Here is a 144,179-nt window from a genome sequence, read left to right as displayed (position 1 = left end):
CGCATTTGGTCCAGGTCGCTGTTTGTCCATTTCGCGTTTGGTCCAATACGCAATTTGTCCTAAAATCCGGACCAAAAGCGAATTGACTTAGTAGCAGTTGGTCCCAATCGGAGTTCGCCATATACGCGTTTTGACACACTCGCTGCTCGCCCCAAATGCGGTTCGTCCTATACGCAAATAACCCTTTTTCGTCTTTCTTTGACTAATTGGACGTTATATAACGTAATATTAATGACATCGTCAAACAGACAACAATGTGTTTTAGCTACATTCCAGTTCTAAAATATCTACTAATACAATCTATCGACCAAAAGTACACGACTGACCGTATCGCTATATATGACACATACTTGATCAATAAAGTGTATAAGTACATACTGTAGTACTCGACTGTACTTAAATAAGTATGAGAGTAAATTAATATATATTAATACTTAAATAAATATATATATATATATATTTACGTATGTATGTATATATATATATATATATATATATATATATGTATTGATTTACACAACTTGGCGTACAGATCGATAAAGATTTGAATTGAGACATAGGATACTTGAAAACCTGGATTGTAGGTATATTATCTGATTTTAACATCTCAAACCGTGCAATAACTCACCTGCCTACTCGTATCTAGACGAGTAGGCAGGGGAGAGTGGTTACCATTCGTATATTTTCTTATTGTAGGCCTTGTAAAACAAAGGCTAATACAATATTTAAACGTCCAATTAGTCAAAGAAAGACGAAAAAGGGTTATTTGCGTATAGGACGAACCGCATTTGGGGCGAGCAGCGAGTGTGTCAAAACGCGTATATGGCGAACTCCGATTGGGACCAACTGCTACTAAGTCAATTCGCTTTTGGTGCGGATTTTAGGACAAAATGCGTATTGGACCAAACGCGAACTGGACAAACAGCGATCTGGACCAAATGCGAGCCAGACGAACGGCTAACAAATCATATTTTTTGAGAATGACCAAAACTGACTTGTCATAAGGCCTGTAGCCGAAGACGTGAGCGAAGCTGTTGACGCTCCACACGACGTTGATGCCGCAGGTGTATCGCAGTATGGTGGGGATCAGGAAGGCGTTCAGCCACGTCTCGTTCCAGCAGTACACGGGAATGACTGTGGGCAGCACGAAGCAGAGGAGAGGCATCAGCTTCATGTAATGTCTGGGAACAAACAGTGTAATGAAACGAAAATAGTAATGTATGAATAGGTAATCTTACCAATGTAGGTATAGAAAGTTCATTGTATTACCAAGGTCCATGATGCCTTAGAAGTCGCAAGGGATCGGATGGGCTGGAAAGCTGCGATTCGGAATCATGTGCTCCACGTAGGAGGTCACGACCCTCACCACTGAGGAGAATGAAGCAAGGAGGAGGAAAAACAAAATTAGCTTACCTTTTCTGCCACATGACGACAGGATCCGCGTAAAGGTCACTAATGTCGATGCGCTTGCCGCCCTCGATCACCTCCGGGCTCTTCTTGACGCAGAGCCAGCCCATGTGGGAGAAGAAGAGGCCGCGTTCGGCGTTGTGCGGGTCCGCGTCCGTGTCCGCGTACTTGTGGTGCGTGCGGTGGTCGCGCGCCCATTCGAAGATGCAGTCCTATCGAACGATAAAAATATTTTCAAACGTCCTTAAAAAACACCCTTAAAAATGACACAGCAGAATGCTGTTTTACTGTGTAGGTAATTAGTATATTTTGCTGATCGTGTAAAACGTGTAACGTTGCTCATTATGTAAAATAAGAGTGTAAGATAGGTTGCAGAGCGAGGAGGCTTGAGTTCAACGATAGGACAACATGACTGTAGGATTGGAACAATACACCCAATGCCTATATGTAAGAGTGCTTTTATGTAATGATTAAAGTAATGAACATTAAATTCTCAGTAATTATGGATACCTGGTGTCTGAAATAAATACATATTTTCATTTTCATTTTTTTCAATTCTGCCTGGATCTTACCTGGAATCCCATAGTCTGCCACAGCATCAGAACGATCCGGAGAGGGGTTTTAGCTTTGAAGCAGCGGTGAGTCCAAAGGCGATGGGATCCAGCACCGATGCCGATGGCGCACATTAGGTGGACTGCGAATGCTGCAGCAAAAATAGATACCCATTGCAGCTAAGTAAAGTTTGGTGAACTATTGTGTCCTTGGCACTCTGTGGCCGGTTATATCACAAATAACGAAAATGTGAGTACCTACGGCCTCAGTCCAAAAATCTTAGAGCTTATTGTATTTATTCGCGGAAGGTTTAAATACAAGTTAAAATCTGGGGCGCCCCACAAATAATCATAAAACATACCGAAGACATTGGTCTGCCATTTCGCAGACGTGAACACCAGATACAATCCGTACAGGGACGCGATGTGTAGATACAGGAACCAAACGATGTTGCCCCACACATACTCGTGCTTTTTCGGCGTCGCCTTCTTTAGAACGGAGACATCTTTGTCCAAGCCCAAGTCAGCGGTCTGCGTGTCGGACTCGAACACGACCCCGCTGGGAATTGGGTCTACTTGGGGCGGCATGTCTGCAGATATAAATATAACAAATGTAGGAAATAATCATTTAATTTTTCTACTTTTAAGATAAATAGCACAGGTAAACCGTTTTAAACCCGTGGTTCATTAAACTTATTTTACGGTATCTTAAGGTATACTAGCTAAATTATTTTTTTAGTACTTAAACATATTTTTTATTAAATAAACACGATAGTGGTGTATAGCCGAAGAAAATTTAAAAAAGGTTTGAAATGTTTCTGATGATATTGTTACCTTTTGTTAAAATTACGCGCAAAAAAGAGAGACTCGTCCTAAATAAATTAAAAATTGAGATTTTGACGGCATATAAATAATTCTAAATTTTAAATATTATAGTTTAACAAACCAGTAGGCACGAGCCGTATAATCCGTGAGTTTGACGACCGCGGTGCTTGTTATTCTAAGAAATACTAATGATCCCACATTTTCGACCTCTATTTATATACAACTACGAACAATAGTAATCAACCCAATATTTAAATTACAATAGGTCACCTTTCGTATTTTATAAGCTACAAATTACAATACAATTGTGAGCTGTGCCTACAGATTTTATATTAATTACCTAGGTACTACAGAATTTTAGAACACTCGACTGTTAAAATTAAACATAACTTTAAATCGGGTGACTTTATATACTTTTAAAAATACACAAAAAGGGAATAGTTTTCTTTAACAAGTAACATGTAGAAGCATGTACCTAAAACATACATGCTGAACAGCACTAGACAGGGTCGGTCGGTTTATTATTTTATTTAGAGCATTTACACGAACGGCAACTCCTAATACTTCACGCTTCAGATGGTCACTCTGGTGTGCAAGCAGCGAGCGTGAAACGCTCCATTATCGCCCGGTGTGTAACGGGAATTAATTTCCGCGAGCACCTGAGATGACGGTCGCGGCCCGGTGAGCGCTGCATGTAATTTCCTCTGCACCACCAACCCTCTAGCTAGCGCAATTATTCCACTTCTAAAAGTAAGCTTTATTGAGTGTTAATGATTTTTAACCGACTTCCAAATCTAAAAGGAGGAGGTTATCAATTCGGTTGTATGTTTTTTTTTTATTTTTATTTATTTTATTTATTTTTTTATTTTTTTTTATGTTTGTTACTCCATATCTCCGTCATTGCTGGACCGATTTTGAAAATTTTTTTTTTGATTGTAAGTATATGCATACAGATTGGTCCCGTTTTTGTCAAAACCCAGTTCTGATGATGGGATCCATGAGGAATCGAGGGAACTCCTCAAATCTTAAAGGCATACATATAGTGATTTTTGTGTTTTTATCAACAAATCAAGCATATACATTCAGAAACGTGACATTTGATGAAGTGGAACTGCTGATGATGATCAGAACAGAACTCTTCAACGACGCATAGTTCATGTTTGGCGATTTGTCCTCTTCGTTATGTTTGATAAGCAAGTTAAGTTTTTAAGCCACATTTTTGTCAAGCTCGAGTTCTGATGATGGGATCCATGAGGAATCGAGGGAACTCCTCAAATCTTAAAGGTGTGCGTATAGAGATTTTTGTATTTTCATCAGAAAATCAAGCATTTTTATTAAAAACTGTCGCATTTGATGAAGTGGAACTGCTGATGATGATCAGAACAGAACTCTTCAACGACCCATAGTTCACGTTTGGCGATTTGTCCTCTTCGTTATGTTTGTTAAGCAAGTTTAGTTTTTAAGCCACATTTCTGTCAAGCTCGAGTTCTGAAGATGAGATCCATAAGGAATCGAGGGAACTCCTCAAATCTTAAAGGCATACATATAGTGATTGTTGTGTTTTAATCAACAAATCAAGCATATACATTTAAAAAGTAACATTTGAGGAAGTGTACTGCTGATGATGACCAGAACGAAACTCTTTAACGACGCATAGCTCGCGTTTGGCGATTTTTTCTTTTCGTTATGTTTGTTAAGCAATTTAGGTTTTTAAGCCATATTTATGTCAAGCTCAAGTTCTGAAGATGGGATCCATGAGAAATCGAGGGAACTCCTCAAATCTTAAAGGCACACGTATAGAATTTTCTGTATTTTCATCATAAAATAAAGCATTAACATTAAAAACTATCGCATTTGATGAACTGGAACTGCTGATGATGATCAGAACAGAACTCTTCAACGACGCAGAGTACATGTTTGGTGATTTCGAATTTCGACTTTGACTTGGACTGGGACCCGGACTCGGATCCAGATCCGGACTCGTACCCAGATCCGGTTCGGACCCGGACCCGGACCTGGACTCGGATTCGGACTCGGACCTGGACTAGACCCGGACTCGGACCCGGACTCGGACACAGACCCGGACCTTGACCAGGAAAACCACTATGATACCTAAACTAAATAAACCACTATGATTACCTACCATAAAATGTAGGTATAAAGTATGATGAGGCCAAACCCCTCCCGCTCAAATCCCCGTACACCGCACCGCATGCGCCGTTAAGTGGGTTAGGTTAGGTTTGAACTGCTATCCTCACAGAACCGAACAAAAGTGGGTTAGGTTAAGTTAGAACTGCGAGCCTTACAGACACGAAATGCTTCCTTTTCTACATAGCGCACCATCTAAAATGTCAATAATCTTTCACCGGGCCGCATAGAAGTCGGTTTTTTTTTCTTAAAATTTTTATTATTGTAGTCAAAATCTATTTTTGTTTTTAATACTTCACTTGGGGTAATGTAGCCAGCCTCACGGGTACCCTTCCGCAGGGCACAGACTTGGGGGACCTTTCAGAGGTTTTTTTTTCTATTGTGTGTTTAATTTTTAAGTAGTTTTATTTTAATGATAGTTAGAAACCAATTAATTTACTTTATAGATACTTTTAATGTTTTCCAATGTTCTTTCCATTGTACGTAATTAACGTAATAATGACTGTACAGTTATTGTAGACTCTGGTTATAGTTTTACATATATAGTTCCTTATATCAAAGGGAAGAAGTTTAAAGAAGGTATAATTAGGATAGATATTGGTGGTAGAGTGTTGACGAATCATTTGAAGGAGACTGTGTCGTATCGGCAGTTGAATGTGCTGGACGAGACGTATGTTATTAATCAGGTGAAAGAGGACTCCTGCTTTGTGTTGGATTAACGTAATATAGGTATAATATAAAAATAAAACAAAAGTTTCCTTACCTGTTAATTAACTTAATACAGGACAGCAGTTAACGGGGTTAGCGGGGTTCAAACCCCGGCTCGTACCAAAGAGTTTTCGGAACTTATGTACGAAATATCATTTCATATTTACCAGTCGCTTTTCGGTGAAGGAAAATATCGTGAGGAAACCGGACTAATCCCAATAAGGGCCTAGTTTACCCTCTAGGTTGGAAGGTCAGATGGCAGTCGCTTTCGTAAAAACTAGTGCCCACGCCAATTCCTGGGATTAGTTTCCAAGCGGACCCCAGGCTCCCATGAGCCGTGGCAAAATGCCGGGAAAATGCGAGGAAGATGATGATAGGACAGCAGTTAATGAAGAATGAAATAATGGCCTGTGACTTTCAATACTCAATATCTTTATTACAAATAAAGAAGAGTCCATGCAGTAGTGGATACACAGTGTCAGACCAATTTAAACAGAAAAAAGTATATTTAAAACATGTCAAAAATATACATCATAAATAACACATAATTAAAATTGATGACGTTATACAGATTAAAACAACACATCAGAAAATTCTACAAATAATAATAATAATTAATAACAGTCTAAAACAATTCAAATTAAAAAATCCGGAGGTCGCAGGTTATTCCATTGAACCATTGAGTTATTCGAAACCTTTGTACGATCTTTGTATCGTTTGCGTGTAAAGGGCACTAATATCCGCATGCACGTGAGATGGTAGCTGCGGCCGACGGATTCTGCTTATAATTTCCGTTGCACCGCGTGAACTAAAGATCCTTATTCCATTGCAAGATGTTAGCCTTACCGAGAATTAAATTACGAGTGTCACTTAGAAAAGAAATCGAAACCTACGGCGACAATCCATAAGACTCGTGACTTGTAAAATTCCGGTTTTGTAGGCGGTCGAAACGAAACATTTTGGTCGAGCGGTGTGCATTTGATTGCATTCACTGGCATCGCGAGCTACGCGCTACGTTTGTAGAGCCGATAACAGATTTTTTCCACTTTGTAGCGAAAAACGCCTACGAACAGAAAACCAGTCGCCAACTAGGTCAAGTGGTACCATCTTTTTAATAATTTTAAAGTACGAGTATGTAGATGAAGTGTCCTAACTTATATAATGCTTGAGCATCCGGATAAACATCAACAATAAAATAACCCTTAACGTGTCTCGCTGCGCAATCCGTAAAACTGTTCACTGAAAATATGGGAATTGGAATAAACACCGATATTCGTGAAGTGACGTCAAAGAATATAGCTCCGCGCGAGTGGCTCGGGACTTGTAGCGTAAACACATGTAAGAGAATGAACGGAAACCTACCGGTTTACTGGGGCGTAAAACGGAGATTTGTATTGAGTGCTGCTTTGAGACTACTCAGATTTTTCTACCTCGGTGGTAATTCTAGGGGATGGTTTCTAAACGTAAGATATCAAGGTCGAGGGCCCGATTCGGCTTTTAAAGTAGACATCTGTTAGATATCTTTTAGACATCGCCAAGAAACGATAACGATATGTTTAAGATCTAACCTGTCAAATTTGACATTTGCGCGATTCTGGAGATACTCTTGAACGATTTCCACAAGATATGGCTTAGAGATCCAATTCACATCTAATAACCATCTAACTCTATCTAGCGTAAAAGTGACATTGGTTGCTCGAATTGCGCTGCAAAAGAGAACTAGTTGAAATCTAAACTATAGCGTATCTAGAATGGATCTAGTACGTGTCGTCTCTTGTGAATATCTTGAAGTTCGAATACGGCAGCGAGTAAATACATTTGTGTTCGCCCAACAATCGCTTTTTTCAACATGGGCGTTGAAGGTACAGGCGAACTAGCAGAATGGTACGCTCTGACTGAGCTCATCGATTAATGGCGCGCTTTGTTCTCTCCGATTTCCGGGATAGTTGTTATCAGATATGAAGAGATCAGCTGAGTTAAACTGGTTCATTCAGAAAATAATCGATCGTGCTATCCAGCAAATAATTGTGCAAACAAGCGCTTAAGAACAAAAGCTGAGAAAGCCCAGTCGTGTTATTATTGAAATAATTCCTAATTTTACATTTGTGATAATCTATCAGTTATAACTTTACATTCCTGCGATATTGCGAGGAGCGCTTCATTTTGTAAGATTTACAGTTTGTGAATTATCTGCTAAAAAAGATTTCCCAATTCAAAACGTTAGCAAAATCTTAATTCATTATTCTTCTTCACAAATGTTTATCCATTACTTAGTCCATTACGTTACGCTGTAACATACTTAATATATCTCAGACGATATAGTCATACACGTGGGATGAAATGAAAACGCCGTTAATCCTGTAAAGTGTGTGGGTGTACCATTAATGAGAAATTTACCGAGTATAGTGTGTTTGAATAGACTTGAAAAAGCAGCTTATGCCCGGGTCATCTCGTTTTTATAATATTTTTAAAGTTCTATTGTATTTTAATGATTATAATTTTACTCTGAATATGTCCACCTATTTAATGCATGCGATTATTGGCTCTAGGAAAGTTTGCAAGATATTTTTTCTAGCTTAATTAATCAAAGTTAAAATTGTACGAATTCTTTCACTACGTTATTTTTGTACAAAATTTATAAGTATTGAGTCAAAACACTTAACTAGTAAATAATAGAAAAGCAATTTACTGTGTAGTGTTACTACACTACACAGTACCTACTGGTAGTATTACATTTACGAAAGAGCCTTCGGATCTAGAGCGAGCCGTCGAGAGCTGTTGAACGTAGTAATTTTGACTGGAATTGCCTCCGATTACCGGTTTTGTGGCTTAAATGGGTTCCGATCTTGAAAAACGATTCGTTTGTGCGGCCCCGAATTGAAAACCACTGTGTACCTTCACACTACACTTCATGCGAAATTGATTTTAATTATGTTTTAAGTATGGTGCTTATTGTTTGAACTACGAGTATCCTTATAGTAGTATTAAGATGATGAGTCGTTACAAATAGACATACAGTCAGGTATTTATTATACTATTTTTCCACTTATTACGCAATTTCCTAACGACATGTTTCTCATCACAAGCTGCAACTGATTACTTCATTCGGTTCAAATCTTTGAATGCTGTAAAAAATATACCGGTTGTCAATAATATTGATTTAGAATAAGCATTTAGATTTTCATTCACCCTAAATCGCAACCTACTAAATGCCAATGTGATATGGAGGTTCAATTACGCATGCATCTAGCTAGACTGAGATCGTTTGGTGCCTATTAACAAGCTAAGTTAGATTACCTACGCCGGCCAACTAAATTAAATATTCATTCTATAGACATTGTTGTGTAAGCGCTCTATTAAGTTGCAACACAACAAAGGGCAGTTGGGAATCAATTTAGTACACAAGAGCGAGAATCTTCTGTCTTGTAACGAAATTGAGGTTTGCTGAAGACAGCGCAGATAGTTTGGCAACTATTAGGAAACTAGAAACTAGCCCAAGTGAAGAAGTTACAAAGTTGTTTACGAGCATTTTACGCAAGGAATATTCAGATTCTTTAAATATTATACCAAATTGATTTTCATATTCGCGTGCCCCCCGAAATACATGAGCACATTATTGATGGCCCAGAGGTGGGGAGGGAGATTGATCTACGTTTTTTAATCACACACTTGGCGACGCCCTTGCGTCTTCCGGCGCAGTCAATCAATTTGCTGATAAGTAATTAAATAATTGTGGACTTGTATTTCACACATTGGAATATGCTCCTATATAGTTGCCTTTATGTGGCCTCAAAGGTGCCTTTCTGACTGATATATCTACGCTGTTTATTGCACTTTGGCTCCAGTACAGTGGAATAGGAGTTCAGTTAGAATATTTCTGATGTTTTAATTTTTCAACTTGATTTATTTTAAACATTGTAGGTGTTTCTAAAAATATTTGTTACCACTGAATGCACACTCGCACAATGTACCTAGTTATTTAACGCAATAGTAAGGGCAATATTTAATTTATAGCCGCAATCATGAACTTTACTAGTTTCTTCATAGTGAGCTGTGAGATATTTTAGGAAATCTCTTCACGTTCTTCATAATTATGATGCTAATTATCGACAGCCTCACGACGACATAGACACTGACACTGACAGTCTCACGATTAAAAAAAGCTTTCTGGAACGAAAATAGGACCTTGTTGCGTTAGGTACCTACTAGCGTACACATAATCGGTACAATAGTAAAGGAGACTTATATCACACGAATACTAATTAAAATATAATTTTATAATGAATAATTTTAATACAAATGGCATGTCAAAAACGTTAAATGTAATTTATTTCAAAATGCCAACAAATTTTGTAAAATAATGTGGACCTTCGGATAACCTAAATATTAACTGGCGGCTGATATTACACCCTTTCGACACTCCCGCTCAGTGTGAGGCCTTAATTAAAATTGTTTCCAAAATTATTTGCCGTTTAGAACAAGAACTCCAGTTTTGGAACATTGGCGATAATTGGATTAATGTTATGTGGTCCATTGGGATGATGGGATAGAGTTTTCGTAGCCCATCTGTGGGATTCCGTATGCTACAGTAAATTAAGTTAGAGTTGAATTAACGATTTTAGTTCATTGGTAGGTATAACTAGTTCAAGAGCCATTCGAACTTTAAACATGTCAACTTGGGGTTATTCATAATATAGGAAGCAAGCGAGCGTGCGTTGTCGGCCTTTATGATGGGAGTATGCTCTTTTCTTGAAGGTCATATCGATTTCAGGTGGTCCTTAAGAATTTTAACGCAGCCAAATTTTACAAATATCGACCAATATTTGCGTCAGAATAGCGGTCCTTCTTTTTTCCGACGTATATTCTCATATTGTTATTGTGTATTAGATTATTCTTAATTCTTCTATTTGTGTTGTTATATTACAATATATCTGTGTATCTTTTTTTAAAAGTGGAAAAATTACTGTCTTGGGTGCGACTTGAACTTCCGGCCTCTGGATCGATACTCCAGCGCTCTGCTTAGCTATGGATGAGGTCTTGGTGGCTCAGATGGCAGAGCGCTGGAGTATCGATCCAGAGGCCGTGAGTTCAAGTCTCACCCAAGACAGTAATTTTTCCACTTTTAAATTTATTCTAAGCTTAATAGCATCGATCGCAGACGTTTCTGCTTGTTAAAAATTAAAAATATCTGTCTATCGTTCTATACTTTTGTCAAAGCTTTTGTTCAGTACAGGACAGGCGACCACAAATATTACATATTCCTTTATTGTTGCCCTTAAGCTAACGTAAATTAAAGATGGATCCTAAAATAACATTGTTTGTTTGTAAAACAAGAGAGCCTTGATCGAATCGCTAAAAGCTTTCGAAGACAAAAGTTAATAAAACAAGTTTTTTCCTTTGTAATATCGTATTAAGTATGTAGGCATAGTTCTAGTACACTAAAAGTACTAGATAATATATTTATTTTAAATTATATAACTATACGATAAGGTTTTCGGAAATTCGGTCATTAAATATCTCTGTTTTTTTACCTTACTTACAGTGGTTTGCCCATTAGCCCATACAATTTTTTGGGTTTGATACGTACTTTTCTCTCTATTCCACTTTGGTTTAGCCACAACTAGGGAGCGATCCTTAAAGGTGGACTCACGCTAGAACGGTCCGGGCCCGGGCCGGGGCTCCCGACACTTCTTTTTCTATGACAGGTGACAGTGATCACGTGATGCTTTCTATAGAAAACTGAAATGTCGGGCGCCCGGGCCCAGACCGTTGTAGCGTGAGTCATCCTTAAAACGTTTTCAGACCACATCGCGATAAGCTATTAAACGCTAAGCATGTTAAGTAACAATACGTTACCACAAAAGAGTCGGAGCGATGCCCGCAAACAATTACATTACACTTCTTCTGTTATAGCTCGGCTATTGGATGAAGATAAACGACCCGCCTGAACGCAGCGGTCGGTTTTGTTACTAAAAGCCCTTTTTAAATCTCCTTAGTGTTCCCTACATAGATCACTACAACTAGACTGAGGGTCTAAGTTTTAGAATTCGATTCTAAGATAATGCAGTTTCACTGCTTTATTTAACTGTGACAACATTCCAGAACTGTAATCACTACATAGTATAAAACAAAGTCGCTTCCCGCTGTCTGTCTGTCCCTATGTATGCTTAGATCTGTAAAACTACACAACGGATTTTGATGCGGTTTTTTAATAGATAGAGTGATTCACGAAGGTTTACGTATAATTTGTTCGGGGCGGGTCGATAGTAGAGTATAAAATATAAGTTTCAGAATCAAACATAGGTTATTCCTATTACAACATAATGCAACCGAGGTGTGGCTTGTAAATAGTGTTCGTTTAGAGTCGACCAAATTAACTCTGCGTGCTATTTGAAATGACAAAGTGTGGAAACATCAAATTTATATGAAAATATGACCTTCTTCACTATGTTCTATTAAAATCGGGGCAAAGTTAAATTCTTTTCTTTGCGAAATACTTTATTCGCAATTTAAAATCTATGGGAGATAATCTATGGATCCTTTTAATCCGCTGTCCGTGCGGTTAGATTGGACCTATAACTTTTCAAAACAAATTTACATATTTTCCTCACGCCTCTTTTTAGCCGCCGCGTGCCTGTTTAAAATATTCGCGATGAAGGGAGTTGGTAAATTAAGTCCGGATTTGGTCTAAACCACACTCAAGTTTGGAAGATTCTACATCATACTGAGCCTGTACTTCCAATTTAAACCTACAGATATACCGTTTGGCACTTGAACACGGTCGGATGGATGCATGAATTGCAAGTTATCAGCATCAGTCGACGTCTTGTGTAATCACTCATCCTTTGCTTGGAGAAAAACATTTATTCCAACAATTATACCTACCATTTCGTGTTTAAGTTTGATTTGCGATATAATGCTGAAGTGTTTATGAGGTTTATTACGTAGAGCAAACTTACCTTATTAAAAATTATATATCTTAATATATAAATGAGTTACCCATAAGTAATAAATCATCCGTGAATATACTTTTATAATATCAAGCGCTCTAAAAAACCGACATGGCTGGACATTCTCCTACGGTCATTATTGCTACGGAGTTCACCAAATCTATTTATTCATGACAATGAGGTCGTCTATTATAACTTGACCTGGAGATCCACAACAGCTGTGCAACATTTGAAATCATCCGTATATTGGTTTATTCGAAACTATGCGCTCGTTAGGTTTTGTGAATGATTGCCAAGGATTTTATTACTTTTTAGAATGACTCGTATTCCGTAGTCAGTGGCTTGTGAATTGTGATATACTTTTCCATGCCATTTAGTTTTGAGGAAATATTGTAATAAGTACCGTAAAATGGGGTGAGTAGGGTCAAATTGAAATTCAAACCTCGATAACATTTTATTTTTACATATGAAAACTGAATGGTGTATATAATAAGTGTTCCGGACGTTTGTATTTTAGTTTTTATTTTATTTTGGGTAGTTCCATTTCATAACTTTGGCGATAAACGGGAAAACCCACCTCACCCCGTAGTGCCTCGTATTTGGGGTGAGAGGGGTTTTCATACAAAGGTGATTTTGGAAGATTGTTGGATCGATTTTTTTTAATTATGCGTATTACTATAGCTCCATTTTAAATTGGAATACATTATTTTTGTAGCAGTAGCCTTAAAATCCCTTCTCACCCCCTCTCAAATCTTCTCTCCCCATTCATAACCCACATCTCCCCGCGAAACCTACTCACCCCATTTTACGGTATGAAATGGAATAAAAAATCTTGGGACACTTTTTTTCTCCTATGAGGATCGAAAGGGCTCGTGATTCTGAGTAGCAATAACATAAAAATGACCAAAGAAATAAAAAAGTGTAGTGTACAAAATGTACAAATTTAAATAAAATGGCCCACACATATCTTCCTAATAAGGATACTCAGATTCAGAGAAAATATACTTAAATGATCTCCATAAAAGCTCTTTAAGGTTAAGCATCATTTACTTCTGTAATAGCGTCACACGGTCACGTCTTACTCCTGTGGTCATTCCAATTGCTTACCGAGCGCGGGCGAACCTATGGCACATGCCAACCAATAAGTATTAATTAGTGCACTTGATGACAGTTAACTGATATGATTCTAATATAAAGCTGGTCAAGAAAATCTTGTCAGTAAAAAAAGACGCGAAATTCAAATTTTCTATGGGACGATATCCCTTCGCGCCTACATTTTTCAAATTTGCCGCCTTTTTCTACTGACAAGATCTACTTGACCAGCTATAATTCTCAAATCGGTTTGATATCAGGTGCACGTTTAAATTGGCCTGCGAGTTTATCAAGAGCTTGTTAGATTTGACAGTCATTTATTTCATAGCTCGAGGGCTCGTGCAGCAAATTCAGCTATTGTTGTTCAGACCAGCTATCATGGTCGCATTTTTCACCTGTCATGCTATGCGTCACTTTCGCACTTACATATTTGTTAGAACGTGACAGCCATGGTGACAAATGATAAAGAGCCGGCCATCTTAGCCCTACAGTATATCCATGGTACGAATCTCGAAGTCACGTTATTCTGGTTCTGCCGAGAACTGACCCGAACGCGCTTGGGAACAGGGCCCGATGGCCTTTACAGAGGAGAACGATCCATCTCGGAATTACACCCCAGCGTCCCTGAGGAATCGAGGGTACTCTTTAAAATCACTAACCCGGGACAAAGCTTTTGAATTTACGAGTCCGAGACAACGTTCCGCATAATATATGTAGGTATGTTTTTAAATCGGGGTATATTGATACGCCTATTGAACATGCTACATACTTAACACTGATGTAAGGCCGACACTAACAATAGTCTCCGCATTCTGAGGCGTTTTAAAATGAGCGTATCTTTTTATTTAGTCGTATACTCTTGTCAGAGTAGTCGTGGTCATTCAGGTCGCTGTAGGGCTTTTTAAAATAAATAATTATGTTATTAGCCAAACTACAACATACGAAAACTAGTGAAATATGAGCATACCTAAGTGTACTTTGCCGTTTCTTTTCCCCCTTTTATTTAAATTTCTTGAAGTCTTGCAAATCCGGCTTGTTCACGGCTCGACACGTAAAACCGGCTGCATCAATCTAGTCACGTAGCTTGCTTGTCAGGTGCGCAGCAAAACTTACAAACAAAACTTGGATTTGAGCTCGGCGTTGAGTCTGGCTAAGGTTTTAGCGGGCGTGTAGCGGTAGCGGGGAAAACTATACTTACGGTACTATAAGATAAAACTCCTATCCTATCATTAGATCATACCTACGTGTTTAAAAAGTTTTTAGCGGAAATGTTCACTGTTTTATTCTGAGTCCTCTGAATATAGAACGCTTTAAGTAATTAGCACACGTATTGCGGTGGCGATGAATAACCCAAACCAAACCAAAATGCATTATTAAATTAACAACTTTAGGTCAAATTTATCTTGTGATTAAAATATATGACTCAATATAACATGGAAATTGCATAACGTAGCCGCTCCGTTGGGTTATAAAACTTTGTCTTGAGAATCTAATTAAACTTACAAATTCAGTTATGGTCTAGTCATCCTGACGTCCTTAAACTAGCCTATTTCGAGAGACTGTCATCACGGACCTTTTAAACTTTACGCAGATTCGCTATCCGATCGACCATTAGGTCTAGTAAGACCCGGCGGCCTAGCCAAGGTGACAATCGCTATCGCTTCGCCACCGAATCGCTTTGTGTCTCTCTATCACTCTTCCATATTAGTGTGACAGTGACAGTTGCGTTTCGTTCGCTACGGAGCGTTAGCGATTGGCATGCTGGCTACGAGGCCTGACCCACCAGTATCTCTCTCTCTCTTCTCGTCTTGAGTCAACCTGCACCTTTTAAGGTTGACTTCACATTGGTCTCACTTTTTAAATCTACGCGATCGATAGAGACGGACACTGTGTTTATCACGCATTTTAAACTTTATGCAGATCGCTGATTGTAGTCTGTGACCTGACTCACGAATGCTGTATCTCGTCGCCTTGAGCCAACCTGCGCCTTGTTAACAGTAATGAAAGATAATGCGCGGCAACATCTTGCATCTGCGCTCCCTGCTCACTATTCGCTGCAACTTCACTAATGAATATACGTGGAGGCAAGTTGGGTGATCACACATATGGCATATAGCTAACTTAATTTAAAAAAATATCTCTTATATATCTCAGTTTACTTTACTGAGTATCTACACGAACTTCACACAAGTACCTATGTCATAAGAAAATTTCAAAACTTACCAAATTCCTATTTTTACGCCATGAAAGTGATTTCGGTCACATTTTATGAAAAGTACTTACCTACCTAATAAAAATGTTACGCATTGTTAGAATTCTGTCATTTAGATATACGAGTATGAAAACTATGCTCGATGTGTGGCGTTATATTCAATGTAGGTATAGGTACTTATAGTATGAGAGAGCACCACTGCCGTACTTTAAAGCCATTTAATTGCCAAAATTAGAAGTAAATGACTGCATCAGTTTTGTATTCAGATTTCGAAACAGTGTTTCATTTGAATTCGCTTTATCATTTATTAAGATCAAATTAATAGGTAAGTAAAAGCCTGTTGGCGAGGACATACATATAAAAGTATTCAAGCACAGGTGTACGAGTAGGTAATTAATTAAATTAATTAATTAATCAAAGGGCCAGACCGTAGATCGCGCACTCTGATTCAATATTTACATCACAGGCTTCCAAACGCCAGATTTAAATTGATTTTGTAACATTACACAACGAAACGAAAATGTGGGGAATTTGGAGATATAAATATTTAAGTCAGTGAAAAATCCCTCGCTCTGTATAAGGCGAGATCGCGGGAAGGAATTAAATTAGCTGGGACTCCGGGACTCTAGGGTGGGATCACAACATATATCCCAAATGTTTCTTTTAGTTACATACTTATTTCCCCAACCGGGGTAGACGAGGGCAATTTTACATGCTTTGTGGTTATTTCTGTAGGTATTTTCTGATTAGTTGCTTGTTCACTGAGCAATTTGGGCCTATTTTTGTCAGGCAATTTGGATGAAACGAGTTCGTTAAATATTTTTCTCGGAATATTTGGATTTTGTCAAACGAAGGTGGATACAGTCAATGTAACGTTCTTGTAGGGCATTGTGAGGAACTTTAGATTAGTATTAAGTGCCTACAGTTACGATGAATTTATTTTGCGGATCAACATTCTGTACTCGGAATTTCCGATGAAGTTAAAAGTATTTCCTAATCTTTAACTATGTTACAGATTATTCTATGTTAGTATATTATTTAGAGTGCACAACTGCACATCTGCGTGGAAGTCTGTAGGCGAAACTACTTAGTTAGCAGCTGATTTTATTATCAATAAAACAAAAACCCGCTTGCTGTTAATGTGAGTATATTAGTACTTAGGATTTGCTTTTAATACGATGAAAACCTTTAAATGTACTAAAAATAAAAGCTTGTTAATAAATAAGGTCAACCGAGGTAAATGCGTCTCTCGTGGTAAATGCGTCATTAGAAGATATCTTCGAAACGCAACATATTACAACTATCTACCCGTCTGCATTAAAAGTTCAGTGACCACACTTCAAACAGAGAGGGTTGCAATAGTTTTAAAAAGTTCCGTTTAGAAGAAATCTTTAAAAGACGCATTTACCTGAAGTGACGCATTTACCTCGGATGACCTTACGTAGGTATCTTTTACAAGAAATACTAAATGCGGAACATGGTTTACTTTAGTTACGCACTAATATGCAAAGCTACGGATCCATTGACAGGCTATTGTGTATCGGGTAGTATAACATTTATTTGATGATGTCCGTAATTACCTGGTACTATTAACGATATCCTCGCCGAGAAGTGGGTCTCGACATTGAGACCATAAATCACGGTGTCACAGCAAATTGTTATCGAATTAGACAAGCTGCCCGAGAGGGGCCGGTGTTCCCAATGACGTAAGGACGTCGGCCATTTGAGAGTCGGCCTCGCACACAGAGGATTTCGTACCATAAGCATAATTTTTAGTTGCCGGGTATGGGAAAACTTGTAATTTTAGCAGTTAGTGTAGGTCCATACTTTTCATGATTTTTGATTAGGAGCCATTATCCTAATTTAATAATCTTTTTAAAATATATTGTTGTAGTGGCAGAAGAAATCTATGATAATGACTACCTAGTACTGCGGTCTACGGTATAAAGACAGAGAGAAGGTCGGACGGATGGACACCTGAGGATTAGTATAGGGTCCGTTGCCACTCTTCGGGTACGGAACCGTGAAAAACGGTACGGCCGTAGTATAAATATTTGACTTTGCACCACCGTTACGGGTTTCTATTTGTCTGAGATACCTGTACAATAATTTGTTTTTTTTTTCCATCAGTTAGTTATTGCTCTGTTTATAAAATCAAGGTTACGTACTTACGTATTTTAAGCATTTTACTTTATTTGATATTCATTTCATTTTCATTCGCATTCTGTAGATTTTACTTTATCAAAAAAATCGCACCCGTAAGTGATTTGGCTATAACATCCGTTACGTAGGACGGCGTGTAACGTGGTTTATGTTTCCCGTCAATTTGATGAAGCGTTTTTGACTGGCTCCCCGCTCAATAAATTTGATGACACCAAATTCCACTTGTTAAGCTTCATCGGTCATCAATCACCGTCCTCGCGACAAGTGGTTGCATAAAACACAACGTCATTACCTTGCATTGGTAAAATGGACTATAGGTACTGGTGCTGATACAAGATATTTGTATGCGATTGGGGTGTAATTCTGAATCCCTAACAACGTTTGTCCTAAAGTCACTTGCCCTAACTGGTTTGTCCTAATGGGCACATGCCCTAACGATCAATTGTCACAACGATTATTTTCCATAATGTAAGGTTCTGAAAAATGGTTAGGTTTTAGAACTTGCTGCCACAAAAGTGGGTTAGGTTAGGGTTAGAACTGCGACCCTCGCAAAAAAGAAAATATGCTTAATAACATTTGGATAAGCAATCAATAATTAGGGAAACCAAAATTAGGGTTTTTAGTGTTAGGACAACTGATCATTATGACAAACAATATTAGGGAATGCAAAGATAGGAGAAAAGACTTTAGGGATTCAGATATAGATCCATGCGATTGTACCTACTCATTTCTATAATCGATTATTTATATATCAGCAACTCTGAAAAATAATCCTATTTATCACTCTTCCATGTTAGTGCGACAGAGAGACATTAGCGTATCGTTCGCTACAGAGCGAACGATTGGCATCTTGGCTAGGCACCCTGCGTGCTTAGCCAACGTGTCAATCGTTAACGCTCCGCAGCATCTCCCTCTATCACTCTTCCATATTAGTGCGACAGAGTGGCAGTTGCGTTTCGTTCGCTACGGTGCGTTAACGATTGCCACGTTGGCTATTATGTGCCTATATGGTTACCACCAGTTTGGCACTCACATAAACGCCATCGAGAACGTAACTTACTTTCTATGCATTTCGCTTGTACTCGCATATTAGTGCGAGCGAGATGTATAGAAAATAAATTACGTAGACGTTAGCATATATGTCAGTTTTGATTTGACATTCTCAGAGACTCATGGTACGGGTACTGGTCCCCATACTTTGTGCCTAACTGAACTTTAGTATAGAACACCTGATTTTGAGGGTTTCGTAATTAACTAGGAACACGGAACCCTACACTGAGCACGGTCCGACCAGTCCGACCTACCTATGCTCTTGGCCGGTTTTTCCTCATAAATTAGAATTATATAATACGAGTAGGACCGTAACTGCAATCTTGAAACATTACTCAGATTAATTCATTGATGTAAGCGTGAACGAACTCGAACCGTTTGTGTGATTCTCTAAACCTGTTCGATTCTACACCAAAACGAATGAAAAACGATCACATTTTTATTGAACTTGATATTATATATCGATTACCGACTGTAGTAATTAATATTCAACAGCGCAAGGTTCGTGGAAATTATAATACTTATAAAATAATGCAAAGCCGCTCTTAAGATTAATTATGCATAAATTAATATAATAAATGCTATTCCAGTTTTAGCACTAAGCTTAATTGCTCACATCTGCCGCCATCAAATGATATTATGACGACTTGAGTTCTAAAAGCACACGAGCTTTGATAAATCGAATGCATTTATAATCGAATGTTTCAGTTGCTTTGTACATAATTCGAATTAATTGCAAAGCTTTTTATCTTCAATTAAAAGTAACTTATCATAATAAATATCTGGGAGACCGAGCAAAGCTCGGAAAACATATAAAAACTCGAAAATGCGCGTTTTCCTAGAGATAAGACCGAGCTAGATCGATTTTTCGCCCCCGAAAACCCCCATTTAGCAAATTTCATCGAAATCGTTAGAGCCGTTTCCAAGATCCCCGAAATATATATACATATAAATAAATAAACAAATATACAAGAATTGCTTTAAAGGTATAAGATCATGGAAATCAAATCAAATAACTCATTTAAAAATCATCATAGATATATGTTTAAATACATTTTGAAAAGCGGAAGGTAAAAGCATTAAGCACTGTCTTAATTTAGTCACAAATCATCCTGAGTAAAGATTGCTTCTAGGATAAAATTTTTAAATCTATCCATAATTTATGGTCGCAATACATGTTAAACCAGCATTCATCACTTTTCAACACATTTTTGTGCGGCATATAAACGTGCAGTTTTATTACACGCTAATAAATATTAATTAGAGATAGAAAATCCAATATTCGATCCAGACGCGGTAATACGTGAACAAAGTGACCAAACTTCCCCAGTTCTTGTGACTTAGGGCAACGGATAGCGTCCCCTTGCGGAGGGTCAGCGGGGGAGCAATGACAACCCCAAATAGAAAGGGCCCAGAGAAAACTTCGTCCCTCCGTTTATACGAGCCTCATAGAATCCCGCTTAGCCCCAGAGCAAGACCCTTCCTTACTTTCACAAGCTCATATCTTTCTCAATGTTCACAATCTAAAAAGAACTTTAAAACGTAATTAATAAAGCTCATTTTTAAAAACTGGATAGTGAATGCATGACCGATTAGGAAGGGAACCAGTAGGTTCACTACAGTTATTATAGCCACGCATGCCAGTTCGCTTTTTTCGCGTATGGTATTTCATATGAAAACAAAAGATGTCATATTTGTTAATACTGATGTCTTTATGAAAATACCTCGCCGTTATTGCACTGAGTGAGATAAAAAGGCACCTTTGTCTTGTCGTAATAAAATGTGTATATAAAAATAATATTGCAACATAATGCGAGTTTTCTTCTACATACGCTGTCTTTTGTTGAGGATTACGGTGAACCGCTACAAACACAGCGCAGAGAAAAGGGAGTGTAAGCAAAATGAAAACGTTATTATACAAACGTATTTTCAAAATATCCACCACCACCACCACCAGACCACCAGACCAGACCAGACCAGATCTCGACAGTAGAAAAAGGCGGCAAATTTGAAAAATGTAGGCGCGAAGGGATATCGTCCTATAGAAAATTTGAATTTCGCGCCTTTTTTTCTGACAAGATTTGGTTGACCAGCTATACCTAAGTATTACAAGTGAGTGGTATATCACTTGACTCCGAGCTGACTGAGTTCCGAGTTGCTGCAGTCTGCAGTCGAGCAGCAGCATAGTCTAGAAAGCGAGAAAGAGAACAAGAACGTGCGATGCATTAGAGAGGGACAAAATGATTAGTGCTTGCATCAAACATCTGCTTTGTTAGACAACGAGAATTTAGTATGAAGTCGGTACTTTTGCCGCCGCTCAATTTATTGTACCTTTTTATTTCTTTTCATCGTTTATAATATTAAATATGCCCTTTCAAAATATGAGTGGCGTATTTCATCCACAGAGCATTGTCCCGAGTCTTTTACGCTTTTTATTATTAGTTGAATAAATTTCGTTAGCGACGCGATGGCGTGTGGGCGCGAGTGCTTTGTGCGCTCCAGTGATAAGCGGAGCGGTGAGCGGAACGACGAGCGGAGCGGAGCGAGCCCGGAGGAGAGCGGGGCGCGACGCTCTGACGTCACGCGCGCAGGCGCAAAAGAGGACTCCTTGGAACACAGAGTATTATAAGTTTGAAGATGCATCATTGACACGTAATATTTTTTTTGTACAATGAATGTAAAATTTTACGAAAAATAGAAGAAAATACATCTGTTAAATATATTAAATGAAAAAAAAAAATGCATAAGAACATACATCAATGTCTATACAGTTTGAAGAGGAAAATACGTTACAGTAAATAACTTATGATACCCATACTTACATTAAATTCAAATGTAGGTTGGCATCGACATGTTCCGTATATGATTAAACAATTTAAACATGCTCGTAGTTGGATGCACATGCATACATTTGTACGTACTCGTACATGTACAGCTACTCGTCAAGGTCTCAGAGATCCAAGTACGGCTAATGATTCTAGAAAAAATTTCTTACATAGAAAAAAGTTCAATAGTTGTGATCTATTATGAATATTATCCATTTACTATAAACCGTCTCTACAGATAAGTTAAAAAGTTACAGTATTTATGTATTTAGCTTTTAACATTAGCAACATTTTTGTGTCTTTTCACTTACGTAGATACACCTATGTATTCGAACTTTAAGATACGTCAAATACTAGAGATTGAAACGATATGGATTGGATATGTCAGTGTCAAATAAGTGTCAAAAGTGACGTTTCTTCAAACAAACGCGTCACTTTTGACACTTGTTTGACACTGACATATCCAATCCATATCGTTTCAATCTCTAGTATATAACGTATCTTAAAGTTCGAATATGGCCGTTATTAGCATCATGCATTTGTCACAATTCCTATTAAATTTAAAAAGAAAATCATGGACTCATGTTTACTACCATCGCTCACGTACGCCGCGCAAACCTGGAAATTTACCAAAAATATTAAAAACAAAATAATTACATGCCAAAGAAGTATGGAAAGAAGTATGACAAATATTAGAAAAATCCAGAAAATTAAGCACAGCATTATTAGATCCAAAACTAACGTGATAGACGCGCTCAAATACGCAAAAAAACAAAAATGGAGATGGGCAGGACATGTCGCCAGGATGAAGTCCAATAGATGGGCAAAACAAGTAACGACATGGCCAGGACCACCAGGAAAGCGTAACAGCGGCAAACCATACACGCGATGGTCAGACGAGATAGTAAAGGTTGCAGGGACAAACTGGATACAAAAAGCACAGGATAGATCCGACTGGCTTACTCTGGAGGAGGCCTTTACCTGAGAAGGGGTTCTTGCTAAATTCACCTATACTAGTAAAAAAAAAACAACAATATGTACATAAGTGACCAAACATTACTAAAAACTGACTATTAGAAAATTAAATAAATTGTATTGTAGATTTTTTATGTTTGACATTGTAATATGCAAGAAATAAAAGGCTTTTATATTTTTATTTTTTATTTTATTTTTATTATTTTATTTATTTGTCACAATGACGACATCATGTTTCATCTGCATATCGTACATGCTCTACGCCCCGCGATCCGCGTCCGCGTCGTCAGTAGACCCGCCAGTCTCGTCGCTCGCGCGCGCCGCTACGACCGCCTACGACCGCCTACGACCGCTACGCCGCGTAGCCACTTCCGACTACGCCGCTACAAAGCCTATAAAAATACAATGAACTTCATTGTGACTGTGTACATATAGAATACGATTTCATTTTGTGTGTGTACTTTTGTGTATATAAAAGAAACGTGGACCTGGTGATTGATATTGCAGCCGCAAGCGTATACAAGGTGGGTGAATATTGAATAAGGAGATATGAATAGCTATTGAGACCTCGGATGCGAGTGCCTAATGTCAAGGACAAGGATATTGATCAAACTGATGAACAAGAGTCTTGTCATATTGTAACATATGTTTTTTGTTTTGATTTATGAAAAACAGTGATATAACTTTCGCGTGAAACCAGTGGAGCTCTAAATTTTCTTGAGACCGTTAAAAGTAATGCGGTACAAAAGGATAGATGTACAAAATGGGGTTGCGAATTATTTATAAGGAGTAAGGACGGGTGCTGTCTTGCGTTACGAGCTTGATGGATTTAAAATGGCTTCTACAGAAATTACTTTATAAATTATGATGAAATAGTTACTTTCGATGCCATTAGGCGATTAATGTTATTCAATCGGTCATAAATAATTCATGAAAGTTGTATGTAAATGACTGATGGTATGTGTTATGGTGATAAATAATGATTAAGTTGAAGTTTTGCCCCAAGAAAAAAAAAATCTTCCTCGAGAAACCTCTACAATTATTTTAGCTTCGTTTGTATAGTAAATAACTTTACTGAAAAAAGACAAGTAATGTACACATCATCATGTTCTTACTTATTATTTAGTTATATAAGAATCATTGCATTATATTTCATACATTGTGTTTATTTACATAGGTATGTCTACTGCTAGATAAAACATTGATTACTAAACAAAGGAATCGTTTGTTAGAGTCGGTAGCTCGGTAGGTCGCCATTTGCGGGTACAAATCGCATAGGTAAAGAATTTTAGTAATATCGTAATTATGACTAAGTAAGTTAGTCTCTAATTGTGTTATCGAATTTAGTAATGAGATTGATAAAATATTAAAAGATACCTATCGATTATACTAAATAGGCACAGGCTTTGTGTTGCTTTGTTTCAACCGTACCTGCCTATAACTATATGTTTTTTAGTGTTTTAACTATAAAAGTGCTGTGAGATGTAAACATGTTGCAATATTTAAAACGTGCCACGTATTTGATCAACATGTTTGTTACTGTCCTTTAGTATTCTGGTAAGTATATTCAATCTTGTTCTTTTTAAATGTACCACTTAAATAACAACTTCCTTTCTTTACCTAGTTGAAAAGATATTCCATGTAGAGATTGTACTGTATTTTATTCATATTTTCCATTAACAATACTTTGTCTGAGAATTACTTAAGGCAATAAGTCCGTCATTTGTACTTGTTTTTACTCTGCAATAAAGTTTTAAATAAGTAAATAAATGATAAACTAGATACTCGAAGTTAAAAAGGCCATAATGGATAAATAGATGTAATGCTAGGTAATAAGTTTCTCTTTATTTTAATGCGCGAGCGGTTTCTGGTAACCGATAAACGCCTGAATCAAAGCTTAAATGATTTCCCAATAATCATTACCGCAGCTGCTAATTGATTTCCATGGGTATCAATATCATTATTTTCATTATGTGAGATTAATTGAGGTTTTGCCTACAGTATTATTGGCCAAATTACACATTTGTGTGATTTTAGATAAAGTTATCATCTTCCTCGCGTTGTCCCGGCATTTTGCCACGGCTCATGGGAGCCTGGGGTCCGCTTGGCAACTAATCCCAGTAATTGGCGTGGGTAGTTTTTACGAAAGCTGATTTTAGATAAAGTATTAAGGATATATTCATAGTTTCGTGTTATAAAGACAAGCTAAGAGGCTAATTGGAACTTACATTTTGATATAATAATCATGTCATTTTGTTATAATTGGCCTGAGCCTCTCGCTCGTGCCATTACATGAACGATTAAGTACGAACGAAACGCACGTGCAAATAATAAAAAAATCATATTCAGATTCTTTATACCTAATTATAAACTTAAAGTAAAGTTTACACGTTCATATATTTTGATATCGGACAAAACGACATTTATTTTGATATCGGAATGTAAGTCCAAATTGGCCCCGTTGTCTTCTTGTCTGTATAACAAGGCCTGTCGAATAACAATTAATAGTTAAATAGTTACAGGATGTCATACTGAATAGCGAAACACTCCTCGTAACAAAGGCATTGAAGACACATTATTCACTTATATTATGAATTGTATAATGTTATGCAACATAATAGGGCCCCTGACAGTGAAGGTATTTATTGGCTGTATATTATTGTAGTATGCATAAGGTTAAGACTGCCTTTTAGTAAGACAGACATCGACCTCACTTGTTTCAAAATATACAGTTTGGTTTGAAAGTTATATGACGGTTTTGACATTTGGTGACATTGGGATGTTTGTAGAATTGCCAATTTTGTTTTTTAATTATTTGCTTTGTTTTTATGTGTTTTGGGGCTAATTTTAAATCTCAAATAAGTCAAAGATTGATAACAGAATCACGTCAGGGGGCCGATTTTTTAATGTCGATCGCTCAATTTCGTCACTCGAAAATCGGTGGAAAAACGGTGAAATACAAATTTTTGAAATACTAGTGAGAGAACTTTGGGTTTTCAATTCTATTAGTAGGATTTATATGCATAGTATAAATACCGTGAACGAAATACACGAAATCGAGAGGCCGAAATTCAAAAATCGGCCCTCAGGTCAGTGTATAGAGTGTAATCTTATTTGTAGGTAAATATCAGACTCTGAAGGTAAGAAATGTAAAAATATATAATATACCCCCAGTGAGATTAATTTGCATATGTTTGTTTAGCAAGCTTCATTAGCTCACTATTTCATTAGGGCAGCGAATATAAGTTGGGCAAATTATAAATAAAAACTTAAACCTCTTAAATATCGCTTTTTTTTTACTTTTAAAATTAAAATTGATATTCCGTCCATAAGCTATCACTGGGTATTCGAACTTGCGACCTCAGATAATAAGCGTCTACAGCGTGTATTAGATTAAAACTCTTAAACCAACAATACTGCTTTAAAACCGCCAGATAAATCCGTCACATCGTAGCTTAATTCCTTTAACCCCAATTTACAACCGCGCAAAGTAAAAGAAAGCAATTAGAAATGTGTGAGGGTGATCTATGTGCCGTGGTTGCAAAATGTGGGTAATTGCTGTAGCGAATGTTGTAAAATAAAACCCTTGCGAGCTCTGCTCGTTGTTACCTACTAGAGGAGAGGAAGTACTTAGTTACGCTCTCAGTTCTCACGTTAGTTGCATTTTCTGGGTCAGTGAAAAAATAAATCTGTAAAAAAAAGATTTCGAAGACACACGATGTCTGTCTATACTAAAAGGCAGTCTTAAGCGGTAGCCAGACAGAACATTTAACTTCTATGACGATTTGTGGCGCTTAATTTGTCTTTGATTTAATATTATTATTTTTGAAGTGATAACTTCTTTAGCGGCGCTGGACACTTTTTGAGGTGGGGGAAAAAATGATAAACTCGAGACAGCGTAAGGCGATCACGTGACCGTAAGGGGCGTAAGGCGATCACGTGACCGTAAGCCCCGTAAGGTGGCCACTCATAATTTAAATGGCATTGAAATCAATAAAGAAAAACTCAATGTTATTTGACATTTATGTTGCGGACTCCTTTTCAAGACTCTTTACCTATGTTCAAATAATTTGACGTTGTCATGGCAGTATGTAAATAAACATGTCAATGAAAAAGTGTGATCTTATTTGAGAATGATAATAATATATAATAAATAAATATAATACCTCCGCTAAACGTATGTATCGTGTTACCGGGCGTCGGTAACATAGTGAGGTGAGTTTTCACTTGTATCGGCACACCCGGAGTGCAACCGTTGTTGCTTGTTTTTCTTTTTAACTGTGTATCTGTATTTTACTTTTTATTTTCTCTCGCTGACCCATTTGGACGCTAACCCAGTATAGTTAGAGTAAACTACACGTAAGAAAGGTGATTAAACGCGGCTCCTGCGGGCTGCGAATGAATGCGTCGTTAGGCTGAGTGCACACTAGGGCGGCCTACTGCCCTCGTAACGGCACAATGTTCCTATTCGTGTTATAGTTACAGATTCTGGGCTATTTGTTAGCATAACTCGTTTCGCACAGGTGGGGTGTATTGGTACCTACCTCAGGTACATGCGAAAAGGTATACAAAGTTTATTTTTCTAAAAAACATTTTACTGAACAACTATTACCTACATACATATAGGTACCATTGAATTCTTGGTAATGAAATGAGTGAATCAACAGCGTTATATACCAAGTTATTATAATTCCACTAGCCGCGATATTATCATCCAGCGGGGCAATGCGGCCAGCCTTCTGGGTACCCTACCGAGCGACCACGACCTAGGCGAAATTATTTATTTATAAGTTTTTATTTTTTAAGTGTTATTAAGTTTTTCATTAATAAAGATTTTTATCATCTTATCATCTTTTGTTGAAAGATTATTTGTGTACCGAGTTTAAATCCAACAGATGCAATTAGAAATAATCTTTAATATTTAGCCCACTTTCAAATTAGATACCTAATCCCTTTTTTCTTAAAACGTTTATCCTAAAAAAAATACCTACGCTATTTGAAGTGCATTTCTTCTTATAAACGATTATTTTCGGAACGGTTTTCTCTGAGATGGTTTATTGCGATGAGAAATAGCCACTTAAAGTACCTACCTATGCTTTGTGGATGATAAATCTGTGAGTCCCTCAACAAGCCTGATGAAAGTCTGTCGGTATTTATAATAATTGTCAAAATAATACTTCGTTAGTATAAATAAAAATCAATTTAAGACTAGTTTTTATTTATTTAGGTTTCAAGTCAGATAGAATACTCTTTTTTGGCACAGCTCAGTAAAAAATAACAAAAGAAAATAACAATTGATTAAATGTAGAGGCAGACAACAGGCGGTCTTATCGCTAAAGAGCGATCTCTTCCCGATAGTTTACCTATATAGTCCATTTTCTTCATATATCTGTGTAATAACTAAACAGATTGTAGGTTGTTTACACATAATATTAACGCACTTATTGCCAATACTTTATAAGAACAATAATGGGACTACCACATGTACGTGAATTAAGTATGTATGCACTTTTTTAATATAAAATATACAAAACACTGTAGTACATAATCCACATACGACATTGACTTTTCCTAACCAAATATATTATAAGAGGAACGATATTATCATATATGGGACCGGGAATCCGACATCAAACATCACCCATGCGCGAAGCGCAAATAAATATTAGGTAGGAGATTGAATTTCATTCCCACCCTTTCACTATGAGTGGCATGATAAAACTGGGCAAAATAACACAATAAACGTTTTATTCTCATATTTGTTTAGCCATCATAGCCGAATACCTCGTGGATGTTAGCTGGGTTTAGCACCCTATAACTCAAAGGAAGGTGGGTCGTAAAACTAGCTTGTTAAGACTACTATATGGACTCGTATGATTACGTCCGCCTGGTAGTTACGTGAAGAAGGAAAGTTTGTTAGAGGCACCCTTAAACTGTCGAGGAAAACGAAAATAAATAATTAACATTAATTAAAAATTGTACCATTTATGACAATTATGACCATAATAGAGACCCAAGAGGCTATTTGAATTAATTGTCAAATTGTGACATGGCTTCCGCACTGGCATATAACTCCCTTGCAACTATTTTAAATGTAACAGAAATAAGTAGGCATATGGTAGCCACGTCGTGATCGGTTACCGTATGACCAGTTACGCTATTTGTAACTAAACAAATTACGAATTCCTATAGCAATGTCACATACAAACTGAAATAGATAATACACTAAAGAAATAGTGAACAAGTCCACCGGTGGGCGATGCGGGAATCGAACCCGCGTCTTCAGCTTATGCCACCTCGTAATATAATATTTTTTATATAGTAGTGTGACTACATAAAACACACAAATCAAAAAATATTTCATACAATACTTTCATTTGTTCCCTAGTTGAATGTTACCTATACTTATCATAAATCGTTAATTTAAACACTACGAAGTCAGAAAAATATCACCCGTCCTGTAGCTTTACACAGTCTGTTGTGTGGGATAGTAATGCATTACCATATCCAATGACTTGAATTTATCTTTCCCTTGCATTCGAGGGTGCGCCGAGGACGGCAAATAAAGGGGCCACCCCACCCCGGGTGCGTCTAAGCGTGTCATGCCTCTCAACCGTGTTTCACTTGCCATTGAATCGCACAACTTTGGCAGAGATTCGATGGTCACGACTCCTAGCTAATGTGGCCTAAATATTAAACACTTTATATCTTTGTTGGCGCTAGGGAATGTTCATGCAACGGATTCACAAACTTAAGTTGGTTAATTTAGATAATTATTACACTCATAAGCAATCACAAGAGATGCGAGAGGATACAACATGAGGATTATCTTTTGTCATCCGTGTCGACACAAGTAAAGAATTGTTCTGTGCCCCATTGTGACCGTAAGATTACAATCTACCCCTATTTCTAAATACACACGCTAACTTACACTCGACGATGACGAAGCACGTTAAAGTGTAGTAACTTTTTATCATGTCGACTGGTACGATTCATTCCGAGAAATCCTTTTCCCATTTAGGTGAAATAGATTCAAAGCAATATCTGCCAACCTCGACAGCATAGGTATGACAGTGTGAAACGGCCTTTAAGTGACTTGGTTTTTCTCTTTTACGCTTCGCAGACTAGAAAGAAGATTTAGGGCAGGGTGAAGAGCTTGAATCGAGTGACACTTAGTTGAGTGCACTTGAGTGCGTTTGAAGATGCATTGAATACGTGTTTTTGTGACATTCTGCTGCATTAAGAACCATGTTAGTTTTATATATGTAGATGTTTGAAATGTTTAACGGCCTCCTAGACTACCTACGAAGCAGGAAGTCCCGGGTTCGAATCCTGGTAAGGCCATTTATTTGTGTGTTTATCGCAGATATTTGTTCCTGAGTTGTGGATGTTTTCTATTTACACATATACATATCGTCGTCGAGTACCCACTTCGCCCAGACAAGCCTTACTGTACGACCAGATTGATTTGTGTAAGATGATCCTATAGTATTTATAGTAGATAGTAGTAAATCAATTTGTTTTACAAAATAATTGACGTTTCTCTGAAACAAACTTTTACGTAATATTTTCTAATAATGGAGTCTTTTGTATAATAGGGCCCATAATAAAGCTCATTTTTCATAGCCGTAAGATTATTACAAAAAAATATTTTAGGTTTTGATCGCATAACCTTATTCAAGATTAAAGAAAGGTGCTGGGCTTATTAGCATGAATTATACTACTTTTTATTCTTTTGACTTTTAAATGTGAATTTATTTATGTTCAAAGTTAATTGTGATTTAAAATAATGTGTGACTGAATTTTTATTTAAATTGAAACGTGTGAAGATTTAGAAATTGGTTAAAACAATGTCCTCTAGTTTTTATTGTCTTTTTAATTTCCCAAAAAATATAGGTACCACTAAAGGTAATATAATAAAGCAAAGTTTGATAATCTTAAATATGCATCATTTATTTGTAATAATAACAATATTACCTTTTACAGAGACATTGACGATATTCATGATGTCTCACATGTTGGCTCTGGTGAACAGCATAGAATAGAAATTGTTTAAATCTACTACAATGAAAATTGTAATGCTATGGTATTCCTCTAAAACTCCCGTCGTGCAAACTCGGCTCAATACCCTTTATCTCTGTATGAAACATTTTCCGCGGATTATATTCGAAATTCGACGTCAAAGTTACTTAAAATATTTTCAAGATAAATTTTCGACATTACTTTCGCGCTAAGTGCCGCCATGCTGGCATTTGAATGGAAATTGAAAAAGTTTTATCCCTCGTTGGGTAAAACACGTGATTTAAAGGAATTTAAGATTTATTCGATATACAGTGGTCGCACCTAGGGGACTGCTAACGCGTTTGAAACTCAGGTTGAGTCGGATTTGGTAGAGTAGGTACGAACAACGGTACCAAGTTCTATGAATTAATAAATGGAACATCACTGGAACAAGAGGCAGGAGCAATCATTGAAGTTCACTGGGGGGTTAAGAAATAAAGGAAGTTCAGCTCACTTCGTAATTCAAATAGAGCTAACAATAAAAAGTTAATCGGCAAGAACAGCTAAGAAGTAGACACCCGAACCGATGTTAATCTAATATACACTCTGCGATATACTAGCAACGTGCAAAACCTAATATTTGGTCTTGATCCTGCTTCTCCTTTTCATACTTGTATTCTAGTATTACCGAACCGAGTCTTCTTATATTTGACAATAAAGTTGGTCAACAATTGATCAGAATGTTACATGACTAACAAATATTTCGATTAACAAAACATGAAATGGACCTCTAGTTGACCGTGAAATCTTGGTTTGTTCGGTTCGGCTCGATAATACCTAATTTACAAGTACAGTCTATGTTATATTACAAATGTCACTCACTAGCCAAAACAAATAAAAGCCATCATCAACCATCAACATGTTTTAACAGAGTAATTTAATTTAGTGTGAAAAGTCGATTGTAAATATTTAATAACGAAAGCCAGTCAATATTCGTTCACCTATTTATTTTAGACTCCTATATGAGTCGTAGTTAATGAGTTAACATTTAAACGGGCTTCAGCCCGTGGTAACCCATAACTTTGAAATCGTGCAGACATGAATATATGTAATGTTTGATCAGTGCAGTCACTAATAGCATATGCAATTAACATTAGTATCCGTATTTGTTAATTAATAACAAGCATGCCTACGGCTGGTCATATGCATTTACTAATTAGGTATGACATATTATAAAGGTTTTGTACTACGAAATATAGGCGTAATTTTTTGTCGCATTTTAGTCAAAAGCAAATATTTTACAAAAATTATTTATCTGATTGCATATAAATCGAATCCGCAATACCTACTCCATTTAAAATAACATAAAAGTTAAAAGCATTTTATGAATAATTATTTATGTGACATTTTTCTCTTTACTGAAATTGTGTTATTAATTGCATTTAGGTATATCAAACTGAAAACACAATACAAATATACTTAACACTCAAATCTCAACGCACTCCAATTTTAAATATTTATTTACACATTTATTCCCATTTCTCGTTATTCGGTATAGCCGGGTTGCACTGCCGCCCGCCGCACAACAGGTAGGCGCTACAATCGATATATCCGGCCACCCCCGGGGAGGCCCGACAGATGGAGGAAAGGTTAGAAGTGACACTTAGAAACGGCACTACTATTCTCATTTCCGAAAATATATTAGAGGTTACCCTCGCGGCTTTATTTCAGCCATCAACCCTTTAGGACAATGTTCAAACATGGGTATGGTTACTGTTACGGAGGTAGGATTTCTTTTGTACACAAAAACATATTTTTTTTGACAATTTGACTTCAAGTTATTTTATACTACCTTGGAAAGTGGTACATAATCATAATCATACTCATTTATTCGTCGCAATCAATTTACATTTTCATAGAGGTATCTTATTTTCTTTAAACAATCCAAAATCGACAATCCTAAAGACATTAGAGTAATTAATATCTGACGTAATTGACCGTCGTCTCATAAAACATTCACATTTTAATCGCCCAGCAGCTAAATCAGTTTTCAGGGGAAGGGATTATCCATTCAGAATTTGTTCAAGCGCCGTGGAAAAATACACCTCTGCACTCTGCAAGGGTTCATAACTCGTACGGACGAGGGTAACATTTACTTATCGACGCGAAAAGGTCCCATAATACATTATACTGCCTTCGGCTCTGTTTTTAATGTAAAAAGCAAACTTTTTCGCTCTCAGACGGCACGTAACTTGAATTTTCTAGGATGTTTTTTTAATCAAAATTTAAGAGTATTTTTCTATGCAAGAGTGATAAATGAATCTTAATGAATACAGAACTAAAAGTTTTCAAAGTTGGTTATCTAATTTCAGTTTGAGCAGCTACTTACTTTTCCAGTAATATGAACAAATATTTTAGCATTCCCGAGAGGGATCTTAATGCCAGCTGAAAAGAGCGACGTAATGAGTGCAATGCTAACCTCAACTACAGGGCGGACACGCCATACATTAAAAATGATTTGCGTATTTAAGTATGTGTGCGCGGCACGTCTGTACACGCGTCATTGAGTTTCTGACGGAATCCTGACGGAATCTCAGTAGAGCGACTTACGCACACATTCATGTCGCGGCCTGTCGCGGGCGAGGTAATCCGAATCGGGGCGGGGCGGTGCGTGTCCGTTCTGTATGATAATACTATTACTTATTCTGTGCCCCAACGATCGTTCTCCAAACTTTACACATGACTTCATCTGTAATGATAATGGAGAAAGTACGAAGTGATATTATCAATTTCATCGCAGAAGCGATTAGAAACAATTTAGAATGATGCTCGAATATTTCAGTTAATTGGCGTTCCTAATTAGACGATACGCTTCGGCGGATTTGTCAAATACCTACCTTATTACAAGGAGGTCACGATTTTATTTGATTAAAGTATTTATATTGGACAGGTATGCGAACCCGGACGGTTAATTAGGCAATTTTGGATTACAAAGGGGATTCTGCACCTATTCAATCCTCGCCGGATTGTTGCTGTAATAAATGGGGAAGAAAATTGAAAGATGATTTACTGTTACTGCTTTAAAGACGTTTTATATTTCCTTTGAAGCTCGGTATACGCAAATAATACGTTTAATTAAGGGTCCATGGATACTAAGGTAACTAATAAATACTTTGCTAAATTAAGCTCATCAAATTTTGACATAAAATCATGAAAGTTACACGTATTGATTAACAGTTTTGTATTGGTACAAGGTTATCGGGAACAATCAAAAATAAAATATTATACACCTAATTACCAGTAGGTAGTAGGTATTCTAAGGCAATATTGATTTAGAATGTTACACAGCAATTCAAGTTAAACAGTCGTGTCACATTTCTTAGACACTGACAGGCGAAGCCTTGTATTTACGAAACGAAGCTCCTCATTCCAAGTTGAATTCGTCTTGTTTTATGATTGTTTTATATCTCTTTCAAAACATAAATGTGTCGTTCAACGCATAAACATTACGGAATTACCAACAATCACGCAGGATAGGGAGCCACTTAGAATTCGATTTTTAGTTTTTTTAAGTTTTTAACATTTTCTCCCTTTGTTGATGGCTTCTTTACAACCCATGTGCAATTTTTCATACTTGATATACCTAAATATAATCTGAAGTCTCATTGTCTGATCAAATAATAGAAGATTTGTAGTGTTGCTTTAGAATAAATAGACTTTCTATGAATCATTATAGGCTAGGTATTTAACATAGGTACCTAAGGTACCCATTTCTGGTAGACAAATAAAAACAAAAGCATACTGACACTTGTACTGATTGTCGTTTTTCGGGTGTAAAAAATGATGGCAAAGCCGGTGTAACATTGAGTCATTAGAGCAGGGAGGATGGTGAGAAAATCGGGCCGGGTCCCGCGTCGGCCTAGTGATTAACGGCCATTTCACATGGCACAGGTGGTATCATATGCTAATGGAATTATTTTATGACAACAAAGCTTTTTATTGATGCTGAGATTATATACCTGCCAGATAATGAATAATAATACTATTTGGTATACATATTATTAAGTACCTATGGATTTGTTATTAACTCAGAACAGGATTGTCGCTAAAATTGGTCGGTCGCTGTCCCATCAATAAATCCGATTATAAGATAAAATATTTCTTTGTACCACAGTCCAGTAAATAAAGAAGATCGACAATCTTCAACAGACACACAGACAAATACAAAAACCACATAAAATTTTCGCATTTATACTATACTTACCTAATATTTTATAAATAGTTCCAGGGACAAACAATACATAATACCTATGCCAATTGTCAATATTATAAATATATATAAATAAACACATTACATATAAATATATGTAAAATATTATAGTAATACTTATTTGAAAAAATGCCAGGAGGAAAGTGTGCAAATCGGACGAAGACTGCGTGGGGCGATTTGGTTTAATGGCCGTTTCGTTTGGCACAGGTGAAATCATATGCCAATGGGATGTTTTAGGACAAAATGTTATTTATTAATGGCGAGATAATATGACGATAATATTCCTGCCAAATACATAAAAGGCTTAACGAATATAGATATTATGGCGAATGTGTTGGGCACCCTTTTTTAGGCTCTATGCCATCAAATAATTTTACTTTTATAATACATGTCATCCTTAAGTTATTCAGGTTGAGTTAATAAGGTAATTTCCAGACCTTTGTGTCTTCTATTGAATATTAAAACGTAACGAAACGTTGAAAGTCCGAAACATCAGTTTAACGAAATGCCACAACTATCGTTTACTTTTCATCCCCAGGCTATTCAATTTCAATACGATCAAAAAACTCAAGGAGTTCAAACGTAGTGTTTCCGAAACAATCCCGCGAAAGTTGCAACAACACAAAGGGTGAGTCTGGGTGTTGAGAGCAATATTATGTAGTGCCGGGCCGGCGGGGCGCCAATCGATACGCACCCCTGTTCCGCGGCCTAATGCGCCCCTGACACCGGGACACACGGCTAAACATGTCTTTTGTGGTTTTAAATGATTGTTTATGGGTTAATCAACTTTTATTAACCTTTTGGACGCCAATGACCTATATATCCGCACCGTAGGTTCAACGCCAAAGACCGATTAATTGGTCACAGACCACAGAGCAACATAGACCTACGAGCTACGTGCATATGCATGAAGTTCAATTTCAGTTTTGACACTTCGGTGGCGTCAGCGTGACAGCTTTTGTGTTTGACACGGCGTCGAAAAGGTTAAACGGTAGTGGCTATGAGGTCGATTTTGCTTTACGTTTAAAAGGTATTATTTTAATGAGTGATGTAAAGATAGATTTTAATAATATTAAACCATTTTAAGTGATTAATTACAGTATCTTCGTTTTGTTAGTGCATTAATTAGAATTTTAAAAGTGGTTCAAGTGTCTTATTTAAGGATGAGTAGTCTTCTCAACCCCAGTCTAATCTCGTATAACATTAGAAAAAACTAAGTATGTATAAGCTATCTAGTATCCTAAGATTATGGCATGGAAAAGTAATAACATTTAACTATTTGAGGAACTGTTCATTCCGTTGCCCGCCTGCAGTACTAAGCCAATTCAAGTTCACCTGGGTATCGTATTGCAATTAAACATTATTCATCATTATCATCTTGTAGCAGTGATATCGCTCACTTTATCATAATGGGGCCAAAATGAGGTTAGCACCATAGGTACTAATAATGTGATAACCTGAATCGGCGAAGCTTGATGAAAATCGTACAATTATTGCATAAACTACAGAACAGTGTGTCGTGAGACACAATCATCGCGGAGTTAGCCATGCAGGTTCCATTGAACGAAACAAACAACCCACTCTAACCAATATTGTGTACGCTGTAGCATTCAATACAGCTTATTCACTCTCATAACTAAAACATTTGGTGCTACTTGTTCGTATTATATGACTTATCGTTACCATGATATTTAAAATTAAGTAGTGTATGCAGGCTGCGTTAATGCTTCTATAGTATCAGTTGCAGAAAATAGTAGTTATTTATTTATCAATTTCAATACCAACTGAGATCATTGTTCTTACTATCAAACAACTGAAATTTTATTGTATAATACTCCCTATTTTTAACTTGTATTTGTACTATTAATTTGTTAGTACAAATAAAACTTAAACATGTATATACCTATATGATCTGTGCCTAGGGTTAATACAACCGTACAACATAAAATTTCATATTCGTGTAATAATTAAGGCTAAGTACCTATATTAATTTAAATTGAAAAGAAATGAAATGAAATAAAAATAAACTTTAATAATAATGACTTTAAGAATAAAACAAAAACATAAAATAAAACACCAACAAAAATCTAATCGAACGAACGCTTACTATAAGTGCATTTTATAAACACCCTTTAATATAACTTCTAAAACTAAACGAATAGATGAACAAAAGTAAATTGTCATTCAATAGAACTTGCTAACTATGTAAACAAAAGTTACTAGTAAATTGACATTCAGTGTCAATTTTAATATGGCGGTTTTTTTACATAGTTAGCAAGTTCTATTGAATGATACTTTAGATTAGAGGTCTATATTTGAATCAATTGAACATAACATGAAGTTTCATTTTGAAAAGTTTATATTTTAAACATTTCACATTAATAGAATATAATATTACCTTACTTTAATATTTTTTTAAAGCACAAAAGGAAGTTAACGTGTTCCTATTTCCGTTCCTTGATAATTCTTCCGTTTCCATTTGATACTGTAAGTGCTTGCTAAATCTTCCACAATTCCATTTAATAGCATTTTATAGCGTTCTACGTAAGAGTTTCATTATTCCTCTCTAATATGATCCTTGGAGATTATTTCAGCCGAGGCTATTGTGCCCGGTGTGGGCGAGCTGATTTTATTTCCTATAATATTGCGGCAAATCGAGCATGCAGCCATTCTCTATTAAAGCTTCTAGCGATGCGGCTCGGCGAGCGAAGCTATATCGTAAATTATGACGGCACCTAATAAAGATATCAGTGCAGTGCTTGCCCTATAAATGGATTTTTTTAATCAGCAGTCATTGCGTGTCCAACCATAATTCCATTTTAATAACTCCAATAAATAAGACCTAGTATTTTGTGTTTTTTTTTTTTAACAAATTGGGTCAAATTCATCGTTTCACTGGAATAAGTTATCTACCTAAATCTCAAAGCTTCTATTAAAAAAAAATCTGAAGAGACGTTTTACCACAACAGATTACTATAAGAATGATATTGTTTGGTGTAGGTATCTTCTCTTAGGACTATTTGAAGGGTTACATTTTGTACTAAAGTTAAGTTTCACTCTAGTCATTGAACTAACCTAGCCAAGAAACTTTGTGCTATTAACACATCAATTAGTCTAACTACAAACATTATGTTGTCCACATGTTAACTACGCACCTATAAAACTTAACAAATTGGATTGGCTAAGTTGGCAATGTCGGCATGGCAACTTTCCGCGATGTTACAGTGAAAGTTAGTTGTGATGATGACAAGGGTAGACCTGGCAGTCACCGGGTACTTAAATGGGATAAAACTTTTGGACGCAACGGGAATACGAGACCGCGTTTGAAAAGCACGTAGCTAACTACTCGAGTTTTATATTGTTACTGTTGCTAATTTATATTACAGGCTAACAGGTTTGTTTTAGTGAATTACTGATTATATCAATATTTTTTTTTAATATGTAGACAAATGATTTAAACTGTATCAACGCGAAATAGGGGCGTGTTGATATAGTTTAAAGAATGTCACTTACGATTTGCTTTTGCCTTGTATGGAAACTATTTCAATCAAATGCTTAGGTAAATCTCCAGAATATACTACCAATTTGTTAGCCAAGTCATGAAATATTATATACTAGATCTTAATCGATTCGCAGCATTTTCAGAAGTATTTGAAAGGCATTTCGTAAGCGACTTTCTAGTGGAATGCCCTAAATAACGGTAATTTCCCTCAGGCATAACATCATCTAAGACTTATTACATATTTTATGACAAAGCCTTCATGCAGACTCATCATGTTCTTCATTAGGTACTTATGCAAAATGCAGTTAAGCTTCAGACGAAGTTAGGTCAATACTGCATATTACTATACTAGCGACCCGCCCCGGCCTCGCACGGGTAGATCCTTAACGAATTATACACCTAAAACTTCCGCAACAATCACTTTATTAATAGGTGAAAACCGCATGGAAATCCATTCAGTAGTTTTTGAGTATATCGTGAACATACAGAAAAAAAAAAAAATAATAAATAAAACGTTTATTCAGAGATCTTGCTTACAAAGACAGAGGCGGCGGGGGCTTTGTTTTATAAGATGTATTGATTGATAGTAAAATCCTTAGTTGTGACTGTCACAAAATTATAAGTAACAAAGTGGTGCACATAACAACTATTCCCTTGAATCTATCCAAATTTAGAGCTTTAATGTAAACGACACCCGCATCAATAGGCGCCGAGTTATTGAAAATAACAAGTCATCTTTGACAATAACATACGTGACTTTCACATATTCTATCGGCTAAGTGACAACCCGATGGATCATCCCCAAAACGAAAAGCTAGGTATAAGGAATATCTATCGGTAGACATAGACTTCGACGATAATTTGTAAGTACCTATATGGGAATTTTCATTTTAACTTGTACTTTAAAGCGCGACTTAAGTCGTGTTACTGTAACGTCTAATCGTTACATTACTGACAAATTGTATGGGATTTGACATTGACCGTCATTTTTGTAACGATTGCTAACCGGCCGTTAATTGTAAAATTGAGAAAAACGGTATATTTTAGAAAAAAAAAACATAAAATAACTATATACAATATAAATCTACAGTTAAACTAAGTTTAAGGGAACCTTGACACGAAATAAGAAGAAGTAAACTAACTAATCATCAAAACAAAACTATTATAAAACTTAAAATAAACGTATTAAATAAAAGATGCTCCCCATGTCGCCTTCATGAGTTCTTTGATTTATATTCACAATTTATTTTCCTTCAGTACTTTATAGCTGTGAAGCAATTATAGCTGGGAAATTAAGTGCAAAGAATTGTTAAATTGTATGAATAATGGGAAAAAGATATTTGTTCACGGATTAAGTAACAGACAGCCACGTGATTACATTTCTCATCATCCCGTCCGAGGTCCGGAACTTTAATATCGCCTTGCCAGTAACACAATTTGAAAAGTGTAAAAATCGAGTGGTGGGTACATCTCATCGGCGCGGTGTCGGCGTCAATACTTTGGCCGCGAGAACCGATTTCCTGTACGTCTAGACGCGTTTCCTCTGCCCTGAAATTAAGTTACATAATCATTCCGTTTTAGGATTGTAAAAAAACTATTTCGAAACCAGATTACTTTAGCCCGACTGCTTTCTCTACATCACTTTCTAACGAAAGCAGAAACTGCAAGGGGTATTCCGATTCAGATAACCGAATATTTAAGAAGGTTAGGTTACATAAGTGCTACATATATAAACCTGAAAAAAAAATACAGCTAAGCACAATTATTTTACTTCAATGCAGTTTTCCTTGCTATCACGTTTTATGAAGGTTTATTCTATTTCCTACTTTCCTTTACAATAACAATGTCGAAATAAAGGCCGACTATCTAAATAATTTAGATATTGAAGAACACGGGCAACGTTTCTGAGTCAAAGTGCCCGCGGGCACGACCCACGTCAACCGCGGCAAACAGACGCCACCTGACGTCAAAGTATGTCGCCGACAGATACATCGGGATGCTCGATTATTTGCACAATAATGGGTATCATGGTGTATTGCTTTGACGTCAAAGACTTGTGTGACTATGAAGTTGCTAATGAAAGGAATACATACCTAGGTAAAATTAATTCAACGTTGCCGTACCTGCGTTGTAATTCTCTTAGTATTACAGAGGCAGATGCAGGCACTGGTTATTGGTCAATAAAACTTTTCACTGACTAAAATAAAATTGTATATGTTAAACGATGGACTTTACGTCTGAAATAGATGCTTTTTTTTAACCTCTACCGCAGCATTGACGATGTTAAAAGTTGCGCGCGATACAGTTGAGTCGCTTGCGGCACTCTAGTCAGACTTGTGTAGTTAGTTACTCTAGTTCGTTGCTAATGGTTAAATAATATTTTAGGGGCAGCGGCAGGATGAGTAAAAGGTACATTTGGCGGGTAAACTTAGACTAATTTATTCCATACTAACTAGTGCTCATATTACATTGTGCTCTCTTAATATCACATTCCTAATCTACGGCGATACAGGTATTAGCTTAACTGGATAGCCCATGCGCTAACTTTTGTGTACCTAGTTATCAACTTATCATCACGCGCTTAGAACATTTTGCTGACCGGCATAATTCACATTCAAGTTTATTCTCCAAAAGAAATCTGAAATTCTTTTAGTAGTAAGCATCTAAGAAAATGATACTATAATAAAGCTATCTTGGCATAATAACGTAACTCGTAACTACGAGTACATACCTACCTACCTAGTACATATCATCGTAGACATCTAATAAATTTAATTGAGGCAGGTTAAATGCATCAAATAGAACCAATTTGCCTTTGTGATATTGCATCATATCTTACCCAAACAATCATGACGCTTCAATAGCACATGTTCCAATATTAGATTCGACATCCGCAAGGACCACGACAATGCAGACAAAGCATCACCGAATGCATTAAGCGGAATACAATGAATACGGGAATGCACGCCCTGCGACCAACAACTTCCTCGGATTCGTATCACGCCTAATGTGCAATTGCAAAAGAAACTTTGTTCCTGGCACATAAAGTTCACAATTCAAAACTACGCTGGGCAGAGATATGAGAAGTAGTAAAGTAGACGTGCGAAGCACAGGACGCTCTGACCGTCCACGGCGCGCACTTGACAAAAGGTATTGTGCCAGGCCTAGTTTATCTCATATTTGTTCGGACAGGACTCGTTCCGCGCTGATAACGTCCAAGACGTGCTATTCATCGTGTGAAGTGTCAAGTTACTGATAAAATTGTACATGTCTCACCTTGTCTACCTGACACTGGAACTGGAACCCCCGGTACACGTAGCTGTTTGGGTTTATCCGCGGGCTTGAGGTCATTTTGTATCTATCTACAATCTAACAACTTAAAACTTTAACCATAGTCACTAATTAGCTGCAAAAACACTATTTATAGGTACTACTTACATTTGTTTTTTTAATTCAGTTAGAATTGAGTTATGCTACAAAAGTAAAATATAAATACAGTAGAGTCCGATTAGTACGACTTCGCATATAACAACCAACCGCTTATAGCGACGTAAGTATAAGCACTTGTTTGGTTTTAGTATGAGCTACTATGAAAGTACAACCGTTTATTACGACTCCGCTTATAACGACCGACCGCTTTTAACGACGGAAATTGACACAAAATCCGTCCGTCAAGTCCGGTTACAACGACGAGCGACGTAATTTTTACAATTAAATTGTTGGTAAGAAGCTTACTCCGTCACGCGCACCCAACTCCTCTCCCTCCTTTGCCTATACGCAGCAAGGTGAAAAACTGTGACTTTTCGTAATCTTGCAAACTAAATAAAACCCAATTCGCATTATTCAATTGAACTTAAACTTCACATACATAATGATGTAAGTTGGGTGACAATGCAATATTTTGGTACCTTGGAGCTGGAGGTGGCCATAGGAACTGTTTGATAAAACAACACATCCTAATTGAGTTTGGGTTTGTAAGAATTGTCTCAATTGAGTATAGGTTGCCTGTTGAAACAAAAGTAAACAGTCCGCGATAAAGGCTTGAGTAAAATTTAAATGTTTGACAAAAAGCTTAATTATTTTTTAATTGTCGATATTGTCACCTTGATTAGATCCCTAAAAATTACGACTTTTTATTTTACGGGATTCGAGTAATTTGCGGATGATGAGTGAGTACGCGAACCTACAAAAGTGGCTTCTTCTAAACACACAAGTCTCTGCATTTAAGACAAAGTGTTGTAATACTAACGTAAATGAATATTTTAATTAAAATGTTTTTTTTTTCGTTGATTGTCGCATAAGTATTAATAAATACAAACATGTCATTATTTTGATTAAAAAATAAAATAAAATTGGCAGTTCGTTTAGTGCAACGTCCGGTTAGTACGACGTAATATCAGCGGTCCCTTGGGCGTCGTTATAACCGGACTCTACTGTACTTGGTATATTTGGGTTCGGACATTTTTATATCTTTTTAAAATCCATCTACGGTTCTTAATCTCGCATAGTAGGTACCTACCTACTTCTTAGATAGTTGGTTGGAAGCAAAAATCTTTTACGCAATATCATAGTATAAGTGCTTGTTTTAAGTGGTGTCAATGCAGATAAGTAAGATAAATTGTACTGATAACGTCAGTCTCATGTTGTAACGATTGATGATCTGTATTTAAGATACATGGATAGTAGAAAAGATTATTTTGTGTAGTAATAACGTACCTCGTAAAATGCCACGAAAGGTTTCACGATTTCACTGGGAACTGGCGGAAATAATACAGAAAACAGCGAAGATAATTGACATTCATGACATCGAGTACGTTATACAATACGGGTGTGAAGACGTCGATACTTTCTTTAGTAATACTTATCTAGTTGACATCAGTGGCAAAAGAAATGGATCAAAAATAAAGAAGAAGATTTTAATAAAGTGTCATTTAGATCTAAATCAGCGCGCGAATTTTAGAGAACTTTACAAGAGAGGTCACGTGTTTTATAACACAATAGTTCCCAAGTTGCTTGAGATTCAAAGAACGTTTAAAGTGATTGAAGGATTGAAAATAAAGTTTCCGAATTGTATCTACAGCAGTGAAGAATATAACAAAGAAGTGATGGTTTTATCACAGATGCAGGATACGTATAATATACACAACAGATTTCTTTCGATTAGCATCGATCAAGCTAAATTGACTCTGAAAAATATGGCTAAACTACATGCCCTGTCTTTCGTATGGGAAACGTATTATTCGGAAGAATTTGATGAGATTAAGACTATATTGAGCAAAAATGTGCAGTATTCAGACCTTGTTAAACTACCAAACTCTATGAAATATTGTTATGATACTTCAGTCAACGTAGTGTTGAATTCATCGTATAAAGAAAAATTAACGGCGCTTGATGGACATTTATTGGCTATTTTGAAAACACCCCCACCACTTCAGTACAGTACTATTTGTCACGGGGACTGTTGGATTAATAACATAATTTTCAAAAATAAGGTAATATTTTATTAGCTCCTTAAAGGAATGCGTGGATTTCAAAATCAACCTGTATGTATTAAATATATTAAAAACGGGTCACTCACGTATTTTAAGTCGAAAAACGCTCGACATGTTTCACTTCGTACCGAGAAGTGTCATCAGCTTGCGTTTACGGTGACGGACCGGCGCAGACTGCGGGCCGCAGCTCTCCGCGCCCGATGACTCGGCGCAGGCGCCGGTGGCGGCAGGGGGGGGCGAGAAACTACCCGTTTTTAATATATTTAATATGTCTTTGTCTCACGGAAGTTTTGAAACCTGTATGTACTAAAATTGGTTTGTATGTTTGGTCACAGGCGACGAGACCGGTAGAAGTGATGTTCGTCGACTATCAGCTGAGCCGGTACGCGTCTCCGGTGTCGGATATATCATACTTCCTCTACATGTCGACGGAGCGGGAGTTGCTCTCTCAACATTACGAAACCCTTATCAATGTTTATTATGGAACGCTAGCAGGAGTTCTTCGGGAATGTAATCTTAAAATAGAACAAGTCTACCCAGAAACAATATTTAGACAACATCTTACGGAATACTCAGTTTTAGGTTTAATAGAGGCCTTAGTCTCGATGAAAATTATAACAGCGGACAATGATGATGCAATGAAAATGACGGAAATGAGATACAAACAGCCCGATGTTGAACATGCTGGCATAGCTGAACATAAGTTAAATAACCAGAATCTATTTATTGAAAGGGTTAACGCGATAGTGAACTCGTTTTTCCAAATGGATTACTCATTAACCCCAGTGATTAATTTAGACAAGTGATTGTGAATAAATTTTCTAAAGAACCTAGATTCGTCAAAATAAAAGCATTTTAATAAAAAAAATGTCGGGAATAGTCAACAATCTTGAAAAGGAATTAATTCTTTGTCGCTGTGCAGTTAACTGTCCGGAACAAAGGTTTTTGCCGGGGCGGAGAGTCGCCGGACGCGAATCTTTGTTGTCCGGAAATAATGGTGGTGAGAGCAGATGGTAATATTTAACAGAAGTTGCTGAAGAAAAATCATAGTCTTCTGTGATTGAAAGCATTTAAATAAATATTATTTAAAAACGCCTACTGGACTATACATTTTATAGTCCAGTAGGCGTTTTTAACGTCTCTTCTGCGTCAATCCATATTCGGTAAGACTTTATTACGATACTGATTGTCATAAACGACATAATTTAATATAAATGTAAAAATGACACCGAAGTTTGTATCATAGGCCCATAACTCAGATTTAACATTCTATCCTAACTAACTCGGAGATATCGTATTATACAAAATTTGTTGAGAAGCAATCCGGATCAATCATAATATGTAAATGTTAATGAAGATGATTTATGATTGATTCGGTTTCCATTAATTCCAGCTGCTGGTTGATTCACTTGTTCAAAATTTAATTTGTTAGGTGTATCTGATTGTACCTACAGTACAAATGGAGAAAGTAAATTAATATTGTTGCCAGGGATTGCGGAGTTTAATTGGAAATAATGGGTATATATTTCTTAAAGTTGGTGATATTAAATTTTACTGTGTTCTATTAAACAAAATGCGAAGTTTAAATTATTTTTGGGTGTGAAATGAAACTAATTCTCGCAGGTATCTGCCGTGGATACTTTGATAAACATATATCATAAAGGTCACATGAAATCCAATAGCTGGGAATATTTACGTCCTTTTAAACTTTAATGTTGGATCGTTTGAGCTACAAGTTGAATGAATGTTGTGGTCGAACTCCACCGAACTATCCGATGGCTTTGCGGTTTTTCATCACGATTTTAACTTATGGCTTTAGGCGAAATAATTACTTTTAGGTACGTTCAGTTAGTTAATAAAAGTTTAATAATGGAAGTATTTTAATCACCAAAAAATATTTAAAAAACAACACTTCCGTTCTCATTAATACAGTAGGAGGCACATCTTAAATATCGATCCTGTTTGTATTGTATGATCAAAGGTCCAACACAATATGGAGATGAGGAATCTCATCTTAGATTTGTGAAACTTGTTCATGTATATCTTAATTAAATGTTAATTTTGCTTATCTAAGATATATCCAAGTTTACATTTACATGCTATAAGTACATACAAGTGACCCTCCCGTACTTTCATTATTTGTCTGCATCATGATTAATTATGTTGTAGCTTTTAAAAAATCCAACATGTCGATAAGAAACGGTTGTGAGGGTAATGGATGCATCTAGTTTTATGGAATAGTCTTTGCCAAACTAGGTCAATACATGCAAATTGCCACATATACAGCAAGTGCTCGTAAAATAAGCGTTTGTCTTTATGTTTCAGGCACAAGAATAGATAAACTTTTCTCGTCAGGTATTACCGGAATTTACATTTTTATAAGCAGTCTGTGGTGAATAAGTTGGGAAATATAGCTTCAACAGGCGTTTGCTCTATGCGAGTGACTGAAGACTTTTTACTTTACTAAGTATTATATATACTAGATCGTATTATCGCCTTTAAAAGTTAGGTAAAAGATAACCTATAGGTTAATTAAACTATAGCCACCATAAAGTATGTATTTCCGTACCCGTATCAATATCGATGTAGGGCCAGGTAAATACAACACTCCACACAAACAACGCAATTTACTCCAACGTGCCACTACCAATATAGATATCACGTTCAAATGGAAATAGAATATACATATCGAATGCTGCAGGCGTATTACGGTAGAGTTTATTGTCGTGAATAAAGCTACTTGTGTGTAAAGAAACGGAAATTTTATCGATAGCGATAAACGCGATCAGAATAGAGGTTCTTCTATTTTACTAACGTTTTATTATCTTGAAATGTTTGTATGTTTATTGTGTACACTTTTTTTTATTATTTTTTTACCATTCTCTCTCATCTGAATCATCGCAGAAGTTATACGTATTTTCATCAAAAGCATTTATAAATACAAATAACGCCAAAAAATGAGTAAAACTAAATAACTTAACAAATAAAATATTACCACCCACTCTGATTATCCCCCGGACCAAATGTGCCAAAAATACTAGCGGCATTACTCCGCTGAATGACCAGTAATATCTGTTGAATAACGCCTGATTCTAAGTAGAAAATAATCTTTTTTATTTGTCGAACTTTTCAGTAAAGGTCGTACAATTTTCACTAGACTTATATCAACCGGGATCACGAACAAGACCCGTGAACAAGATGCATGTAGGTAACTGCGTCGATATATCGGGAGCTCGAAAACAATACAACAGGTAGTAACGGTTCATATCCCGGTCGATATAAACCTAATGAAACTAACCGCGAATCATTCAAAACTGTTGCGGTACAATTTTCTATAAAAAAGCGGTTATGTAAAGTTTCCTATTTGTTTCCACTTATTATTTCAGTCTTGTTGTATGTCTATGTAGGTGTAGCTATACTAGTATAGTTAAACCCTTTCATGTGGCCATAAACTACAGGGCTCCAGTCACGCCGCACCCGTGTCAATACAGACGGTTACGCATGGGGAAAACAGGTAAATAAACCGGTATAAACAAAGTTTGCCTGTTATTTAAATTAGAACCAATGTCCTTTGGTAACACTCCTGAAAGGAATGTTCTGCTAGTAAAAAGGTATTTGAATAAAAAACCTTAAAGTGATATGAACTGAGCTTGATATTTCAAAGAATGGCCGCTTCGACTTTAATACTCCAATGTGAAAGTTTTTATTGATAATTACTCTAAGTAATGGAAAAGTTTGTGATTATATATTCGATGAGTTGAAAATAATATATTTACTTACTTTTCATCACACACATATACCGTTTCTCCACGACATCAAGCATATCAGTGTCCCTATTCTGACTTCATACTAGCTACTATGTAAGCCGTATTAGTTAAACCAACCTGAAATAATTCGCTTTAGGTACTTTACAATGCTCTAAAGAAGGTATTACTTACTCGATCGCGACGAACTCGGGTTGTTCTGTGAGCCGTGAAATTAAATAAGTATGTAAGCCCTTTCGCAGACGTATATACAAGGCGATAGGCTGTTTAATTACAAAGCTAGGCCCGCTTGTTGCGTGTAGGGTTACCTCAGACCATAGACTAGGAATCCTCTAGACGGAGTTTAGAGCAATTATTTCATGAAACCGATGCTGCCAAAAATACGGGGGTGCGGGGGGACGAGGTGAGCGAATCCCTTGCCGTGATTGGTCCGTTCAAAGGCACAGACCAATCACGGCACGGGATTCTGACACTTTGACTCGAAGATGGAGTAAAACTACCGTATATAGTGGCAGAGGGGGTAGCGTTACTATGCTCAGTCTAGAGGATGTCTTGTCTGTGCCTCAGACAAACAGATGTATGGCTGAAATTATCGTTTATCCTTGTGGAAAGACATAAGCCACTCTCGTAAGTATCAGTTCAGTTGCCGGACCCACTCACGAGAAATTTGTATTCACATATGTTTAATTCTATGCTTAACACTGCGATTATAAAAAAAAAAAACAAAACTATTGTATTCCTAATGAGCGGCTGAGATTTTGTATTCATTTATTCTAAATGTATTCTTGATGTAGCCCTATCATATCAGGAAAAATCTTCAGGCATGGTTACCTTAGTTGTAGGTAAATATGTACCTAATCCTTTTCATTTTATAACGGTGCATTAACTTTCCCGGGTCTGAGTAGGCTGTATCTCATCCTTGAGGTCGTTTACATACGCGTGCTAATTATAGTTAACGCCATCAGAACGAGGGGTAATAGACCAGTCAATGAGGATGTTAGGGTTATAATATTCGCGAAAATATATTCGCCAGTACATATTTATCAAACGCAAATGTTAATCAAAAGTCATTTTACTAAATATTTGGATTATTGCAGTAAAGTGAATCGAAAGCATTTACAGGTACCTACTCCAGTCACCTGAAATACAATGAAATGTCTTCAAAACAGCCCTTTAAAAAAAGGCGAATCTGCTCCTACTCATATCAACTTCGAGTGATTGATAGCGCATCCTCTTGAGACGAGAACAGCTAAACTTCCTGGACGGGATCGCAAATTATCTCATTTTATATGAACAAAGAAATGTAAAAATACTTCTGATTTAGCAAAAAATGTAACATAACTGGGTTTCTAATCTTACTGCGGATTTAGAATCACGTATTGAACAAAAAGGAAGAATACCGCCTTAGTTTTCCGCTCATAGTGAACTGCTGAAGCTAACATTTTCCTAAAAAAGGTATCGTTATGTAATGTCAACGAGGGAGCGCAAAAACGGCGGTATTCGATCATAAATCCTGAAATCCTTTGTAACATCGGGAAAATAAGTTTGCGTTCTAAAACAATCTCTCCGTGCACACGGAAGGAAAAATATTATGTAACATATGTTCACACGTACCGCTTTCCGTAAGCTGGCTAAGTGTCGCGACGTTTAAGTTTAACCCTTTTAGTTGGGTAACAAAAGGGCTGTAAACAACGCCGCTCCCCGCCTCGCACTCAGCTTTTATTGCATAATGTTAATTTCAGAGAAAATAATTTTGCAATTGACGTGACAACTTTGCGAATATTGCGCATATTTGTTTACGGAAAACGGAAAGTTGGCGAAATACTTCACGGACTTCGTTCACGCACACTGTTCTTTGTTCGGCAAATTGGTTTTACTTTTGGTTTCTCTTCCATTGAATGTTCGCACATAATTAAACAAAAAAGCTAAACATTATGGTTTCGTTTCCCGCCCAAAATGTATTTGGAATTTATTTTTGCTCGTATTTTCCGGTATCTTGAATGTTTTTAAGCATTAATATAATATGACGTTAATACATTTTAAAAGCATTCTTTGGTGCGGTAATCTTTTTACAGAGGGACTCGCTTATCCAAACTCGGGTCTCGTATTAGTCAATTTACTCCCCTCGCACATTTTGTCTTAAATTAAGGAATATACTGCGTTTATTCTCTGTGGCCGAGGAAAATATAAAATGGGTAAACGTGGAGGAGTGTGTAAAGTCCGGGAAGCGCAGTGTCGGGGTGAAATCTAATTTTTCCTCCTCTAATGCCTGCCCCGCCTCCCTCAAGGTTGAGTGAGCGCGAAAATTGTAACCTCACAACCGACGATGAGATGGATTTTCCACGTTGAGCTAGAGTGAACACACACCTCGGCGGTATTTATTAGGTAGCCTTATAATTTTCCTCTTTAAACTTTAGACTGGGTTTGAACTTAGTCGTAATTATGATGAAATACGAGTAAAACATAAGTAATTCTGTGTTTAAAAATACTCATTTTTCGAATTTAAACTGTTGTGAGACATACTAACATTGAATAATTTTACATGTCGCGCGAGTGACTTAAAACCGTAAAATTATTCAATACTCATTTTTATCTGTCAGGTGCTTAGAAGTAGGTAGGTGTATTATGTATGTACTTATCAAGCCTTTTTGTCATTTTCCGTTTTAGGATTCGTTTCTGTTTTAAGTTGGTCGCTACGAGAATTCTCAAGCCATGCATGAGAAAGGACAAATAGAAATGATTTATATGAGAACACCTATTCCCATCTGTGCCTGGCGGGGACAAATGGCAACACCCTTTGATTAGTGTAGGAGTTCCCGTTCATCACTTTTTTAAAGAAGATATTTACTTCTAAAAGAACAAATATAGGTACATATATCTGATAGGTACGACACGAAACTATTTTCCCCGTCCTAATGACAAATAAGAGTGCAAGTAGAGCGTGTATTGAGGGGTCAAAGGGCACGTCCAATCATTGATTTCCCCATCCCATTTGGCCCGACGTGCCTAACGGTAAATAATTAGTTGCTCTACTATGTGTGTACAGTATCGCTAGGCACAGACTAATTGTGATTATGCTATCTCTCCACTATACTACATTATTATCTTTAATGTTACCGCCACCATACCGCTATAGGTAAGTACCGTAAAACGGGGTGAGTAGGTTTCGCGGGGAGAGGTGGGTTATGAATGGGGAGAGAAGGTTTGAGAGGGGGTGAGAAGGGATTTTAAGGCCACTGCTACAAAAATAATGTATTCCAATTTAAAATGGAGCTATAGATTAACGCATAATAAAAAAAAATCGATCCAACAATCTTCCAAAATCACCTTTGAACCCCTCTCAACAGTCTCAACTCAAATACGAGGCACTACGGGGTGAGGTGGGTTTTCCTCTTTATCGTCAAAGTTATGAAATGGAACTACCCAAAATAAAATAAAAACTAAAATACAAACGTCCGGAACACTATCCAGTTTTCATATATAAAAATAAAATGTTATCGAGGTTTGAATTTCAGTTTTGACCCTACTCACCCCATTTTACGGCACTAGGCTATTTTACCTTCGATATTAAATATACATTCCAAAGGAACTCTGTTTCCTCTTCACGCACACGCCGCTAAAGTGTTTCAGATGAAATTAGGTATGAAGAAGAAGGACGTGTGTAGGATAGTTATTATCAGGAAAATCATAATTCGCACCTTTAACAGCACGGTGCGTGTTAGTTTTTTCTATTAGGTGATTTTTTAAATTAATTACATTATAGTTTTCTGCTTTTAGGAACTTTTCAGTGGGGACAGTGGGGTAAAAGGTGAGTCCTCAATTTTAAATAGGAAATAAGTTAGTTATTTTAATTATTAATTAAATAACCAATTTATCGTAATAAAGCAAAAAAAAACAGGAAAAAAAATATATGCAGATATATGAGATCAAAGTGTCGGGCTTACTTCCATATGAAAAAAAAATAAAAAAAAATAACTTATAGATTACTTACTTTTTCCCCTAATAATCGGATGATTATTTAGCAACTCGAACAGTCACCCATTTACACATTGAACATTGATTATAGTTTTTCTTTCCGTCCGTATGACATTTTTATTTCAATCCAAATATATTATGACAAATTAACCAAGCCTATTGCATAATTAACACCCGATTCAGGTCGAGTATGTTGACCGAATTCAATTTGTGGTCTCCTTGAATTTATTCAGTATAATTATTTTTCCATTAAGCGGCTTCCGTTGCGGTAATTAACTAGTGGCTTATGAAAATGTTGAAAAGTAATCCCTTAGTCTTGATGAATTAAGTTAAATCGTTGAATACAAATTTATTTTCTTACATTTATTTATACTGATTTTTTTATAAAGCTTTTCTCTCAACCTTAAGTTTTTGGATTACAAAAAAAATCTTTTTACAACATCTACATCCTGTCACATGAAGAACTTTATAACGATTTCAGAAAAATGGAAGTTCGTTGAATAATTTTACGGTTTAGACTCACTTGTTTTAAGTCACTCGCGCGACATGATTCGGAGAGCCTATGTCTCCTTTCTCAAGCACTAACAGTGCGAGCAGCGTTCACAACGGCTTTAAAACAAGTGAGTCTAAACCGTAAAATTATTCAATGTTAGTCTCACAACAGTTTAAATTCGAAATGGAAGATCGCCTAAATAATGTTACATTCTTGTTATTATTCTTTCATTTGTGTTCAAGAAGACCCGTCCTCATCAAGACAACCTCCTCCTTGTACTGTGTAGGGGCCCGATTCGGATTTTGTAATAGACATCTATTAGACATCGCCAAGATACGATAACGATATCTTTAAGATCTAACCTGTCAAATTTGACATTTCCGCGATTCTGGAGATACTCTTGAACGATTTCCACAAGATATTACTTAGAGATCTAATTCACATCTAATAGATATCTAACATGATCTATTGTAAAAGTAAAATCTAAACTATAACGTATCTAGAATGGATCTAGTACGTGTCGTCTCTTGTGAATATCTTGAAGTTCGAATAGGGCAGTAGGTCGGAGTAAGTAATAGGAGTGGAGGTGTAGGTAGTTACAGTACCTACGACCTAGTTTATTGATGAAGTTTCGAAAGGATGCATCTGTTCTAATCAATCTAATAATACTTAAAACTTTTGGGAATTGATCAATAGTTTGGTTATATAACTAATAATTAATTATTGTACCTAAACTTGACAGTATACTGGTAGTTATGATATTTCACAGTGTGGGTTTAGTGTTAATCGTAATTAAAGTTAAAGTTGTTGCCCTTAAACGGTCTAGATTAAAAAAATACACGATTCAAGGCTCATGTATACTTATTTGAGCTAATAATTAGCGGAATGGTGGAAATAATGAGATATCAGTTAAAAAAAAGAAAAACCGATTTCAAAAAGGATAAAATATAATACCTCCCCTCCCCCTCCCCATCCTTCCTTTAATATGCGCCAGCAAAAGGCAAACTTTTAAAAGCGTCAACACACTGTCGTAGCGAATGAACATTTGGCTTGGCACCGACTTCCAATATTTCCATTGCTGGCACATATAAAAGGGTGGAGGGTTAGAGGGAGGGGAGATATTTTATTTTATCCTTTTTAAGTCGTTTTTTTACATACAGACCGTATTGTTTTGTATGTATGGATTCGGTTTTTAAAGCCATTACCTACACGTGAAAATTAATGGACTTCGCCCTGCGAAAGCCATATCAAAACAAAATAGTTTTAATCTAGATATAAAATTGAATACCTATTTTTTACTCCGACTAAGTCTACCGCGAACATAAAACGAATATACGTTTATAATAACATACGTCTATACAGACATGTTCGTTAGATAAATTGATCTAGGCAGGTACTTTCGACACGCGATAGACCCGCACGAAGTCAAGTGTACTGTGATCGATGGTTGTTAGGGACATGCCTAGGCTGCCGTGCCAAAAAGGCTTATAAATATAGTTCGCTGTACCGCTCTTGTGTTTATTTTAGTTCAGAGTCACTTCGTACGTTTACCACCCATTATATTTTAGTGCAATCGATGTCCATGAAACGAATGGAATACGAGTACCTATGTACAAATATTGCGGTTGGAATGACTGCTGGAAAAGTAAGACGACTACAGATGTAGTGATTATTATTTTCCATCGTTTTTTTAAGGAAACGTACGAACGTGTCTTGCTATTTCAGTCAGTCTCGGTACAAAAAATACTGAGGTTGACTGAAGTAGCATGACAAAATACGAAAGTTTCCGAGAAAATACGACGGCAAACAATTATGCACTACATCCCGATTGAGAATCTTTTCTAGTTCATTGCTATGTTCCGAATAGTCATAATTATAAAATATGCCACATTTACAGTCATGAAAATAAATAGTTCGTATTTATTTGAACAAAACAAACATATATAATTCAATTGATATATTATTAAGAGGCGGATTGTAGTCGGAATAAATACTTACTCAAATGCCTAATTCGAATCGCATACAGGGTCATACTCAAAACTAAGAGTTAATAGTATATCTTACAAGGCAGAATGTAGTTATTCTTGAGCCGTAGTTGCGTAAGACAATCCTTCAAGCGTATTCCGACGTAATTACAATTTAATCATGTTCTGCTGCAAACATCTAATCTGTGCACAAATCACAGGATGCAAGTTTAATTTCCCTCCACTTCGAAGAGTAAAATTGTGAGTATAATATGAATAATTACAAGGGATGTTTTAGAAACTCGCAAAATGATACCCGGCGGCAGTTTCGAAGAGACTCCAATTAAATGTCTGTGATACGTTTGCATGTCGTAATTTCATTTTGAGTTTACAGCTGGTTACGGCGGTCAAAAGAAAGGAAATTGGCAACGCGAGTTTTTTTTAATAAGTAAGAGGATAGTCCTATATATTTGACTAATTCTATTCTAAATCTCAAAATGTATCTAAGTATTTCTAATTTTTTTCTGCTTAGCAAGTTATGTAATGGATGTACCTTATGTAACATATGTTAGAAAAGACCTTAACAATAAAATCGTGTTTAGATATTAATAGTGAGCAGCTTTTTGCGTCGATTGTACTAGCCTCTGTTTATATGAACTACATAATTATATGTTTTTTCCTATTTTTGTTACAAATTGATTAAGGTAAAACAAAATCAGCTCACGGATTGAATGCCAATTTGTTAGATCGTTCAACTTGATGCCTGACGAATAGCATGAAGTTTCGTAGAGCTATTAATAGATAACAGATTAGGCCCCGTAAAACTAACTGGGGACATGTTTCGAAGTCTGCATTCAATCAATCATCGGCAGGTGCCTTACCTGCGCCACTCCGTATGATTGATCGAAAAACACTGTATAATAGTCTAAAAGTCGTATATACATTCATTTCTTACATCGCTTAGGTTTCTTCGGTAAGTAGGTACATCCTATCGTATCGAATGATGTCGATATAATGTTTATTTTTTAAATATTTCTCCGACTAAGTCAAGTTTTGCCCACGCAATCATATGTTTACAAAAAAAGTTTCACACGCAATATGTCGGATTTGATGTTAACATATTACAGTTGGCTTACCGGCCATTAAAATGTGCGATTGAATATTCTTGAAAGGGTCGAGTAAATATGAATGGAGAATTCCAAATCCAATTCACCTATTATAGGAGGTTAGCTCGGTCTCTGACTATTGAATGTAGACGACTGGGCTACTTTTAACTGGGGTGGGTAATAACGAGCTTGGGAACAAAGCAACACAATAGAAAGAAGATTTTTTGTTTAGAATTTGTAGTGGGTTTTGCGAGGATGTTTGTACCTACGATTACGCAATAAAAAATGATACGGAGAAAACCCTTGTTAAAGTATGTAGTAGTCAGAAGAATGGAAGAAAATTGAAGCACGTCTATCCTCGTCAAAAACATAACGGTATAGTTAGAAAGAGTTTCTAATTTTACAAGCTTTTATTTACTTTTACCTGACCGTTGTCTGTTTGTCGGTCTGTAATCAAATCTTGCAAGTTAAATTAGATCCACTTCCCGGTTTCCGATTGAGCTGAAATTTTGCATGCATGTATAAATCGGATGACAATGCAATATTATGGTACCATCGAGCTGATCTGATGATGGAGACAGGAGGTGGCCATAGGAACTTTGTGATGAAACAACGCAACCTAATTGTTTTAGGGGTTTTTAGAATTGCCTCGATGAGTATTAGTTGTCTGTCGTAAGAAAAGTACAGTTAGCGATAAAAGCTTGTACCAAAAATGAAATTTTTGCCAAAAACTTATTTACTGCATCATTTTATAGAGCGCAGTGTCACGACACGACTCGTTTACGAGGTAATAAGGCCGCCTTAGCCGTCTTGCCTTGTTAGCCCGGCATTTTCTTATTTTAAACTGCCATTGCGCAGGCCGCTATTCATGGTGTAATTAGGGCTGAGTGCTTCCTTAAATAAACTCCTATGTTATGCGAAATAAATACAGATTCATTTTTAAATCCACCCCTTTGTCATATTAAATCACAACACGTCAAATAAATGCCCAACAATTATAATTCAACATTCGGTCCAAGCGTAAATGTACTTACCTACCTAATTTTCCCTCAATAAAAGAGAAATTCTGTTACCGAACTGGATTCTGAAATTAAATTCAATGCTCTGTTCGTTTTCCCTGCGGTTATAATTTAATGTGAGAACAAGAAAGAAAGAAAGAAATCCATAAAATCCAATGGGAAAATTCCACAACTCGATGAGGCTTTCACAATTTATATTAGCATCTTAAGCGACGCTCCTACTGCCTATAAGCGTTATTGCATTTGTGAATAAAATTTAGTGTAATTAAGTGCAAATAATCTTGCTACTTTTTAGGCTTTAGTACCTCGTATTGAATTTTCGTATTTCTCTTATCAAGTTATCATTACATTGACACCGACATAAAACTTCTAGATCAGTCAAATCTTACAATAAAAAAACATTGCGTGATGTAGTTCTATATTTTTATGTATGTTATTTGGAGTTCTTGGAGGAATGTGAAACTATGTTTTGCAAGCAAAAAAAAGGTGTGCTCCCTTCGTAATTTGCAAAAAACTGCAAAAATTTCGGACTTTTTTCAGTTAAATAATAAATATTAGTTTTATAATAAAAGTGCAAAAACTGAAAATAGTCCGAAATTTTTGCAGTTTTTTGCAAATTACGAAGGGAGCTCAACTTTTTTTTTGCTTGCAAAACATAGTTTCACATTCCTCCAAGGACTCCAAACAATATACACAAAAATATAGAACTACATCACGCAATGTTTTTTTAGGAGATTTTTTTGTAAGATTTGACTGATCTAAATAAAAAGCTTTATGAGACACGTGCGTGAAAACAAACATGAAAATTATAAACCACTTGTTTTCACGATTCGTGGATACTTCATTTGCGTTGTTTTATACCGGTAATGTTACGCAAAGAAAATTACCAAACGACGTCGCGCGAATACAATTTTACGCGGTCGTAAAATTTGCGAGTTGATGGAGGGATGGAGTACCTACATCAAACTTGTCAAACATGCCGGTCGCGTAGATTTAATAGGGAATGTGATAATGAAAGATGGCGGCGGCGTGTTCGGTACTCCGCTGTAGAACCAAATGATGAGCTAGCGACAATAACAACACTATTATGTAGTATAATGTACACATACCTATTTGTGAAAGATTCACTTTGAACAAACATTCGCATGGGGTTCTTTACTCTTTGAATAGAATAGAATAGAATAGAATATTATTTATTTCAGCATAGGTACACAGTTATACAATACATTCACAGGAAGAAAGAAAAAACTTATATAACTAACTTGTACACTGTCACTACACTGAAAAAGGTAGCAGCATGATGCCGGGTCCTACTGGAGTAGTACCTGACGCTGGTCTTCCGTGAACACCTGTAGGGAGCGTAGTTGCGCGCAGCTACCAGCTAAATGCCAGCTTTGTGCCAGTTTTTTTGCTATTTACTTAATACACAACGACAACGGGTCATACGAGTAGCTACTCACATCACACTTGGACTTTTGACGAGTCGCGTCTTCGATCCAAGAGTCCTTGTAGTATGAAATATTATTTTAACTTATTTCGAAAGAGCATGTTCATATTACCAATTAAGTTACGTTACGCGTGATATATTTTTCACGCGTAACAGCGTCGACGAGGAAAGTAATATTACCATGACGTACAAAGGTGCAGGCAAAGATGATTGCGAGACGCCTTCTTCTTCAATATGTTATACATAATTGTAACGGGGCCTTCTCCGCACTTTACTATTACTTCATAAAATCCACAGAAACAATGTATGATACACATTAGTTACATTTACATTATACAGTTACATTGTGACCCGCGTCATGGAAATCGGAAGTTATAGAATACCGCTTCGGTAACGAGTTTTCAGAGCAAACCGACATTGAGGGTCTCGTTACCGTTTAAAAATTGAAGATGCACTCACAGATGAATAGTTCAAGAGAATTCAAAGGCTGTGTAACTCTATTCTATAAGATGTGGCTCCATCTTATAAAATAGAGTCTCTCTTCTCTTGAGATCTTAAATATAGGTAAAATCTATGTAGAAATATTGAAATTATCCATAATTCCTTTAGTTCCATAATAAGTTCTATCTAAAAGAACGAGTCCTACATAAACATAGGATGTCTACTTTTTAAGGTTTTTTATCGGCATGGAACATCTAAGCCCTTTTTTTAAATCTTAAAGCACTCTTTTTCTGATTGTGTAGGGCGTTGTTTTCTTGTTGTGCCCTACACTTTTTTTTCAAATTTGGGATTTTTTATGTTGTTTCTACTCAGAATCACGAGCTCTTTCTATCCTAATAGGAGAAAAAAGTGTCCTAAGGTTTTTATTTCCATTACGTCACCATTTTTCATAGACTTTGTATGGCGGTCGCGAAATGGAAAGATCGAAAAATGTATGGAAATTTTGGGACACTTTTTTTCTCCTATTAGGATAGAAAGAGCTCGTGATTCTGAGTAGAAATAACATAAAAAATCCCAAATTTGGAAAAAAAGTATAGGGGACAACAATAAAATAAAACGCCATGTAACGCGTAAGGCATGGTAGAGCGAGTTTATACGGTACTTACATATCATACAGATGCATTTTACCTTATCGTTGCTTAGTTTCGTTTTCTCATTTCCTCGGTATGGTACAATACCTTATTTACCTTTATACATACATCCATCATATCGTAGTTATGTTTCTTGTTCTGCAACTGTTATGGATTTGTCAATATTCACTCGTACATTTTTATAATACGACGTGAGCATAAATTGTATCCATATCCTTGAAAAGAAACTTATATTAATATCTAGGTACCATCTCCCGCTTATATTCATCTTCGGGCCAGGTAAGGTAGGCAGCCTCACTTTAAGTTGATTTGTGTCATAGGAGGCGAAAGGTTACCAATCTTATCTTGCCTTATTTTGCCTACCCTAGTTTGGATACTGGTTTATACAAAAGCAAACATATCTCCAGTTCCAAAACCATTTAAATGTAAGGCCTAGAAACAAATTAACTATCCGTTTATTTTTCTTTGCAGATTGCCTCTTTTCGTTTTGTTGCCAAAAGTTTAGCAATATTTTTACAACAAGCCTGCGTTGGGGGAATACATTCTTATTGCTCTATATTCTTAAAACCCCGACTATAAATATCTGCCGGGGTTCTTGGGACAAAGCACGTCTGAAGGTCGCTGTCTAAGTTGTTATTTCGATCGAGCACATCGCCTTAATATATCTAGTATACCTTAATATCAACTCTCGAAGTCTGGAGTCCGGCTACAATGCATTGTTATGGACCTTGAAGTCTCTGAAAGGTAATTTAACGGTACGAGTTTCTCTCCACGTATTCTCGGTGCGGTAATTTTAGGTGACCATAAACACTTTCATACTGCCTATGAGCTGGATCAGGGATCGGATACCGGTATTATTTATTTATTTATTTTTATAGTTTATAGTTTATAGTTTTAGTTTTTATTTTATTTTTCTTTTCTTTTCTTTGTTACCTACTAATATAGTTTTGTAGACAACAAAAAAATATGGATACCTGGTGTCTGAAATAAATATTTTCATTTTCATTTTTCATTTCATTACTTGTATGGGAACGAAAACGGTATTTTTTCATTCTTTGCTAATTATTTCATTTCTAATTGGGCAATCTAATAATACGAAACACACTGTCGTTACCTAAACACACAACTGAGTCCTACATTTCGAGTAAACAATATTTGGAAATTATGGTTTTTTCGAAGTTTTTGGAAAAAACCGGTTCCGATCCCTGAGCTCGATATCGCGGAATTAGATTTTTTATTGGATATAAGTAGATATGAGTACAATTATAAGCTTCATTGCTTTTATTGTTACCATAAAAAACGTTAAAAAAAGTAGATTGCTATTTGAAAATTTAGTTAGAACCAACTTTTCGAAAAGCCCCGCATAGCATAAGTATTAAACCGTGCATAAGTTAGATTTTATTACCCTCGGTTGCATAAGAAGCCATCGACCAGGGTGCGGTCGGTCGACAGGATACACAAAACTAAGGCTACGATGTGTACATTATACAGGCTGGGAAAGTAGTGGAATTGTTTCATGTTGTTTGTAGAAGCTCCAAGATGTAACGTGTAAATGCAGTTAGAAGGTCGAAGCATATACTGTTCCACCTTAGGGGTGGCCAGGGGGCGCCATAAGTCTTCAGTATACACGGAAAAATTCGACCTATGCCGCTGTGGCCCGGTGGCCGAATGGCACAGGCACCTGCCGCGATAGCAGAGGACGCTGGTTCGATTCCAGCCTGGGGCACTGGAGGCCTTGGTCACTTTTTCTTAGTTTATGACATTTATTTAAGTTTAGAATTGATATAGTAGTGTTTCTACTTGAAATAAAAACAAATTAAACTATTTTCAGAAAATAATTTAATTTGTTCTAATACCTACTTTTAACAGGAATGTGTTAAAGTTTGAATAAATTGCATACCTAATACTTACTTAACACATAGCCTATAAAAGCCGCTAAAATTATCAGTAAATGTTTAACGGTAACGTGTCGTGGCTAGCGAACTATATAACCTAGAACCAGATCCATAGTTCTGCGATTCCAAATGCCCCACCCAGTCTAACTACAGTAATGCACCTGGCCGTATAATGAATCGGCAAGACTAACAGCGGGCGAGCGATCCATAGCCACGTTAAGTTTTACGATCCCATCAAACGCTAACGTGCACTGAACCTGAAACTGAGGGAAATAGAACAACTACCTGAACAGTATTTCAATCGCTTACATAGCACGGAAACTTGAAGGCTATGCTGGTACACTTTAAGTTGTTAAGACGAAAAGGGTCAAAGTCAAGTGATCGCTTCTCCATACAGACGAAGCCCCATTTTTCTCCTGGATAATATATGTTTTCACACGATTTAGATATTAACCACATTTACTCCGATTTAATTTTTTTTAAATAGGGAAATGTGTATGGAATTTGTTTTTCTCTCCTACCTCTTAGGTATAATAATAAAATAATCGATAGCTATGGTTCGTATACAATTATATAAAAATATTTTCCATTATATAAACTTCAACTTCAACATTTATTCAACAAATAGGCCACAACCACAAGGGCACTTTTACACGTCAACATTGAAGGAAGAAAGAAAACAAGAAAAAAAAATACATCAACAATTATAAAATACAACAGCAACTACCAAACCAAACTAACGTATAAGTAACGTACGTACAATTACTTAGAGATGTATAAGGTCTCTTAATGTCGAATTACATAAACATACTATAATAATATTATTAAAAAAAAACAGATACATGAAAAAAAAAATCTAAACTTATTTAGAGGTGTAAATGTCTCTAAATATCCAGGGAACAACGTTTTTATGGAGAAGCTGTCGTCCACTATCCTCTTCAGGGTCTGTGATGTGACTATGACTAACGAGTAACACTGGGTCAGCTGATTAGTTAATTTCGCCGGCGCTCGCACAACTTGGATAACACTACTCAACATGCATGAATAATGCATATATTGCATTTATATTGTTGTGAGTCAAATGTGTTATATTTACACATCGGTAACTCGTGGCATTTAGGTAGCACTTAAAAGATTAGTGATGAGCACACATCGGTAACTCGTGGCACTTAGGTAGCACTTGACAGTTTCTAACAGACTAGTGATGTGACAATGTCCTTCCTATACGAGTCGAGAAAAAGAAACCACTAAAAAAAGGAATTAGGTAATTAAACTAATCTTTTAAGTGCTACCTAAATGCCACGAGTTACCGATGTGTAGTTATATTGTAAATACGAGTAGGTATGTTCCGTTTCTAGAGTGTAATTCCAATGGGCATGAGAGGCATGAGACCCAGTGCGAATTACTCGAATTGGTCTACTGATAGAAAAATAAAATTGTGAGTTCACCTATGAAAAATGTATTTCTATCATAATCTCCGTCTAAAATCAATTACATATACATATCAAAACAGGCTTTTAAGGAGTAAAAAGTAACATCTACATATACTAGGTATTTAATAATGTATTGAATAATATTACATAGGCATTGCAGGCGGTACTTGCATGTCCAACATAACAGCATTGCATTGATTTGCACTGACCACAGATGCATTGAGCATCCAACCTAAGCCACTTCATTCCATATATGTGTATTGCATTATCGGCTGTACATGGAAACCTAATATATTTGTAAAACGTAGATCGAGTGACAGTCAATTCAGATTGTCAGGCACGCTGACCGCGCGCACATACCACTCCGACCTCGCCGATTATTCTAAATGCATGCAGAAACGAGTGGACTTTCAGCTTTTTACAGCTACGCGCAAATGGAGGTCACGTTCTGCAGGTTAGGACGAAGCGAGCGATCGCTCGCGGAATGCCAACCACGGGAATAAGTGGCATGGCCCTTTGTGCTAGTCCACTCCAACCCCTAACATATGAGCCCAAAGCTAGGCTAACCAGAGAGTGCAACGCACTTGACATCCAGACATGTTTTGATCCAATCTACATGATTTGCTAGCAGTTTGTTTTGATAACGGAATATTAATGTAGATACAGTTAGCTGTCAAGATGAACACCTGTTTCCTGTTGTTAACATTACAAACGCTTTTCATTTAATTTGAATTCATATAAAATGAGTTTAATCATTTCTGTTTTAAACATTATCCCAAAACATCCAATTTTAAGGTTATCTGCTGTGGGTGTAGGTAGGTATTTATAAAGTATTAATCGTAGAAAGGACATTTACTAGAAATATTAAAAGTAAACATTCCAGACTGGAGTCATAATATTTATAATGGAAAAGTTAGATTCGATTCATTGTTCTTACTCGGATTGCGGCATAATTTTATAGAATACCTATTTAAGTACAATCGTTTTTGAACCATAATTACGAGATTAAAATGTTTTGTTGAAGAACTTTAGGAGCTTTAAACTTCATTGTTTATGAGCGAAAAGCGCTGTTAATGTCAATGGGCGTTTTATTTTTGTTGTCCCCTACACTTTTTTTTCAAATTTGGGATTTTTTATGTTATTTCTACTCAGAATCACGAGCTCTTTCTATACTAATAGGAGAAAAAAAGTGTCCTAAGGTTTTTATTTCCATTACGTCACCATTTTTCATAGAATTTGTATGGCGGTCGCGGAATGGAAAGATCGAAAAATGTATGGAAATTTTGGGACACTTATTTTCTCCTATTAGGATAGAAAGAGCTCGTGATTCTGAGTAGAAATAACATAAAAAATCCCAAATTTGAAATAAAAGTGTAGGGGACAACAAAAAATAAACGCCCCAATATGCTTCGATATTGTTGACTTTGTGGCTTGTTTATACACTTGTTTTGACGTCCCTTTAGGCCTTGGGTTCAAAATTTATTTGTGTGATGGGCATGAATTTCCTCATTGGGTGTTTTATATTAAAATATTGAGCTTACTGTGGGACTTAGTCAATTTGTGTAACAATGTCCTATACATTTTATTTATTTGTCACATGACATGTACAACACTATCTAAAAAACAATAGTTTGCCGCTTCACACATGCAGGTAAATATTACTAAATATCATGCAAATCCCGCAGCATCTGTGTACCCGAGTTGCGAGTCATAATTTTCAGTAATAATAAACTAAGAGCACAAGTTTTGCTAGATAACGTTACTGTGTTGTTAGCTCACACCTCGTGCTCGGTCCCCGGGCAGAGAAAGTGGTTATTTACATTATGTCTGCAGGTAAACAACTCCGACGTCCGCACAAAGCACAAAAAACGGGTTTTATTTATTTTATCTTTCGTAAGCTTTTCAGCGTGCGAACGTACGTAAAATAGGACGCGCGGCATTAACGGGAACACTATAAGTGCTTGTTGAACGCTGGAAAGGTAAACTTTTGTTGATAAAAAATGTTCGTCGTCTGTGTTTTATTAACAAAAAACATTGGCTTTTGGTGCAATGCAATAAAACATCTAGCGAGGAAATCAGGTTCATCATAATAATATCAGTTACGAAGGGGAGCGCCCGCCCTGTCTCCTTTTTGATCACTGATGTGCGAACTGCATAAATCATTTCAGATTGAAATCTACCTGATTGATACTAACTATTACCATAGAGAAAAAAATACATAGAGTGCTCACTCCATACATCAGTTTTAGTACCAAAAAGACTATTAGCATCTAGCATCGAGTAGCGGAACTATCAGTACTGCGACTTGACAATAGATGTAGCACCGACCGGAAAGTCTTATGCTGTTAAGATAAGACTTTCGGGTCGGTGCTACATCTATTGTCAAGTAGCAGTACTGATAGCTCCGCTACTCGATGCTAGATGTAGACACTGAAATTAATAGTCTGAACTGATGTATGGAGTGAGCCCTCTTGTCTTACTATATTTCTCTATGGTATTACTTTCTTTTTGAAAATCAACCTTATTTGTCAAGTCAATAGGTTTTGCGTGTTAAATTGCATTTGACCAAAAAACTAAATTCCACTACTTCCTGTCTATGCTCTTCACTTGACTGGAATAATGTTTAGATATTTATTGGTGATGGATGCGGTATGATTTGAATAGGTAAGAGGTGAAACAGCATGACGGGTGACAGAGACGAACGGAAGAAAGGGACCTGCTGGGCCGATCAAGTAAATGGAATAAGGGCAAACTAATAAAATGATGGACAGAACTCTATTTAGTTGTGGGTCCTTAGTAACATATATAAGCGATATTAATATTAGACATTAATACTTATATTAATTATTTGTGCCAAAACATCGTACCTATCAAGAACGAATCTTGTTTTCTACGAAATAAGGCGCAGCATTCTTTATGCAAATCTGTGGTATATGAATGCTATTCATTAAGTACTTCTTTACCTATTGCTTATCACAAAATAGTACAAATGGCAAACTTTATTAAATGCATATATGAGACATATTAATAAAAAGCTACTATTAATAAATATCATATCACGATGCAAGCCCCGAGGTAGTTTAATATGCAAGACCGATGATACTTAATAAAGTTGAAGTTAAAATCAATGTAGCTGCATGATTAGCCCGACTAACATCGTCAGCAATATCGACTACGTTAACGTTGAAAGTAAGGTTCAAGAACAGACAAAGGAGCTGAAGTAGTTCATTAAAAACTTTTCTATTTAACAAAATAAACAACTGAACAGAGCCAGTAAGTACCTACCCAAAAGTCTTTGATTTAAGTTAAAAGACCAGGTTGTTGATGCGAACATAGTCTCTATATCCCAAAAGTAAAGGGTGCAGGTCCTTTGTTCTGAAAAAGGTTCTCAATTGAATACTGTTATGATTATGACAAAGTCATTGAGGTATCAGTCCTTTCATGAAATTTCTGGTTAAAATTGTTTGCCTTTACAGTCCCTTACAGGTAATGGTGTCAAAGTTATTAATTTTTAATGATTGTTATACATTTCTTTAAGCTGAATAACTGTTGTTTGAGATAGGATATTGCCAAGAAAAGTAAATTGAACGCTGTCTACAAATCTGAATAAGAGATATGAATTTCTCGTACATATAATGATGACATGTATATGTATATAATTTACTTGACGTGATGCGATTGGCACGCATGATGCTAATTTAATTTTGAACGTTAAGGAAAATATATGCCCTAAAATCTTAACATTCCTTGTCATGTATTTATTCAATAAGATATTTAAATGTGTTGTAAAGTAAAAGCATCGTACACTCTACTTTAAATGTTATTTTTCTACTCCCGTACTTTTATTTGTCATTTAAAGGGTCGTGCACACACCTTTAAAACCCTACCTTATAGTTGTCAAGACAAGTCTTTAGTCTATTCCCCAAAAAAAGAATTTGTGCATACACGCAGTATCTTTTTGGCGATTTTACGATACTACGTGTAATGACCACTTAAAAAATATTGAATGAAATACAGTGTTGCCAACCTTATTTTAAATGTCATCTCTAACAAATAAGTGAACCATAGACATGTTTTTTTTTAAATTTCATTCCTTAATTCATTCTTTTCCGCCCGTACCCTCCATTTTTGCTACTTCTTGAATTAAAAATATTTGTTAAATTTACAATTTTATTTCAAAGTAAGTGCTTGGTCGTAGAAAAAGTATTGTATGCAACGTTGTTTAACTGAGTCAAAAAATACTCGTGGCGTCTTTATTAACAATTTTCGGCTTCGCCTCAAATTGTTACTCACGCCACTCGCCTTTTTTGACCTCTCTTAAACAACGGTTGCATAAAATACTATTACACTACGCAATTTTCAAAACAGGGCTATAACCACAAAAATCGAAGTTCTCTAATTGCGGGCATTTTTCTCTGTCACTCTAATTACGCCTTGAAAGATCCCCGCAATTTACGAATTTTGGTTTTCGCGGTAACCCCTCCGCATACAATGTAGCTGCCTGACGTGCCTTCATCCTCATCAATATTCGCTAACTAAATAGGTACACGCAGTTAGCCGTACAGCGCGCTCGTAGTTACCTACTTACCAAGTTGATATCCGATTTTCTCCCAACTTTATCCGTTTAGTTTGTTTTGGCAGCGTTCCCAACTGCCAGCAGATGGTGATAGAACTTCAGCGAGACTTTTGTTAAATATCTTCCTTGTTTGAGATGAAATTTTAACTTGCTCATTAACTAAAAAGTTGTTGAACTGGTTGATAAATGTATCGCATAGGTAACACACGGTACAAATTACAAATGGGGTTCTAAATGTAATTCGAAGAATCATTTAGAGATTCTCGAGATATTGTGAGTATAATTTCATTTGTTTTTATTTTACTATTTTTATGTGCTCATATAGTATTATGCTAACTTTACATTTCCATTATTCTTAAATGATTATTTGACGAACACTTACCTTAATTTCTCTCAACTTTTTGTAACTATGTTCACTTTTTGTAATAATAATACCTTACCTATCCAGTGACTTTAATGCTATGCGATAAATAAATAATTTTAAAGTTAAGGAATGTGGTTAGACGAGGCTGAATAATGCTTATGAAATTAAATTCTGGTTTTTATTTTCGTCTAAACTGCTAAAAGTAATTTGCTATTTATTCTATATTTTACTTTTTCAAATTAATATATATATGTATAATACAAAGTACGCTTCGCAGAAGGACTACCGGACCTAAATATCGAAGTTAAATATAAAACATTTTTACATTATTTAAAATGATTCGAGTATTTATATAACTTAATTAGCAAATAATTATTCCAAATCAAATAAAAACAAACATCAAACGGCTGTTACAATTCGTTATCCATAATTCTTCGCTCATCCCCATCGCAGGGGTCGTAAATTGAGTACCTGAGCGTAATTAAAACTTTGGGAATCCCGTCAAATTGCAGTCAGGTGCTAGCGAGGGTGCTGCGGCCTTCGAAACGCCAGTCACTGCTTGAAGTTCCCCTTTATGGTTTTTAGTATAATCAAGAAGTTAAATTAAAAGAAGAAGCTGAGGCAATGTTGAACCTAGAAGATAAATGAGGACGAAAAGAAGGATAACTTGTGGAACACATTTATTACTTTATATCTATTTTAAAAATATTTGCGAACTAGAGGCTAGTACCTTGCCTAACAAAATACAAAATACAAACACATTGGGCAGCTGGATCTGTAGACGTAGCTAATTTAGTCTGCTCAAAAGTTTACTTAGTGCAAAATCCAAAAAAATATTCAATAATCATGGTTTCAAAAGTAATTCACAATGACCAGGAGGACTTTCAGGTTTTGATACTTACCTACTTGAATTTGACAAGAGCACTATAGCTGATTTTATTTATTTTATTGCAAGGTGAAATGTTAGCATTTGAATGGCCTATCAGAATACATTGCATGAATTTGTTTATATGTGGTATATTGGGTAGGATATGAGATCATCCAATAACAAAATGTTTGCCTATAATATTGCTTGGGTCCAAAACAAACTAGACGTCACGTATTAAGCAAGCATTTCATGGAAACGACACGATTGCGACAGTCAATAACTTGAAATTAAATGTAGTGTAGACCTATTATTGATGTTGTTACAATAGTAAAACTATCTCCTCTGTTTTATTGATAATAATGATGGGAGTCTTTCAAGACAAACCGTTCGCTATTAATGACGAGACGTTTAGTCCATTTTCAATTACTTGACACAACCGGATTTGTAATTGTTGTCCCGGAGCAATCATTGCCGATGTACGGATTTAATTAAATCCCAAAGCTCTTTGATTTAAATTGTGATACCAGGATTCCCACAACTGGCAATTTTATTACTTTATCTCTTCAAGGAATGTATTTATTTGTAATAGTCAATTAGACTTAAAAGATTCGTCTCTTTTCTGAAGTTTTCTGTTTTGTGAACCTGTACAGCCGCATCGTTAAAATATTGTGAATTAATGTGATTGTTTAGTGTAGCTACCTATAAGTTGTATCCAATTGAATCACTATCAATTACATACAAGTTGATTACACAATCGTATTTAGTACCGCCTGCCAAATACCGTTGTTGGTCGACTCTTGTGATTGGTCGGTTGCAAATATGAGAGTAGATATCATTCGTTTTCTTACCTAATTCAAATTATTTTATAACCTAACAAGCACTATTATTTGACTACAAAACTACATAGGTACGAACTTACGAAGGTACATTACTTTATAACATAAGCATTCAAATTCCAATTTGTCGTCGGTCATAATTCTTAAGAATTACTCATAAAGCGCGAGGTTGTTTTATGCGATAAACGGAGCGTTGAACGCATGCGAACAACGGAATGTACGAGGGGTATTCAAAATATTCTCGGTATGAGAATGAAAACAAACAAGTACGAAAAGTTTGATATTTTTATTTTTCAATATACTCCCCCCCTATGTTCATACACTTAAAAGATCGATCAATTATTTTTTTTAATCCCTCGTAAAAATATTTTTTATCTTTCGTGTAAAAATGCTCCTCCACTGCCGCCTTCAATGCTTCATCGTCAGAAAATTTATTTCCACGCAGATCCTTTTTAAGATTGGGGAGCAAAAAGAAGTCGCTGGGGGCTAAGTCCGGACTATACGGTGGGTGAGTAACAGTTTTAAACCCACGTTCAACAATAGCTGCCTTGGCAATATGAGCAGTATGGACGGGGGCGTTGTCATGCAGAAGCAGAATACCTTTGGTTAACTTTCCTCGCCTCTTTTCTTTAATTACATCCTTTAATTGACGTAGAATGTTAGCGTAGTACTGTCCTGTGATATTTACACCTTTTTCTTTATAATCGATTAGTAATACTCCTTCACAATCCCAAAATATCGTGGCCATGACCTTGCCAGCTGAAGGGATGACCTTCAACTTCTTGGGATGAGCTGAACCCTTAATGTGCCACTGCATGGACTCTTGTTTACTCTCTGGGTCATAATGATGAACCCAGGTTTCATCTCCAGTAACTATTCTTTGCAGCACCTCATCAGGATTTTCACCGCACAGGTCAATAAAATCGGAACAACAAGCTACACGCATGTCTTTTTGAAGCCGAGTCAGCATTCGCGGAACCCATCTTGCACTTACTTTTGACATATTAAGATGGTCATGTATAATATCATGTACGGTACCAATAGAGAGATTGGTTACTTGTGCTATAGATTTTACCTTCACTCGACCATCTTCCAATATAAGTTTTTCCACTTTATCAATATTTTCTTGTGAAGTAGCTACTACAGGCCGGCCAGGTCTAGGGTCATCTTCAATACTCTCCCTTCCGCGTTTAAACTCGCTTGACCACTTTTGAATGGTAGATAAAGAAGGAGCAGACTCACGGTAAACACAATCCATTTCCTCTTTTATGGTTTTTTGATTTTTACCCTGTTTTGTCAAGAATTTTATCACGCATCGATGTTCTAATTTAGTTAACATTGTCAATTCGCACAGGATGTTCATGTTTGTTCAGCAATTGCAGAAAAACAAAAGACTATCTCGGTTCGAATTATACTTTTTTTTAATGTCAATGAATAAACCTTAGCGGCCAGTAACGAAAGAAATTTTAGAAGAGGTCGTAAGATATCAATACCGAGAATATTTTGAACGCCCCTCGTAGGAAAAATGACATTTTATATTAAATAATCTAATGACATTAGGTATATTGTTTTACGTGGTAAACGTAGGGGAAGCGCATGGTCATTTTTCATACATTCCGCTTACGCATGTGTTCAACGCCCGCGCGCTTGAAGCATCAATTTTACACAAGTAATTATTTTGACACATTTTCTTATTTTACTATTTCTGTTGCCAAGTGGAATTACGAGCATACTATCAACGCACATCAGACATGCTTCCTTTTACGACCAAAGGAAAATTCTTCGCACAGAAAGTTTTACTGTTGTGGTTGTTAAAAGGGCTTTTGTGTGAAAGGTTTACATCTCATGGGCCCTTTTCAATCGAGACGAGAAAGTGGAATTGATGACGCGTAAATTTACGTGTTTTCGGGATTAGTGCTAAGCCGTATACGGGTTTATGGATGTGCGAGAAGTTCACGCGTTTCCTTTTAAACGAATGTAACTTTTTATAGGTACGACATGGGTTTTTAAGCTCTTAAGGGGACGGTATATGACGTTTTCGATTTAGACCTCACTTTGTGCAATCAATTTGTTCAATGAATGATTAATACCTGCATTAAATTATACGTAAATCTGTTCACGAAGAAGCCGTGTACCGGATCTTCACGCCATAATATTTTTTATTTGCTGTAATTCTCTACAAATCAACACTAAAACTGTCCAAAAATCAAAATATGGAGTTCCGTTTGAGCAAGACGCATTACAGTTTTGTCTTTGACAGTAATTGAGTTGTTGTGGGATTTTGAAGGCTAGATAACTAAACTACCAAATTATTATCTACTTATATTTTTACTCACAAATACAACACAGAAATTCAATCCCAAATGTAAACTTTCGTGTAATTTCCATACATTGACGACATCACTCAAAACTCTTCTTCGAGTCAGATGGCCGTTGGCCTTGCATCGAAGCAGACGTGTACGTCGTTGTAGCTCGTTTTTGACATTTTTATAGACATTTCATCATATACGCATACGAAAATGTATACCAGTAGATAAATTGTATTTCATACAATAGGGTAAATAAATATAATCACGTCGAGCTCGAGTCAAATTTTAAATGTGAGTTGTTGTTATTCACGGGTCGTAACGGTCGAAAACAGCAGTAAATTATCCTAAAACAATACGATTACAATCGAATTTAAGTAACTTGTTCCTTCAAAACCCGCTTAAAATGAAAAAAAGTTTAAAGACTCGTTTTACTGATTGGGATTGATTTTCATTATGCTGGTATCAATTTTGCGTCATTATAAAAATGTATATGACTTCTGTACGTCAATGACTTTTGATGTCAATTAATTGTAATCTTGTATTTATGTTAGAGAATATTATATGTTCATTTAAATCGAAGTATCGAAGTATCTATTAATACGAAGCGTAATTCGTTTAATACCTAAAGACTTGCAGTGTCTACACCTACTTTGTTGACGTTCGTTCCGTCTATGTATGCGATTACGTAACGTGCTGTTCTGATAATCTTCAAGAATCAAGATAATTAATAACGGCAAGATCAGCATTTAGTACCAGCGAGTTTTGCGGATTTGGAGACCGAGATAAAGCTTACAGGCCAATATCGCTGCGGCCCGGCCTGCTTATTGTTATGTGTATAAATCGAATGTTATATAAATTTACTATAAAAAACAATGTTTTATTTCAATGACATTCTGTGCGTAGAGGTATGTATGTTTCGGTGATTATAAGAATTATGTCCACACAATAATCGTGCAAAGCAGAGACTGCATTATTTCTTTACGGTATAAGCGGTAAGGAAAAACTCATTGGTATCCTGGCTCGTACCAATGAGTTTTTCGGAACTTATGTACGAAATATCATTTGATATTTACCACTAGCTTTTCGGTGAAGGAGGAAACATCGTGAGGAAACCTGCATACTCGTAGTGGATACATTTGCGAAGAAATTCAAAGCTGTGTGTGAAGTCCCCAATCCGCATTGGGCTAGCGTTGAGATTATTGTCTATACAGGGTGGTCCAAACCTTGACGTCCAAAAATCGTGGGCTATCAGAATGTACCCCATATGTATGTTTTTTCGTAGTTTTCATGTTATGATTTTTTAAGCTTTTAACTTTTCCTATGAAATTCCGGGGTTCCCATACAGAGTGGCTGAAAAATAACTGCATTCCGTTGCCAGGGAGGTGTTGGGATTATACTGAGCAACTTTTATTATTGGACCAACCCCGAAATCGCGAAAAAAAAATTGGTTTTTTATGCATTTTGGCTAGTCCATTTTCTATGGAAGGGTAATTTTTTTTCGCGGTTTCGAGGTTGGCCCCATTGTAAAAGTTGCTCAGTATAATCCCAAAACCTCCCTGGCAACGGAAATGCAGTTATTTTTTAGCCACTCTGTATGGGAACCCCGGAATTTCATAAGAAAAGTTAAAAGTAAAAAAAAATCATAACTCGATAACTACGAAAAATCGACTAACATACATGGGGTATATTCTGATAGCCCACGACGTGAGGAATCTAAAAAAAAATTTTTGGACGTCAAGGTTTGGACCACCCTGTATATAGGCTGAATTATTATTATTATTTATAGGCTGTACGGTACCGTTATTATTTATCAATACCGCTTCGTTTTGAAGGTACTATGTGCCTGTACCTGTACCTGTTGAAATATAAAGTACGGTACCGGTATAAAATTGCAGCAGGTACAACTATTTTTTATAGGTGTACAGTCAGCTGCAGAGAAAAGGTACCACCCCTGCATACAATCTTCTATGCAGGGGTGACCTGCAGCTGACTGTACCTAAACCATCACTGACCGAGCGTAGGCGAAGGTCTCCGTTTCAGCTTGGGCAAAAATACTTTCGTTTGTTCGAATGTTCTCCTTTGCATATCACATTTCTCAAATATCTCGAGAAAATTTGTAAGCAGGTTCGGTAGTTGGATATAATTACTCGGTTTCTTTTTTTTTATAAGTTCTAATAGGCAGAGATTGTCATAAAGGACTTAAGCGACAGTAGGGTCTGTGGTACTTAAGACCATTGTGATTATTAGTAGTGTCCGATCGAAGATTCGGTTTCGGTTTCGGCCAGTTTCGGCCATAAAATCATGTTTCGGCCGTAATTTCGGTTTCGGCCAAAAAACGGCCGAATCTTTCGGCCTGGCCGAAACATACGAAATAGTACTTCGTATTATGAAACTAAACTATGTGACAAAGACCAAAAGTTGGGGAGCAAGTAGGACAACAATATTTATATATACAGAAATTTGTGTTTCGGTCGGACATTAATTATTAGGTACTTACTGATTATGCTGCGCCGCGTGGAACGTGAGGTGCGTTGGGGTAAGTGCATACAAATCATTCAAGAAAAAAATCCCTTTTAAGATCACTCGTGTGTCTGCCCCTAATAGACTAATTCAATTGAAATTTGGTACACATTTGTCACATATGACAAAGAGTCGGTGATCCAAAGATGGACTATAGTCCGTCAACCAAATCTTGTCAGTAGCAATGTAAAGCAAACTAAAGTAGGGCAACACTCAAAGAGCAGTATTGCGCTAAGAAAAGCAGTAATGTACATCGAACCAAAAGATTTTTTTTTCCGCTGAGCGCGCCCTGCGTACCTACGTCAATTCAAATTGTCACTAGCGGTTTATTGAAAAAATTTGAAACATGGACGGACAATTTAAAAGCGATGTTAAAACAATGTTAATCAAAATGATGAACAAATTTTAAGATATCAAAAACAACTATATCGTAGTGCTTATATTCTCTTTGTTCCCTATCTATGTCTTCTAAGTTTACTAAAATAAAATCATATCAAAATGCAGATAATTAGATAGTGCATATATTTGTTATTTACAATATAATATGCCACTTGTTAATGTAAATTAGTGTACTCTTCTGGATGAATATGACATACCTGTGTAATTTTTTTGATTGGTATATATTGTACAATAGGATTACATATTAAAAATAAAACAACTGATATTTGGGTGTTTATTTAATTTAAAGGTAAATAAGATAAGGGTCACTTTAGCTTACACTATAATTCAGGTCATTAATTGAAAAAATATAATGAAGTTACCAATGTTACCGGGTCACTTCAACCAAGCATAATACTCTGTAGTATTCTATTGCATCTTTGTAAATAGTCACAACTGATTGCTGAAAATATTAGACATGTGGGCCTATGGACGGTTTACAGGACACAATTTATGGTCTTGTTGGATAGATTTAGGCATACGTTTTAATTTTATTTATGCCTTTTAACCCTAAAACAAAAAAACTGAACAAAATCTTAAAAGTTCGAAAGAGTTCTTCCAGTATGTACTTGTCATAACCTCAATTTTTAGTAATGTTTACCATCAACGAGCATGATTGTACATTGTAGGCCCCTTAGCTTTCTTATTCTTATTTAATGTATTGGTATTTAATGGTGACAGCAGAAATATCTCTTGAAACAGAAACGATTCAGAATGAAAACCAAATGAAAACAAATAAGGTGACGGCTGTCATTCACGATCCCATCACGATCCACATTCCACAGATAAAACACAGATGACACGCATTTTGGAATTATTCGAACACAGTGTTGCTAACCCGCGATTTTTCAAATTTGCCGCCTTTTACTACTGACAAGATTTGGTTGACGGACTTTAGTAACGTAAATAAATGAACTTTTAACTTTGCGGCCATTTTTTGTATCGTGTGATATATCAGATATTAAATTATAAGATATTTACTAATAATAAGCATTGGTCACGTAAATTATTTTTAGATTTTTTTTGCAAGTATGATATAGAACATTATTTCAATTATTTTTAAAATTAAGCCTATCCAAAGGCGACTTGGAAGAAGTGTCATGGGGATCTACATTCGTTGGGTGAAAAACAAGTTTTTTTGTATAATTATCGTTTAAAACTCAATCGATCGGCAATAACGCGTGCACATAAAACAAAAAACTTCTTTTTTCACTCATAAAACTCCTTAAACCTAATAAGAGCTAAACAAAAACAAGTGCGAGTCGGACTCGCATTCCAAGGGTTCCGTATATTAAGTCCGTCTCACGCTTGACTGCACATTTCTTATAGATTTTCCTGACATATATAGGTAAAGAACTACTTTGTGTATTTTTTTCAAAATTTTAGATCCAGTAGTTTCGGAGAAGGTGGGCGGAGAATGATCATTTTTTGCCTATTTTCATGAATAACTGCTGAACTATTAATCCTAAAATTATAAAAAAAAAAATTATTTGAGATTCTTACAATGAGCTCTTTTATTTGATATGTAACACTATATAGTTTAAAAAACATTATTTTTTAATTTTTTCATTTACCCCCCCCCCCCCCCCCCAAAATGGCTACCGTATTTCAAATTCTCTAAAATAAATTTTATTTACGTTACACGTCCATCTTTGGGTCACAAATTTACATTAGTGTGCCAAATTTACATATGTGTGCCAAATTTCAACTGAATTGGTCCAGTAGTTTCGGAGAAAATAGACTGTGACAGACGGACGGACAGACAGACAGACGCACGAAGAATTATATGTATATGCACTTACCCCAACGCACCTCTCGTTCTACGCTGCGCGGGGTTCATTGCCGCTCCTACCGCCGTAAGTGTAAGTACAACTACATCATCAAGGCTACGATCGAAGATAATCAGTTCAGCACTGAAATAATAGCGGTGGAATGCCAGTATAATATTTAATTATTTATTTTAATTTTATAAATTTAATAGCAAAATAAATAGCGAATATACGATACTCGTACAAGTAAATCTGTAAAGATCTTAGGGGTACATCAGCCGACATATATTTTTAAATTTTATTTTGTCCGCCTTAAATAAATTTCCACCCTGCCGAAACTTTATTTATTTAAATTTCTAATTGAATTGATTTTTCGCCTTATGAATAACCGTATAGAGTAGTAAATAAAATTTTACATCTGACTTAATGACATCTGGGTTTATTCGGTTTAACTTAACTTTACAAAGATGGAGACATGAGGCGCAAGATAGAGACAAATGGAGACAACTGGAGGAGGCCTTCACCCTAAGAGGGGTCCTTACATAATTTAGATTAATAGATAATAGTAAATAATTTTTTAATTTAATTTTCATTATATTAACAAATGATATACCTAAGTGATAATTTAACTGTTGATAAAATAACTAATAATGAATGCATGCAAAATTATGTACTTCAAATAAGGAATTAAAAGGCTTTTTATTTTTATTTTATTTATTTATTTATAACTTTACAAAACGCGTATCTCGACAAAGCCGTAATATGCAGAAAATAGTTAACAATCAAATGAATTAAATTAGAATTTAAATACGTCACGTGTGACATGAACAGACAAGGAGAGCAAGATTTAATGTATTGTTTCTCTTTCTTCTTTCAATGGAACGTTTTTACAGTTTCTGTTCCTCAAAAGAGGTCAGTGGTTATCACTAAACTCAAAACGCTATCTTAAAAAAACTTGATGGGTCAATGACCTGTCCCAGTAAAGTGAGGTAGTGTGCGTGAAGTGCGCTTGTGTGTGAAATGGGGTAAATTGACAGAATCTGAAAATTTACCCACCTCTACTGTCGCCTTAAAGAAATGCGTAGGTACAGGGAAGCCTTTACAGTACCGTGTGGATGCAATTTACCAAACTGCACCGAACTCTTCATAATGTCAAAAATATAAAAAAAATAAATGGCGAAACATCACCAGTTAGAAGATAGTTAATTTCTTTTGGTCAAGTAAGTTTAATTTCAACTAGTGAAGGCATCTCACTTTAATTATACTTACGTTAATAATTACCGAGACTGAAGGATTGTGGTGAGTTTAAAGTGCATGGAACGTGGATTAATTTTGTTTCCCCTAACTAAACACAGGCCCGCAGGCAAAGCTAAGCGTTCTCTCGTCTGAAGGACTCGCAGGGGCACGAGTGTTGTGATGTCCTATTAGCGAGGCTTGTGTGCGTTGCCTTTTTAATTAAACTCTAGAACGAACCCAGAGTGATGCCGACGGCTTAGCGGCGATCTTAATTAATTAATGTTTAATTCCTGATGCTGCAGGTGAGCCCCCATTCGTGGCTGATTGAACCACGAAAATCTTGTAGTGATTTGGGCAAGCTTTACTTAAGTCTTTGGATTAGGAAAGTGTTACAAGTGATCGTTTTTATATCATTATCATCGTCGTTTAGTTTCATATTTCATTACAAATCTTATGCTGTGTCATAAATACCTAAGAAGTCATCTCTCTTGTTCAAAGCCCCAAGTATTATGGTAACATAGATATGACGAAGCCTTTATTGGTTTTTCGCTTCTATATGTTGTATATGCTAAAGGTGTAAATGTATCGTAAAATGGGGGGAGAGGTGGGTTATGAATGGGGAGAGAAGGTTTGAGAGGGGGGTGAGAAGGGATTTTAAGGCTACTGCTACAAAAATAATGTATTCCAATTTAAAATGGAGCTATAGTAATACGCATAATAAAAAAAATCGATTCAACATTCTTCCAAAATCACCTTTGTATGAAAAACCCTCTCACCCCAAATACGAGGCACTACGGGGTGAGGTGGGTTTTCCTCTTTATCGTCAAAGTTATGAAATGGAACTACCCAAAATAAGATAAAAACTAAAATACAAACGTCCGGAACACTTATTATATACACCATTCAGTTTGCATATGTAAAATTAAAATGTTATCGAGGTTTGAATGTCAGTTTCGCGCCTACTCACCCCATTTTACGGTACTTATCAAGTTTGGAATATTCCTCCAACATTATGACCCTGTCACAAAGCCCGCTCATAATGTGGAAACAATATTCAAACTTTTTTCATTTCGGAGACACGTAAACCTAAATATCTTACGACATAGTAACTTATATAGCATTTTATACGACATCGTTGTGTTTTTCCTGCAATACTTATAATAAAATTGTGCAATTCAAAATTGTGATATGATTCTGGGTAATTTTATTGTTTTTGACTGTTGTATATAAAGGTTGAAATTTATTTCGTCAATCATAATAAATTGTTAAGAACGTTAAACATAACTTTTTTTTTGTTTTCTTAAACTCATTTTGGTGGCTTTAAATTTATTTGGAATTGAGATTTATTTTTATGGCGACAAATTAAATAAATTTAAGTACATTAACTAATTCCTTGGTTTTCAATCTATAGGTACATGTAGTGAAAGTTATTGATCACAATTTCGTTTATAGGTCTTTCGGACTTTTTCACAAAGCTACTGGAGTAATTGAGCATGTTTAGGTACTGGTATTAATAGAATTGCTATGAAGTTGAAATCATTACTTGTGAATTCCTGAAAACTATATTGAAGGAGCAAAACTTACTTAATGAAACTATTTTCTTATTAAAAATATGAGCCCGAGTATACTCTTTTCAACGACAGAGACGAAAGAAAAGTGTACTTGCACTTTGCTGGCATTTAAACGAGTTCTGTGAAGTGGTGCCAAAGGTCGAGCACCTTGCGGTCATGACCCTGCCCAGCTGCCCACCGGATTTTCATTTACATACTGAATTAACATTTGGAGTACAGAGCAGGTTCTAGTGGCACTAAAATAGTTATTTACGATACAAGTGCGGAAAAGGAGAAATGAGTGGCGATAAATTAAAACACGACCGAAGGGAGTGTTTTAAATCGACACGAGTTGCGAATTACCTATTCGCACGCGTATCGTACAACGTTTTACAGTACATATGCCCTTTTAAATATTTGACATAGCAACGAAAAGTGTTTAATTTACGCACTAGTGCGGGAAAGTAGGACCATATGTACTGTAAATGTATTTTTTGCTAAAGCTTGTTAAATAGATTAGAAATAGCATGCATGAAAACGTCAGGGCAGTTAGTTCTATCGCTTTGAAAGTAATTTGCCTGAGGCAAACAAGTAGGTATACAGGGCGTTAAATCCAAGGAGAATAGCGAGGGAAAATCAGAAACTAAGCGATAATATAAGTACGTAATTATAAATAAACCCTAGTCTGAGCTCGGCGTACTTAGTCGTGAAAACAAGTTGTTGACTTGTACTTGACTAAACAAAAAAAAAATTTAAAGTTCAATCATTTATATTTATTACTAACTAACTTGTGACCGTGATTTCGCTTAGAACTTGTACTTCAAAACACTTCCGGGATAAAAGCGTCTAGGTCCAAACGTGATTGAAACCTTTTCAGCTCTTCTTGCGTGAAAAATACATACTTCCATACACCCCCACAAACTTTTATTAACCACCCTGGACGCACCGATCCATTCTTACTATCGTTACACCTTATCATGTTGCAAAACATTAAAATACTGTATCGGCCATAGCTAAAATAATATCATGTCAAAACAAATTTATATAATTGTACAACGAAAACCACTATTGAAATGTAAATTATAAACAATAAAATGTGACGTGAATATTTGCATAATAATCCAAAACTAGAGTCTGTAATGGAATGCTAACAAATAAAATGACAGGATTACTCGATTCGTATTTCAATCTCGACCGTATTATTGCAGAAATCTAAGTTAAAGCGAGCTATAAAGTAAATTCAAACTAGATTTCTAATATCTCTGGCGTTCACCTTGCCGCATTGTCGTACCGAACGACGAGCGCCGAGAGACTACAGATTATCAGATTTCGACCCATATTAATATTAGCTTGTGACATGGCAATCTACATCTAGTAGGTAAGTATAGTCAATTTTTTTGATGATAGATTTTTCGAATTCTAAGAAGAGCTCTTAAAGTAATATTGGGACATAACAATTAAGCTCTTTATGGACATTTATAAATCTTCATGTTTATATACGCAGATGATATCGCGCTGGTCGCTCGAAGTCGGAGATTTGAGGAAGCGGAGGAAGTCCTGACGTCGGACCTGAAAATCATGTCAAGTTTCTTCACTTCTTGGAGGCTCATACCAAGTTCCAGTAAAACAGGTTGCGTGCTTCCACCTTCACAATAAACATGCCAGCTACCAACCCACTGTTAAACTTCAAGGTTCAAGCCTCAAATATAACCCTCACCCAAAATACCTCGGTGTCACTTTGGACAGATCTCTAACTTACAAGGAACACATCACAATTAAACGTCCCTCAAGATAGCCACACGCAACAACATCATGCACAAACTCAGTGGCACTTCATGGGGTGCATCTGCCGATGTGCTCCGGACTACCGCGCTCAGCTTCGTGTACTCTGCAGCAGAATACTGCGCGCCTGTATGGTGTGAAAGCGCGCACGTAGCAAAAGTGGACACGAGACTGAACGACGCAATGAGATGTGTTTCCGGTACAATAAAATATACACCGACCCACTGGTTACCAGTGCTTAGCCACATAGCACCGCCTCACTTACGCAGGAAACACGCGCTCTTGAGGGAAGTCGAAAAAATACATGTCCGTTCTGATCTACCTGTCCACCAAGAATTCATAAACCCACCGCCGCAGCGGCTCAAATCGCGCCGTCCTACGAGCGAGGCCGGAAGAAAACTGAGGGATGGGGGTTTTCAGATGGAGCAAGCATGGAAGGAAGAATGGGCGGAGGCGACGACCGGTCATCACAATAGTACCCAAAATCCTACTCGGAAACCGAAAGGCTTCTCACTGCAGAGGAAATACTGGTGCCGCCTCAACAGAATCCGTACAGGTCATGGCAGGTGCAATTATATGAGACACAAATGGGGATGGAACGAGAGTCCGTTGTGTGACTGCGGCCTTGAAGAACAAAGCACCCAGTACATTGTTGAACGATGCCCAAAGAGACGTTTCCAAGGCGACCCGGAGGACGTCTACACCAATCTGATACCTGACGCGATCAGTTGGCTGCGTGGCCTGGATGTCGACTTATAATAGTAATTTTAGTTATAATTGCCTACAATGTTATGCCATACGCTTAAATAAAAATCTTCATGTTATTAAATCCATGCCATGAGACTTGCTACTCTTGCTAGGTCACCAACGAACACGAAAATATGTCGAATTATGTCTTAACTAAAAGCCGAACACCGAGTGTCGAGGTTTACGTAGGAAATTAACATCGCACCCGCGTCAATAAAGTCCTAACTTGGGATTCCATCGAAATTAAGCTAGCTCGTAGAACTATTTAATAACGGTTATCAAATGTCTCGTCTGTTCGCCAGATTAATGTTATTTGAAATCAGAACTTGCTTTGTAGATACCCTTGTTTTATTGTATTTGAAATTTATTAACGGTCTTATTAACTGTCATGTAGTTTAGAACACATTTGGTACCTATTGTTTGAGTACTTAAGTATTGAGTACTTTAGGCTCAATTGTAATAAATTGACTTTTACTATTGAATACTTTTATTAATTCGCTCTCATAAAAATGTTGAGTGTATATTAAGACAAAGTAAATTCCACTTACTTTTACACCCATCCAGTCATGTTAATTCTCAATAACAGACATTAAAACAAAGATGGGTAGGTGCTGGAGTCAAGAGTTTACTTTTAAATTCAAATTTAAAAGTAAATTAGAGATCTCTTCTGCGTAAATATAAACAAACCTGTTTTTATTTCAATAATCTCTGACACACGACCTGGAAGAGATGATTGATTACGATTCTGATTTCGAAAATAGATGGTCTAGGTAAACAAAAATAAATTAATGTTGACAAAGGAACCCTTCATATAATATATGTAATGTCTGCCATGGCTCCAGTACTACGACAAAACGCACAATAATGTGAACTGCGTAGGTTGCTCTTAGCTTCGCTTGATATAGATTCACGGCACTTCCTTAACAGAGCCTGCTATTTATGAGGTAATATTCTTAGTATAGCTCGTAATCTAAGCAATAAAACGGCATGCACGGTAGACGTTTCAATTAAGCCTGAAACTTGAACAATACATGCCGGGGTACGTTTCACACTTCACGTCACGTCACGGGGGGGCCGTTTCATAAACAGGCTTTTGTTCGAACAAGCCATTTTAACGACGGCAAAATCTAAGCGGCTTAAGCTAAAGAAAAAACCACATTAATTTGTTTATTTTATTTTTAGCTATTAAGGATCTGATTAAACAAGTCATTAACATTGGTTGTTGAGCTAAAAGTGTGCGTGTAATCGTTTGGGAACGTGTTCGAATTGGAATATTGGATATCTTAATTACTCACGACAAGGGCAGCGAATAATAAAAATAAACGGTACGTACGTTTTAATAATTTAAAAGGGACAATTGGGATCAATGTACGAGTCCCCCAACCGTACCTACCGGCAAATATTAATAAGTTACCTTTGTATTCTTTATATTAAAATTTTGTTGAATACCTGTTAACTCAGATATTTTTATATTTTTCTTCAATTATGTTTCTGTGCTGTACTGTTAAGAGAACAGTACGTTAACGGTCGAATGAATGGTATTTAACTTTAATGGTAAATGTGACACGTTTTGTAAAAATGTCACAATACGTCAATAAAGATTTGAATTAAGCAGATCACTTATTGGGATTTATCATGTCATGTCCCCTTTACTGAACAGTGATCTGGCCGTTTATAATGTGGCCCTGATAATCCAGTGAAATTGTAGAATTTTACAACATCATAAATAAGTCTGCAAAAAATCAGAACTACCGGATTTGACGCAAACGCAAAATGTATAAAATTACTGTATTATGAGGCGACACGGACAACTAGTTTTAACTAGGGAAAACACATTTTATCTAGAAATAGGTTTTTACGGTTACGTGTATTATAATCTCTTCGACATTTAGATAAACATTTTAGATTGGCAAGTACTCGTGGTGATGACAATATTCTACAGATATCAATCCTTTACTCATTTCAGTTACCATGATTACTTGTTTGCTTCTTATGTCTTACCTAAATTTGAGCATACGTAACCAACCTTCAGCTAAAGTTGTGAAGTAAAAGACAATACCAACAATATAGGAAGCCCCAGTTAGCGCAGTTCGCTCGCAGCAAACTAGCTGCGTAGACACTACTGAGCAAAACTTGAAGTTTTGCCGCCGACGTGGCTCCGAGCTTCGTTGCCGACACCGCCTTCCAACTTCCAGTGTAATTATAATGTACTTGTAGCTATCAGAGCGTGCCTGAACAGCTATGTACAGTGTAGATTGCACAGCATATTTTATTCTAAACTAAAATTGTGAACTATAGCTTCACTTTTGGTTTTAGTTAGGTACAATGAAATTGAACTCGAGACTCGAGCGATAGCTCAGGGGTTGTATTGTTGTATACGCATGCAATCCAATTTGGATGAATTAAAATAGACTAAAGAATATAGTCGCTGATAAAATATATTACTTATTAACATCACATGGAAATAAATCTAAAACCAATATTACACACATCATATAACAATACGAACATCAATTTCGCTCAGGTAACAAGGGTGTCACCACTCTATCAATCTGATTCTAGGACAGAGGGCGGACATCTGACGCCGATGTCAAATTATCTCCTGCCCTCCTGATTTATTTACCTCCATGTCCTGTTCATACATCAATTCATGGGAAATCTATTTTCAGCTGGAATACTCGGGAAAAACATATGTCAGTGTAATTGATACTTACTCAGGTAACAGGGTGTAGGTTGTATAACAAGGTAATTTTGGTAAACTCGTAGTCACGTAGTTCAGCGGATGTTGAAAATTGGACCTTTACGGAGTGGCAATCGAACCTTAAGTCTGAACTTGATTTAAAATGAACTGCGGTGCATCTTGCTTGCACGTTCGCGAGTACCTATAAGTAATTGCCAGCAAGGGCCACTGAGAATTGGTACATTTGTACATAGGTTAAGTTAGGTTATATATATTAGTACGTTTGCAGGGTTCCGTAGCCAAAATGGCAAAAACGGAACCCTTGTCAGTCCGTATGTCACAGCTATTTTACTCCGAAAACTATAAGCTATTATTACCTGAAATTTGGAACAGAAATACTTAAATGTATTTTGTGTGAGCTAATGATGTAACTAAAATTAGAACAACTATTAGTAAAAATTAACGTTACTAAAAATCAATGATTCTTTAAAAACCAGTTGTCTAAATAAGTTTTTTGATTAAGTGAATAATTAAAAAAATAATTGCTTCATAATCCAACAAAGTGTCCCCCTTTTAACTTTAGAAAACGGGCGTACAGTCAGCAGCAGAAGTTGCTAAGCGGGCGAGGTGTTCAAAATTACCTTGACGCGCCCTTATTTTCTTAACAATAAAGTCGCGTCAAGATCATTTTGAACACCTGGCCCGCTTAGCAACTTCTGCTGCTGACTGTACAAAAAATTTACAAATCTAAGGGCCCGATTCTGATTTTGAAATAGACATCTATTAGATATCTTTTTGACATCACCATACGATATCACATACCACATATCACATACGATAACGATATGTTTAAGATCTAACCTGTCAAATTTGACATTTGCGCGATTCTGGAGATACTCTTGAACGATTTCCACAAGATATGACTTAGAGATCCAATTCACATCTAATAGATACCTATCTAACTCTATCTAACGTAAAAGTGCCATTGGTTGCCGAATTGCGCTGCAAAAGAGAACTAGTTGAAATCTAAACTATAACGTATGTATCTAGAATGGATCTAGTACATGTGGTCTCTTGTGAATATCTTGAAGTTCGAATACGGCAGTAATACGCAAGTGACGCGTAGCTAGGTAACGCATTTCTGCTTTTATGACTCTTTCATAGTAGTTATGCATGTTTTTTTGAAGACTGAATGCTAGTCATGCTACGCACGATTATAATATTATTGTTAATATTATAAGTAGACAAAATTAATTTGATAATTGAGACATTAAATTCGAACAAAAGCTTAGCTAAAGATCGGTACCAAGCTTAGTTTATGGCTTTGATCTCGGACTGTCTAGAACACAAAATGACTAGTGTAATATTTTGCCTATATCTCTTTTAGTCTACATCGCAAACGGTCTAGAACACAAAATGACCACATATAGGTAGGTTAGGTTCGTTAGGTATCTTCAAATGGCCGAAGGCCAAACCGCACAGAAATAGGAGCCCAGCGGCAGCGGGGCTCCGTCGACATCGCTAACGTAAAGATAAACCGACGAAATGTAGGTAAATAAAGGTCTAAATAATTGTAGTCATTTTGTGTTCTAGACCGTTTGCGATGTAGACTAAAAGGGATATAGGCAAAATATTACACATAAACTGGGTTGGTCTCGGACTGTCTAGAACACAAAATGACTAGTGAGTCATTTTGTGTTCTAGACAGTCCGAGACCAACCCAGTTTATGTACGGACATAATAGGACATCCGGGATTAATCCAATCGTATTTACGACCACTTATTTGATTTAGGATCGCGTTTGATTGACAAATTACGCCCATCGATGTATACTTTGCGCGCCTGTGACCTACTTTCCTCTGCCATTGAGCGCAGTGTTCATTTTCTCCATATTTACGCCGTGGGTGGCATCTTTATTTGCCAAGATATTAGTATTCCGCAGTCGAGCGCAATACGTATCTGTATTATTATGGAAAACAATGGAGTAGGTTGGGTTATAATGCCTTCGTATTATTCCGAGATGGAAATATCCGGCATATTCACACTAAACACTTTATTCAATATTACAGGATTGTGAATGTATCAAGTTTGTTTGTTTTGCTTAATCATGGAAATCCTTTATAATTGGGCGGAAAAGTGCTGGTAATTTTGGGCGGATTGCTTAGAATGATAAAGTGACGTGAAGTGAGTAGCTTTTGTTTATAAATGTTCTAGTGAACTCCGTCTTCTTATTTACATTCTATATAAAGTGCGTCTCTGTTTTGAAGTTTAGTGTCTTTGTTACGTTTAAGACTACTGATAATACCCTAAATTTTATTTGGTAGGTAGTAGGAAAGCAACGGAAAGGACGGAAATGTCATTTCACTTTAGTTGAAAGGAATAGAGGTGAAAGGAACACGAACCAGACAGCTGTCGAGACTAGACCCTTGTTACCTACGGCTAGGGTTTGCACGACGGATCTGAAATGTATGGTAAGATCCGCGGATCTGGATCCAGATCCGGATAATTTCATACATTTCGGATCCGGATTGCAAACCCTACCTATGGCGCCTTAAGCATTACGCCAGAACCTGCCAGATATAATTTATTAATGGAATGCCCATTTGAATATTTCAGTCCAAATTGCAAACAGAAAAAGTGCGGTTCAATGAAAACAAGTCACTTTGTATGGAAATTCTTATCCTGTCTCTTGAATTCTAGTTATGGTATAAGAATACCATGTATTCAAAGGATTATTTTAAAATAGAAAATGTCCATAATATACATATTATGGAGACTTTCTATTTTAAAATATGAGATGTTTGTGTGCCTCAAATGCATCTGCGGCTCCATGGTGGAGGCGACTGGCCATCACGCTTTGAGTTGTTGTCGTTGTTCAGGAAGGTTCCCGCGTCACCACGCTCTCAATGACATTGTAAGGAGGGCTTTAATATCCACCAATATCCCCTGTGTCCTCGAGCCTCCGGGCCTCTGCCGCACCGATGGTAGAAGGCCGGACGGCTTGACTTTGGTGCCGTGGCAGAGGGGTAAGTGCCTGCTATGGGACGCCACGTGCGTTAGCACTTTCGCGGCCTCACACCTCGGCCGAACTGTGCGGACGGCTGCTGCCGCTGCAGATTTTGCCGCGGTCAAGAAGCGGGATAAGTATTACGCGAACCTGGCCAGTAATTATTATTTTGTGCCCCTTGCGTTTGAGACTACTGGGTGCTGGGGGTCAGAGGCTATTGCCTTTATTAGGGAAGTGGGACGTCGTATTAGGGAGAGGGGGGCTGACGCCCGCGCGGGTTCATACCTGGTGCAAAGGTTGTCCATCGCCATTCAACGTGGTAATGCTGCTAGTGTGATGGGTACCTTTGCGCCAGGGACAACTCGCGGGGGACTTTTTGACTAGGCTTAAGCTAGTCTTAAGTTGTTACTGTTTTTTGTATTTGTATTTTGACTTTTATTGAATAAATGAGTATATTTTTAAAATAATCCTATAATATGTATATTATGGAGAATGTTGGTATGTAGAGGGTGTATATGCAATCGACACTGACTTGACACATTTAATTTGAATACAGAAGCTCAAGTTTGAATGATGTTTAATTCAAACTTGAGAATGTCAATTACTCTACTTCCAAACGCCGTCATGTAATGTTGTGTTTATAAAGTTTATAAATTAAATAATAAATAATGTATTGACAAACTAAAGTGCCTTCCAGTATTTATAATAAACCTCCAAAGACCTCCTGCAACCAATTAAGAGGTTATGGAGCCCACACAATAAAGTAAAATAAGTGATTTTAGTGTTTCAGATAAAACGATTCAGCTTTCGTACACAAATATTTCAGAAGATAAGCCTAGCAACGGAGTTGTTTACAAAATAAGGCTAGCAACCAGACTGACGTTTCAGTAAACCGTACGTAATTTTAAATGATGGAGAATTCGGACTGCCTAAATAAATTGAATTTAAATTCCTCCTATCCTACGTGGCGTAAATTAGCAAAATTATTTCTGGACGTCAAAGGAGTTGGAGAAGACAGCGGAGATAAAGGTAAAGCCGCAAAGGCTAAATATTTTATTTTAAAATCAATAGATGAGAATATCTTACATTATGTTATTAATTGCTCAACTACAAAGGATATCTTCGATAAGTTAGATGTTGTCTTTAATTACAAAGTGGAAAAAGACAGCCACCTAAAGGTAATTGAATTCTACAACTATAAATTCAGCGGAGATATACTTCAGGATATTAGCAAACTTCAAAATATGTGTTTCGAACTACAATCTACCACAAATAAAATAAATGATGACATGCTTATACAAAAGATTTTAACAATCTTACCAGCTAATTTAAATTTCTTTAGAACTGTTTGGGAGGTAACTCCAAAATCTGATCAAACCATACATACTCTCATTGAACGTATTCAAAAAGAACTTAAGCTATTTGATAGTAGTCCTTCAGAAATACTTCCACAAACAGAAGAGGCCATGAAAAGTAATGAAAAGAAGTGCTTTAACTGTAATCAACCAGGTCATATTGCGAGATTCTGCTTTAATAAAAAGTGCACCATTTGCAATAAAAGTGGACACACTTCCAGTGAATGTTTTTCTACAAAAATATGCAGGAAATGTAATAGGAAGGGACACATTGAAAGGTTTTGCCGTACGTTCAGCCTGGTGAGTGAACAAATAAAACACACGACTAGTACTAGAGCTATAATTGATTCAGGTGCTTCTTCCCACATGTTTTACAATAATGATATCATAAATTCCACAGAAAATATAAATGTAGATATAAGATGTGCCAATGCAGAGAACCTCGTCGCTCAAGCAATAGGTACAGTCAACACAAATGGTTTTGAACTGGAAGATGTACTATATGTTCCTGCAATTTCTAGAAACCTGATATCTGTAAGTTCAATCACTGATCACGGTGCATCTGTACTCTTCGCTGGAAATAAGGTATCTGTAAAGAAACATAATAATATTATTCTTACTGGTTATAAAAATAGAAACGGTCTCTATGAAACAGAATTTTCTGCAAATATCGTTCGAGAGGTATTGTTCTCCGAGAATGTCGATATCTGGCATCGCCGGCTCGGTCACGTATCGGATGTGCCGCGTCTAGCTAAATTGGTAAACGGTATTAAAATTGGGGGGGCAAATCAAGAACATTTTTGCGAAATATGTGTCAAAGCGAAAATGACTAGAAAACCTTTCAAAAACAATAGAATTCAAGCTAAATTCCCTTTGGAAATAATTCATACGGATGTTTGCGGTCCAATAGAAACTCCCACTTGGGATAACAAAAAATATTTTATTACTTTCCTAGATGACTTTACACATTTTTGTGTCGTTTATTTAATTACTTTTAAAAGTGAAGCCTTTGACAAAATAAAACAGTTTGTGACTTTAGCGGAAAATCATTTCAATTCAAAAGTGAAAAAAATAAGATGCGATAATGGACGCGAATACTCGAACAATAATCTAATGTCTTGGTGCAACTCTAAAGGAATAATCCTAGATCTAACAATACCCTACACGCCGCAACTGAATGGAAAAGCGGAGAGACTGAATAGAACCCTGTTAGAAAGAACTAGAGCATTAATATTCGATGGCCGTGTTCCAAACTATCTATGGGGCGAAGCACTTACAACTGCCAGCTTCCTAATAAATAGAAGCCCCACCGAAGGTAAAGACAAAACTCCAGCTGAGATGTGGTTTGGCTTCAAACCAAATGTATCGCATATAAGAAGATTTGGTTCAACAGCCTATTATAAAATAAACTCAGGTGTACGAAAGTTAGAAGTTAGATGTAATAAAGGAATTCTGATTGGCTATATCAGAAATGGTTACAAAATATGGGTGGATGAAACGAAAACAATTGTACGAGCCAGGGATGTAAGAATAAATGAAGACGAGCAAGGTATATATCTAAATGAAGAAAATGATGAAAGCATTAGAGGTCTTTGGAAGATATTCGAAGAGAATGAAGAGACGGTTAGGGAAGGCACAACACGAAATAAAGAAGTTAATAGACAGGAAGAAAATCAAGGTGGTAGAGTCAACAATAATGAAGGTCGAGAAGGTGAAATGTTAAGAAAAAGAATGAGTAGTAGAAATATGGAGAGTGTTCGAGAAGGCGATATTCATTTGAGAAGATTGAGTAGTGAAACAAATGAAGACGAAACAAATGAAGACGAAACAAATGAAGGTGAAACAATTGAAGGTGAAACAATTGAAGGTGGAACAATTGAAGGTGGAACAAATGAAGATGAAACAAATGAAGTAGAAACAAATGAATTCGAAACAAATGGCAATGAAACAAATAACAATGAAACAAATGAAGTTGAAATAAATGAAAGTGAAACAAACCGAGAAATAGAAGAAGAAGAAAGTAATGAAGAATACTATGATGGAAATGAAGAACCTGTTGATACTGAACTAGTTGAAAATCGAGTTGAAAGTAATCGTAATCGAAATAATGATAGTGATAATAATGAAAATAGAAGAGTTCAGCCTGCCAGAGAACGTAGACTACCCGATAGATATAAAGATTATTTAATGAATTATGACACTGAAGCATCGATGTTGACCTACGAGGAGGCAATAGAATCAAAAGAAAAGGACAAATGGAAACAAGCTATAGAAGAAGAAATTAAATCACTTGAAGAAAATAAGACGTGGTCATTTGTGGATGAACAAGAAGCAAAAGGAAGGAAATTAGTTACTAGCAAGTGGATTTTTACTGTCAAGTCTGATGGTAGGTATAAAGCCAGACTAGTTGCAAGGGGCTTTCAACAAAAGTACAAAATAGATTATGATGAGACATATAGTCCGGTAGTCAATACTACTTCTTTAAGAATTCTATTATCAATTGCGGCAGCGAAAGGTCTAAAGATGAAGCAGTTTGATGTGAAAACGGCCTTTTTACATGGAGACTTGAAGGAATGTATATATATGAAGGTGCCTAAAGGCTACAATGACAAAGAAGGCAAAGTATGCAAACTAAACAAGAGCTTGTATGGTTTAAAACAAGCTCCACTAATGTGGAATATCAAGTTTACAGAGTTATTAACAAAGATGGGTTTTAAACAAATGAAACTTGATCAATCCATCTTTGTCATGGAAGGTGAAAGGAAAATTATCCTTGCAGTATATGTCGATGACGGATTAGTACTCGGAGAAAGAGAAGAAGATCTATTGCATATAATAGATACAATTCAAAAATCCTTCGAACTAAGAATTTTAGATGAAGTAACTAATTATATAGGTTTGGATATAAAGCAAGATAAGAAGGGGATTAAAATTTTTCAGAAGACATATAGTGAGAAAATCATTAAAAAATTTAATCTTGAAAATGCAAAAGAATGTAAATGCCCAACGATTATGATAGAAGAACATCCATCTGTTAAAGTTGATACAAAGTCTCATGAGCTTTACCGCGAGATGATAGGGTCATTGTTATATCTCTCGAATAAAACGCGACCAGACATTAGTTTTCACGTAGGTTATTGTTCGAGGCATCAAAATTCTCCAAATTTAAATGATTTAAACAATGCTAAAACAATTTTGCGATTCCTTAAAGGTTCAGCAGGAAAAGGGATTCACTTTAGTAAAGATGATAAAGTTCTCAGGGGTTATTGTGATTCGGATTTTGCGGGAGATCCAGACACTAGACGCAGCACTTCTGGTTTTGTGATTTGGCTGAATGGTGGACCAGTGGCATGGAGCTCAAGAAAACAATCAGTAGTCGCATTAAGCAGTACAGAAGCAGAATTTATAGCAGCAGCAGAATGTTGTAAGGAACTACTGTTCGTAAGGGATCTGATCTATGAGATAACCAAAGAAAAACTCGAATGTGAGATGAGAGTGGATAATCAGTCTGCGATTTGGCTTATGAAGAAAGGAATCATGGGAAAAAGAAGCAAACATATAGACGTAAAATACTATTATCTAAAGGAGAAAATCGACGAGAATCAGATTACAGTAAAATACTGTCCAACTGGATCACAGCTGGCTGATATACTAACGAAAAGTTTACCAGCTGTAAAATTTGAAAAATGTCAACGAAGATTAGTGTTTTAGTGATAATGTGAGCTATTGAGTGTAGACAATGTAGTATAAGTGCGGGCTAAAGTGAACGTTAATAATTATTTCGAATAAATGTCGGGGTTTTTTCTTTTATATTATATCGTAGTATGTAAGTTTTTTATAGGGTGTGTAAACTTTTATATTATAATACAGAAATATATACTTATTGAAAGAAAACTTGAGGATCAAGGATTCTAGAAACAAAGTGTATTCAAAATTGAGGGGGTGCTTAATAATGATTCACTTAAGGGGGTGTAAGTGTAGAAAGTGTAACTGAATCATTATTTAACCTCATCCACCAAAAAAGAAGAAGAGTAACATTCCCTTTATTAGGTACATTTTACATCGTTTCTGATAAATATCCTTGAGTTTTTTGTTTCTAAGTCTGTATTTTAATATTTTATAATTGGTATTAGAATTGTTATTAGGTATAGATTATTAGTGATGTTGAAGAGTTGAGTCGGTGAATAAAGGTTTTATTTTATATAATATGATTAGTATGGAAGAATCGAGTGGGAGTATAAAGGAAATATAGAAGAGGATTACTGTTGATGAGTCGAGCAGGAGAATAAAGGATTTATTAAAGAGTGGAAGAATAAAACGTTTATTATAGATAATTTGTGGTGACGTATCGAGTGGAGGAATATTTGAGTACTTATCTTGTTGAATGAGAATTTACTGTAATGTATTTGTTGAATGGAAATATACAGGGTGATGTAATATGTTGGAAATATACAGGGTGATGTAATATGAGGGAAATATACAGGATGTGTTATGTTTTTTCTGGTTATTGTACTTATATGAAATTATTTATTGGAATATTGTCTTAACTAAAGAATAGCGCTGTAAATTAATGCTTCAAGCAGAGTCGATTGAGGGGGTGTGTTGGTATGTAGAGGGTGTATATGCAATCGACACTGGCTTGACACATTTAATTTGAATACAGAAGCTCAAGTTTGAATGATGTTTAATTCAAACTTGAGAATGTCAATTACTCTACTTCCAAACGCCGTCATGTAATGTTGTGTTTATAAAGTTTATAAATTAAATAATAAATAATGTATTGACAAACTAAAGTGCCTTCCAGTATTTATAATAAACCTCCAAAGACCTCCTGCAACCAATTAAGAGAGAATAATCCTTTGCTGCAATATGGTTATTAGGTTAGGTTAGTAAAAAGTACTATACTGGGTCAACCAAATCTTGTCAGTAAATAGGAACAAAAAAAACTATACTCATCCTTTTCTTGTGGGTACTAGTACTAGTGTAAGACAAAGATAGTATGATTCTCTCTGTCTATGTTTGAAATCAAACAGACCTTTGACACACTATAACTTTCAGATGAAAGAGGTTCCAAATTCAACTATTATGTTTATGTGTATTTTGCGTTATATCTCGGTTATTACCGTTTTGAATTCCAATATTATTGATAACAATTAATTCAGTCTAGTTTGATCGTCGAAAGTCGGCTTTTGTAAGTACACTTAATATTATACTACTCTTTGCAATGATGTATGAAATAATTATCTTTTTAACGACGAAACGAAAGTTAGAAATACATAACTTTATTGTCATTAAGGACGGTGCATACTTGAGAAGAGATAAAGCAGTATAATATTTAAGTCTTTCGCGTTTTGAACACATATTAACTCACATTTATAGACGGGTCTATCGCGAAATTTATTTAACTAATTACCTTTATTTAAATGTGATGTCTACCCCAAACTTTTTCATACACTTTTCGTCGGGTAGTTGCACAAATCTCTGTTTTGACATGGTTTTGACATTTTGCTGGGACCTCAGTTAGCCGCGACCACGACCAGTGAAACCTGTGTCGAAACGTCGGTAAATAAAGGTAATTAAATAAATTTCGCGATAAATGTGAGTCAATCATTGATATTAAGTCAGTGGAGTCAATAGATAAAACAGTGTAGGAACATGGAAGTTAAACTTGTTCAACCCGTTCCCTGCTGGCGAGAATTCGCGCCACCTCATCATGAGTTGCGAACTTAGTTTCAGACCTATCTGTCGACTCTCATTATTTATCTTTCGTTTCTCGGAAGTAATATTTGGAACGAGATGTATTATAAAGTGGAGGAATAAGTTAACGTCTAAGATGAAGACTGTACCTAGACAACGTTTGTAGAATAAAGTAAAGGCACCAGTCATGAAATGTTTGAGATACAATTTGAAGAATTTTTGATATTATCTTCAATCATGGACATCGAAATTACCCTTAATTTATTTTAGAACCGACCCAAATTAATGAAACGTCAAACTTAAGCAGCTCTATATATCTTAATTTTTGGTCAAATGTTGCCAAGGACTAATGTTAAATATAATACCTACTTATTTTACAGGATTTTCGGTTTACGTTTTAGTATTGATTGCCACGTCCATTATGCCTAGCTACAGATTAATCCTGTGTTCTGAATGAGGTAGCTACGATAGAATGTATAATAAAATGATTTCCAAATTTAGAGATAATATCCCTCGTCATGATATTTTATTGCCAATTCACTTAATAATACAGCATTATACCTGAACCCATATAAATATATAGCAAGAGAGAATTAATTTGAGTGATAAGTTATTGTGTTAAAACTACAGTTTATTGACTGGGCTAATGAAATAATAGAGCCCGGTAATAGTTCAGTGATAAGATTTAAACTCCACATATTTATGGGGACATTATAGACTACAGTGCCAAACTTGGATGTAACTTGCTTAACTTGTACCATAAATATAGTTTCAGATAATTTTCGACACCTGTGCCTTCTTCTGCCTTAATTTCTGTATTAATTGTCCCACGCCAACAAGTACCCTTTATTAAGAAAGTAGGAAATTACGGGTGAAAAAGGTAATTTTAGAAAACGTGATGGGTGACTTGCCTAATCAAATTAAATTAGGAAAAACGACTACAACCGAAAAGGTTGTTGGCAATAAAAATGTTTATTTGTGACGTTATCTATGAAAAGGGACCTTATTGTCGATGGCGTTTACGCCATTATTAACGATGCTCCGATATAAATACAGTGAAACCTGGATAAGTGAGACTTCAAGGGACGAGCAGATTTGTCTCACTTAAAGAGGTATTTCACTTACCCAGGCTCTCAGTTAGCCAGGTACAAATAAATGTCTGTCTCATTTACAGAGGGTCCCATTAATAGAGGTGAGAATAGAGGATATATTTCAGTTATAGAGGTGGTTAATAAGGTATTTTGTAATTATCTTTAAAAATAAATAAGGTAAAATAATCCTTGTCCCTAAATATTTTTTAAGTCTGTTTAAATATTTCTTTGAATTTATTTTGAATGATTCTCCAAAGGATAGATTTTTTCAATTAAATTTGATACGGACTTCATTGCGTCTTAGAAATGTATTAAATGAAAATCTGTTTATTCGTGTTACTTATCAAAATTTCAGCTTTCGTTTCGATAGTTTTAACTACATAAAGTAACTAAATGAAACTTGAAGTCGTTTAGACACAATTAAGCAAATGCGGAATTTGTGCATAGACTAAGAGTTAGTAAGAATACGGAAATTGATCAATAAAGTCCAAGTTAGAGAGGTCATAGATGACGTTATCTCAGATATAGAGGTCAATTCCTATATAATTCTAAAAAAACAATTAGAAAAATGTAGTCTTATAAATATAGTCTCAGTAATAGAGGTAAAATACACTCTTTGTCTCAGTTATAGAGGTAAATGTGACTATAAAATCACAACAGCTAATCCCAGTTATAGAGGTTCGTTTTTTCTCACTAACAGAGGTAATTCAGTGCTAAAGTGTCGGGACCGCACCATGAGTCCCAGCTATAGAGGTTTCTCACTTATCCAGGTCCCACTTAACCAGGTTTCACTGTACAATGCCGCGCGACGCTGTGCGGCGTATTAAGCGCCATCGACAATAAGGTCCCTTTTCATAGATAATGCCCCATTTACGGATCCCAAATTTATTCGGACACTTATCTTTACTTAAAGGAAATGGATAGGGAAAATTATTTAAGCAAAAAATTTAATTGAAATTAAAAATACTAAAACACGTGTCTAGTACATTATACTCTTTAAGTTTTTTTACCCGAAGCAATTTTTTTTGGTACGCTTTTTGGTGACTTCGTTTTTCTTATTGTTTGTAATTTAGCATTCTCTATTCTCTATATAAGCCTTACTAAACAGGTTTAATTAAATAGTGAGTTTTTAAATATACCCCGGCTTATTCGCACGGTTTACACAAAAACTTAACATATTATACACGTAAACCTTCTTCAAGAATCACTTTTTTGATAGGTGAAAACCGCATGAAAATGCGTTCAGTAGTTTTCTAGTTTCTCGTGAACATACATAGACACAAACAGACAGACGCGGCGGGGGACTTTGTTTTAATAAGGTGTAGTGATATTTTAATGTTGTACTCTATTAATTTAACATTGGCAAAAGCTACCAGTACTCGTTTGAAAAGAAGAGCTGGTAATATTTTATTCAACGTGCATTCCGTTGAAACGCAACCGAGGAACGTAACTGCAGGCAGCCTCGCTCGACCTGTCTGCAGTCAGAAACACCGACACAATTCAATTAAGCATTTTGCTTCATAAGCGGCAAGAAAATAAAGCAAATCTTCTGTAGGTATTTCTGCTCGAGGGGATGGTAAATAAGAGCGTTAGCGTGTTTACGTTCTAGACAGGATTTTCTATTTTTAAATAAAAATATATATGCTATTTACAGTTTCTGAGCTTATGAGAATTTAGTTATTAAATACTGATACCTACTACTTATTTACCGGTATTCAGAACATACCTAAGCTTGCTTTTTCATTTAATGACTTGCGAGAAAAATGAAACGTGTACCTTCTTGGTGTAAATTGGTTTTTTCGTCTAGTGTTGGTTTAGTGAACTTGGCTAGTAATGTCTAGCAATACATACATCATTGTCATTCGATTAACCTTTGATGGCTGCATAGATAGTTATTACATACCTAGGGAGATGAATTCGTGAATGCTCCAGATGTTTGTAAATATGCGATCTGGGGCTTTACGAATTACCGCCCGTGGTTTGTCTAAAGTTTTACGTCTTGCCTTGGTCAGGAAGTGAGATTTTCTCCCCGGTGACGTAAAAATAGATTCATGGATGGCTGACTTATCAATACCACTTTTTAATCTACCATATCTGTCATATCCGATACTTTTACAATTTTTATGACACAACTCGCAGTGCATCTCTCGCGCTTCAATAAGCACAAGCGATCGTATCATCAATACGTATAAATATCATAACTGACATTAAAACCTGATTAAGTACCGGCCATATTTATTTTAAATTATATTAACTCGTAACGTCCAACGGTTATTAGTATGCAAATTATAATTTTATTAACTCGTGCAAAATATATATTTCCCGCATACGTATAACTTACTTGCGTTAGAAGTTTTAAGCATCCATAAACTGCAAATAAACTTACGTTACGACTATAACCTCAATTCAGACTTCACCAACTACTGTAGTAATTGGAGGAAATATTCCTAATTTAAATATTACGGCGCGGCGTATGAGACGAGATATAAAACCCGCCGACTACGTTTTAATTAAAGCATGAAGAATTCAAAGGATGTTATAACGACGCGAGTGGAACATACGTTGGCTATGGTTTGCTTGCACGGAATCGTTCGCGACAAACGCTTGCGATTGTAGCACTGTTACTTTAATAATGCACAGGTATACTCTGAAAATGCTGCATTACATACTAAAGACGTACCATGTTGTCACACAAGTGTGGGGAAGTAGATTGGTTGTTCCCTCACCGACTAGCACAGTGGCCCCGCGCGCGGTGTCGGGTACACCTCTTCCCCTTTACTAGTACGGCTGTCAAGTCGCTGTAATTTTGTCTTTCTCATGCGAATAGTCGCATGAGAAACATCAGAATATCATGCGGATGTTCTGAAAAGATAGACATACGAATGCGATAACTTGTATGGTGTTCCTATGCTCTTCGTAAATAAATAACAGTCTCTGATGAATAGACAATATCTATTTTCTACATCTAATAATTTGCAACTAATAACTATCTTCAATGATTCATGTTAATGGTTATCTTTCGGGATCAAATCAGATTTTTTTGCATTTTATCAGGCGCGGATGCCTAACGCCAATGTTGCGCGCCAGTCGCAATCGCGACACATACCAACTAAATTGCAACTAGCAATTGCGCAATTGTAACTAGCTTTACAATTGCTGGCCCTGTTCGCCCCGAGTGGTTCATAATTCTCCGCAACACTATCCAACCAACACATATGCGCTGGATATTGGTCGTAGATAAATTAGGGCGAAGCTTCTTGTGCATTGTTTTACTCGCTAAGTTTATGTACTTTTAACAACATGATATTCATTATGAGAGCTTGGAAATGTTCCGTAGGCATGTTCTATACAAAGTTTGGATGTAAACGATCAGATTTGGAGTTTTATTTATTCGTGATCCGCAGTCCAACTCTACAAGAAATAGAAATTACCTATTGATTTTTATCGTGACCTACTTAGGATAGATTAGATAGATATTATTAATTTATATTTTTAATAAAAGTGTTTCGTATATACGGAAACTACTTAGATAAATAAACAAACAATATTGTCAATTTCTTAACACGTTTTAATCGGATTTTGGGCTTTAATGAACATCAATTTTGAACATGCAGATTACGTCTGCGAGCGATATTCCAAATTTTATATTAAAGGAAAAAATGGAAAAATTACGCTTCCGGCAGGACTTGAACCCGCAACCTCCGCAATCCGTGCGTTAGCTCTGCCAATTGAGCTACGGAAGCCTACCAGAATCTTGCGAATTTTTCCATTCCTTCCCTCATGCACACGCCTTTGGGGTGGCGTATAGCGACATCTACCGAAAACGATTACATCTTTTTTAACGGCACCGGAGTCTCAAGTTGCATTGAGAATTCACCAGTGACAATGTGCTAACCCGTACTAAATCAATTTTGAACATGCAGATTACGTCTGCGAGCGATATTCCAAATTTTATATTAAAGGAAAAAATGGAAAAATTACGCTTCCGGCTTCCCAAAGGCGTGTGCATGAGGGAAGGAATGGAAAAATTCGCAAGATTCTGGTAGGCTTCCGTAGCTCAATTGGCAGAGCTAACGCACGGATTGCGGAGGTTGCGGGTTCAAGTCCTGCCGGAAGCGTAATTTTTCCATTTTTTCCTTTAATATAAAATTTAATGAACATTTCAGTATTCATGTGCCGCGTAAGGGTCTAAATCTGTAAGTCAAATATGAACTTTGCTTTCAATCGATACTTGGGAAAGTCGGAGACATTTATAAATTGGCTTAGTTGTAACCGAAACGAGAGGCCTACTTAGAGCCCTTGGCTGCTATCACCATATAAAACCGAGCTCTCTGCCTTATATGGCCCAGCATCACTTGACCTCGAAACCAAGTGACACCTATGCGTTATCAGAGATCTCATACTGGTATACCGGCTTGCTAAGCGATGAGAATTTCGACCCTTGGAGCCTTTTTATGCAAATCTTGGAGATGTGCGGAGGATTTTAATGAAAGAGCAATTACTTTGATGCCCCATGCACTCGTCACGTGTCGGCCCTTAGGAAAAACGGACGGATTTAAATACGAGTTGCTTTATTGATTTAAATTAAAATGTGTTACAAAATTTACTTAATAAAAGTAGGTAGTAAACATGCTTAAATATATGGAGCGCTTTATCTATGTAATATTCATCAAGGTATCAATTGCGATCGAAATAATAAATTGCTGTATAATTTTGGGATAGTTAATAACCAGATACCGATTAGTTGTTAAATATTAGCTCAGACATTCAAGCCAAATTGTACAGGTTAGGTTACGGTAACCTTGTGAAGTTGGTGAAATATTTATAAAGTAAGTTATCCGGCAATACTTATATAATTTGTAGGTATGTAGTTAACTATGTTTTTATTTTCAATAGAGTTAAACCAAGAAAAGTCTGCAGCGATTTTGATAGCCCACGTAGTGCAAGTGTTATTTACACGTCATAAATTCATAAAAGTTTGACGTTTAAAATTACACTTGCACTGCGTGGGCTATCAAAATCGCTGCAGACTTTTCTCGGTCTGACTCTAACAGAGTCTCCGGTAAAACGTTATCTTGAAACTAGATCGCAATAAAAATAGAAATTTACTGGAGCAGTCTCAACGTGAGCGCAATCTAATAAAAAACTGGATGACTCCCTTACGCAGCTGGAATTTTAATCAATTTTGTGGCCAATAACTGGGGCCGGGCGAGCGGAGCTCTTCGCAAATTACCGCCTAAAACTGTTTGCTCGGACTATATTCGTCAGGATAACGGTTAATTTAATTAAAAAAAACGGAATTCGTCTCGAGGTTTGCGTAACAGGGTCGATTATGCTAAAGACTACCCGACAGTATTTTTAAGTCCTGAAAAAGGAAGTTTGTGTACTGCAATAGGATTGTTTTACTTAGCATATAGCAGGGAAGATAGATAGCAGAAATTATCTGCTACACTACTATTAGGGTGGGGGTACATTTTTATGCCTTACTATACGATCCGAAATTAAATTAACCAGCAATGTCACAAAAATAAAACTTATTTTAAATCGTTGTACTCGTAAAGTGTTCATTTGCATCAAAAAAGGATTCTGCCCGTGTAAATTGCCGGACCGTTGGTGGAAGCAAAACATAGCATAGCTAGCTCGCTTTGTAGCATGGCCATTGTGTGGCCATTCTGAATTGCCCTTTTATTGACAATAAATACGAGCTCGGCATTGTTTCCCAGAAGGCTTTAAATAAATCTCCGAAAATCACGAAAATGAACTCGTAAAAAAGCTATTATGGATGAATGTCCCGCTGGTTTGCAAAAATGCTAAGCTTTTACCTATATAGCAAGCAATTTTAATGTTGTTTTAGACAAAAGTACCCGTACTTAAATCACACAATGTATAAATTTAAGGCAATTGTCCGTCTACAAACTGTGTGTGTTAAAAAAATAAAAAAATTAAAATTTGTATAAACAAATGCAGAATCTCGTAAAGACATATGTTGTTATTCTAAATCCTAGTCTACCTGTGGTTGATAAATCTTTTTTTTTGTTTCAGATAATAAATCAAGAACGAACGAATTTCAAACTGCCATCGAGCTGTCAGAACAACAACTAGTGAACAAAGCGTGGAGCGAAGTGGAATATTTCAGTGCTGGCTGTGAGCATTGGCGAGGCAGGCAACATGAGGCGGCGGGGCGGAGGGGGATAGCATGCCAGCGCGTGCCACGGCGGCCTGATGGCGCTAGTGCGCCGGATATTAGGCGACGCCCAGGTGGTTACTAACACTATTAGTACCTACATAAGATATATCGGAGCGGCCGAGGTGCTCAAAAATATCTGAACACGCACTCCGATGCCAAGACAATAGAGACGAGTGTATATATTTGTAAGCACCTTGGCCGATCCTATATATCTGATGGTGACTGTACATTGGATCTATTGTGACAGTAGAAAACAGGAAGTGGTGAAGATGAAGGGGGGTCGATTCCAATTTAACAATTTGTTATGTTTTGAACTGGTTTTGCTATGGTCTTGACGATCATCTTTCAGTTAATTTAGCTTTTTAAATTTGAATCCAGCTCAGGGGTATATGTTAGCGCGCGCTGACAGATTAATAATACCTACTATTGTTAGCAGTAAAACCTGTAGAACACTTACGCAAGGCTGTGAAAATTTTCCAAAACGTGTTTTTAGCTGTTTCGCAATATCTGCGTCAGGATAATCCCCGGAACAGGATCCGTTTGGCTGTTACCGGGAATTCCGTAGGTATTGTACGCTTACTGGGAGCCTGCTGGATTTATAGTTAAGGTCTAATACTATAGCTACAGATCTACTCTAGTACCGTAAAATGGGGTGAGTAGGCGCAAAACCGACATTCAAACCTCGATAACATTTTATTTTTACATAACTTTTTTTACATAATTTTTTTACATAATTTTTACATAACTTGCAAACTGAATGGTGTATATAATAAGTGTTCCGGACGTTTGTATTTTAGTTTTTATCTTATTTTGGGTAGTTCCATTTCATAACTTTGACGATAAAGAGGAAAACCCACCTCACCCCGTAGTGCCTCGTATTTGGGGTGAGAGGGCTTTTCATACAAAAGTGATTTTGGAAGAATGTTGGATCGTTTTTTTTTATTATGCGTATTACTATAGCTCCATTTTAAATTGGAATACATTATTTTTGTAGCAGTAGCCTTAAAATCCCTTCTCACCCCCCTCTCAAACCTTCTCTCCCCATTCATAACCCACCTCTCCCCGCGAAACCTACTCACCCCATTTTACGGTACCTAATTAATACTAAACGAATGTGCTTTCATGATGATTACAGGATACCCGCAGCGCGATTATAGTCAGTTTTAGAAAAATCCCAGTTTTTATCATGGCAGTATACGAGGGTGTATGGGTAGATCCTGACGCCTTCGCTAACTAACTCTAGGTACCGGGGAAAGGCCTCAAGATTGCTATTCGTATTTTTGGGAACCGTATTATGTTCTAAAAAAGCGCTACGATTTTTCAAAAATTCTGCTAGCTGAACTCACTGGACCTTAGCAGCTTGCAACTCATTAGGTGAGCGCTTCTTTTATTTTTTTGCCATTTTAATATATTGTGACCTTTTCTGCTATTTTTGTGTTATTTCTACTCAGAAAAAAATGTTACAGAGTTTATTTCCTATTGTGTTACCATTTCCCCATATATGTAATTTGTATGGCGGTAACAAAAATTAAAGTTTGTAAAATGTATGGAAATTTAAGAGCATTTTTTTTCTTCTATAAGGATGAAAAGGGCTCGCGATCCTGACTAGGAATAACACAAAAGTGGCCAAATAGGTCACAATATATAAAAATGACAAAAAATAAAAGAAACGCTCAGGTACAGGCACAGAGTAAAGTAATTATAATAGGTAGGTACAGGTATAATATTAACGTTGACTACAGTCAACTACAGTACAGAAATAGGAAGTCAAAATAACTTTTTTTTTTTTTATCTTTATTTACTTGAAACCTAATACAGTAAGTATTACAGCCTTATACAATTACAAAAAAGGAAACAAAAAAAAACTTATAAGTATTAGGTTTGTATCAGTTTCATTTTGGATTGAGCCTCTGTTTCCTGAACTAGGACAAAGCCTGTGACTCAGGATTCAGCGATTCTTCCGAGGAAAGTGGTACAAGTTATTTTATAAACTTAAGTACTAAAGGAACATAAGAAGTAAAAATAAAAATAAATACTACTAAGATAGAAAAGGGAAATGTAAAGAGTCTAGATGATATATATGTTCTAAACAAAAACAAAAACGACTGACGTGTGTGTGTGTGTGTGTGTGTGTGTGTGTGTGTGTGTGTGTGTGTGTTTTGAAAAGATAGATTTGCGTGGCTGGTGGTGCGTGACGTGGTGAGCCAAGTGCTGCGGAAGTTTCCGGAAGTTAGTGACGGACGACTGACAACCACCTGGGGCATACCGTAAGTTTTTAGACGAATCGATAGCGAAACTATAGTTAGTGTAGGTATGTATAGCTTGTTGAGGTATATAAACTTTATTCAGGCAGGTAATTCTCTTAACATGGATTCTTAGATTACGTCTTCTTAGAAACTTCGTCGTGTTTAAAAAAATACTGACAAAGTCTAAAGATTCTATGAATACAATCATAAACAAATTCCAAGAATTTAAATGAAGACGATGGTAGACGACCGCTCGATCGCTCCTCCAAAGCTCTACGCCGTAGCGAAAGTCTCTACGAGATGCGCTCCGTACGAGAGTGGTATTGGTATTCGGATTTTAAAATCCCGACTTTATGTTTTATTGATACGATACGACCTTGATATACACCAATAAGCTTAAGGGACAGTGCCATCAGTAACAAATCACTGAGACGAGACTTATAATTTAGGAAATTCTTTTTCGTTCGGGACGGTCGGACAGGTAGACAGACAGACGCACGAGCGATCCTACAAGGGTTCCGTTTTTTCCCTTTTGAGGTACGAAACCCTAAACACAATGCCCTAATTTTCTTAAAACGAAATGTAAGTAAATGCCTTAGATTAATAGAACTTTACAGAAAATATAAGTCTTGTTACAGTAGTGTATGATGATGGTTATTAATCAGCAACAAATTAACCAGGAAATCTCCAGGAAGCGTCACTTACACATCCATAAAACGTAGCCATTAAAGAGGCCAAAGTGGCCATTACATCAAACGGCAGCAGGTGAATTAACTAAATAGAAGGCATTCATTGCTTAGATTAATAGACGGAGATAAGGCAGCGTTGGCCCGAGAAATGTATGGCGGCTTTATTGAGTCCACAATGCGAAGTCGCTTTCATAAACCTTCTAATTCATTAATGCTATGAATAGGGAGCAGCCAAATTATATATTTACATGCTAGCCTTTTATGGAGTATTGTTGCTGTTGTCGATATAAGGTGGTTCTAGTTATATCAGCATGTTTATTCCTAAGCTGCTTTAACCCAAAAATAATATACCTACCGCGTTCCGAATTTTTTTAATCTATCGCTTCTAAAATTAATAGGTGACAGGGTTTGTAGCTTGAATGTAGCGATGTTGTCACCGAAACTAGTTTCATGCGTTGAACGAAATAAATATAGAAAAGCCCCCTATATAAAAATTTACACTCATGTCAAATTATGTCTCTTTCTAACAAACACTAATGCCAACATGACAGATAGGGAAAAACGATTAACAACAGAATTTTTAGTTTTGACAAATGTGTATAAATAATGCCATAGATATGTTTCTGTATGCGACAGAAAAATAGCAACAACAGCAACATGTTCCATCGCAGGTATATGTCATCTTGAAGTCCCAGTTTCTTACATCTGAACTAATTACTAATTTTTTTAAATTCCCGCAGGCGAAACTCCGCAAGATGGTGGACGAGCAGGTGTCCGTCGGCGCCCGCGTGGAGGCGGACGCGGAGCCCGAGCCCGCCGACCCTCTCATCACACCCGCCAGCTCCGTGTTTAGCTCCGATGTGCCCCCGGCGCCCCCTGAGCGAAGACTGCTCATGGGCACCTTAGACAAACCCCGGAATGGCTCACTAAATGGTGACAAGGAGGCCACACTCAACAGAGGAGCTAGGCTTTCCATCAGAAATGGAAAAGATAATCCTTTTATAGGTGAGTCATTATATCATAGTATGAATTAAGTAATTAGACACTTTCGTCAAAAACCTCGTAAATAATAGGTTTGTAGATGGTAACAAAGTGACTCTGAACAAAGGGTCGCAGTTTGCAAAATGGAAAGGATAGATTATATCATAGTATGAATTAATCTGTCAGCTCCCAGCGGCTCATATTTGAGCCAGAACGCTTATGGGTGACGTCATATCGTGGGAAACGACAGGTTAAGTAATTAGACACTTTCGTCAAAAACCTCGTAAATAATAGGTTTGTAGATGGTAACAAAGTGATTCTGAACAAAGGGTCGCAGTTTGCAAAATGGAAAGGATGATACAATTACCAATTAGTTTAATTAATTTGTTGATTTAATATTCGTTAACTTTGAGAAAAAAATATTTTTCCAATAAAGTCGAGCAGACTGGCGAATGTTACGAACCAAAAAGGTCCCGTTTTGTTCACTTTGGTCCACTTAATTACGTTTCGTTTACATTCTGTCTAATATATAAATATTTTCCTAGTTAGGTCATTCAGAATATTCAGATTATATCACACGTATGTTCCGTTTGCCTTACAGAACGTTTTTTACTATACTAATATGCCGCCTGAAAAAAAATTAGACTGGCCACATACGAGTGTAATACCCGACCCCGACCAAAGAAAATAATCCTCACAGTCGTGCAAGGCGAAGTACATTTGTCTGCTGTCTCTTGTTTTTATTTTTAGTCATTATTTTTCCATTCCCCTGCACCTTATGCATTGTTAAAGATGACGCCTGACACTCAATTTGTAACGATGTGTTTGTGTTTTTGTTTTAGATGATGACAATAAAGAAAATCAAGCGAATGGTAAACTTGAATCGCCAATCAAATGGTCGACGCAGAACGGGAGTGACAGCGGAACATACGCCGAAATTGGAATTGAAGGAAACAGCAATGCGAGCGAAAGGAATGTTCTGGATCCGGCGGATAGTTCTGAAGAAGAGGTCCCGTTACCCGATGCGACTTCGCCGGGGAGGAGTAGTGATGGGCCCGAACCCAGAGCTGATATTACTGCTACTCTTGAAGGAGGTATGTTCTTAAGTTGTTCTAAAATCTTTGGTAGAAACACAGCGGGAGTTGATCAGGGCGTATACTTTCAGCAGATCCAACTTACACAAGATCACACGCAAATAGCGCTTTTATGAAGGTAGCGAGTAAGGTGTGATGGCGGGGGGCCTGCATTTGGTAGATATTTAGACTGTTAACGTAGTGAATACTCGTCAATCTTTGAATCATAGACAATTAACACGCATGTGACTAGGTACTTCAATGTTGAAAGTTTCCATAGGTTACCAAAACATTTAAAAAGGGGTTCCATTTATATATAAAGGGGTATCTTAAGGATACGTAAGTATTATTTATCCAAAATCAAATTAAAATATCCTTTTTTTACCATGTTCCGGAGACAAAGTAAATAATATAACGGATATTATTAGCTAGCAAGAAATGATTTAAAGACTTACCGCACAAGATACAACAATTCCGTGTTTTGTTTATCTTAAATCCCGTAGTCCAGGGGATAATAGTTGGTACCAACTAGAAGTCTGCTGTTTGCGTTGCCGACGAAGGAGCTAGTTGGGAAATTGTTCGTAATTCCTCTTTGTTAGCCGAGGATTTTAATAGTCTGTTGGAACGTCTTTTCCCAGAAGCTCATCAAAACCGATACGGTTCAATAAAACTCCGTTTATCTACTGTCAGGCAAAACACACCCTATCTTGAAATATACATCTTCTTTGATTTAGAAATCTTGTAAAAAGTGAACATGCCTTATCGTTCAAACAAAAAGTTGGCTTTGCTAATCCGCGAATCAATAACGTGCTACGAGTATCAGTGCTAATCCGTTATAGTTAGAGGTAACTACGTACGTATTACTTGCATGTAATTAATGTTATGTCGACTGTTTGGGGTCTGCTCTGGGTTCAAGATATCTAGCATCCCTAATGATGTCTCGTAGAGCGGCAAAACATGTGTAGAATTTTGTACTTCTGGTGATATTTATTTGCTTAACATTAATTGCATGCAAAAAATACGCAATTAACTAAGTATATTCTTGGATTGTTGATTGGATTTTTGTTTTAATTAATGTGGATTTCGTTTTCTTATGGTTTAAATATTCATTAAAAGGTGTTTTTAAATGTAATTTAGTCCAAATTGTAATTTCAGATAGAATTAAAAATTTCATGAAACGAACTGATAAAAGGAGATTTTATACCTAGTTCTTTTTTATTTCGCCACAAACTTGATACGTACATGTCAACAATTCTTAATAAACTCGTGACAAGAAAGCATGTTTCATAATAAGTACTGGGAGATGAACAAGTTGCTTGTTGTGTAAGCATCCATACGTCCCGTCCGCGGCACCCCTCGGGCCCGTAATGAGCCTGTAGCCCAGGGGAATAAGCTCATTTGCCGTCTAACTGCACAACCGACAACTTTGAAAGAATGAAACTTTTCCTCCACCTTGTAAGTAATTTGTCATTTAATTCTTCCCGCGATCTTTAATTAAAATTAAAGCTTAAGCACGCTCCCATTATGTATTTGGGCGGAAAAGTTTTAGCGTTGCTCTTTAACAAGTTGTTTAAATGTTAAATCGAAATTTGAGGTTGGTTTATGAATTTTATGATAAATGGTTCCGACAGTAGTTATACAGAGTGTGTCTACTCGTATATTACGATCAACAATTTCAATGGTAGATTTTATTTCAATGGATTTTTATCAAAAAAGTTTACTTTGATTGAAAATAAAATCCTTTAGTATTAAAATAGCACTAATAAAATTTGCTTCTGTGATTAAGTAAGTAGTAAGATATTTAATAAGTAACGCGTTACGATGGAGCTAATGTTTATCATAGATCCTTAGAGATTTTGAAATGACAATTGTATCGCAGTTATTGAAGAATTTAAAATATTAGGACTGTTAGAGGGTCCCTCGACATACTCATCCATTAAAATATTTGCTTCTGTGACGCCTCACCAGGTATGTCATCGTATCCTTACCTACATAATTATTTTCCTAAAATATCTGCGAAATGATGTATGAGATTTATCCAACTAAATAGAATTATGGGATCAACGCGAAATTGGAAGGCGCCGCGCGATTTATCTACCTTCGCCCTAAACGGAGCCGGCTTTGGGCCGTGATAATACGAGCTCAAGAGCTCCGCAGCTCATTTGCTCTCAGATAATTTGTCACAATCCCTTAATTTATTCCCCAAGGAATATTCAACAGACTGATTCTATCTTATCTATAAGTTTCTTTTCCTCCAATATCCCTTTCGTGTTATCTCTCATTTGAGTCGGGAAATTAAAGGATCTGTCTGGATGAGAATAATTACCCGAAGCGGGAAGATATTGCCGGGTGAAGTCAATATGTCTCTTTCATTGCGAGAAGCTACAATGAAGTAGGCGTCGCGGACACCTGCGGCAGATAGTGTTGGTGGTAATACCTTTTGTACCTACATAAGATTCTACTCAGTTTTACGACTTAAGATTTCAGAATATTTTTAGTCATTTATAGACGGGTCTAACGCGAAATTTATTCAATTACCTTTATTTACCGACGTTTCGACACAGGTTAGACCCGTCTATTATAAATGTGAGTTAATATGTGTTCAAAACGCGAAGGTTTTAAATATTATATTTTTAGTCATGTCTCGTATAATTAATTTTTAATACTTATTACCTAAGCTGCTTTTTCGTAAGTAATAATGTGTAAAGCGTGAAAGTTTAAATCAGTGTTTTTAGCAATATGTCCAGGAGGCGTATGCTGATTGTAATAACAGGTTATCAATTTGATCTGGTTTTGTTATGGAAACGATCTGAGTGAAATCAACGTTTCTGGTCCAAGAAATGTGACTTTTGGCATGCGAGATCATATCATATTAAGAGTATTTTTGAAGCCTGACCCTGAAGGACAGGAAGGTATTATTTTAGTTTATTGTGGTGTTATCGTAACTATTTCAGGAGGCGGAAGTTAAATATTGTAGTGTTAAATTGTCTTGTAATTTACATTACTAATAAATCGTCAGGTGACAAGCAAAAGTCACTAATTGCTATAAAATATTTAAACAAAAATCAACCTTCTTTTCGTACTAATATGGTTCACTATGGCTATGAACTTGTGGTGGTACTTAGTGACTTTTGCTTGTCACCTGACGAAATAAGGTTTTATATAAATACTAGCAAAGGAGAGTTCAAAACTCAAGCTTAGTATAGACATTAAGAAGACAAAATAACTAAAGTAACCAAGCAACCAAGGAATCGAGTCTTAACAACACTAGCGTTGGGTTGATGCGTGTTACGTACGTACGTAGGTAATCGATTTGTCTGGACCGGCCCGAGCTGCGGGTTTCGTGACTGGGGAAACTTTCACGTTATTACTATGTTTACGTCGCCATAACCTATTCCATTTGTATGACTGCGGCGGCACGCCACACTTAAACTAAAGCTTTCATATGCCGGCTAATGGTGGGTGTCGTATAAACCTCATGTGTAAATAAACTGTGGTTAAACTTTCTACTAGCTTTTAACGACAATGGAGTTGTAAACTATGATATCTAGATACAATCTTGTACCCATCTAAACCGTAATAACATAACCGGACGTTTCAAAGTAAGTAAAATAACTTGTTTGATTCTGTAGGTAGGTATATTATACATATGTACTTAGTTCATGATAAAGTTTCGTGGAGGAGTCAATTAAATTTTGTTGATTTTAGAAAACTGGACGTTTTAAACTAAGAAGTAGTACCTATAAAAAGTTATGATTGCGGAGTTTAATTAATGTTTTCCCCAACTCCGTGATACTTTACTCATCAAAACAAGGTGTAGGTTTATGATCGAGCTCAAACTTGGGAAAACAAATTACGGGAAAATACTGCAGATATAAACATTTGACGAAGAATCAAAGTCCTTAAAAGAGCTCCAAGTTGTAACACCTTTACAAAAAGGTGTTCCAAGTAAATTATGATTTGCTTTTGGAGGGCGTAAAATGATGGTATGATGGTAAAAATTCACAGATCACTTATAAAATCTTATAATGGATGACTTGCGCTCTTTGACGCTCTCGTTTCAGTTGCGTGTAATGATGTTGACGGGTCTACCGCGATTAAATTTCATTATTTTACCTTAAATCCATCAATTTGCTGGGACGTCAGTCATCCGTGACCATAACTGGTGCAACCCAGCTGAAGCGTCGGATCGAAGGTAAAATAATGAAATTTAATCGCGATAGACCCGTTAATATCATTAGGGCTCATTTAGACGGTGCGAGAACTCGCATGCGAGTTTCGTTTCATTAGGCACATTGCGTCATTTGGTCGGTCAGCTGAATAGACGTAACCTCAATGGTTAATTGAACTAAAACAGTATACGAGTTCGCGCGCAGTCTTAATAATATGTAGGTACCTAATGTATATTTTACAAGCTTTTATTTACTTTCACCTGACCTGACCGTTGTCTGTTTGTCGGTCTGTAATCAAATCTTGCAAGTTAAATTTGATCCACTTCCCGGTTTCCGATTGAGCTGAAATTTTGCATGCATGTGTAAATCGGATGACAATGCAATATTATGGTACCATCGAGCTAATCTGATGACAGAGACAGGAGGTGGCCATAGGAACTCTGTGATGAAACAACGCAACCTAATTGTGTTAGGGGTTTTTAGAATTGTCTCGATGAGTATTAGTTGTCTGTCGTAAGAAAAGCACAGTCAGCGATAAAAACTTGTACCAAAAATGAAATTTTTGCCAAAAACTTTTTAAAAAGATATTATATTAAGTTATTTTATATGAATTTCTTTAGTTGCGTGGTGATCACAAGTCTATGTCAATGGTTAATAATGTGGAGCCAATAGATGTTTAGAAAAAATGTGTTTGTTAAACAGAGGCGGCCTCCCCCGGCGGGCGATCGGACCGCTCGCGGCAGGAAGAGGTACCGGCCTCCCCGGGGATGCTGACGGCCGCGCAGCTGGCCAGGCGACTGAGGCTCGAGAATGAACGCTTGCAGGTTGACAATTTTACATTACGTGACTTTTACCTTAAATCCTACTCATTGCATAACGAACTTTATCCCGACATCGCTACAGCTCACTTTCCTTCGAAGTTTGTCGGAAGCGTAACGGGGTCGTTACGTCAAAATTTGTTTGCAATAGAGAGTATGATACGCACATTCTTTACGTAGACGTTATACTGCGATACATTATTTGGCGGTATGTAGGTCCGCAGAGACCTTCGTAATACATGTGAAATGCAACTGATAGGATATTTGGCAGCTAACTACAAAACCTTTAAGGAATTTTAAAGTTAACCTTTAAAAATGAATAATTTTTTATTGTTTTCAAAACCTTTAGAAGAGTGATTATAACGACATCTCAAATAGATACTAAAAACTTTTGTCAACGCAGTAAGGACTGTAGCTTAATTCAAAAGAAACCATTTTACAGTTACCAGTAAATTTTCCATTCTACATGTCCTATTCTACCATCCCTTATAGATCTCGTCATCGTTAGCTACCAAAAACTGTTATATTCATAAAAATTCAGAGCGGTTATCTTCTTAAATATAATTCTTGGTAATATTTTCCTTATAAACAGGCTGAATTAACACGGGTTCGTCGGCTGCTGGTAGCGGCAGCAGAGAGAGGCGAGGCTGGGACAGCGTTATTAGAGAGGACGAAGGCAGATGGCGAGACGGACGCTGCGCCACTCGACCCTCAGGTTCTAGAAAAGGAGCTATTGCTTGCCAGAGAGGCTGTGACGTGTAAGTAATGATTACGGCATGTGAACGAAAGTGGTCTAAATAATTTTAACATGACTCGCAGTGAATTTCGCTTAAATATGCATAGTCAGCAAAACTGTTGGCATACAGACATGTAGGGTTGCTAAGCTAATATGTATATGTATGTATGTGTCTGTATGTATGTGTATGTGTGTGTATGTATGTGTATGTGTGTAAAAACTGACCATTCCTACTCCTCCTGACGCGTGCACAATGTAGTACGAGTAACGTTAAAAGAATATGAAATCGACATCAATTTATACTCGTATTTCGTTTCGACACAATTTATTTCAATTGCCACTAGAAATTTAGGTAAAAAAGAGCACGGAGCTGACGTATTTATTCTTTGTGAATTTGTTTGCTTTGGTGATTTTTTATTACATTATTTTACCCAATTAATTGCTTTGACTTTGCACAAAGGCATTTAATTATTGTTCTCGTCAGATGAAATGAATCTGACCTTTAGAAATATTTGTTGTACGATCGCGCTAATCGAGTGGTAAACGAATTTCGCCCGTAATTTGTTCGGGTGCCAGGAACAAAGGCAGAGTTAATAGGAAAATGGCCTTTAATGTTCTGCTATAGGAGTACAATTGGAGTTGTGATTGGCGTAAACGAGGTAGTGAGGCGACGTAGCTTGCGAGCTAATAGCGCGTGACAATGTTTGCGACCTAAGCGTCCGTGAATTTGTTTGTAAGTTTGTAACACATGCTCTAACTGCCGGACCGCGTGCCATCCGATATATGATCATTTTACCTGACAACTTTAAAAGAAACGATAAATGACATTTAATATTTCTCGATCATGATAATAAAAATTCAGCACGAGCGTTTCGATAGTAAGAAATTTACAATTGCAAAACAAAAATATTCTAAAATACTACTTATTGACTATGGTAAAGAAAACCGGAACAAAAGCGAAAAATTATTGCTTTCTAATTGTGTAGATATAGAATCGTTTTATCACTAATTTTTGATGCGTGTGTAAGTCTAATATTTTGCAATAGTTAGTTGGAACAAGTATACCTATACCTAGCTACTGTATGCGCTGGCATGGAAAATGTTAAAACTCCCCGTTCGCATATACATTTTGAAAGTAATTTAATATCACAAGCATAATGAGCCCACATTAATAATGAACTGGAGCGGGCCTGTAATTCCGGCTGCGCGTATGACTACAATTTATTACCTCGCAAGGAGAAAGTTACTCGTACTTACTACTTTTCTAGGGCCCGAAAAGTTACCAAGTAGAGCAGTAATTAAATATACTAAGTTGTCTTGTACAACATTGTTACTTTACTTTTTAGGGTTCCGTACCCAAAGGGTAAAAACGGGACCCTATTACTAAGACTCCGCTGTCCGTCCGTCCGTCCGTCTGTCACCAGGCTGGATCTCACGAACCGTGATGGACAGTTGAAATTTTCACAGATGATGTATTTCTGTTGCCGCTATAACAACAAATACTAAAAACAGAATAAAATAAAGATTTAAGTGGGGCTCCCATACAACAAACGTGATTTTTGACCGAAGTTAAGCAACGTCGGGCGGGGTCAGTACTTGGATGGGTGACCGTTTTTTTGCTTGTTTTTTTTTGCTTGTTGTGCTCTATTTTTTGTTGATGGTGCGGAACCCTCCGTGCGCGAGTCCGACACGCACTTGGCCGGTTTTTAGTACCTAACAATCAAGTTTCTTCGTCGTAAATAGGTAGTAACTATATATTTGTAGTATTTATTTAGCACTCGTAAAAATTGTCAATAACATAGCGTAACATTGTACACCTAGCTGCAAAAGTGCATACCCGCTTACATATGAATGAAATGAAAATGACAATGAATATTTTTAATTTACAGCCTGAAATTCTCCTAGGTACTTTTTTAAATATTTACCCGTGCGGCCAGCAACACAATAAACTTCATTATTCATAAATATTCGTACCTACTTCATTATTTGTAAAGAGTCGTATGCAAAATAATTTCAGATTTTAATGGATTAAAATAACGCCATTAAAATGTATTGGGTTTTATACGAGAGGAATATTGCAAAATGGTTGACGCAGATGTTTCATTTGATCCACGTTGATAGTTTAATCACATCCATGAGGACCAATTCCGACATACACTTTTTTAGCAAAATTATATCATTTTGCTATCGTTCGCTAACTAGTGCATCTCGCTCGCGTCAATACATGAATTAACATGTACGAGGGATATACACGCATGAATAACATAAACATCAAATGCATGTTAGAATGTGCCTCCATATCTCCTCCAAAGTAAACTAAAGCGATCAAAGTTCCTAAGCAGGCAATTTGTAGAGTACCGCTCATGACGCACCTAAAGCGGGCGAGGCGTTTGATAAACTACATAGTAATTCGCGAAGTAGCTTAGACACAGACTACTTTCTACAGACTCTGCTTATTCAAGAATATAGAAAGACTTGCACTGAAACAACATCTTTGGTGATCTTGTAGCTGCCAAATTGCATACAATCTTTATTGTTATTAAAGTAATCGCATGGTGTTTATGCGATTTTGCAGCTCGCTATCGTTATGTACTTGTAAATGACTTGTTTCCCATATCAGTAAGATTCCCAGTTCCCACGCAATGTGCCAGGCTCTCATACCTACTAAACTAGTATGGGAGTGTACGTGTGTTGACTGCGAATAGTTTTATAAGCTTCATCTAGCGAGTAAGTGACCTGTGAACATAGAGCGTGCTGTATCGGCAGGCCGGTCACGTCGTCACGTTATGTGTGCTCCGCGGCAACTCCCACTGACATCCCACTAAACTCATTACATTGACGAAAATCAAACTCGGCTCCATCACAATCGCGGCCTACTTTTCCTGCCATAATCACAGAATAAATAATAGTACTAAGTACAGAAGACTCATTCTCTAACAAAACGCGTCTGTTACGATCAGCACAGATATGGCCGCTAGGTGGCGACAGCGCCACGCGCGGCTTATGGCTTTGCCCAAAATTGGGGCGGAACGGATGTACTTTTAGCTACCTGTAGCAAAGCGACGAAATCGCGGAGTGAGCCATGCCTGCCATAATATAGGTATTCTCTTCTTAGGAAAATAAATTTACGTCTCAATTTTGTGCTTCAAAGAGAACAAATTTGGCTTTGGTAAACCAACTCTTTTAATTTATTCGTAATGAATTCTTTTTGTTGCTTATTGAAGCCAGTCACAAAGGATGTTTTCCACAAAGTATTTGTACTTGAAATATGAATACTCGTTACATTAACGCTTAAGCTTAGTTGTTACGTACGTAATCTGCCTACGTTAACAATCCTCGGCTCTCATCTTAATTATGTACGTATATAATCCGGATCAGGTAGCTACTTAGCAGGCTAACGTATTTGTACATAAGGGTAAACACAGGGATCGCAAATGCACGCCTGCTCTGCCAGGTACGCCCAATGGAACGCCGATCAAAGGTCGCTTAGGCTCAACTGAGCCAATAAAGTGCGCTAATCGTTTGAGCCAATGCGCTGCCCAAGGGCTATTTTCGACTACATTAAAATTTTCAATATGCATACCGGCACACAAACATAAACGAGATATTTCTGAATTCAGAAAATGTAATAAACTAGAAGGCCTAGAAACACTTTAGATACTTTACAAAACCAAAACTCACGCCCCATAGGTACAACTTTTAATAAGGTATCTTGAGAGAGATGTCAAGAGTATAAAATTCTTCTACATTTGTAAATATTTACGATTTCCGAAATTAATATAATTCTTAAGTTACTCCAACTCATCTTACAATAGAAAATACATTTGAAAATGGCACGCTCTGTGACAAACTAAACGGAACAGTTCGAATAAAAATACGTGGGAAATTGCGCACGAATCCCTCTCAAAGTAACATCAAATAGAGAATTGCACCAATATTTTCTATCGTCACAGCGCTGAGAAACGGTCTTACAAAGCATATAAAAATAGGACTTCTTTGGATCACTTCTATTCTCGCGTTGAAACGTTTGATATGTACATATTTTGTCCGAACCGAGGGAATGTCTAGAAACCGAACGACCAAGCACACAAGCCGCATGTCGGACGCGCTGAGAGCGACACTCGGGGCTTATTCTGTTCACAGTAGATGGCAACGGGGCAGAAATCTCGTCTATAAACCCTCTTTGATCTGTATCACGCCTTTCCCCAGTTACTCCAAAGATATTCATAGCTGCAATACTCCTCGGAGCGAGTTCAAAACGAACTAGTTTTACCAGTTTCTCTACTTATACCATTCAAAGATTTAATAAATGCAGAGTTGTTTCTAGTATATTTTTAAAACGGAATAAATAGAACTTTTCTTTTACAGCCCTGAAAGCGGACAAAAAAAGGTTGAAAGCGGAAAAGTTTGACTTGCTCAACCAAATGAAGCAACTGTACGCTACCCTGGAGGACAAAGAGAAAGAACTGCGGGACTTCATCAGAAATTATGAGCAGGTAAACGCTATTCATACCTTTTTTTTTTTTTTTTTTTTTTTTTTTTTTTTTTTTTTTTTTTTACGTTGGGGAAATGCGTTTACGCATGCCACCTGGTCCGGGGGAACCAGGGGGGATGACGGACTAACCAGTGGAGGACTACCGTCTAAAACCACCAACGAGTGCCGACTCCGCTTTAGATGGGGTGCCGCAGGGTCGCTATCAGCATTCGACCACGTGCGCCCCGGCGGACAGCCTGTAGGCCGTAGGCATTTTGGGTGCCAGTTGGTCAGCACCCCAGTCCTGTGAGCTTTTAATCGCGGGGACTCCCCCGGAGCCCCACGCAGCCCACTACGGCGGAGGCAGCGAGCGCGCATAGCGCCTGGCTCTGCCCCCAGCCCGTCGTCGACGGAGTGGATGCGCGTCAGGATCGTCCTCGCGCGCACGCTCCGCTACCTCCTTCTGCGACATAATTTCGTCACTGAAGGAGGCCATCGCCTTCCATGCCTCTTCGCTGTCGAGCATGGCATTAACAATGCTCGCCAACGAAAGATCTGCACCTAGTGTTGCTTGAAGGGTGGCCCGCTGGGGCCCCCATGCAGGGCACTCCTCGAGAGTATGACGCGCCGTGTCTACAGGTGCGCCACACTCATGGCACATGGGGGATTCCTCCCTCTCTATGCGGTGCAGGTACTTACCAAAGCATCCATGGTCAGTAAGTATCTGCACCATGTGGAAAGTTAGCGTACCTTGCTTCCTTTCCACCCAGCGTTCTAGATGCGGCAGTACTGCATCTACCGTCATCAATCCATATTTTGCATCTTCGAGCTCTGCCCTCCATCGGCGAAGTGTTTCCACTTGTGCAGATGCCCGGATATTTCGAACAACTTCTCCATCTGGGAACTCTGCCGCCGCTCTTCTCCCAGCTCTGTAGCGGTGAACCTCCGCAAGAATGTGAGCCTGAAGGTCCCAGGGAGGGTCCGCAGCCAGGATCGTTGCCGCTGTAAACGATACCGTACGATACCCACGTACAGCTCTCAAAGATATTGCCCTCTGTGGTCTGCGGAGCAGAGCCCTATTCTCGGCAGAAAGGGCATCAACCCATATGGGAGCGCCATATAGGGCCATACTCCGCAGGACACGAGAGTAAAGGAGTCTACATATAGAATTTGGCTCACCCACGTTAGGAAGCAGCCGGCCGAGGGCTGCAGCTGTAGACATCAGCCTAGGGGCAAGACTGGCGAAGTGCGTCTTAAATTGCCAACGGCCATCTAAAAGGAGGCCAAGGTATTTCATTTGGGCCTTAACCGCCACTATCTCCCCATTCACTCTAATATTGGCATTACGAGGGGGTCCTCTCCTCGGACCATGGAAGAGCAGAACTTCCGTCTTTGGAAGGGATACGTCGAGGCCCAGCTGGTGGATTCGTTCAACCACAAGTGAGGTCCCAATGGTCATTTTCCTCGCTGCATCTTCATATGAGAAACCCCGGCACGTAATAAGAGTGTCATCTGCATAGGCCAACACATTCATTCCTGGCAGGACTGGACCCCGTAATAGCCAGTCGAAAACGCTATTCATACCTACTTTTATATGAAAAGGTATGACTTGTTAACCTGGTAATGAGCAGCTTATTTCATTGTATGAAAATATACTTACGTAATACTACATACTTATTACTTACTTCATAACACATACATATTTACATAAGTTAACTTAGATACCTTGTGGAACAAAATACTTACCGTATTATATTATACGGTCAGGTTTTATGTAAAAATAGCAGCCATTTTAATTTTATAACATCATCACAGTACCTACTTACCTTTATTTATTTTGCGGTACAATACCAAATTTCAATTTACGAGTAACCGGAAATTGTGATATTATTATTAATCAAAATGGCAGGTTATATTCCTGTGCTAATATCTCAAAATATTATTATAGTCTTCGTATTTGCGTCAAACAAAAGGACTGCGAAATTTAATGAGCTTAAAATACTAGTATTCTTGGAAATATTATATATACAGCGGTAGCGCGATGGCTTTAAACAAGCATCATAATAAATTAAACAGAAGTGCAGTTTGCCGCAAGATCGCGGAGCGTAATTAAAACTACGTTTTGTTTCTATCCGTGCAAGTTGTACGTTTCAATTAGGTAATATTTATTTTCTCATACAGTTGACTAACAAATAAACAAAAACTATTTGTATGCATTACGGTCCGAGACAAAGAAATACAAACCACATACATATTACAAGTATTGCGAAGAATTTGCTACATTTTCATACAGAAAAGTTGCTTGACGAGTTTTTTGAGTTAGTGATACTATGATCACTCTGTTGCATTTAAAATCGGGACCTCGTAGAAGACTCTTCGGCGTAAAAAGTTAACCGCCATTATTTATTTTTATCTATGTTGTATAATTAGAATAGCACCCTTGGGGCTGCTATAGGCCATCATTAGTTAATTTTGACTGGACGTCGCCATCCGTTTAAATTGTATGAGCAATACATATTTAATAAATATAATAGTTGTTTGACACGAGATTGAATACAGAAGTTTTTACTGACATGGGCCAATACAGCGGTGTGAAACCGCTACAACCCGATTGGTTGATGAGTTCGCATCACGCGCGCGATTGGTTGACGAGTTCGCATTACGCGCGCTATTGGTCGCAACTAGTTGCGTTAAGGTGACAGTCCATTTCCAACCGCAGCTGCACTACTGTTCATTTTACTATGGAAATTGACAGTAACAGCGACGCGTTCAGTACCAGTAGTGCAGCTGCGGTCAAAAATGGAATGTTACCCTTAGACTGCACGATTGGCTGGAATTCGTGAGTAACACCGCTAAACAAGTACCATTTTTAGTGCCCCATTAGCCCGTCCTTAGATATTATACGTCAATGGTTGTAATACAATTTTAATAACAGTCGACTTTTCCCACCTTTTCAAAAATCGCATTTGTGGAACTTATTCGTTTTCTTAAAGATGCGTTCCCGAGGTGGCGCGTCATCTGCGCTCGGAGCGGAGCGAGCAGAACGCGAGCGCGAACGAGCGGCGCTTCTTCGACACGCTCGCGACGAGGCCGAACGTTCGCTACAGCTCGCGGCCGCACTCAGTGCGAGAGATACGCAGCTCAGGCATGCCAGGGAGCAACTGTTTGAGGTGAGTATAACTGTATAAGTTAACAAATGTCGGCGGCAACCAAAAAAGTATCTAACCATCATACGGCCATGAATTAACATATCAAAGGGACAAAAATGGTATACACATTGCCCATACAGTGTGTACATATTTTTGGCATTTTGTGCGCGTCGATATTTAATACCTTGACTGTAATATATTGAGTACCTACTATAAACCCAATGCGTTATTATGTTCTTTCCGCGCACAAAGCGTGATACTAAATCCTTCTCTACAGATCAAATTCAGCAGTCTTACATAAGTATGTAGGTTATTTCACCCTATCGCCTGAAAACTATAAGAAACTTGAAAAATATTTTTCAAATTGTAAAATAATGGCGGACCAATTCGTTTCGTAAAAGGATAAGAACCCAAGGGAGTTAACAAATATCAGATACTTAAACTAATAGAACGCTTCCAAACAATGCTACGACAGAAGCTATCGATGCATCCAATCCAATCCCAAACTCCCTGACGGCCAAACTCAATATCTTATCGTATCTTACTACAGACAAGAGATAAAAGAATGTAGGAGCAACAAATGTTTTAGACGGAACTCGGTATCCGTGCCACTACGAAGATAACTTGGCTGAGTTGAGTGACCTCGCTCGGTAATGGGGTTAAGTTGCTAAAGTATTTCTGACAGGCGAGGCCCGCTATTTCCAACTGCAGCCATTCATTAAGGAAACCTCGTGTTTTTTGACGCCATTTCAAAGATAAACAATAGTTCGTCAGTTGAATTTAATCCAAAATAATAGGTAAATATTTTGGTGCGATGACTAGAAAGTTTTTAGATTTATGAAAATGAGACAACGACGAAATCATCAATCAATTTGCTTTGCCAACATTGAAACATCCTGAATATTAGCCCAAAATCTGTCGGACATCAGCGGATGAAATTGTCTCTCAAAGTGTAATAAATAAACGCATATCGACAGGATATTATGATAAATGCTCACTACGGAACATCCATCATGGCCGATGTTAATTATCACTTCAAAATGCTCCTTTAGGTCTAAATTGCGGGGAAATTGATCGCAAATGTTCTCAACACGCTTTTGCGACTTAACTGTTTGCGACTCGGCCCTTTGCTACTTTACAAAAGATGTTGTGTATGAAAGGGATATTGATATGTTAATCAGCACGCTTCTGAAATAATTATCTTACCTTATTAACTTTACTTTGTTGGCCTACTTTCCTCGAGCCAGTTCTTTGAAATATAAGTCGAATTAACATGCACACATCTTAAGTAATTTATGCTCTCCATGGTCCTTTGATGAAAACTCTGTCATTAAATGTTAACGCGCCTCTGCGCTTCACGGAAACTGGTGGCCTACTTTATTTAAATTTAATAAGTATCTTCTTTAAATTCATTGAGGCACGAAACAGGATTAAACTTATTGAGAAGAGAACGTGGCATCAAATAAATGAGGGCAGGATTATGTAAATTAATGTTTTAATGCAAATTAAATGTGTTTAAAAGGCAAGAAGACAGCTGCAAGCAGCCGGGTGTCTGTCTGAAGGTGAGAGTGTGGCGTCCCTCGGATTAGGGCCCCCTATGATACTGGGAGGACCTTCGGGGCTGGTCGGAGACAGGGGCAGCTGCAGCGCCGACTCTGGCGTCAGAGGTGACAAATTACAAGGCATTTCATAACTTCTTAATTGTACAATTTAACTCTTAATTGTAGATTCGGCCCATTCCACTCAAAACTCCGTCTTATTATCAATTTAATGTCAAAGCGACAATCAGTGAAACTTGAAATTTGAGAAGTGCTCTCGACTTAAGTCGTTAAGAGCTCGCTGAGCAGGGATTATCACAAAAATCTGCGGACAATAGCGGGACAGAAGCAAGCTCTCGACGCTAGTAGCGATAAGCGACAAAGGATTACGATATTTATTCACGAGTGATCCTTTGCCAAAATTTTGTCTTTGTGGAGTACAATAATAGTTGGTGAAGCACGTCGCCCTATGATGTCAGAATAATAGAGCATCTTCAAACAATATAGCTGCGATCTTCAGGTATTAAAGCGACATACAATGTAGATATAGGCAAATTTTCACTAAAGTGTATATAGGTATCTATCAACTGGCGATACTTTCAGCTATTGTGTTAAGTTACAGGGTAAAAGGAATAAAATGTTGTTAATGAATACCGGTTTTTCTAATATCAGGACCCGTGTCACTCTCATATGTTTAGAAGGCAGATCTTGCATAGGTCTTACTTTTTATTCAAATATTAATGCTTTTATAAAAACTATTCTTCATTTATTTTTAATGCTTGAACAGAATTAATGAGACGATTTCAATACGTATTATAAAATGCATCTATTATTCCATTGCCCCATAATCTTATGGTTTTAATGGGTCTAAAGAGGTACCTACTTAGTTATTTATTTTGCACTCAATAATGTAATATTTCCGACATATCTAAGTACTTAGTTGTAAGTAAACCTTTTTTGTAGTTACAATGGTTTGGCATGGTTTTAATAAGTACACATAATCACTACTTACGATTCAATAAAACCAATTTATCAACTTAAATTAACCCTTTCGCCGCGCGGACCGCGCCTGATGTCTCTGTCACGACAAAACGCTACGGATCATTTCTCACACTGTGGCCAATTCAAACTAACATTGTGACATCGAAATGACAGTGTACAGTGACAGTGCACGATAACTAAATTACGTGATTTAGAATAATTTAGATATCATTCTGACGTCAGTGTACGTTCGAGTTGGCTTGCTGGCCTCACTGCATAAGGCATGCAGTAAGCCAGCGTAACTGTAACGCGTAGCAAGTAAATCTCACGCTATAATCAACGTAGCGCTACGGGTGCGCGCTACACGTGACGTATGTCTTACGCGCTGAAAGGGTTAAAGGTTGTGTCTCGATGAGCCGACAAGCGACAGAGTATGTCAAAGACAATTTGAAGGTGATTATTCAGTGACAGGAAGCAGCGACGGCGGCGCCACGTCGGTGTGCGGCGGCAACCTTTCGGACTCGACGGCTGAAGGCGCGCCGCCACTGCTGGACCCGTACGACACGGACGCCGCGTCACTTGTGTCTTCGGCTCACCACATTTATCAATGTAAGTCATAGACAAGTATGATCGAACGAGCGAGCGAAGCGAAGTTCTTACAATCAACTTGGAACAGATGACTAGGGTCACATCTATTAGGTATTTCACAGTTTTTTTGAATGTTGATAATTTGATCCGCGGTAACTTTGGTAGAAGCGTAGATGAAACTACTGCATGATTTAACATGAGCAAGATCGATCAAATGATTACGAAGCTAGCATAGCGCTGGCGGTAGACCGAGAAATTCAGTAAAATGCTGCAAATGATGTTAAAGGTATGAAAATCGGTACGATTGATCTTTAGGACATTTGAAACAATTTGACCCGAAGCACCAACAAATAAAAAAAAAACGAGATGAGTTATGCTGTCATCTTTTTTTTGTAGATTAACGGAAATTAAATTCCAGCTGCCACGTTTTTATAACGAAAAAGGATTTTCTTTTAAGCCCTCATGATTATTAAGTGAAATTTAACTTCTATTTCAGTACGCAGCTACTTAGTAAAAAGCGTGAATCGTATCTACTTAATTATTATAGATTCGGTCGTTCCTTTCTTATCAGGGGGCATAAAATGGCAGGACGGTAAAAATTTCCGCTTACCAGACAGCGGTTTTATTACAGAAAGCCTACTTAACGGCGAGATTGAGTCGTTGGAACCGGCCCGTTATTACAATGAATTACGAAGCGTATTGTCTCAGGCAAACGAAAATGCTAGGTCCTCGATTACGTATAGCTATTACAGGTTTCAAGGTCTAACATATACTGGTTGGAATTAGACGGTGCACTCGATAAACAATGGGAGTAAAAGCTTTGCCTGCGATGACAGATCCAGATAAGTGGCTAATGGTGGCACAATTTATGCCCCAAATGTGTTTTGTTATTCCTCACTTTTTTATATGTCAGCTAAATAAACATTCGTATGTTTATTAAGATAAAGGCTACACGCCATTTTTTCCTTATCTGGGGATGGGTGTCGCTTTTCTTTGTCTCGGAGTAAACGTTCCCGGTGGTTTGTCTTATCTGTGGCTTTTATGATGCTGCTCAACGAACCTCATAATTTAAAGTCTCATATCATTTTAAGCATACGTATGTTATTTTATTCAAGACATTTCAATAAAGAAGGAATTTATATCAAACATTCTAGATGAGTAAATCTACTTAAAAAAGCAAAGAAAGTTAAAATCTTTCGTTCATTATATTTCATCAACATCATGGGCATGTTATGGGACACCTACAGTCACTACCAAAAATACCTGTAGGCTGTAGGTACAGTAGTTGCGGAAAATAATGTTCGAGTTAATATGGTTTGAAGTCGTAGTTTTCCGGTTACGGTTACGGTATATGTGAAGTATATTTGTGTTCGTTTATAATTTACGGAACAGGTTTGAACCGAGCAAACATTTGAACTCTGGGGCTCATTCGGTCTTATGGTGGCATTTTTATCTTTTAAATTTGCATATTGTGAGTAATATGTATACGCAATATGCATTACTCCAACACTTATATGCTTATCAGGACGTAACGGTTGTGTTATTAAAGCGATAAATGATAAAAACCGTGCCTTTGCTGCTGTTACTCCACTTTTGCAAAATTAAAGGAGCTGTTGTTGTTGTTTTTATATTGTTCGGATAGTAATTTTACGTAACATTTCTTCAATAAGAAATGTCACTGTTGATAGCTGGCAGATCATATCAATAACCGTTGATAACGATCAATTACCATCTGAAAATGGCTCTAGGAGAGCATTTCTCAAATAACTTACTTGGACATTTTGGGAAATATGGTGGAAATTGTTCAGCTTCATATACTTTACCAGCATACCAATTTTTATAGAAATCTAAGATATGATCGAAATGTACAAATTATTTGAGAAATGCTCAGGAGGCTTTTCTGAATATTCTGATTGTAATAACAGGTTATGAATTTGATCTGGATTTTTATACCTACATATAATCTGTCAGTGTCAAAAGTGAAATTTCTTCAACCAGAAATGAAACTTATTACAATCAGAATACGCCTCAAGATTTTAGCTCCGTAAATACCTATGTTCACCTTTTTCACAATAATGTGTTGAATTTCTGTAAATTTTTCGTCCTGAATCGACAAAGCATTGACCATGAGTCTTGTTGTCAGTGAGCACGCCTCGGGACTGCAGTCCGACCTTGTCGCCACACAACAGCGCTTCTCCCTTCACAAGATCCATTGATGCTGGCTCTCTCTCAAGGTTGGTATCCTACAGGGTTATTAAGGCTGGTTTTAGTGTCACGCGGACCGTCCGTGCGGATCGCTCCGCACCGGAACAATATTATGTACGTTCAGGGAGCGTTTTAGAGTAAAGCTGACGGGTCCGCGCAGACGACCGTCCAATTTGGCGGTGCGGAGCGATCCGCACGGACGGTCCGCGTGACACTAAAACCAGCCTAACTAGGTATGCACGTTTTGCAAGTCCTTTAACAGCTTTTATCCTGCAATAAAAGTAATAATAAGCAATTATTTAAAGTTGATATTGTTTAAACAGTGAACTGTAATAAATTAATGTAAACATTGAACCATTACATTAGATGTATATTTTTAAGTACTAAACAGAACATGGTTTGACATGACGTACGATCCTTACTCCTTACAATAATTTCACAAAATAATTCATTATTTTATTAGAAAACTATAAATACATTCAATACTGTTAACACATTCAGTGCCAGCGCGAGCTACGCGCTACGAGCGTAGCCGATAACACGGGAAAAACCGTAAGTAAGTGAAAAGCGCCGACGAACAGTAAACTCCCCTATAGCGAGTCGCTGGCACTGAATGTATGCTGTGGTTGCCAAGAACATTGACTGGTTAATCGTCTTTTTCCAAGAGTATTCTCCTTTATTTAGAACTAACTATACCTAGGAAATAAGTGGCTAAATCAACCTAAATTTTGGCTAGTATGTGTAGGTGCTACTCGTATTTCGCTAGAGCACCCGAGTAAAGTTTCAAACTATGATTGAAACATCAAACATCCCGGGTAGTTCACGTTTGCGTGGAATGTGCGGATCCTCATTTCCTCATGTTTCGAACTATGAGAGCGTCGAGCGTGAGCATACAGCAAGTAAGGTTTAAATATATATACAATATGGAGATCACGTCTATCCTGAATATCTATACATATCTACCCATCTATCTACATTAGTTAGGTCCGAGTTTTAAGTATTCTTAACTTATTGATTTAAAAACACACCATAGCTCTTTATTTAATGGCTGACTAAGAGTATAGGGCTGATACCTTATCATCGAAAAACATAGGTCATCATGATCTTCCTCGCATTGTCCCGGCTTTTGCCACGACTCATGGGAACCTAGGGTCCGCTTGGCAACTAATTCCAAGAATAGCGTAGGCACTAGTTTTTACATTACAGTAAATGACATTGAAACAAACACGAAATTGTATTACATATACAATACATTATCACTGTTTTATAATTCTTATAAAGGTCGGTGGAGCAGCTCTCAAGCCCGGGCGAGGATTCAGGGCTAGTGGGTGGTCTACGTGCGCGTTCAGGGGGCAAGGTTGCGCGCGGGCGAGGTTCCGCCTGGGGTTCAATCTCGCGAGTTTTTGCGCGATCCCGGCACCGCACCAAGTCTGGCAGCGCAGCCAACAGCGGACACGAGAGTGGTAAGAGGGCATTGATATATATCTCAGGACTGGCCTTACGTGCACTAAAAGTGGTACTAGTTCAGCGGTGTTACTCACGAATTCGAGCCAATCGTGTAGTCCAACGCAACTAGTTCCGACCAATCGCGCGGCCGTGCGCGCGTGATGCGAACTCCTCAACCAATCGCGTTGCAGCGTTTTCACACCGCTGTACTGGCCCCATTCATGCTCCATTCTTATTGCCCGTAAGGCTAGTCCTGAGATATATATATGTCAATGTAAGAGGGAGAATTGTCTAGTGTGTTATTTAGTATAGGTTTCGTCAAGCAGCTACAGAAGAGGTGTTGCCACATTCTTTATTGGATTATAACGATAAAAGTGGACCTTCCCCCAGTTACGTGCCTGATATACTAATGATAGCCCGTTTTCTTAAGATAAGAATTGTTCTATACAACCTCAAAAGTAGTGGTAATTAACTTTTTTGTCAATCAATGTATATTTTATATACATCCAATATTATTTTTGATGCGTTATAAAAATATGTACCTTTATCCATTTTACGCCGAACCACCAAAATTGTTTGGCCCTAAAATTAATATTGAAAAAATGAAATAAAACCGTAGTATGGTGCAGCGCAAAAAGCTTCATCCATTAACTGTGTTGGCGACTCACCTTTTTATACGTTTACTTTTATACTTTTATTGTAATTTGAATTTCTTTGTTTTTATATATTTTGATGTTCTTTTTGATATACCATTTTTGGCAGTGTACTCTTAGGTTTCATGAAATAAACATACTATCAGAACCAGTGCGCCCTTACCATTAATATTTGGTCCTTCGAACCGGATATGAGCCAGTGACCTATGGATACGTCGCCCTTTACACCTGCCTCGTAGTACGTGCAGTCCACTTAGAAATTGTAGACAGTCTGTCAACCGATTCTGCGATTATGAGCCTGCGCCGATTCATCGCTCGAAGAGGTACCCCATCAGAGCTGTGGTCAGATAATGGAACTGCATTCGTGGGTGCCAGCCGGGAGCTTCGACGTTTATACGACGACGCTACGTCCCAGTTCGCTGCTGCGCAGAGAATCAACTGGCGTTTCATCCCACCGGCGGCGCCGTTTATGGGTGGCTGCTGGGAGAGGCTTGTGAAGAGCGTGAAAACTGCACTCAAGGTGACTCTCACTGAGCGAGCTCCAACTGACGAAGTGCTACGTACACTTTTGGCTGAGGCGGAGGCCTTGGTAAATTCCCGGCCACTTACTCACGTTTCCGTGGACCCTCTGAGTGAGGAATCTCTAACGCCCATGCATTTTCTGTTGGGTTCGTCTTCAGGTCGCCCAATTCCAGTCACATCAGCAGAAACGGACCTCCTATCACGAAGCGGCTGGCGTAAGGCTGTCCGATTATGAGAGCATTTTGGGCGCCGCTGGGTAAAAGAATATCTCCCAACGTTAACACCCAGATTTGGCCGAGGTGAGGTCCCCCAATTAGCAGTCGGAGACTTGGTGCTTATTGCGGACGGCAACTCTTCGAGAGGTTCCTGGCCCCGTGGGCGAATTACTGCTGTCTTCCCGGGTCCTGATGGCGTCGTGCGAGTTGCGGATGTGCACACCCTTGGAGGCCTTTTGCGGCGGCCCCTGAGGAAGCTCATTAAGCTCCCCCTTTAATAAAAAAGGGGGGAATGTTGGCGACGCACCTTTTTATACGTTTACTTTTATACTTTTATTGTAATTTGAATTTCTTTGTTTTTATATATTTTGATGTTCTTATTGATATACCATTTTTGGCAGTGTACTCTTAGGTTTCATGAAATAAACATACTATCAGAACCAGTGCGCCCTTACCATTAATAAACTGTAAACGCAATATTTGAATATTATATCTATATTTTTGCTTCATTCATTTAAAAAAGCTAACGTTACATCTACATATCTGGTCAATATCGCCAATTAATATGTAATGGAGGTAGCTACCTACAAATATCAAATGTATTTTATTTTCATTATGTTTTTTTTTTTTAATAACCAACCTTAATGAACCTATAATCTGATGCATGCGTAAAATAGTAATAAAATAAAATACAATCAAATTTAACGAATCATACTAAATGTAAATATACAACTTTCGCTCGAGCATTTCGTTAAAATATTCCTTAGAATTTTCGCAGGCGGCAAAAAAGGAAAATTCCTCGTTCAAAATTTAACTCGTCGTTGAACCTAACTATCGACGCGCTCCCCGTTACAAATGTTAGTGTGCAAGATCATCCGTGCAACTTGACTTGAACTTGAATGTACCAATATTAACCCTTAAATGCATGATTTTTTCTTTTTGCCCGAAATTAATATATGTATCACATAATTGTTTGCCGTTTCTAGGAAAAATAGTAAAAAAAATTATATCATCGATTTTCACTGCGAAATCAGTGTTAAAAGTTGCATAGGCTAAATCATATTTTTGGAAATATATAGCTGTTAGTAAAGGGTATAGGAATAATCTTAACTGCCATCAGAAAGGTACACTATTTATGATGTTCCTATGATAAAGTTTGTAAATATAAAATATTTAAAAACCCCGAAAAATCTGCCCAAAATCACATACTAAATATCGTCAACTTCCAGGTTTTTTCCAAGTTTTCCGACATTTCGTCTATAAAGAAATGTAACTTTTATAAATTAAAATACTGCGTAAATTTATGTAATAATTCGGAAAAGTTATTAGTTTTACTGTTGAAATAATATACAGGAACAAATAGAATTTGTTTAACCCTTAATTTGTGAGCTGTTTAATGCTTTGTAGACATTTGGCAACACTATGCATTTAAGGGTTAAAACTGGGATTTTGTGTAACTAGAACCAGTGTACGCGGGCACGGGTGCCCGAGCGTGGTCGCCGCTCGGCAGCGAGGCAGCACTCCGCGAGGCAGCGTCGTTGCCTCTCTCGCGGTGGAGGGCTCCTGCCATCATAGCGTGGCTAGAGTTGGCGCTGGGCATGCCGCAGTACGCTGCCGCCGTGGCGGACAACGTTAAAAGTGGGAAGGTTCGTATTTTTCACACTAGAAACGAACATAAATTCCATTTGTAATTTTTGTTTCTGGTACCTAAGGAAAGTTTACAGTCTTTTTCATAATATTTAAGCATGTTGTGTTGAGGAGTGAAATAAAGAGTATTTGTATTGTATACTGTACTGTATTAAGTTTATTGTCGTTAGTTATACTAAAAGCCACATTTTATATTTTTATTACATTTCCTCTTAATGTACCTAGCAGGGATGTTGCGAATACAGATTTTTTGACATCCGCGGATGCGGATATTTAAAGGCTCGCATCCGCGGATGTGGATGCGGATGTCAAGATTAGGTACTTAGAAAACGTCAAATATTACATTTTTAGTAATTTTTTTTATTTAAAAAAACGAAACGTTTAGTATTTGAGCAAGAATATAGGTGCGTTATATTTAATAAACAGTAACTTGGCCGACTTTTCTGGATCTAGACGATTAGACGATTTCGTTATAGGTAATGACGAAATTACCTAGCACTTACGCCGCCGCTAAGGCGTTCCTGTAGGTACCGACTTGTTAGACATCCGCATCCGCATAAGCTCCGCATCGATTTTATGCGGATGCGGATGCAGATGCGGATGTTGAAAATAATGCGGAAGTTCCGCGGTTGCGGATGCGGATGTTCGCAACATCCCTGGTACCTATTTATTAATTTAGTTTAGTATTTGTACAAATACTGTACTTAACACCTCTGTATTTTCTCTTTAGGTTACTATTGTTTCGATTCCATTCCGTATACTCTCTACGTGGCCTAACACATTCAACGTGCACCACAGTGCGCTGACAAATGAGCATTATCGCGCAGCTGGTATTCTTGCCGCTCAGTTAGTTTCACATAAATACGAACAGATTTGAACAATAGGATGCGATGCAATCACAGAACAACTTAGAATGGCGATGCGAGCAGGGTACGTGTCGCCGCCGGTTTTGAGCAAACGCTCGCATACTACTCGCCCGCGCTGACCGAAAACGAAGTAAACATGCCTTTTTGCGCCACAATAACCTTCAGATTAAGAAGCCAGACATCAAATCTGTCTAAAGGAGGCGTATCCAATCCAATCACCAGGCACACAAGTTTTTACTACCGTTGCGCGAGTGTTAGTATGCATGTTCGCGGACGCTCACGTTGACAGTTTTTATGCGACGCTGCGCAAGCGCTGCGCCGCGACGCTCCGCAGAGTCCGTGACAGCCGCCACAGCCTCCTGAGCGTAGTAGCGGAGAGGTGGGACAGTGGCCTAATCAGGCACTGGTCCTCGCTTCACTTAGGTTTAGGTACTAATATAGTTGTTTAAGTATTTTTTAGTTTTTTGTTGTTACTAACAAACTATGGACACTTATAAGTCTGAAATAAATGCATTTTATTTTTTTATTTTATTTATTTTATTTATTATTTTATTAGTAAATGTGGAGAGGAACGAGCGCCGACACCGGTTCCGATACTAACTGCGCGCGATAGCCATTCTAACCTCTTTAATAATGTTCTGTGGGTGCAATACTGTCGCCTCATTGCTTTCATGCGGGCGGAGAGCCTTGGGACCTCATTCAGCGAGAGGTCGTATTATTGACAAGTCTGTATGCTGCCTCGTGTGTATGGAAGGTCATTTTGCAATGCACAATCACTATGATGCTGTAATAGTGAAATGATAAACTAGATGGAGCCATTAAATATGGCTACAATGCTTTTAATATGTTTTAATTGGACTTTGGTGCATATCTAATTTCACGTTTATAAGTCATAACCACTGGTCATAAATAGCAGTAGGTAACAGATTTCATACGTAAGTATAAAGTTTAATAAAAAAAATAGGTAAAAGGCATGCGAAGAACACGGTTTTGTATGGAGGTTGTCCGTCTTGATATATATAAATATATATCTCTGATGTTAGATAACATTTATATTACAATGAAAACCCGTTTAAGTGACAACGCGCTTTTTAATGTTATAAGTACATAGATAGTTTTCCGAAATGCCATGGTTTCCAGTCAAAATTAGTTATTAACACATATCTTCCTTATTTTATTTACTTATGTTGTTATTAAAGATATATCCTTACTACATACTGAGCAAAATCATTACACACCAAGCAATTATTCACCAAGAGGTCCTTGGAGAGTTGAAAAAAAAAAACTGAAAGTTCGGTACACATACAATTTGCAAATGCTAAAAGCATTCACCAGACCATTAGTTACCTTAGTTAAGGCTTCATGCAGCAAATGTAGAATCAAATGGAAAAAAATCGCTTGTTTGCTCGTGAAAGGGGGATTTGCCTCGGTCGTATGTAACGCCGATCCATTATTATTTCGTTTTTGCAATCCACGTCTACAATCATCGTTATCGGATTTTGTGGGAAAATGCCGAGTACATTTGAATATGACAAACGGAACCAATGTTTCATGATTTGTTCCATCCATATTAACTCATTATTCAAAATTTTGGCGAATTATTGGATTAATATGGAAATAAGTTCCGGAAAAATCCGCTATAAAATTCATAACAAATTACTTTAAGCGTGCGGTTGTTTTATGCGATAAATGCAGGGTTGAACGCATGCGATCAACGGAATGTAGGAAAAATGTTCAAAACGCAGGCAAAACGCATTGTGCGTTGCCGCTGCATAAAACAATGTAGTGTCATTAGATTATCTGATATAAGTAAAACGGATACTGCGGGAAAACGCATATAATACAAACGCGCGCTTTATTCAAAATACGTTGCGGTGATGCTTTGCCTCAGCGTAAATGTCCGTTAATTTCAACTTTTATTAAATTGAACGCATCGAATAAGTGCACTGACACTTAAATCAGGTCATCTCAATTTCAAATATTTCAACGTGCATGCTCGCATTGTTTTTTTAACACTGTGTTAATTTAACTACGTCTATTTTCAGTCGCTTGAAAACCAATTTATTTATTTACCAAATAAGTTTGTATCATTGACGTTTGCACGTTTTAATTAATTTCTGCCAGCTTCATTAGTGTTCAATGCCTAAGTGATTGATGTTAATTAATGTTATATAAGTCAATATTTAACATTATTTTAATTTAATACTATTATTACACGCCTATAGTAAATTGACTTAAATGTCATAATATAAGTACCTAGTCGAGACACTCGGAACGTGGGGTAGAGGAGCGCGTGGGCTTCTTAAGGAGCTTGGTAAGCGGTTAAGGGAGGCAACAGGGGACTCTCGCGCAGGCAGCTTTCTCGCGCAAGGGATTGCCATCGCTATACAGCGCGGGAATGCTGCCTGCGTGATGGACACCTTGCCGAGGGGAGGGGCCTAGGTTTAGAAGGTAGGTTTTAGGGATTTTTATTTTTTTTATTAGGTTTAGTTTTAGTTATTTTATTTTATAAGGTACTTAAGTATTAAGTTTGTATTATTTACGTTAAATAAACATTGTATACCTATCAATAGAAACAGTTTGTTAATTATTGTTGTTAAAGTACCTAGTAGTATAAGTGTGGTGTTCAGATTGGTACATAAATCGCGATATTGTATAAGTAATTAATTTCAAACGTTCATTTAAAAAAAATCTTCCATTATAACATCATTGTAACCACCAGCTTCGTCGATTGACGCAATAGTAGCGTCAAATATTGTGTTCTGGTTGGTTCTAGATCCGTGCTTTGAATGGGCAGGTTCTGCTCGAGTTGACGGACACGGACCTCGAGGCGGGGCTGGGCGTGACGCAGCCTATGCACCGCAAGAAGCTGCGGCTGGCCATCGAGGAGCGCCGGCGGCCGGACCTGGTGCGCCATCCTACCATCGGACAACTGACGCACGCGTGGGTGGCAGCGGAGTGGCTGCCGGACCTAGGGTTAGCACAGGTAATATTAATGATAGTTTATTTTCTACTAGGCATATTTATTGTGCAATATATAGGTTTAAAGAATTTTATTACTCATAAGAATATTACAATTCACTTACATGAGTTAACATTACTTATACTAAGAAGTAAGAGTTAATTATCTTGACGAGTACATTTTTATTAGTTATATAATATTAATATTATTATGTGCAAATGTATTAAGTGTTTGCAAAATATAGACAAGAAAATATATATGTAGGTAGGTAGACATTTTTTATTATTTTGCCCGCAGCGACTTACACAAGTAAGTACGCGAGCACATTAGATTAGTTTAATCAGCTGCGCGAGCGCAGGCGCGAGGTCTCAGGCTAACCAGAACTGCAGATCGCGCGACTATATATATGTATCAATGCGCTTATGAACGCCAAATAAAGCTACGCCAGTTCTACACCTCTGGCCGCGTAGCCAACATGCCAATCACTTACGCTCCGTAGGTAGCGATCGAAACGCAACTGTCACTGTCGCAAGAAGTTCGGCAGGAAATTCAACTTTGCATTGCTTTTTTCACTGTGCTACTAAGTGGTTACATTTATAACATAACAGCTCTTGCACCGTATAAAGTTGTATCTGGCCAGTGGCGAACTGACGAACTTTAAATAGGTACCTGTGGTGTGACATCGACATCATGCACATATACTTACAACTAAAACTCGAATTGGCCTGTCATTGGCGTTAACTATTGGAAGAGTCAGTGAAGGTTCGTGACAGTATATATTCGTAATACACGTATACATTTTTCGCAAAAGTTTCGTAAAAAACTCTCTTAGTCGAGTCATATAACAACACAAGTACATATAATATATGTTAACAGTAATAGCCTAAAATTGTGAACATGTTCAAAATAAACTATACTTTTCTATCAACAGTATGCAGAGTCTTTCTTGGCTAGCCTGGTCGACGCTCGTATGCTGGATACCATCAGCAAGAAGGAACTGGAGAAGTATCTCGGGGTCACGAGGAAGTTCCACCAGGCATCCATTGTGCACGGGATACATCTGCTGAGGATAATGAAGTACGACAGACAAGTGAGTATCGTGTAGGTCATTAAAATACTTAGTATGGCCCAAAACGACACAACAGTTAACCAAGCACCATTTTGAGACTCAATTTGTATCGAGAATTTAGTGCAAAAATATCTAAGTATTCTGGTAAAAAATACATATATATTTATTCCAGATATTTTAATTTTTGTTCATTATTTGCCATAGAAATTTGCAATAAATAAATTAATACTCCGCCGGCGCGCGGCGCAAAGAGTTGCCACATTTATCAAAGCTACTAGGGAAAGTCTAAAGCCGTTAAGAATGTAGGCGCTAACAAAATTAGCGCTGAAAGGGTAAAAAGGGAAACCGATTATCCCTTATAAACATTTTTTACCGATCCATCACACAGATGGCCGTTTCCCGCGAATGATAAGAAGCAGAAACAAATGAGCGATTATCTGGTGCCGTCACAGAGTGTTTCGTCTCGTATTGCGACCCTTGTAATGCGCAATCATTAATCATCTAGTACCGTACACTCCTCTTTCCGATTCTTTACCGACAGTCGGGGAGCTTTAACTTCGATACCATTTATTCTTGTTTACTTTTGACTGGAGATGAATTACGTCTGTTGTTCTTATTTATTCAGTTCATTTTGGCAAGATAGGCTGATAATCTAGCAGAAAAGCTGACTCTATTTAATAGAAAAGTATGTTTTGGTAGGGTTACATACTTCTTTAATTAATCATTTTATTTTCCTGTTAAAAAAATAATTTTAGGCGCTGGCTGTGAGGCGGCATCAATGTGAAAATGTAGATGCAGATCCTTTAGTTTGGACCAATCAGAGATTTATGCGGTGGGCTCATAATATCGACCTAGGTGAATTTGCTGAAAACCTGAAAGGTAAATATCTTGCTACTTTTGTTAAACATACTTCTTTGAAAGGATAATGGATTTTATAGGTTTGGATATGCTTTTAGACAGCGGAGTCCACGGAGGATTAGTAGTGCTAGAACCGTCGTTCACGGGGGAGACTATGGCCACAGCGCTCGGCATTCCGCCCTCCAAAAGCATTATTAGAAGACATCTCGTCACCGAATTTGACGCTCTTATCATTCCAGCGAGGTGAGTATTTGCCAATTAATTAAACCAAGACAATAAGAAAATATAATATTTGCTTAAGCTAGAAAATGTAACGAATTAAAAATAATGTTAAACGTATATTAAACTAAGTATTGCAAATATTGTATTGTTCTGTTAACATTTTTAATTATACGTTCCATATATTACTACAATACTCGTAAACTGTTCGTATTCATGTAATAATATATAGCCCATTTTCCTGAACATTACTAATTTTCTGCATAGTCCGAGATTAGCAATTAATAGGTAATATCTATATGAAACTTATGTTAAAATATGAATAATACCTTGAATATTGGCTGCATAGTCTTCCAAAATGTATTAGAATTGTATTATCCCTTGGTCACCTTGGTCATTTGATTGTTGTTGTAATTGAAACCGAGCGATGTGGGAGTAGTGCTGTGTCCCGGACTATCTGTAGCAGCTCACCCCTCAGGACACACTGCATGTAGTACCGTCCACCCGCGCCACGCCCGTAGGTGAGCCGCTGTAGTTGATTATAATGTAAGGTGCAATCCTGCAGGTATACGATATTTTGCCAGGTGGAAGAACTGCAAGTGGAGGCTGCCCGAGCATCCATGTTGTCCACAAAACAAAGATAAACCCACAAAGACAAAAAAGTTATCCTTCAAAAAATAAATCCCGCTTTAACGCCAAACTTCGAAACTGTATCTATGTAAAATTCCTTGTATCAAGATGTTTGTAAAGTTGCTATTTTTACACAAAGCATTTTTTGCAAAAGTTTTTATGATTCTTCCGTCAGAGCCGCTCGTTTGTGAAACGTTATTAAGCGAATGTAAACTTTACGAGCAGTGAAGACTGATAAGGTACCTATTGTAGGAGACGTGGTTTGTAAGTAAATGAATCTCACAAAAATCAAGCGATCGGAAACTATTCTTTTGTACCCCTTGCCTTCGTCAATGTTAGAGTCAATGTTCACACGTAGCCCCCTAGAGACCCAAACTTGCCGTAGATTAGATTTGTCACATCAATGTTTACTCGAGATCGATCGATCTTTAATTAATTAGTAAATGTATACAATTTAATTGATATTGACTTAAAAGCATTAAATGCTTCGTATTATATAGGGGGTGAATCAGATCCCATTAACAATAAACATTTTAAAGGATTTGTTTTAGTATTGTCAAAATTTAAATTAAATAATGAGATTTTGAACCAGTTAATAAAATTGGACATTTTCTAGTTTTAAAATAAAAACAGAACCATTTGCAATAGCTTTAGGGTTATAACAATAATAGCATTTATTGATACTGTAAAATAACTATGTTTTTGACTTGTATACATTCATGATTGTAAATTAAAACGACAGTGTATAATTATTAGGTTCAGCTGTAACAATATCAATTGACATATAAATGTGAATAAATCCTGATTAACGAGATGAAATATAACGGACTTCGCTACCTTTCTTTACCCCTACACCCCTATTTCGGCGACCCTTGCGTCGGGACAGAACGGTAAAGACCATTTTATCGTTACATCATGAATGCCTCTGTCATCATCATGTAGACCGCACTGTAATCGGGCTCTATCCACTCTTTCTCCTTTCATTCAACATTTTATGGTTTATGCCAAAAATCACTTTCGACCACATCGATATTTTGTGCTTGTTTTACTTTTGTCGTCTTCATTGTTGTTTTAAATTTTAATATTCCGATGAGGCTGGCAAAGAAAAGTGCTGCGTGACTTATGGACTGTATTTTAACCAAGTCTGAAAATTGGCAGGTGCGTCGCAGTACTATTCTTTGTATACTCGTATAAGTATAATGGTGAAAATTTTCAAATTTTGGGGCTGGTTTTCTAATCCCCAAATGAAAATAATTTTATAATTCATTTTAACACAATCCTTTACCACCATGTAAATAAAACAGAGGGTTAGCTATCTTTGAGTGATGGATACATTAATGAAAGGATTAAAAAATCAGGCCTTATTATTTACTTCAAATAATTGACTTTTGTTAATCACAATAAAAAAGCATGATTTGTTATTTCAGCAAAGTGCATCATGCTTTTGGTGTCTATGTAATAACTTAATATTGTTGATTCACTTTTACAGCAACTATGTGTTTTAGCTGTTATCTTTGACAATTTTAAATAGAAGAGTTTTACCTAAACACGTTTAAATTTATGTACGTGCTAGGTTACGTAGGAAAAATTATTGTATAAAATTCCAAAAAGTTGCATGTTAGCTTTTCGTGTCTTAGCCATGAAATAAAGAACCCTTTAACTTCCTGATATTGTAAATGAAACTAAAATACGTGTTAAACGATTAGCCGTAAACGCTCTGCCTGGCTTTGATGCTGTTGCCTGCCTGGAGTCTTGCAGAGATGAAATCGATTCATTACATTTGCAGGAATATGTTCGGGCATCAGATAAGGATGTTGGGACGACCATTCTCGAGGTCGGTTGCTACGGGGTTGCCGGGAATTGATTTAAGCGGTGACTCCCGAAGGCACAGTCTCAGGGTATGTATTTGTACTGAATTAGCTTTTATGTTAATCCATATTCGAATATTGCACTCCTAATTTTTTTTGCCATATTATCCCCTCATGAAGGTGGCATACTTACGTATTAATCGATGGAATGATAACTTTGGTTGAATCAATTAAGTTTGACTTTTTTGATTGGCTTAACATGTCGTTTAAGCCAATCAAACGTATAGGGTGCCCTCATAATTTTGCTCTATTTTTTATATTGAGCTATTTGTTTGTCTCTTTCTTCTCCGTCGTACAGTCACTTCCCGACCGATTTTATTCTAAGTATTTGCCTCTCAGTTGTTTTTGTCAATGTTCTTTGCTTGTTACTACTTACCATTGTATTTATTTACGATTTATTGTTTAACAGGGCTCGATAACCCGAGCACTAGGCGTCCTGAAACCAAAGCACGACCGTACTTCGCCTTCAAGTTCCAGCGAGAGCTCAAGCGTGCTGAGCCTGACTTCGCAGCCCTACCAGCTGTCCTACTCGCCGCCCATAGCCGTGCGGACGCTGTCGCAGCTGAGCATGGCGTACGCGCCGCCGCCGACGCTGCAGGAGTACGAGCCCATCTACACGCCGCTGAGCCTCTACTCGCAGTCCAGCGTCTCCACGAGGGACAGCCGGACTAGACTGAATGATGTGAAGGAGATTGCGGCGATTACTCATAGGTGGGTACTGATCTAAATAATAGGCCTTCTTGCAATGTACGAGTGTACCAGTTTAAGGAAAGTCAATTCGCATAATCATCTCAAAAATCGAAAAGATCCCAGTATTTAGTTTAAAACAGTATATTTTCCATTGTTTGGGTTAGCTTTTGTTATAATAAAATAAAGAAAACCTACATAAATCTATAAAAATATTTAATTTTAAGTTCGTTAACGATTAAAGAAGTTTAAGGTTCAGAAATTGAAGGGTAGATTTAAATAAGAATAGATAACTATCGATGGTAATTTTTTTTTGGTTGTACAGATACGGACAAAAGGCGGACCACGCGCATAGAGTCAGTTCTCCGCTGCCGGCCAAGTCTGCGGACGACTCCGTTGTGAAGCAGAAACGGCACCGCCGCGTGAAAAGCATCGGCGACATCAATGCCTGCAGCAAGACCTCCGTTTAGGACAATACCGGCAACCCTATTAGTCTAATAGTCAACCTACAGTATCCTGCAATCGATTGACATATATCTCAGGACTGGCCTTATGTGCACTAAAAATGGTACTAGTTCAGCGGTGTTACTCACGAATTCGAGCCAATCGTGTAGTCTAACGCAACTAGTTGCGTCAAATCGCGCGGCCGTGCGCGCGTGATGCGAACTCATCAACCAATCGCGTTGCAGCGTTTTCACACCGCTGTACCGGCCCCATTCATGCTCCATTCTTATTGCCCGTAAGGCTAGTCCTGTGAGATATATATATGACAATGCCTGCAATAAGGATAATGCGGCGTCGCCTCATCAGCGACGTTAATACTCGCAACACGACCAGTACAATACCGACAATTAGAAAATTAATTAACCTCCAGTCTCCTATCAAGAAAGATACAATGAACAAATCTGGAGGTATTTAGGGACCCTGCTGAATGTATTTTAAAAGGGCCTTTAAAAATATTAATTTGCCCTTTAAAAAAAGCTGTTGGGCTAAGGCCAAAGATGGAGAAAATAAAGCACGAATGCTCAATATCCTCTAGTCTGCGATGTACAAAGTTGCATATCAAAAATATCCAAATAAAAATAGCAAAAAATAGACTGAATGAGCAAGTCTCAGCATTTTGTTTACGGTCTTATGATATCAGTATTCCATTTTACTATGGTTGTTTACGTACTTTATAAGGGTTTTGTGTAATTTATTATGTCCATAGACTAGGAATCCTCTAGACAGAGTTTACAGCAATTATTTCCTGAAACCGATGCTGCCAAAAATACGGGGGTGCGGGGGGACGAGGTGAGCGAATCCCGTGCCGTGATTGGTCCGTTCAAAGACACGGACCAATCACGGCAAGGGATTCTGACACTTTGACTCGAAGATGGAGTAAAACTACCGTATATAGTGGCAGAGGGGGTAGCGTTACTATGCTCAGTCTAGAGGATGTCTTGTCTGTGATTATGTCACATAAATGTTTTATTACCAGTCACGCCATATACAAGAAAATAACTGCTGATCACTGTGATAATAATGTATTTTCACGCACTAATGAGCTTCTGATTTTGATAAACCAAATATTAAGTAGTCAATTTATATTAAGAGAATTATGATAACTATCTAATATACCTGCGTATTCATTCCAGTCGAGCGAGATTATCTTTTTACCCAATTAGATGTATGTAACCTAATAATGAGTGATTTAATTTAAATTATTTGTTATGTTAATATAAGTTTTATGATATTTTACTTTTGTTCGTCGTTATTAATTTGTATATTACACAATTTTGTGTAATTTTTGTTTGGTTTTAGCAATATTTTTGTAATATTTTCCCTAATAAAATTTTTAAACTTGCAACAAACTTCCGAATTTTATTGTTGTATTGTACCCCAAGCCTGAACTAAATTATAACAACAGCCAGACACCGAAGTCAACTTGCTAAAGCACAGCTGCAGAGACATATTATGTCCTATGTCCTACCTATTTCTCAGTCATAATAAAAAGTTTTTATATGGTGCTTATAAATATACAACGTGTAAGTCCAAAACGGGCAATAAATTAAACCAAATAGGTTTGTAAATTACAAACGGTACGTTTTTTATTATTTACCGAGCAGCAATGTACTGCAAACATTAAGAAACATAAGATGACATGACATTACGAGATACGAGCTTTTTATTGTAACCGCCAAAAAGCGTTGAAAGTTACTTTAAAAAGCTCGTATACCGTAGCTTGTGTTGCGAATTATTTTATATGGTTAAAATTTTCATTGTAGGTATTTCTTAACAAAATCTATCTCAATATGCTTCTTAGGTCCTATGCTTACCACCGTTTAAATATTCGCCCCGATTGGATTTACATACTGTATAGCTATATCCGATCTCAATTATTTTGCTCATAAAATAAAGCTTTAAACATGTTTTACTTCAACTTAGAAATATACTGCAGTAACCCTATTTGACCTATTTCGAGAACTCTCACACTCGCAACACAATGGAAACTATCGAATATTGAGCCTGCATCTCAACGATAGCTGTGCTCCGAGAACCAATACAGGTCCGACTGAACTCTCACACCAGTAATCCTATGCAATTTAGTAATCTGCGTACAGTTAGCATCAGAGATAGGTAGTGACAGCCATAGACGTCGAATATTTTGCAACATATTTTTATTAGGTACAGTCAGCTGCAGAGAAAGGTGACCCCCTGCATAGACTGTTTGCATGCAGGAAAGTCACCTCTCTCTGCAGCTGACAGGTCCTACATACTTTAGAATGCCTACCTAAAAATGTGTCACTACATTAAAACTTGTTTAAAATATTTTAAATGGTCCAGAAAAAAACTTGTTTTATGGGAATGCATATTAGAGGAACCTACCAGATATAAGCGATTTTGACTTATTTACAGTGCTAATGGTGGTTGTTACAATAACTGGTCCAAATTTTTTGCCATCTATGTCAAACGGTCTCAGAAAAAAACGCATTTAACCGAATTGCAAGACAAGTGATCCCATAATTGCTCCGTAAATAAAATTTCGAAGCCTAAAATCATATATTTGAACTGTTAGAAATGGTTTGCAAAATCTAAAATATTTGGAAAGGAGAATAAACTTATTACGAAATCTTTTTATGCACGTTGAATGCATTATATGCATTGCAATGCCATTGTTTGCATCGGACAAGTTTTAAAATGCATGATAAATTGTACAAAATCCGTATAAGTACATACTTTTGTATTCAGAGCGTTCCCAAACGAGTCATCATTCTTCCTTCCTTTAAACTACTTTAAAGTGACACAAACTGAAATATTTATATCCAATTACTTATCGGTTAGCATTTCAAACACATACATTGCAAACGGCAAGCAAAACTATCCTGTTTTCCGTCTGTATAGGAGTGAAAATGCTGTGAACTCGATTTAGTTTTCATCTCGGAAATATGAGACACGAGTGTAGGAAAGTTATTCTGTTCAATTATTTATCGGACTAGTCGACGGGCGGTTACTGAGCATGCTTGCGTTGTATCCGGGGTAACTGAACAAGACTCGCTCTGAAAATTACTGGTGGGTACTTATTTATGAGAGTTAAGATTAAAAAACCGACCAAGTGCGAGTCGGGCTCGCGTTCCAAGGGTTCCGTACATTAAGTCCGACTCACGCTTGACTGCACATTTCGCTGCATAAAGAACAGTCGTAGTTTCGGAGAAAATAGGCTGTGACAGACGGACAGACAGACGCACGAGTAATCCTAATAAGGGTTCCGTACCTCAAAACGGAACCCTATAGGAAAAATAGTTTATGAAATTAAGATCTTTATTAAGCTGTTACCTAACCGTAACAGCACAGTATGGATATAAATAAGGTAGGTATCTAACTATTTATCCCTAAATTAATAACAAACATACATAAATCAATGGCAGTGTATTAAGCTCCATAAGTACTCCTAATCAACACAGGAAGGCATGTTATATTGTAAATATTATTACAATTTAGAACAAAATCACTAAAGAATTATGTACAATATGATTAACTATTGCTGCTGCAACGTAAGTAAACCAGTGCACTTTATGTTACTGTGTATCTCTAGGTCGGAACTGCGCTCGCTTCATCATTTAGCAGCCCTGAGCCTGGCCGACTTTTGTGTTGAAACCGTAACATCATGAACATGCTTAGTAAGAAATAACTGTATTAGTTTTATGCACGGTACGGTAAAAATGCTTCTATTTATGGAACAATTACGTTGGAAGTGTAGGTACGTATCAATCATAAGAGCAGTTACCACGAAGCAGGCCGCAGCCACGACTGGGAATCTTGAAGACCCACATGCAGTAGGGCAGCAGGTACGGTGTTTGACTGTGTCTCAGATCATATATTTTTTATCTTCCCCAAGCACTGGGCTCTAAATCATCTACATCACCTCGATGATGCTCACTACTAACATATACCAAACGAATTTTCATATAACCATCTTGCGAACATCTAGAATCATAACCCAACCTAGCAAGGATATACATATTAAATGTTTGAATGTTTATCGAATCAGCGTGATACTATATTTCCAGGCTGTTCGTTCCTAGCAAAGAGCGTAAAAAGCTATTACTCCCTTAATAAGCTAGCCAATTTGCAAGCAAGTGCGCAGTAGGAGATTAGCTGACTCTGAATTCCTAATGCAGGTGAGTTAAACCTTCAGAAGAACTAGTGTATCTACAAGTACTTATGCGTCGAGATCCATAGGTAAGTATTTATGTGTAGTAATTAGATATTGCATTTAATTGCATTGACAACGCAACGCATAACAACGCAAGTCTAGCTAGGCGATGAGTTAATTGCAGGATATGCGTTCACTGGTTAATTGGTACCTAATACTTATTTTTTCCTAGACTTTGTTTTCGTTTCGTAATTATTTTGATAAGCCTTAAATGTATCATTGTACCAGGTATTTTCTAACATTTGGTATATAAGTATGTAGATATCTGAATATAAAATAGGTAAGTACATATATTTTTACGGATCTTAGAGTATTATGTATATATAATGGTTGATCAAAATGTTGAACTCTCCTGCGTTCGTTAAACAATTGGAACCTGCCCTGTGTTGGACTCATTAACGATAGCCCGCGGCCACTGCAACCTCAATCACAAATTCTACCACAACTCTTAGCTAATCACTAGCATTACTTGATCTCCAGGTCCTTAGAAAGTACGTATAAACAATACCAGGTTTATACTGGTTTCCATACGCCGATGCGCTCGGTATGCGTGGTCAACAGCCCTGCCTCGACCACCTCTACCGAGTAGACCTACTATCTCTCTTCCACCTCTCATTAATCTCATGATTTTGAAAAGGACGTAGATAGTTTTTCACAAGTTTGAGATATAGAATACCTTTGCCGGAGGGCATCTCTGCTTCCTATCACGCCGACTGAGCAATCAAAGGACTTAATCCAGTGCAAATAAAATTTGTATCCACTAGGAAAACTTATAAAAAGTAAAAGGCAAAAATTTCATTTTTGGTACAAGCTTTTATCGC

General features: G+C 37.1%; 3 protein-coding genes across 9 annotated transcripts in view; 2 read left to right on the top strand and 1 right to left on the bottom strand.

The window, feature by feature from the left end:
- Positions 1–2,976, bottom strand: part of LOC134652607 (acyl-CoA Delta-9 desaturase-like) — a 7,844-nt gene extending 4,868 nt beyond the window's left edge. Inside the window, exons 1-5 of the mRNA XM_063507769.1 lie at positions 2,905–2,976; positions 2,321–2,548; positions 1,980–2,110; positions 1,414–1,619; positions 996–1,181 (exon numbers count right to left, since the gene is read on the bottom strand). Of these exons, the coding sequence (XP_063363839.1) occupies positions 996–1,181; positions 1,414–1,619; positions 1,980–2,110; positions 2,321–2,546 (749 nt within the window). The 5' untranslated portion in view covers positions 2,547–2,548; positions 2,905–2,976. The remainder of the gene's footprint in view (positions 1–995; positions 1,182–1,413; positions 1,620–1,979; positions 2,111–2,320; positions 2,549–2,904) is intronic.
- A 20,249-nt stretch (positions 2,977–23,225) lies between these two features.
- On the top strand, positions 23,226–139,179 carry LOC134652962 (kazrin). 7 transcript variants are annotated; one of them, XM_063508207.1, is made up of 20 exons: positions 23,226–23,430; positions 101,226–101,441; positions 105,046–105,310; positions 106,129–106,380; positions 111,234–111,355; positions 111,942–112,107; positions 116,454–116,581; positions 119,553–119,729; positions 121,231–121,375; positions 122,693–122,836; positions 124,959–125,049; positions 126,302–126,483; positions 129,318–129,502; positions 133,146–133,355; positions 134,263–134,421; positions 135,156–135,279; positions 135,357–135,501; positions 137,894–138,005; positions 138,385–138,686; positions 138,988–139,179. In XM_063508207.1, exons 2-20 carry the CDS (start codon positions 101,406–101,408, stop codon positions 139,130–139,132), a joined length of 3,090 nt encoding a protein of 1,029 aa, XP_063364277.1. In that variant the 5' UTR covers positions 23,226–23,430; positions 101,226–101,405; the 3' UTR covers positions 139,133–139,179. The 7 variants fall into 7 exon arrangements, with proteins under 7 accessions (XP_063364277.1, XP_063364278.1, XP_063364276.1 ...); XM_063508208.1 differs by having other exon boundaries at positions 122,681–122,836; positions 133,167–133,355; XM_063508206.1 differs by having other exon boundaries at positions 122,681–122,836.
- Positions 43,358–45,250, top strand: LOC134652606 (uncharacterized). The gene is made up of 2 exons (XM_063507768.1): positions 43,358–44,171; positions 44,507–45,250. Exons 1-2 carry the CDS (start codon positions 43,404–43,406, stop codon positions 44,975–44,977), a joined length of 1,239 nt encoding a protein of 412 aa, XP_063363838.1. The 5' UTR covers positions 43,358–43,403; the 3' UTR covers positions 44,978–45,250.
- Positions 139,180–144,179: the final 5,000 nt, after the last annotated feature.

Source organism: Cydia amplana, chromosome 12, assembly GCF_948474715.1.
Source record: "Cydia amplana chromosome 12, ilCydAmpl1.1, whole genome shotgun sequence".
Lineage (NCBI taxonomy): Eukaryota > Metazoa > Arthropoda > Insecta > Lepidoptera > Tortricidae > Cydia > Cydia amplana.
The sequence above is the reverse complement of the archived record's forward strand: the minus strand, read 5'-3'. Positions and strand labels throughout refer to the sequence as shown.

Bases quoted from the DNA above. Each gene is read 5' to 3' on its own strand.
- LOC134652606 (XM_063507768.1), top strand. From the start codon at position 43,404: ATGCCACGAAAGGTTTCACGATTTCACTGGGAACTGGCGGAAATAATA. The intron at 44,172-44,506 runs GTAATATTTTAT...GTTTGGTCACAG, and splicing joins ACATAATTTTCAAAAATAAG to GCGACGAGACCGGTAGAAGT.
- LOC134652962 (XM_063508206.1), top strand. From the start codon at position 101,406: ATGGCGCTAGTGCGCCGGATATTAGGCGACGCCCAG. The intron at 125,050-126,301 runs GTTGGTATCCTA...ATTCTTATAAAG, and splicing joins GATGCTGGCTCTCTCTCAAG to GTCGGTGGAGCAGCTCTCAA. The intron at 134,422-135,155 runs GTGAGTATCGTG...AAATAATTTTAG, and splicing joins TAATGAAGTACGACAGACAA to GCGCTGGCTGTGAGGCGGCA.